Below are 138,382 nucleotides of genomic sequence, written 5' to 3' on the forward strand. Positions count from 1 at the left end.
ATGTTTGCAACTTGTCATGATACAAAGTTGGGGGAAAATCCTTTATTCCTTCACTTCCACTCACTCTTCAGCCCTTTCAGGTGGGCATCCAGCTGTCCTGTGCCGCTCAACTGCTTTTGCCATTGGCTTTCTGTCATTAAATCCATTTTTTAAAGTTTTTTCCCTGCTTGAACTCCCACCGGTAGTCAACTGTGTTGACCAAGTCTTTCCTGAAACGCTTTGGCTTCCAGGACTGAGCACTCCTCTGGCCTTCTTCCTCTCCCTCTGGCTACTCCTTGCTTCTTGGTGGGCTTATCCTGTGCTGTCTGGCCGTGCTGGGGTTCGTCAAGGGCAGTGAGTCCCAAACCCTTCTTCTTCTCATGCTACACTCTCCCTCCAGGGGACCCATCACACCTGACCCATGGCTTCAGTTGCTATCAGCTGATCACTCTCAAATCTGTGTCTTTCCTCCGATCCCCAGACTTCTGTATCTGGCTGCGTACATGGCATCCCTACGTGGATGTCTCAAAGGTACCCCAAACTTAGCATATTTGAAACTGAACCATGGTCTCCCCCCACCAACAGTATCATCATTAAATCTGGACCACGAGGTCCTTGCCCTGGCTCACATACTTTAGGGGGACTCACTTACCACATACAACACTTATTAAATGACACCCAGGCACTTGGGATCTGGCCTTCAGTGCTGGCGCAGCACAACCTGCAACTCTGAACGTGTGCTCTCATAATTAACACTGTCTGGGCCCCAGGGAGAGGCTTCTGCAATCTCTTGCCCTGTATCCTGGAAACAAAAGGTGACTACAACGAATTCTGTGAAAGTTTAGGCTGTGCCTCTGCCAGATTCGGAGGTGTGTCGGGAGGATTTAAGTGTTGGAAGCACTTAGACAAGAGCAAATGCAACTTAATTAATTCGTCAAATAGTACCTCTCGGGGCATCTGGTGGCTCAGTCGGTTAAGTATCCCAGTTCGGTTCAGGTCACGATCTCATGGTTCGTGGGTTCGAGTCCCACATGGGGCTCTGCGCTGACGGCTTGGAGCCTGCTTCAAATTTTCTGTCTCCCTCTCTCTCTCTCTCTCTCTGTCTCTCTCTCTCTCTCCCCCTCCCCTGCGCGCACTGTCTCAAAATTAAATAACATTAAAAAATATTACCTCTCACGTAGCATAATTAAGTATCATTTCCCAGTAGTTTGAATGTCCATTTTGCCTGCTTCTCTTTGTGTTCTGGAGGTATCGATGTATGGTCTACGTGGTGCTGCATTCCCAATAGTTGCAAATGACAATTGAGGAATATCTTGCAATTTTAAATGATTATTATTACTGTTAAATGTGTCTGCATGTAGGTCTAGGCATAACTTTTGTGAAGTATGATATTGATTTTCTATTTGGTAAGTGGATGAACATTGAATACTGGATTATGAATAGTTTGATTTCTATAAAAATATGTAATAAGGATTTTTAAAGTCAGCAAAAAAGCTTTACTTAAATTAGTTTGGTTTAGCATATTAATACTTATGAGTTATAATTTTAATGTTACCCTTTTCAATACATAAGTTTGAATATTTTAGAAGAAAAGAACTTTTATGACATCTACTACAATGATTTTAGGGGCCACCTGGGTAGGTCAGTTGTTAAGCGTCTGACTCTTGATTTCGGCTCTCATGATCTCACAGTTCCTGGGATCGAATCCCACGTATGGCTTGCGCTAACAGTGTGGCGCTTGCTTGGGATTGTCTCTCTCCCCCCTCTCTCTCTACCCCTCCCCTGCTTGCATTCTCTCTCTCTCAAAATAAATAAATAAATAAATAAATAAATAATTTTAAGGGTTTTTTTACATTTACATTTACATATTTTGGTAAAAATACATTTAATTTTTTTCAACATTGTCTATACTATACTATATAATTTTTAGTTTTTCAAATGTTGATTTATCATTTATTTTGAGAGAGAGAGATAGAGAATAAGCAGGGGAGGGGCAGAGAGAGAGGGAGACAGAATCTCAAGCAGACTCTGCCCCATGAGCACGGAGCCCAGTGCGGGGCCTGAATTCACAGATCGTGAGATCATGACCTGACCCCAAATCAAGAGTCAGATGCTTAACCGACTGAGCCACCCAGATGCCCCTATTTTATTGTCTAATTATAAATCAGTGAGAATGAGCATGCACTCAAATCATGATAGAAGTAGAAACTATGAATGTGGAACTCAAAGAAAAATGGGGGATCTTCAAGGAAGCAATCTACTCATATTTTCAAAAACTGAGAAAAGCGTACAAATGGAGGCCACATGTATCTTCATTGTTTTGACCCATAACTAAACCGATAAAGAATATGAAGTTGTGTGAATTTTATCTGTTCAAGTTGTAGATTTCATGAAGTCATTTTCTCGCTCATTTTTTATCAAATCCACAAGCTGAACGGGGAGATTAAATCCCTGCAACTTCATATTCCTTATTTGTAGTCTGTACGCAGGCCCCTCAAATGTCTGGGGTTCTCTCTCTTTCCCTCAGAAGGCTTGCTCCCCAGGAACCCAGGCATCACTGGTTGCAGGCAACAGTTTCGTCTAAGGTTGCAATCAACCGCCAGTACCAGCTCCCAGACATGGAGTCACTTCTAGCACAGTTCCCAGACATTGTAGGGCAGAGACAGGTGGCCCCACCTGTGCCCTGCCCACATTCCTAACTGCAGAATCTATGGGATAAAGTATGGTTATTGCTGTTGTAAGCCACTAAGATTTGAGTACTTTGTTAAACAACATGGATAAGTCATACAACCTCCTCAATTCACCGTCGTTCCCTTTCCCTCCCTCCCTCCCATCCTCCCTCCCTCCCTCCCATTGAACCTGCTCTCACTAAGGTAACACAGTTAGATCTTTTTGCCACATCCAATGGAAATTTTTCTTTTTAAAAATTTTTAATGTTTATTTATTTTTAAGAGAGAGAGAGAGAGCACCAGGGAGGGGCAGAGAGAGGGGAGACAGAATCTCAGCTGTCAAGACAGAGCCTGATGCGGGGCTTGAACTCACAAACCTCGAGATCATGACCTGAGCCAAAGTCAGGTGCTTAACTGACTGAACCACCCAGGTGCCCCTAATGGACATTTTTCATCTTTGCTTTGCTTTTCTTCCCAGGAGCATTTGGCCTTGCTGACTGCCCTTTGAAGTTCTTTTCTCTGCTGGCTTTTGTGAAACCACTCTCTTTCTCTCTCTCCCTCTCATCTTGCCTCCTACCTCTCTGCCTGGTCTTTCTCAGGCTACTTTCCATGACTTGGTCCAGGCTCCCTTCTCTCCTCATCTGTACACTTATCTTAGTCACTCTCGTACCCATCGCTATGCTGGTGACTCTGCAATGTGTATTTTTAGCCCAGATTGCTCCCTTGACCTTCACTCCCCGGTATCTGTCTCATGAATCTCTCCAACTGAATGTCCCCAGTTCCTTAAAGTTAATGTTTCAATTTAAACTTATTGAGCAAGCACCAAATATTCGTTAATTTGAAACTTGTCTCTTCTCCCAAACCCACTCCTTCTTCATTATCCCTGGTTTCAGTAGACAGAATCACCAACCACACAGTTGCCCAAGCCAGAAACCTTGAAGGATCCCCAGATCACACTCTTTCTTGCCTTCCCCGCCCCACCTCCCATTCTAATAAGCAAGTCCTAGCAATTTTACTGTCTAGCTCATCACCATATCATTATTTTAGCAACCCTGCTGCCACTTCCTGCCTACCTACCTCTGGCCTTTCTCCAGCTCCGGGCACCATATGTCCACCGTCTTCGTGGGTGAATCACAAACCTCCCTGGGCTTTGCGGTCTCTGCTCAGGACCTCCCCTGGTTGTTCTTGACTTACTCCCCTAATCTTGCTTCTTTCCAGCTCCCAACTCTCGGCCCAGGGCTCCAACCTAAATCTCATCTCTGGACTTTTGGATTCCAGGGTCTGACTCAGTTTCCCCTACTGGGTTGTGACTCTAGTGCTCTATGTGCTTCAAAGACAGTCTTCATCCTAGTTCTGCCCCTGAACCCGACTCCCAATCTTAGCCACTTGGCCAGCCGCAGGTGGCCTGTGCTAGTCCTCACGAGGAGGGAAGGCAGCACTGCTCAGGGGCCCCCCCACCCAGGCCTTTGAAGATGTCTCCTTACTGGTCCTCTGACTTCTAGTTTGCCAGTCCCTCTTTGGCCCAAGCTCCTCCCAGTCTCTGACGTGAAGACCAGAACCTCTCACTCTCCTACTCAGTTCCTTAGTGGCTGCCCCTCCCCTTCAGGTAAAATACTGGACTTGTTCACTTCGCACGCAAGGCCCTTCAGGATCTGACTTCCTCTGTGAAACCGTAATGTCCTCACAATATGGTGGAAAGAGCACAGGTTTTACAGAGTGGCTTTAAACCTCGGCTCTGCCATTTCTTGGCTCTGTGATATTTGGCAAGTTACTCTGGATTGCAACCTTCTCCTGTACAAAATGAGACAGGGATGTTGTAAAGGTTCATGATTTATAGGATTTTGTGAATCATCTGTCACTGTGCCTGGCACATAGTAAGTGGTCAATAAATGTTAAAGATTGTTGTCTCCCTTCCCTCCCATCTTTGTACTTTGTGCTTCAATCACAACACTGACTTACTAGGGATTCTTAATTATGTCCTACTTTTCATTGTCCATGCTGTGTGCGTGCTTCTTCCTCTATCTGGAAAGTTTACTACATACTGTCCACTCCCCCTCCACACACACACACACAAAAGCCAACACATGCCTTTTTTCAAGAATGAGCTCAACTCTCAAATACTATGAAGGCATCTTTGATTCTTCTAGGTAGAATGAGACCTCTTTTTTCTTTTTTTTTTCCTCTCCTCTTATTTTATTATTTATTATTTTTTTTTAATTTTTTTTTCAACGTTTATTTATTTTTGGGACAGAGAGAGACAGAGCATGAACGGGGGAGGGGCAGAGAGAGAGGGAGACACAGAATCGGAAACAGGCTCCAGGCTCTGAGCCATCAGCCCAGAGCCCGACGCGGGGCTCGAACTCACGGACCGCGAGATCGTGACCTGGCTGAAGTCGGACGCTTAACCGACTGCGCCACCCAGGCGCCCCTATTATTTATTATTTTTAAAGTTTATTTATTTATTTTTTAGAGAGAGAGCACGGGAGGGGCAAAGAGAAAGAGGGCAAGAGAGACTCCCAAGCAGGCTCTGCCCCATCAGCACAGAGCCCGATGTGCGGCTCGAACCCACGAACTGTGAGATCATGACCTGAGTTGAAACCAAGAGTCAGATGCTCAACAGACTGAGCCACCCAGGTGCCCTGAGACCTCTGTTTTCTAATGCTGCCTGTTTGGGTTATCTACTGCTGCTCAACAAGCCACCCTAATATGTAGCGTGTTGGCAGAAATGCATTGCATCTCACAATTCTGCGGGTTGACTGGGCGGTTCTTCTTCAGTTAGTGTCGGCTGGGATGGTGGGGTGGTTGGATGTTTCAAAAGAGCCTCAATCGTTTGGCAAGCAGTTGACACTGGCTGCCAGCTGGGGCTCAGCCACTGCCAGCATCTGTGGACCTTGGTTCTGCTTCCTGTGGGTCTCTCAGTGGGCTGCTTGGGCTTCCTCACAGCATGGTGACTGGGGTCCAAGGAGGCATGTTCCAAGTGGCAAAAGTGGAAGCTGCAGATCTCATAAGGCCCGACCTCAGAAGTTACACATTCACTCCCGCCACATTCTGTTGGCCAGAACAGGTCACAAGGCCAAGCCAGATTCAAGGGAAGGGGAGACAGACTATACATCTTAATGGGAGGAGTCACAAAGAATCTGCTGCCATCTTCAACCCCACCCCCCCCACTCCTATGGCACTCTGTCACTCACCTTTATTGTAGCTCTAATTACACTGTAGTTTTAAGACCCGCTCATGCATCTGCCTCTGTGCCAGCCTCCGTCTCACAGCTCAGAAACTGACAACCCACTCAAGTATTTCATTTGGTTCACAATGTGCTTTTATTATTCTTTTGAATAAATTATAACACTTAAAAATTGAGAAATTTTACAGAAAAATTGGGATTTATAGCTTTTCATGAAAAAAAAAAAAAAGCTTTAAATGTGGTAATGCTGGCTCCGAATTCCTTCATGGCAGCACCTGACCAGGAGCTGCTGCCTCCCCAGATAACCTTACCCTGGCACTTGGCACATTACCTGCCTGGCCTTCACAGAAATGGGAGTTTGCAGCCCTTAATTTAGGGCCTTGAAGGCAGCGTTTGGGTCATCTCAGATACTGGGCACTTTCATTGCCAAGTGAGGTTCTTATGAGATTTTAAAACTTGAGATTAAAAAAGAAATTGTATGCAGCTGGAGGTGATACTTAAGAACACTAACATCATTGTCGTCAACAAGAACAAACTTCTAGAGTACTTAGTCTAAGTTAAGGAATGTTCCAAGCACTTGCCAGTAACTTACTTAACATTCTCTGCAATGTCAGGAGGCAGGCACTTTTAATATGTGCATCTTATAGATGAGGAAACTGAGGCATATAGCAATGAAGCAACTTGCCTAAGACAAGCAGGTATGAACAGGAAGAGTGAGACTTCACATGGAGGAGAGAGAGAACAGGTAGGGGCAATAAATCTCTCCGCATACATAGCCATCAGCATTGGAGTCTTGCAAGGAGATGAACAACTAACCTTTGGGACGCCCGGCTGGCTCAGTCCCTTGCCTCTCTTGATCTCAGGGGCATGAGTTCAAGCCCCATGTTGGGTGTACTGATTACTTAAATAAATAAACAACTAACTTTCATTTAGCCCTTTTATTAGCTCGTTTAATCATTACAACAACCCAATTCAGCAAATCTTCACTTTGGCATCACCGCTTTGCTTCACATCTTTTCCTTAATAATAATAATAATAATAAAGAGCATTACAGTTACAGCTAAAGCCCATCCCACTCCTTCCCTTTTCTTGGTGGTGATCACCATTCTATTGGAATTATTCCCATGCACATTTTGTACTTTTTACAGATACGTTTGTTTTCCTAAAGGTGTATCATTGTTTTGTGTCTTTAAAAACCTACATAGATAACATACATCACCCATTCTTGCAACTTTCTTTTGCTCATTATATTGGTGAATATAGCTATATTTCATATTTTAAGTACTGTGTAGTAGTCCATTGTAAGAATAAACTATATTTATCTATTCCCTTGCTTTAAGGACAGTTAAGTTCTTACCACTTTTTCTTGACAATCAAATCATACTGCAATGCCCATACTTACTCTTGTCTCCTTGTGCACATGTAGAAATGTTTTTCTGAAGAACACATCTCAAAGCAAGCTTGTTGGGTATTAGGGTATGTGTGTTTTCAGCATTAAGTATGTTGACTCTTGAACAACATGGGTTTTAACTGCGTAGGTCCACTTATGTGAGATTTTTTTATATTACGGTACTATAAATGTATTTTATCTTCCTTGTGATTTTCTTAATAACATTTTCTTTTCTCTGGCTTACTTTATTGTAAGAATACATATAACATACAAAACATGCGTTAACTGACTGTGTTATCGGTAAGGCTTCCAGTCAACAGTAGGCTATTATCAGTAGTAGTTAAATTTGGGGGATTCAAAAGTTATATGCAGATTTTCCACTGCACAGTGGATCAGCAACCCTAACCCCGCATTGTTCAAAGGTCAACTGTAACCTTCAAATTTGTCATAGCTGTTTACTCTTTCAAGCAGAATGTGGGAGTTCCTATGGTCCCACATTTTTGTCAGTCTTTGGTGTTATCAGAGTTATTTTAATTTTGCTGAGATAGTGTGTGTAAAATAGTATCTCATGGTTTTGATTTGCATTTGTTCATTACTAATGAAGTTGAGCGTCTTTTCATCTATTTATTGGATGACTTGCCTATTCATGGCTTTTGCTCATTTTCTCCTGCCTTGTCCTTTTCTTATTGATCTGCAAGAGTTCTTTATAAATCCTGGGTACCAAACCTTCATTGATTATATAGGTTGTAAATATTCTCCAAGTCTGCAGCTTATATATTTTATTTTTTTGTGATGTCTCTAATCTTATAGAAGTTTAAAAATGTTTTAAAGATATAGTCGTACATGTCCACATTTCCTTTTATTGTTTGTGCTCTTTGTATCTCGTTTAAGAAATCTTTCCCTACTCTGATACCATCAATATATTACCTTACAGGTTTTTTGAACAGTTTAAAATTTTGTTTTTCACATATTTAAGCCACCTGAAATTTATTTTGGGGTATGTTGTAATGTAGGGATCTATTTTTTTCTATGTGGGTAGCCAATTACCCCGAGACAATTTAACAGACAGTCCATCCTTTTCCACCGATCGTACATCACTTTTGTCATATGCCAAGTTCACATGTCTTTAAAGGTCTAATTCCAAGAAGTTCTAGCCTGTAACAGTGGTCTAGTTATTTGCCCATGTGCCAGGACTACACTGCTTTAATCACTCTGGTTTTATAGTAAAGTTGTGATATGTGCTAAGGCTAGCACCCTGGTATTCTTCCACTTCAAACTTGTATTGGCTTTTCTTGGCCATTTACTTCTTTATAAAAATGTTAAGAACAGTTTGTCAAGTTCCGTAAAATATATTGGTGGGGTTTTGATTAGAATTATACTGAAATTTGTATATTTGAGAAAAGTTGCCAACTTTATATTGAATTTGCCTCTTCTTGAGCATGGAATATCTCTCTGTCATTTTTTGTCTTCTTTTCAAAATGTTCTCCAATCAGGTTTTATCATTTTCTCCATAAAAATCATGTTGTATTTATTTCTAAGTATTCTATAGTCTTCATTGTTATTACAAATGACATTTTCTTTCTTTTAAAAAAATTGATTTATTTTGAGAGAACTTGCGAGTGCTGAGTGGGGGAGGGGCAGAGAGAGAGGGAGAGAGAGAGAATTCCAGGCAGACTCCCACTGCCAGAGGGGAGCCCAACACATGGCTCGAACTCACGAAATCATAACCTGAGCTGAAACCAAGAGCCAGAGGCTTAACTGGCTGAGCCAAGCAGGTGTCCCCAAATGGCAATTTTTAAAAACAAAATCTTCTATTTGTTGTTGTAATATAGGCATATTGATATTTGCATATTAATCTTGTCCCCAGAAAGGGGTGTATTAGTTCTAATTATTTGTGGGTTTTCATAAATTTTCTTTGTCACTAATCAAGTATCTATGTGTAGTGATGGCTTTATTTCTTTGTTTTCTTATTGTGCCAGGTCAGACTCCCTAGAACAAGTTGAATACAAACAGTAAAAAGCAGTATCCTTGTCTTGACTTTGGAAGTTATTTTCTCATCTTAGTTAACTGGATTTTTTTTTTTAAAAAATAATGAATTAGTGTTAAACTTCATCCAGTGTGTTCTCTGAAGCTACTGGGGCAATCATTTTTTCCTATTTATTTATTTATTTATTATAAAGTTTATTTATTTATTTTGGGAGAGACAGAGAGAGTATGAGCTGGGGAGGAGCAGGGCAGAGGGAGAATTGCAGGCAGGTTTCTTACTCTCAGCTCAAAGCCCACACAGGGCTCAAACACATGAAACTGTGAGATCATGACCTGAGTGGAAATCAAGAGTTGGATGCTTAACGGACTCTTGAGCTGATTCTTTTTTTTTTTTTAAACATTTATTTATTTTTGAGAGAGAGAGAGAGAGAGACAGAACGTGAGCAGGGGAGGAGCAGAGAGAGAGAGGGACACAGATCTGAAGCAGGCTCCAGGTTCTGAGCTGTCAGCACAGAGCCTGATGCGGGGCTCGAACTCACGAACCGTGAGATCATGACCTGAGCCAAAGTCGGACGCTCAACAGACTGAACCACCCAGGCGCCCCACTTGAGCTGATTCTTAACTGACTCTTGAACCACCCAGGTGCTCCCATTTTTTTCCTTTTACTACATCCAGTTGTAAATATCTTTCTTTTTTTGTTTCTTTGTTCTTTCTTTTCTCTCTCTCTCTCTTTCTTTCTTTCTTTCATTTATTTTTCATTAATAGATTTTTAAAGTACACCATCCCTGTGTTCCTGCAATAAACCTTCTTGGTCTCACACACACACACACACACACACACACACATACGCACACACACACTTGCACGGATTCTGCCAGATTCAGTTTGCTAATATTTTATTTAGGATTTTAATTTTATAAGTGTGACTGTCCCTCTTTCTCCATCGTCTGGGACAGACGTATTATAAATAAACAAATGGTTTGTAAGAGTTGGCAAAATAGGGATGTCTGGGTGGCTCAGTCTGTAGAGCTTGTGATTCTTGATTTCAAGATCGTGAGTTTCACATTAGGCGTAGAGTTTGCTTTAAAAAAAAAAGAGTTGGCAGAATAATACATCTGTAAAATGTGTGTGTGTGTGTTAACTTCTCATTCAATTTATTAGAATTTATAGATCTGTTCAGGTTTTCTGCTTCTTCTGAGTCAGCTTTGGCCCCGCTGTTCATCTAATTTCCCTACCTCTTCAGGACCAAAACCTCCTCTCCCATCCTTGGGTGGCTGGTAAAACATTTCTAAGTTAATAGAACCAATTCTCTCCCAGTCCCCTTCTAGCAACCATGGTCAGCTTATCCCTCTGGCTTTCAGTTTTCTCTTCGTTTCTAGAACTTGGGATTTTATTTTTCTTTTGAAAACTCAGTCATGTTTACTTTCCCCCCATATTTTATCCAGTATTTCTAGGTGATGGTACATTTAGATTTTTAATTCCTCCATCTTGCTTGATTCTGTTCTCATTTTATAGATAACAAAGCTTGGGTTCAGAGTGGTTCAAGAGCCTGAGAAAGGCCACACCACTAATACTTTTGAACACAGTACGGTTCTGAATCCTGGGTTGTTGCCACATTATTCCATGCTGCCTTCTGCAGTCAATGAGGCAAGACCAGAAAAGGGGATTACAAAGTTAAAAGGAAAGGGTCTCATGGGCAAGATGGAGAAAGCCTGGGATGAAGCCGGGACTGTGGGGATGAATGATGCTAGGAAGTATGGAGGAAGTGATGGTGTTAAGAAAATGGCATATGGGACTCCCGGGCTGCATTGCTGGAGGGAGAATCGTGGCCTCAAACAATCCTCTCTGAGATTCTGAAATATGTAGCCCCCTACTCCAGATCCTGGCACGCAGGCATCCATTAAACCAATATTTCAACTCAATATTTATGGAGTGTCCAGTTCGAGGTCCCCTGAATATGACAAGAGCGAGCATCTGCAGACATGATCCCTGCCCTCAGAACACTTACATCTTCCAGGGAGACAGACATCCATCAAATAATGAACAAACACGGAACTGCAACTATGCCAAGTGCCTCAGAGGAAAAGTACACCTTGGTGTGGGGGCTCAGAAGAGGGGGATTTGACCCAGGAAGGAAGGTCAGGGTAGTTTTCCTGAGGATTGGCAGAGGAGCTGAGATCTGAGGAATGAAGAGGAGCTAGCTGAAAGAGAAATGGGAGGAAGAGCCTTTCAGGCCTGAGGGCCTAGCCTGCACAAAGGCTGTCTGCGGGAGGAAGTGCAAAGCGGACAGGAAGTGGAGGCTTCAGACTGAGTGGAAATGTGGTGGGAGAGGAGTCCGGAAAGGCCCGCAGGATCACAGTAGGCAGGGCCTTCGAGGCCAGGTTAAGGACTTGTGTCTTTAACCTAAAATCAATGGGAAAGCACTGAATGGGTTTAAGCAGGGTGCCCGAAACAATCGGATTTGCATTTCAAAAAGGCCTAACAGGTAGGCGGGCTTGTATTCTCGAAGGCCATTCCCAGCCTCTCCAGCTATTGCCGTGATTCAGAGGAGAGCCAGATGGTCCAGATGGTGGCTGGAACAGGGAGGTGGAAGGATGGACAAGAAGGGACAGACCTGAGACATATTTTAACGGATACAACTGATCAGACTAGAGGTGGATTCAGTATTGACATGCTCGCCATGAACACCTCTACGTCAAATTTTTCAAAGGCAGGGGCTACATCATAGGATGCCTGTTTGTAAGACTCAGGTCCCAGAACAGCCCCTGACAGGTGGTGTGGACTCAGTACACACTTCCTGAAAAGGTGAAACTGACCAGCAGTCCCCCAAGTGATCCTTTTGCCTCTAAAGGTTCTTTCCTTGCTTCTTTTATGTGTCAATAATCAGCCTCTCTGACACATCATTGGGAGAAATCTGCCAAATTCTAAAGGGTATACTTAGGGGGGAGTTAACCCAAGAACTAAGGTCTACCTTTTCCTTTAACGTGAATGGTAACAATAAACTTACTGCAAGTGTTGCCCAAGGCAGCAACTCCCCCAACAGAACCTTCTAAAAGAGTGAATGGTAGGGGTGCCTGGGTGGCTCAGTGAAGTGTCCGACTTCGGCTCAGGTCACGATCTCACGGTTCGTGAGTTTGAGCCTCGAATCAATAGCTCGGTGCTGATAGCTCAGAGGCTGGAGCCTGCGTCAGTTTCTGTGTCTCTCCCTCTCTGCCCCTTCCCGGCTCACACTGTTTGGCACGCTCTCTCTCATGAATGAACATAAATAAATAAAAAAAATAATAAAAATAAATAAATAAATAGGTGAATGACAAATAAATAATAACAGCACCCTCCTCAGTGCCAGGCTAGGGCCAGAGGCACCATGGGGAGGGGACGCTTCCCAGCGTTCCCAGCACAAGAAGCAGCTTCCCAGCACAAGAAGAGGACACGAAGAAAACAATTTCATGAAATAAGTAGAGATAACAGGACAGGAAGTGCTTGTGTTGGGGCTTGACAACACTGGGGGGGAAGGCACACACTGAAGAAGATGTCCTTGGGACACTTGTACCTGAAGGAGTTCTAAGTTTTTCTGCACTCAGACACACGACCTGCCACGGTTTGGGGACTGAGAAGCCTGGGCAAGGAAAAAGGGGGGAGGTGGATGCGTAACAGAGAGAGAGAGAAATTGAGAGAGAGAGAGAGAGAGAGAGAGAGGTTTCCCCCCTCACCCCCCACCCCTTCCCCCACCCAAGACTTTCTTCTTCCCTTCTCATTGATCCTGGCTGGCCTGGTCCCACCTCCCCCGTGAGGCCCTTCCTAACCACCCTACAGGCTCCCAGTGATCCCCCTGCTCCAGAGGTATGGAGCCCCTTCGAGGGACATTTGCCGTTCACCCTATAAGGACAAAGCTAACATCTCATGGAGCACCTACAGCAGTGGTTCTTTGCCTTGGTGCACATCAGAATCACATGGAAGGTTTGTTAGAACACAATGGCCCCACCTACAGAGTTTTATGTGTTAGCACCCTCAGTTTAAGTGGTGGGGTGAAGATTTCATCCCAGGTCTCTCCGACTCTAGTAACCTTTCTTTATCTTGCTCCTTTGCATTGTTAGTTACCCTCCTGCAGGTATGTTGTTCCTCAACAAAACAGTCCATTGCTTTTTTGTATACTTTGTATCTCTTGCTTTGCCTAATCTATATATGCAGGCTTAATTGAGAAAGGCTGAAAGATTTGGGGAACTAACCCAGGGAAGCTAGAGGTGCAACAGAATCTGAACTAACCCCCACCCCACAACACCTCCTTCTCCCAGCACTGGGGAGGGAGAACACCTGGTCAAGTAGGGCAGTTATTCTTTCCTTCCCGCGTGGGTGGAGACTTACCTAGGGCAACGGTTTGCTAGGTCTCCCATATGATGTCACCCAAATAAACAGGCACATCTTCAAAGTTCAGTCATGGAGGCAGCAGAGAGGAGACAGGGGTCGAAATGTGAGAAGTGGACAGAAGGGGAGGGTGGGGTGGTGTTGACTGGGGAGCCGGGGAGGGACAGAGGAGCCATAGGAAGGGAGATACAGGGGCCAGGGGCAGCTGGCTGTTCCAGAGTTCAGCAAGAGGGCGGGGGAACAGAGACCGAAGAGGCTGCGAGGGAACGAGCAACGTGAGGCTGCGCTGACGCTCCTGGCAGCGCCTGGAACCAGAAGAGAAGCCGGGTTCATTACATACGCATCAACTTCCACCTCGGTATCCTTCCATCCTTCCCGACTCCTCCGCATCTGTTTCTCTCTCTCTTCGAAACTTCAGGAGCAACGCCCACCTCTCCTCCCGCCCCACCCACCGTCCCGGGAGCTCCCCAGCCGCTGGATACCTGCGGTTGGAGAGGAGGGGAGCCAAGATCAGGGGTTCCGGGGAGCGGGCACAGAAAGAGGCTCCTACAAGGGTGAAGTGGGTGTTGTCTATTTCTGCAGGGCGAGAGGGCTCTGGGGGTGAGCTCCAGGCCACCAGGTCTGCGAGACTTGCTGGGGCTCGAGGTGCCCCTCAGTCGGTATTGAAGGTGTTAGGGATCAGGGGAAAAGAGAAATCCCAAGCGTGGGCTGGGATGCCCTCGGGTCTGTGGATCAGATCGAGAGGCTGACTTCTTTGCCAGCGGGGCGGAGAACTGAGCGAGCCGCAGGAATTTGGGGCGGGTCGGGTGGGGGCGCGAAGGGCAACGGAAACAGGAAGTGAGGGGCAGAGAGGCTGAAGGGGGTAGAAGGAGCATCAGTTACTCTTGGGGAGGCCGGTCCTCCTCCCCGACCCCCGCAGTGCCCGAGACCCGGCGCGCAGCCGAGCACCCGGTCCCCCGCCCAGACTTGGGGCCCGGCTCGCTCGCGGAACTCGAGGCCCGGAGCCAGCGATGGCTTCACTTGACGCCCCCACCCCTCAGCTCTGGGCCGCTGCCTGGACAGGCACAGAACTACACCTCCCGCGCGGCCCTCCCTCCACTCAGCCCGCGGCTCGGCGGGCATGGCTCGCTCACTCCTGGGAACTGTAGTCCCTGGTCCTGTCCGCCTTCTTTGGGAGGCGGCCGAGATGTCCAGCTCGGGGGGTTCTGGCAGCGCTCCCCACTTCCCTCCCTCTTGTCTTTTCAGCTATGGAAACTAGCTTCTCGCAGTGAGGAAAAATTATCCTCCTTCCAAACATTACGGTGGGTCCCGTTGGAGTCTACCAACATGCCTTACTCTCGAGCCACTTTCCTGCTTTCCCTTTGGTATTTAAATCCTGGATCTCAAGCTGGGCGATTCAGCTTTTAGGGGGCAAGTTTGAGAAGACTTCAGACACCGCTTACCTCTTCACCCTGTCCCTTTCAACTTCATAGGTTGGTCCCCGCTAGTTTCAAACATATTTGCTGATTTGGGGACTCAGAAAAATGGGACTTACACACCGTGAATAACCTTTGACATTTCCTCCCCATTTCCAAGGTTGATTCCACATGATTTCCAGCTTGTCTCCCCAATCTCCCCCCACCCCTTCTAGTACACCCGTGATAAACACACACAGAACTGCGGGTTTCAAAGAGGAAAAGAAGCAAATTTGTTGTTGGTAGGGGAGCATGAAGGGGAGGGTTCTTCACCTTCCCCAACATCTTGTAGAGATGGGAGGTTGAGGGGCAATAGAAAAGGCAGTAGATGGGGGCGCATGCCCCACTCTGTACAATATAGAAGAATCTGATATAGACACTTTGTATAAAAGCCACTTGTCCTCATTTGTGTCCTCTTGCTGACTGGCTGGGCTGGGGGGCACCGGGGAACAAAGAAGCTGGGGTGGTGGGCCAGGACACAGGGACACCCCCTGGTCCCCATCCTCTGGCGTCCCCTTGTGGGGTCACTTTGGATCCTTGGTGGGGGCATAGCAAAGCTCCAGTGGCCGGGACACCTTCCAGAACTTCTCATTCACCAGTTCCAGGGTCAGCGAGCCATTCAGTGTCTACAGAGGGGGTAGAAGAGAGAGGCAGGGTAAGAAAAAGTTGGAGAAGGTGGTAAAGGATATGAATGAGAGGCAGAAAGTGACCAAGGGAGGAAGAAAGAAAAAGGAATAATAAAAAAGGTGGGGTAAAGCAGGGGCATAGGGAGTGAGTAGGAAGAAGATAAGACACAGATGTGAGATGAGAGATGCAGAGGGAGAGTGGAGGGTGGGCTAGTTAGGAGGTCAGGATCCAGGGTCTGTGTGGCCCCAGGCCACCCTCCCAGCCTCTCCCCTCTTATAGCACTGCCCTCAGAGGCTCTCACCGTGAAAGCTCCACCCCCGGGGGCGATGTAGATGGTGTACTGCTTTTCACTGACACCTTCCAGACTGGGCAAGGCAGGCTCCTCAGGGCCGTCACCTCCTCCGGTACCCCCACCCTCTCCACCACCCCCATCAGGTCCCCCGGCATCAGAGGCGCCCCCTCCAGGCCCTCCTGGCTCCCCGGCTTCTTGCTGCTGCCTCCGCTCAAGGGCAATACGCAGGGCCAAGTACTTGGAAAGATGGTCCACTGTAGCATTCCCAGTTGTCTTCACATACCTGAAGTGGGAAAGAAGGCAGGTTTAGGGGACAGGAAGCCGCAAATGGAAAAGGGAAGTAGGGGATTTTCCAAAAGGGCTTCTGGGTTAGGGTTTCTTTCTGGGTTTGGGTGAAGCCCACTTCTGATGGACATCTATATGATCTTTTTGATTTCTCAGAGGTCAGGGGAAAGACAGGGCTCTCACCTAGTCTGGCAGTATTCTCCCTTCTCCACGAGCAGGGGGTGGGGCCGGAACACGAGCTCAATTTCTCCGCCTGGCTCCGGGGGACTGGGGGCCCCAGGAGGGCTTGGGGGGCCTAGGGTTCCCCCTCCCAAAGTCCCTCCCCGGTCACCAGAGTCTTCAGAACCGGCGCCCCCACCCACCCCGCCGGTGCCACCTCCCCCTGTCCCTACACTGCTCCCCCCTGCACCCCCGCCACGGGGTCGCTTGGGAGCAGGGCCTGGGGCAGAGTCAGGGGCAGAGTCTGAGCTCACATCCTCTCCATCCCCCTCTCCCTCCCCAGGCTCTCCTTCCCCCCCACTCATCGTGGTGGTCTGATCTGACCCGGGCATCGGCCGCCTCACACGCTGGGCCCTGTAGAAGCAAGTGGTTGAGGTTAGAAAGCACCACAGATAAGGGGTTTAAACTTTAAACTTAAGAGAACAAGAGATCAGGGAAATCTTAATGATGACACCTAATATTTATTAAACACTAACTACACGCCAAACACACTGCTAAGTATTTTGCACTGATCGCCTCACATAGTACAAATCTTAGAAGCAGGTGATTATATTCTATTTATGGTTGAGAAAACTGAGGCTTAGAAATGTTAGATAACTTCTGTGCAACCACAGCCTCTTGCCTTTCCACATGGACTCCAAGAACCAGTCGCATAGGTTTGTAGAAATGCAGAATTTCAGGCCCAACTCCAGACCTACTGAATTAGAATTTGCATTTTTCACAGACCCTCTGGTAATCTGGATGCTTATTAAAGACCGAGCAATGCTGGCCTAGAAGGTCATTTAATTCCCCGCAAGGTGAATCCAGAGTTTATGCTCAAAATCACTCCACTGTTCTAACTTCTAGAAAGTTAGAGGGTGAGCTAATTTTTTCTTAAGAATAGTAGTACCAGTTGCTAACTAGGAAGCTGCAATTTACACCCCTGGCTTCCAGACCTTGACAATCAGGCTGTGGTTAGCTATTAAGACGCTAAGGTTTAGAAGCTGGCAGGCAGCAAAGACGGCACCAGGAGTCTGACCCACGGATCTGTCCCACCAGCCCTGCTATCGCCTCTCTCCCGGCCCGAACCTGTGCATGGCCTGCATGCGCAGCCCCTCTTCAATGCTGGAGCTCAGTGCCTGTTGGTTGTGCAGGCGACTGAGGCGGATGAGCACCCGGTCTTGGTGGGCCTCATATTCCTCCCGGCTGGGATAGATCTTAGAGATCAGGGCATCAAAGTTGGGATCTGGCCGCAGAGACCGCTTGGATACCAGCTTCTTGCGGCAGGTAGGGCACTCCTTGTTCCTGGGGTGGGAGAGAGGAGGCCCTCAACGAGTCAGTCTCAGTCGCTAGGACACTGAGGCCCCAACTCTGTACCCTTCACCCCATCTCAAACACATCCCTCCCATTACCCGCTCCGCAGGGCCGTGACAATACAGTCGGAGCAGAATCGGTGGAGGCACTCCTTGGTGGTCATTGTATTCTTCAGCATGTCCAGGCAGATGGGGCACATGAGTTCTGAATGCAGTGACCGAGGGGAAACCGCAATCTCTGTGCCATCCATGATGGCTTCCTGGAGACATCAGTGAGTGGAAAGGTGATGGTGGGTTGGGGGGAAAGGGGTTTTAGAAACAGGTGGCAATGGAATGGGAGTTTTGAGAAATACAGTGAAATAACAGAATCTGGGTACCCCGTGTTGACCACTTGAGGAAGACGGGAATTCTGAGAAAGAGGAGCTAGTGACTTGGAGAGAATGGAGAACAGAAAGGAGTAGTGTCCATTAACTGAAAGTAGGAGCTTTGCAACAGGAGGATCTGAGGTTTGGTCAGAGGTCTGGGGCCGAGATGGCACAGATGTGGGGTTTGGGGAAGACTTTTTCAATCTAATTTCTTAAAGTGTGGTCTGGGTGCAACCTGTATCAGAATACCCTATGGTGCTTGTTTAAAACACAGATTCTGGGGGGCGCCTGGGTGGCGCAGTCGGTTAAGCGTCCGACTTCAGCCAGGTCACGATCTCGTGGTCTGTGAGTTCGAGCCCCGCGTCGGGCTCTGGGCTGATGGCTCAGAGCCTGGAGCCTGTTTCTGATTCTGTGTCTCCCTCTCTCTCTGCCCCTCGCCCATTCATGCTCTGTCTCTCTCTGTCCCAAAAATAAATAAACGTTGAAAAAAAAAAAAAATTTTAAAACACAGATTCTGGGGCCCCATCTCATTATGGTATCAGAATATTGGCAAGGCGTGGTGAGGGGGTGGGTTGCGCAGGGGAGGGCTCCATTTCTAGTAAACTTGGAAGGAAAGTCTTATATGCATTGACCTTTGACACTGAACTGAGGAACACTGAAGGTAATGTCTATGTGTTTACTATTTTTCAGATGAAGGCAGTCATACTCGCCCTACATCTGTGGCAATAGCTGATGTGAGAATGAAACGAGATAAATGTGAAAGTGCTTGGAAAAGATTAAGGTGATTCAAAGGTGGGGTCAAGGGAGTCTGTGACATCCGGCAGGGTCGGCAGAATAGGGCGAAAAATGGAAAAGAGGCTGTGAGATAGGGGTCTGTTTGAAGGGTTTGGGGAAAGGGAGTAAGCTGTGAAAGGAAAGTCCCTATCACCTGCGGGGTCCGGTGGAGCTCGTATAGACTCAGTTCCCACGTTTTGCTGGCATTCTGGGCATTCGCCGGCGTCGTCATGGTGACAGGGCACAGACCCCCCACCCGGGCTCGGCAGCGGTGGAGGAGGAGAGGTAGGCTGGGGAAAGGGGGAAGGGGGGGAAGGGTGTTAGGGGGGCCGCCCTCGCGCAGACCCCGCCCCTCCTGTGGCTCCCCCCACAACCTCCGCCCCGCGCCGCGCTGCCCCTCACCGGGCTCCAGCCGTCCGCGCCCCGTTGCCGCAGCGCCTCTCACTGGGCCCGGGCTCTTAGCCCCAGTTCGCTCGGTCCGCAGCCGCTGCTCAGACAGCAGCTCCCGCCGCCGCCGCCGCCATGGCCCGGGCGCTGGGGCCCTACGTCACTTCCGTTTGTCCCTCCGCTACTCACCCCCCCCCCGCCCCGCCAGCGGAGACGTCACCCGCCACTCCGGGCTCGGGTGGGACGCGACGTGGGCTCCCGGGTTCCCCCGCCCTCGGGCGCGTCCGCCTCGCGTGAGGAGCCGGCGTCCCCGGAGTCCCCCGCTACGTGGGGACCGCGGTCTCAGTTCCCGGGCCGGCACCGTCGCGCTGCCAACCTTAGCCACCGTTCCCTTCCCGAGGTCCCCACCCGGGGCCTCCGCTCCGGAGGGCGGGGCCTGGGATCTCTTGGACCCCGGGAGGGTAGAGAGGGGTTGGAAAAGGGGCCACCTCCCCCACTCCGCGTCCCCTAGCGGCTCTGGGGGACAACTGCCCCCCTCCCCACAACTCCGTAACCCCAGCCCGGCATTCCGGGGAGGGGAGGGGGAAGGCTGGAAAGGATCTTCGGCCTTTTCAGTCCTCCAGTCCTGTGAACGCAACTAAATCCGGATGAGCCCGGGATTCCCCTTACCACCCTGGGGACTTGCTGCACCCTTCGCTTTGGCTCTCCCTAGACCCTCCGACCCGCTCTCCCCTCGAGGTTTGGGGACAGCGGCTCGGGACGTCCAGACTCAACTCTCGGCCGGAGCCATAGACTCGAGAATTGCGTTTGGACAATCAAGAGCCGCGGCCCGGGGCGGGGGAGGGAGGCGCACGGGAGGAACAGGGGAATGGAGACACCACGCGGAAGCAGGGGCACACACACACACACACACACACACACACACACACACACACACACACACACACGATGGGGCCCCTATAGGGGAGGGGGTGTGCGCGTGTGGGTGGGTGGGGGCACAAGGGGCAGAATGTCTGGAGTGGGAAGCGGACAGAAGCCTCCTCCAGGACTTTTCTGTAAAGGAAGGGGACAGGGAGGAAAGAGAAGAGGAAGGGGCAGAGCGATCCCCATTGAGGGCAGGGGATGAGATGTGGGGGGGCGGGGGGGGGGAAAGACCGTAGTGGGCGTCCTGTCTCCTCCAGCCTGAGCTGGGGCTCCCGGACTTGGGCTGCAGCTGCCAGGGGGTAGCCTGTTTCTGGGACAAGGCAGCAGTGGGTCCCCTCGCCCCCTCCCCCAGTTCCCCCCTACTTCCCTGTCCTCTCCTTCAGTCCGTGGCCAGTCCTTATGTGGGCTCCAGAGTCGATTAGCGCGGACCCCCTCCCCTTCCTCCTCCTCCTCCCAGCCCCCTCCCTTCTGCTCTCCTCCAGCCCCTTTCATCGGCTGGTCCATTCCCCTAATCCTGGCCCCCTCCCCTAATCCCCCCCACCCGACCCCAGGCCGGCTGCAGCTATTGTAAGGTGGAGAGAAAGGGGAGGGGGGGGACTCAGAAAAGGGAGGGGGTAGGGGAGGGCCACCTGTTCCAAGACCCCCTCCCAAGGCCAGACTGGACACCAGGATGGGGCCATGAACAAACCACCCTTGGGGACCATAAGGACCCAGGGAATTGGGGAGAGGGTACTGGGGCTGTAGGAACAGTGGAAGGGGGTGGGGGCCGAGACCCCCTCCCTCTATAAAGACCCAGAATGTCACGCATACACAGTGACATACACTCTCTCCTCTCACACCCGGCGGCGGGGGTTGCCCTGGGAGACCAGGCAGTGAAAGGGAACAATCCTTCGGGAAAGGGAAAGGAGGGGGAGGTGGGGAAGGGTCTGAGGGCTTAGACACAAGAAGAACCGGAGGTGGCAGGGAAGAGGATTTGGAATTTATTAGGGTCACAAGCACCCCTGCCTCCCATATTCAGCATTCCAGAGCCATACACTGCCACCCCTTTTGTAGCCTGGGAACTCAGAGTCCTCATCAGCAGGAGGCCGGGTGGAGTGGTGGGGGAGTGAGCAGAATCCAGGGTCCGTGAAGCAGTTACATGAAAAGACCTCCTGGGAGGGGCAGAAACATTTGGACAGATGCATAGGTGGAGACAAATGGGCTGGGGGGGGGTGCCCAGTTCAGTCCCTCGCCTATGGGAACTTCTGCTCTTCCCTTAGTGGCTCCAGACTCCCTTCTCTTGCTTTCTCTTATCATCTAGGTTCCACTTCTCTGCCTTCTCCCTCCCCATGATGGCCTCATACCAGTGACTTCCACTGAGGCCCCTGTGATGTATCCACTGTCTTCAGATGCCAAGAATGCGACCACATCTGCCACATCTATGGGAATGGTGGGGAAAAGGCAGAATCCTATTCACTTTCATAGATCCAAAGTCATCACCTCCCACCAGAACCCCTCCCCGCCAACACACACACACACACACCAACCACCAATCCTGGTGAGATCCTTTCAGATCCCACAAAGTTTGGGATTTCTTCATTCAGGCCCCCTCCCTAACTCCTTTTCCTTATTCAGTGCTCACCCTCAGGATCCCCCAAATGCCCCATCGGGATCATTCCAGTCACCTGTAAGAAAACACTCATACATGTGTAAATGTTTCTTTTACTTTTTTTTTTTTTTTGGTAGGCTGTCTGTGGCACCTTTTTCTTTTTTCATTCCTTGTACACTTATTGAATATCTACTATTTGTCAGGCCCTGTGCTCAGCATTCTCTCTGAAGCCCAGAGAGATTGGGTGTCTGAATAACTCTGCCCTCTACCCACAGCCTCCTACCTTGTCCAGCACTTTCTGTGGCACTTTCTGTGTCATGGGTGTTGTAATGAACCCTGGGAGGACAGAGTTACAGCGGATCCCATGTCTGTGGAAGGGATAGTGGCTGCTGACTCTGGAAAGGGCTGAACACTGACACACCCCCTCCCCAGACCTCCCACATGGCTCAGCAAATCCCTCTGTACCCCCAGCTGTGTCTGACTAACCGGCCAAGTTCTCGAGCTGCAGTCTGGGTCAGCCCAATCACTCCAGCCTTGGATGCTGCGTAGTTTGTCTGTCCCATGTTCCCCACCTATAGGTGAGTCAGAGATTTGGAATGAGTCAGGAGTCCCAAGGAGGGGCTCTCCTCTCTGTGCCCAATTGGCTGGCTGACCTTCTCCTAACTCAACCTGACCTTCCCTGTGATGCTACTGATGTTGATGATGGAACCATGACAACCACTGGACACCAGGAGTTGGGCTGCAGCTTGAGTGACTAGAAAGATGCCCTGGTGGGGAAAGAGTAACAAGGCAGAAAGGAACAGTTGGGTGACAGTCCTCCTCCAGCTCCCTCCCCCAGGCTAGAGAAACCAGAAGTCACAGGTTCAGAAGTCGCCACCTTGAGGTTGACAGCTATGACTTTGTCCCAGTCATCCTCAGACATGTGGAGCAGAAACTCATCCCTGGTGATCCCAGCACAGGACACAACGACGGACGGTGGGCGAGAAAAGCAGGCCTATGGAAGGGGGCGGTTACACACCAAAACCCAAGTAGAGCCGGGTTAGTGAAGACAATCAATGTTGGCTCTTTAAAGGGGGCGAGGTCGTCTCGCGTTCACCTGTACTTGTTCCAGCAGGCGCCTGACCGCCCCGGCCTCAGACACGTCAGCCTGGAAGGCTGCGTGGTCCCCGCAGGGCGCCACCTCCTCGCTCCCCCGCCCGCCCAGCAGCCGCACCGTCTCGCTTGCCGCCGCCTCGTCCAGGTCGCAAGCGGCTACGGCGGCCCCCTCTCTGGCCAGGCGCACACTGACAGCTCGGCCGATGCCGCTACCCGCGCCTGAGGTGGGAGAGAACACACGGAGTGGGGGGAAGGGGAGAAAGGGAGGAGTAGGCAGGGTCAGGGGTCAACAGGGCGCAAAGTAGTAAAATTCGGACCAGGGGCCAGAGGTCACAGCGGCTGCAGACCCCAAGGACAACACTCCGGCACCCCGACCCGCCCTGGAAGAACATTCCCTCAACCTGTGACCAGGGCCAGCGCCGAGCGGAGACGGAGCTGAGACGCCATGTCCGCCGGCGGGTGGGCGGACACTGAACCCAGCACTGAACCAATCCTAGCGCAGAGGAGGCGTGGCAAGAGCAAAGCCGCGCCAACCTAAGCCCGGCCAGCGTTGAGTCTTCGGAGGCCACCAGCACAGGCTGACCCTCCACCGCGGGGGCGTGGTCACGCGCCACCGCTTGGGGGCCTGGGGAATGGGAAGATGAGGGGCCCTCATTCTCTCAAAAAAGACAAAGACCGCGTTTGGGGCGGAAGATCCGAGGACTTTATTTCCGGTTACCACCCCTACCCCTCAATTCAGTGATATCAAAAGAATAGGAAAAAAAAATCAGGCCATGAGATTGGCAAGCCCACCTCCCCCCCTCAATCACTCCCAAATCAGGACACACGATTGATGTTTAATTGATGTATATCCCCCACTCTTCCTGCTACCCACTCTGTCCAGGGCTCTGGTCTTCCCTGAAGCTTCCACCAACAGGTGGGAAGGGAGGGCGGACCTTGGATAAACCTGCTCTTGGTAGCTTGGTTTTCTGCAAACAGGTTCGGTAGGGAACACGGGGTAGGCTGTCATCACCTCTCTTCTCCAGCCTTCTTCATGGCCCCATTTAACCCCCTAAACCCAACAACATGGTCAGCACATGACTAACACTATGGTCCCTCTGACTTCTCATTCTCACTTCTGCAGCTCTTATAAGACTGCAAAATCTTGATGGCCCTAATGACAACGTTACCACTTCCCTAGCTTACAACTTCCTTCAGCAGACATCCCTGGCCAGGGTCCCCAACTTCCACAGACCCCTGACCTGGAAGGCTTACACACTAGAGATTTAGGGCTGGAGTGGGGACGGTTTACCCCACCTCTCACTCGAGGTGGGCAATCAGCACCATCATGACAACTCCCCCTAGCAGCCCCAGCACCTCCAGAAGTGACTGCAATGGTGATGCCTCCCTCAACAGCTCAGGCAACACGGACACCGTTGCTACATAGATGAAGCCACCTGCAGTGAATGGCAGAACCCAGCCAGGACCTGTACCACTTGCAACTTCACTGCCCACTGCCCCTCCTTCAGTTAGGAGGGCACAGGCTGTGCCTGCCAGTGCCCCTATTGCCGTCAGTAGTTGCAGACGCATCGCCTGGTGGGCAGAAAAGACAGAAAGGCATTCAACAACATCTAAAGATGATCAGTGGTTAGGCATGTTTGGTGGGGTACAGGTATATATGGGTAGGGTGCAGGTCTTTGGGACCTGAAGAATAAGGCAAAAAGAGGAGGATCTAGAATCGACACTTTCTGAAAAACCTAAAAATGTCAAAGAGGTCCTTTCCACAGAACTTCTGATTTGGAAGGTCAGGGTGGGGGGCAGTGTAAAACACCCTCATAAACCATTCAGACGGTTTGTGGACTAGAATTCAAGAAATACTGAGCCACAGGACAAAGAAACAGAAGTTCTTCTCCCTCGTTTCTAGAGGCTGTATTGTTTGTAACAGTACCAACTTGTCTGAAACTAATGCGAGGCGATCTTGGGTTTTGGGTGGGTGAACAGGAGAGGTAAAGACTGAGGCAATCGTGTCTCGCGCACATCATTACCAACCTGTTTTTTGCTGCACCCAGACTGGACCAGGATGGCAAAGTCCCCAACTTCATGGGGCACTTCATGTAGCAGAACAGTCATTGTGGTCAGGATCCCTAGCCCCCGACCTCCTCTAAATGAAGCACCAATAGCCAGACCATCTGTGAAGTTGTGCGCCAGGTCAGCAGCCAGATTCAGGTACCCTGATACACGCAGATCTTGTACAAGTAAAAAGGAAGACAATGGTTAGAGTCATCTACCACCCCTTGTCCCAGCCCTTCAGCCATTATCTCATCTCCCCCCAGAGACCACTTCACATCCAGCCCCTTCATGTTTCTCAGACACCTGCCATTACCCACAGTGTATATTCCATGTGATTTGTGATATCCTTTGCCCAAGTTTATCGATAACCCTGGCCCTCACCTGAACCTTTTTTTTCCTCTTCAGAATTCTGAGGTCTCACTGGCCCATCTTTGAGCCCTGTGCTCCCTCCTCTCCTCTTCCGAGACCCACCTGCTTCCTTTTCTTCTTCCTCTGAGCTCTGTTTCTCCTTTGAAGACCGCTCTGAGGAAAGAAGTTAGTAGAGTGGAGAACAGAAATCTCCAGAAATGTCCTCAAAAGGGAAGTCCCCTCCTGCTGAAGAGCCGTAAGGTAAGGGGATTCTGCAGCAGGCAAGGTGGCTTTCAAGGAAAGCTGTTCCTGTACTCACCCTGTCTTCCATGCCCATGACCTCCCTGTGTGTGACCATGAGCGTGTCCATGTCCGTGACTGTGTCCATGTCCTCCTTTCACATGTCTCACAAATTTCTCCACCACAAGAAAGGCAACAATTCCACTGAGGACCCACAGTCCCACAGACAGAATGGGTCCCTGGCCTGGGAATAGAGGCATTGAGACATTAAGGGAAATATGGATTCCAGACTCCTCCTCCCCAAGTGCAGGAAGAGAACAGGGAGGGAAAGACCTCTCTCAACATCCCAATACATCTCCATCCACCCCTTCCTCACCACTGTGGGAGTGTCCATGTCCAGGCTGCTCCAGAGGGTGGTGAGAATGAGGTTCTAGAGGAAGGGGGAGAAAAAGCCAGATGAGTGAATACCCTGCCCAAGGGGCATGCATTTGGGGGAATACTGGAAGGTCAAGGATCACAAAGGATGAAGAACCCTTCTGCCCAGAGAATAAAATATGTTAAGATTTGCAGTAGTGGCCAAAAATCACTTACCCAGAGCATGAGGAATGAGGTGCAGAAAGGCATCTCCCAGGAGCCCACCGGAAGCAAAACTGAGCAAGATCTGGAGCAGAGAGCGGTGCCGGGGGGAGTTTGATTCCACAGGGATAAGGAAGAGGACAAAAAATGGAGCTGCGGAGATCAGCACTGTGGCCCCCAGTGCCTGGTGAGGGGAGAGTCAGGGGTCAAGTGGTGTGGGGTTTCCCAACAATCCAGAACCGGCCCCTCTCTCTCCCATCCCCTGGGGACTCACATAGGCCCAGAGAGTGACAGTATCCAGGTCCTGCTTGATGCCTGGAGCCCCAGACTCCCCATAGCCTCCATGGCTGTGCTCATGGTCATGTCCATGTCCTCTGTGGTAGAGGCTCTCATGGGATTGGCCATGGCTATGGCCATGGTGCAAATCCTCATGTGAATGTCCATGTTCGTGACCGTGGGTATGCCCATGCCAGATGCTCTCGTGAGTGTGGCCATGGCCATGGGCATGACTGTGTCCATGGTGAAAATCCTCTTGTGAGCGCCTGTGGCTGTGGCCATGGAAGTCTTCGTGCAGGTCCTGGTGCAGGTCGCCATGACCCCCGTGTGCGGCCACTAGCAGCCCCAAGGCCGCCCAGGTCAGCAGTCCCATGGCCACCCAGTGGGGAGCCCCCAGGCCCCTGGCCATCACGCTGACCAGAGGGACAGAGATAGTGACTCCACTTGACCCTCAACTCTACACCTATGCAGGGTCAGTTTTACTCCGTTTGTGCCCTCCGTCCACTTCTATGGGCCGCTCCCCGATTCCGTTCTGTCCCCACCCACATTGTTCCCAAGACTCGGTCTCTTTATCTCGAACCCCCTCCCGGATGTAGGGCCCTGGGACACCGCTCTAGGCTTTGATCCTCCACTTTACGGACTCTCTGGGCCCTAGTCTCTATGATCCACTAGAAGATGGAAAAGGTCTGGAAAGGACGGTAGGGTAAAGCAGGGAATTCTCACCGGCTTTAGGATCTTCTCCTTTCCCGGTTTGCTCGGACGTGGCAGTCCCGCCTCTAGCTCCCGCGAGAACAGGAAGTTCCGCTCCCCCTCCGTCCCGATACCTTTACCAAGATGGCGACACACCGGTGGCGGCGAGGCCACGCTGCTCTGGCGCGCATGCGCAGGTGTGGAGGTTATTTGAGGGGAGGCTGGGCGAGGCCGGCTAACTGGGCTGAGGAGACCGCCTCCTCCGTTTCCAACTAGACGAGGGGGCGGGAACTAGCACGGAGACTTCCCGTCTATACCAAGATGGCTGCCATATCGGCGCTGTCATTTTGGTACAGAGCAGAGCGAAGCGCTTAATTCGACCCGGTTCAGGCCAGAGTCTTTTTCTCTGGGGCTTCCTCGTGCTCAGCTAGTCCCCCGGTCAATACGTGGGAATCCCTGGTACCTCTACGGTATCCTTGCACTCACCCAAGAGTCATGTCTTGGGCTGCTCGCCCGCCCTTCCTCCCCCAGCGGCATGCCGCAGGGCAGTGTGGGCCGGTGGGGGTGCGAAAAGAAATGCATTGTGGGGTCGCCTCCCGGTGGCGGCGGCGACGGCCCTGGCTGGATCCCGCGGCGGCGGCGGCGGCGGCAGCAGCCGGAGAACAACAAACCCCGGAGCCGGAGCCAGGGGAGGCTGGACGGGACGGGATGGGCGACAGCGGGCGGGGTGAGTGTCCTAGCGGACGGACCGGCGAACCAGTCACCGCGTTATCTGCGACCCCTCCCCCCCGTCCCCTGGAGCTCTTTCCCTGGCGCTCCCGCCCCCTTGTTTGTAAACATGCGTCCCCTCCCTCCCGAGGGCCTTAGCGCCCTCCCCCACCGGGGCGGGGCGGGGGAGCTTCCGCCCTCCTAGCTTTGGCTGTTTGAGGCCCTACAATCCAGAGGTCCTGGGCATGGGATTTGAGTCCTCGAGTTTGGGGACTCTGGTCGTTTGAAGGCAGATTCTGCGTCCTAGGAAGGGTCCCTTCCACCTGTTTTCCTTGCACGCTCTGGCTACACGCTGGGAATGGAGGGGCTGTCAGTTCCACCCCACGTGCTGCCCCACCCACATAAGACATGTCTGGCTTGGGGTGACCAAACGGATTGCTTGGAATTGTCCCTCACTTGAACTATCCTGCCTTTTGTTAACCCCCTCCCTCACCACAATTAGGAGTTAAACCGTTGTTTGACAACAGGGTGTTTCTGGACTTGAGGATGGGTGGGGTGGGTTGGGTTGGGGTGGGGCGCGGCGGGGGATTAGAGAGAATTAAAGTCTCCAGTTGGATGATCTAAGACTCATTTTCTCTTTTTGTCTTTCTGTCTGTGTGTCTCTGTGCCTGTACGTACCCCTCCCTCAGACTCCCGAAGCCCAGACAGTTCCTCCCCGAATCCCCTTCCCCAGGGGGCCCCTCCCCCTTCTCCTCCTGGCCTACCCCTACCCCCTTCAGCAGCCCCAACCCTTGGAGGTTCCGGGGCCCCACCCCCACCCCCGATGCCACCCCCTCCACTGGGCTCCCCTTTCCCAGTCATCAGCTCTTCCATGGGGTCCCCTGGTCTGCCCCCTCCAGCTCCCCCAGGATTCTCCGGGCCTGTCAGCAGTCCCCAGGTGAGAGGTCGTGGCTCACTGACTGCCTCTCCACTTTCATTTCCTTGTTTTCCTTGTGACCCCAGATCCTTGTGTGAACTTCCCCATGGCCCACTGACCTTCCAGTCCTCTAATCCTGGCAGGCCTGTGGTCCTTGTGAGACCCCTTGCCCTTCCTGAGGTGACTGATCTTTCAGTGCATGCTTCCTTCCCAGCCCTATAGAACAACCCGATATTCTGATGTCCCTTTCATCTATCGGTTATTTTTCTGCCCTTTTTATCCCATCTGCCGTCCTGAGATATATGCCCTTCGGGGCCCCTGTGTTGCACAATTTCAAGGAGAACTGTATGTCTAATTTTTGGGGGGTTGTGCTCCAAGGGTGGCCCTTCACATAGACTGCAATGTAAATAATGTCCTCTGTGATGTGCAATGCAGGGCCCTGCCTAGGTGGTAGGGGATGATTTCCATGACCTCTGAGAGATTCTCCTTCCCAGTGAGTCTCCCTGTGACTTCCCTATTTCCCCCATCCCAGATTAACTCAACAGTGTCGCTCCCTGGGGGTGGGTCTGGCCCCCCTGAAGATGTGAAGCCACCAGTCTTAGGGGTCCGGGGCCTGCACTGTCCACCCCCTCCAGGTGGCCCTGGGGCTGGTAAACGGCTATGTGCAATCTGCGGGGACCGAAGCTCAGGTATGGGGCTCAGAGATCATCGGCAAGGAAGAAAGAGAGTATCTGACATTTACCATCACCTGTGGGATTCCCAGGGGCTCATGGGGTTGCATTGGAGCAAGTGGATGGGAGGAAGCCTGGTGATGACTAAGGGACCTGAAGCTCAGATGTGGGATGGGGGATGGTCAGGGGGAAGAGGGGGCTGGTATAGGGTTTTTGAACAGTAAGGAGAGTGGGACTGGGTCATCCCTCATATCCTGGTTCCCCATCTGTGTGGATGGATTTAAACTAAGTTTGCTGGGAGGGAAGTTGGCAAGGGACTTGATTGTGAGGGGTCTACATGCGGCCTTGCTGTTGCTGTTCCCATCTCCTTCAAGGCAAACACTACGGGGTTTACAGCTGTGAGGGCTGCAAAGGCTTCTTCAAGCGTACCATCCGTAAGGACCTGACCTACTCGTGCCGGGACAACAAGGACTGCACAGTGGACAAGCGCCAGCGAAACCGCTGTCAGTACTGCCGTTATCAGAAGTGCCTGGCCACTGGCATGAAGAGGGAGGGTAAGGGCCTGCGTCAGCCGGGCTTCCTTGGCTACCCTATGGGAGAGGAGGGAGGAGGTGGAGGGAAGACTGCAGGAAACTGCAGACTGTACCTCTCAGGACTGGACTGTTCTCCCTCCTCCTCCAGAGGGCGATATTTGATTTCTCTCTTCCCTCCTCATCAGCTCTTGTCTCTCGAATTCTGCTCTGTTCTCTTGAGTTTCCTTTTTTTAATGGGGCTGCTTCTCTGTGTCCGGCACCCATGACCCCTCCCATCTGGTGCTAGGGTAGGATAACTATTCCTTACCCATGATGAGTTTCTCTGTCTCCCCTTCACTAACCTGAATAGTTCCTCCTCTTTTGACCAGTGCTTGTGTGCCTGTGATTTACCTCTCCCTCTCTCTCTGTCTCCCTGTTATCTGTGATTCCTCCTCCAAAGTCTGGGACTCTACTCTTTGAAGCTGCAGACTTTACTGAAGACCTCAGGGCTGCCTCCCCTTCTCTTTCTCTTATCTTCTTAAGTCTAATTCTGGAATTTTCAGACACTTTAAGGTATCTTGGTCCTATGCCTCATTTTAGAGAAGATGAGCCTGAGGCCTGGTTTTTCTGGGGTCATGCAACGAAAGAGGGGGCAGGGCTGCAATCAGAACCCACAAGTTTGAAGACCCGGGCCAGTGATCCTTTCACTGTGACTTTGTTGAATCGGAAGAGCACCAGATTTGCAGCCAGGCACACTTGGATTTAGATGGACGACTTGCTCTATGTTATGTGAACTTGGACAAGCTGTCTAACTTCTCCAAGCCCTAAAATTTTCATCTTTAATAACAAAGATAAGAGATCCTGGAATTTTCATCATAATTGAGTGAATGTTGAAATGTATTTGGCCCATTTCTTAGACCCTAGGTTTAAATGTTAGTTTTCTTCCTAATTCCTTTATCCTGCCTTCCTCTTCTCCTTCTTGGCTTATTTATATGCTCTTTTATAGCCCCTGCTTCCAGACTCCCTAGTCTACCATTTCTAGTGACTTCTCTAATTTCTATAAATATCTCCTAAGGGCCTTGAGAACCCTGATAAGGCCCTAAAGACATTTCAGAACCCTTCACGGCTGACTGTTGACTTTCTACTTTTTCTTCTCCTCCCCTCCCCTCACCCCAGCGGTACAGGAGGAACGTCAGCGGGGGAAGGACAAGGACGGGGATGGGGAGGGGGCTGGGGGAGCCCCCGAGGAGATGCCTGTGGACAGGATCCTGGAGGCAGAGCTTGCCGTGGAGCAGAAGAGTGACCAGGGCGTTGAGGGTCCTGGGGGAACCGGGGGTAGCGGCAGCAGCGTGAGTGATGGGGTCAATCCACTCTCTCTCCTGATGGGGGATGGGGGACGGGAGTCTAGGTTGGTTCTATTTCCCTCTCCCCTCCCTTTACCCTCCATCCCCCTTAACACTGCCTGGGACTGGAAGTGCTGCCAAACAAGGTCTCTCAAACATCTGAGGTGGGTGTGATAGCTTTCTCTGTCCCCGTCCCAAAACAACCCAGTGGTAGAACCATGGGCTAGTCCTAAATAAATAATTGTTTTCGCGAATGCCAGAAGAGAAGCCTGACTAATGGGGATTGGTTCAGATGGGTTTGAAGGGAGACTCTAGATAAGGAGGTGGTGTCAGAAACCTCTTACAAGGGGGGGACTTCCAGTGTACCTCCAGACCTTCCGTAACTCTTACCTCCCCATCCCCTGCAGCCAAATGACCCCGTGACTAACATCTGTCAGGCAGCTGACAAACAGCTATTCACGCTTGTTGAGTGGGCGAAGAGGATCCCACATTTTTCTTCCTTGCCTCTGGATGACCAGGTCATATTGCTACGGGCAGGTCAGTGACCTTGGATCCCCTTTACCTCTTGATATTTGATCCCTGTTTGACCTCTGACCTTCAGTGACCCCAGTGCATACTTACATACCAAGGGAGCCAAGTTCATTGATTTCCTCACTTCTTCTCTTCCCCTGATATGCTTTGAATCCCATGGTCTGAGCTCTGGCTCCTGACCCTTGCCGCCCCCCACGCAGGCTGGAACGAGCTCCTCATTGCTTCCTTCTCCCACCGATCCATTGATGTCCGAGATGGCATCCTCCTCGCCACAGGTCTTCATGTGCACCGCAACTCAGCCCATTCTGCAGGCGTGGGAGCCATCTTTGATCGGTCAGTGGCCTTCGGCTAGGCTGGCCTGTAGGTAGAGGGGGTGGGGCTTTAGGCTGGTCCGTGTCCAAGGCTGGCTGAGCTGTGACCTTTGAGTGACCTGCAGGTCCCTCTCCAGGGTGCTGACAGAGCTAGTGTCCAAAATGCGTGACATGAGGATGGACAAGACAGAGCTTGGCTGCCTGAGGGCAATCATTCTGTTCAATCCAGGTAAGAGGAGGATTACCCCTGTTTCTCAAGACCAAGGCAACCTTGGAGCCTCCTCTTCTCCGGAGACTCCTAAGTTACCCAGCTATCCCCCTCAATCTGGAACTCTCCCAGCTGACCAAGAAAAACCCACATGCACTGATACGTTCCCCTTTGGCCCCATTCCACAACTTAGCCAGGCACCTGTTAAAGGGCCAGTAGGTGGGGCCCAAAAGGGACATCGTGTGGGCCACATCTCCACATTTGTCCTGATTTGATTTGTCTTCTTCCTCCTCTCTTCCCTGCCATCCCAGATGCCAAGGGTCTCTCCAACCCCAGTGAGGTGGAGGTTCTGAGGGAGAAAGTGTACGCATCACTGGAGACCTACTGCAAACAGAAGTACCCTGAGCAGCAGGGACGGTGAGAAGGAGCTGTGGGGGTGTGGGGTTGTGGGGTGCCATGAAGTTGTGTTCAGGGCCTGTGTGGTTCCAGCTGTCTTCTCCCACCTCTGCTTCAGGTTTGCCAAGCTGCTGCTACGTCTTCCTGCCCTCAGGTCCATCGGCCTTAAGTGTCTAGAACATCTGTTTTTCTTCAAGCTCATTGGAGACACCCCCATTGACACCTTCCTCATGGAGATGCTTGAGGCTCCCCACCAGCTGGCCTGAGCCCAGACCTACACGTGGTGCTCCTCACACTTGAGGAGTACACATCTGAGAGGGACTCCAGCCTTGGGGGCACGGTGGGGAGGGGCCGTGTCCTAGAATCTTGGTGGGGTGAGGAGTACGGGGCAGAGTTGAGACCTCCAAGGGGATCCATAAACCCTCCAAGAGGTTTGCTTGATATCCCAAGTCAGAGGGGACCCCAGATCCTTGTGAGGGCTGGACCTCATCCTTCAGTGACCTTGAGTCTCTGAATTTGTCTTGGGTCTGTCATGATTTGGGGTGATTTCTTACCCCCTGCCTGGAACGATCTCTCCTTCCCCCAGCACAAAGCACTGGCCTTGCTCACAGGACCTTGCTTCCTTCTCATCTTGCCTCACTTAGCTACCCATGTGAAGAGAGAAAATGGGAACTCTCCCGGAGATGGATACTGGGGGGCAGGCCCCCCAAACTGATGGACATGGGAGTAGCACTCTGACAGGCTTTCCTCCAGGCCTTGAGAGCCTTGACAGTAGCCCAGCAGGTGGGGGCTACTCTGGAAGAGGGAGGAGCCCTGTCACTGTCTCCTGTCCAGAGCCCCCCTCACACTTCACCTCCTGCTGCAGTCAGACTGAATAAAAAGGTGGTGGTGGTTAAGGGTGGGTGAAGATGTAGGAACCGATCTGCTATTTTTAATTTCCTCTGAGGATAGAGACTTGCAGTTAGACTCAAAGAAGTACTGTACTTTCCCAGGTTGACTAAGAAATGCCAGTGGTGGAGGTGGTGTTTGGGAAAGGCAGGGCCCTGAGATGGTCTGTCCCTGGGGCCCTTCAAGCACTGGCCTTCCCTATCCCCTCCCCCATCTCTTGTCTAACTTGGGGAAGGGGCCTGGGATGTGATGGCAGGGTGGTTTGGTGAGTAGTCTTCAGGCCCTTCCTTTCACAGCCTTCCCCCAGACCTGGGCACAGTGTAGACTGGGGACACAGGACCCTGGCCTGAGAATTGAGGGGGGGATGGTCAGCCTGCAGAGATAGGGTGCTGGGGCTGCATGATTTTTGCCTCGCAGCCCTTCTCTCTGGGTTTCCTTTCCCTTCTCTTTCACTCACACATAAAATAGCTTTCAAATTAAAATCGCTGTTTTCTGGACTGAGGTGACTGTGTTGGGGGGGGCAGCACTGCGTTGGCCGCGTGTGTGTGTGTGGGGGGGGGGGGGCATCCGGTCGGGAGCTCCGGACGAGCTCCCTTGACGCCGCCGCCGAGGTTCCCCGGGGCCTGAGAGGCGGGCACAGGGTGGGGGACACAAGGCGCGCTTTGTCGGGGAGGGGGGGAGAGGGTGTGCCAGGCTGGGGGCGGGGCCGGCCGGAGGAGGAAGAGGGGGGCAGCTGATTCTCAAAGGCGCCTTGTTCGCTTGCGCCCTCCTAGCGCCAGCGGGCGGCGGCGCCTCGGCTCGCTCCTGTCTTCTCCGGCCGCGCCACGGGCTCCGGGCAGACCCGGCGCCGTGCCCGTCCGTGGGGGCGCACTGGGCGTTGAGCGCGGCGGCCTCCTCAGGCGTTGCCCGCCCGGAGGCGGCCTCTCGTCCCTGAGTGACCCTGTTTCCCCGGACTCTTCCAACTAGCGTCGACGGCCCCCTGAGTCCCTTGCCACCTGGGCTCCCGGACTCCCTGACCTCGTCCCCCCATTTTCATCTCCTTGGACCTGATTATCCTGTGTGTGTCGGGCTGTACAGTCTCTGGCTCTCTCCGCCCCCAAACTAAGTCCCTCTGCCTCCCCTCTAACCACCTGCCCCCCCCCCTCCCCCCGCAGCCGTCGGGTTGCAGGTCTCCAGTCGCTATCTATAGCCTTGTCTATAAATACCCCCACCCCAGGCCGGCTCTGTAATTACACTGGGCGGGGCGAGGGGAAGTAATTATGGAGACCTGTTGGGGGGAGGTAGAGACCCCCAGGCCCGCCTCTCTCCTCCCACAGTGCCCTAAATCCCGCCCAGGACTGCTGAAAAGGGGCTCTGGGCCCTTAACGGGGAGGGAATTGAGGTGGGGGCTTTGACTGGACGTCTGAGTCCTAGAAAAGGAAGGGGCAGAGGAAGAGATATTGGGGTTCCCGAAAAAGGAATCGGGGGTATAGGCCATTCAGCCTCTGCAAGGAGCAAGGGTCAGCGAACGAGGGCTGCTGTCTCCCACCGCTCCCCCCCCCCCCAACCAGGTGGAGATCGAGGGTGGGGTTTCCCCTCGGTGGCTGTGGGCGGGCGGTTGGAGGCGGGGGCTGGGCCGGGGGCGGGGGCGGGGTGGGGGCTGTGGGCCGCCGGGGTGGCCGGGGACACACAGGAGCGGCGGCCACTGAGGAAGGAGCAGCGCCAGAGCCCCGACGAGGCTGGGCCGCTGAGAGCTGTTGCTACCCGACAGCCTCTGACCTCCGCAGGACCCGGGCGTCCGAGGCTCAAAGCCTGCTCGCTCTCTCCTGTCAGCCTTGGGGGGCGTTCAGCGCCTCCGGCCGCCCGTAGGTCCTTGGGACCGGGCGTTCGGGTCGCCAGCCATGGAGCGGTGCAGCCGCTGTCATCGCCTCCTCCTGCTGGTACCGCTGGTGCTGGGGCTGAGCGCCGTCCCTGCCTGGGCAGGTAAGAGGAATCCGACGCCTGGGTTCTTGGAGTCAGGCTGCAGCTCTGAGTACCCCCCTGGGTAGGAGATAGCTGATGCCCGAGGCAGAGCTTCTAAGTTCAAAAAGGGGATTTAGGGGGCTAAGGGTCCAGACTCGAGGGCAGGTCACTCGGTTCCCTTGGAACAAAGATAGGGATCTCTTTGCCTCCTTGGAGTAACTGGGAGAGGGCAGGTAAAGCTGAAAGGTGGAGGCTCACCTAAAGAGGGGACTGGATGCTGAGGTACTCTGGGAGAGCCAAAGCTGGCCAAAGCTGGTGCAGTCCAGCCAATGCTGGGGTGGCCAGGTAGATGCCAGTGTTGATGGGTGAGGACGGTGTGTATATCTTCCGGGCTTTCTATCTATATGTCTGGGGTGAGGGGCGAGCATCTGTGGGTCAGAGCAGAGCCTAGTGAGGAGAGAAAGAAGGGATGCCTGGACTGTTTGTCCCACTGGCTTCCCCGACAGGATCCCCTTCCCCCTCCCTGTGCCCTCGATGCTGCCACGCGGCTGGCTCTGGGGAGCACTGGGGCTGGCTGCCAACAGGACGGCCGCTGGACAGGCTGGGATCAGGTGTCTGAGGCGAGAGCCAACTCTTTGCATTCCTGCCCCACCCCTCCCCCTCTGGCCAGCGGGGCTCCCCTGGGACCCTGGTGTCCACAACCCCAATCTTCTCCTTCTTTTTCCCAGGATCCAGAAGTCCTGGCACCTAGGAAAGGGATTTGATGTCAGACAGGAGGGGGCTGGGAGCACCTGGGTCCTAAGCAGGCAGGAGCCAGCCTCCCACTCATAGAAACACTAGAGGATAATTTGCATGTAACTCCACCATTCATTTCTTCTCCGATGTGGAAAGAAAATGGTCAGAATAGCAGCATAAAGGATTTAGATTAGATTACAGAAGGAAAAACTTTCAAGATGTGAGGAGGATGAGGCTGAGGGACTGGAAATTGAAGTGTGTGATGTTTCTGGACTCTTGGAATCTTTCTTAAGGAGGAAAGGAACCCTCTAGCATGGAGGCAGGGGATGGCTGAGATGACTGTCTCTTGTTTTGGGGCTGAGGGGCTAGAGATGGGACTCTGTAGGTAGATAGGCTAGTGTGGACTTCATTAGAGTAAAAAATGGGGCACTTGGGGGCCAAAGGTAGAATGGTGGGGGTGATGGGGCTACTAGTGGGGAGCGTGTGGGGCAGACTGAGGCTGGAGTCAGTGGGGCACGTATGTGGCCTGAGGTGGGCAGATGGGTGGGCAGACCTGTGGGTAGACCGTCTATAGGATGGAACTGTACTCCTGTGGGGTTTGGTGAAAGGCGGGGGCCTCTGAGGTCTCCTTGGCCTGGGGTCTCTGTGAGTCTCTGTCTCTCTGTCTCACTCACCCTTCCTTTCTCAAAGCGGCCCTTGTGTGTTGGTGTTTGCGGAGCTGCCACACTCAGGGGCCAGGCTAGGGCGGGGGGGGGGGGATGTTGGTGAAGGGGAGGGCACGGCCGTGGTTTCCCCGTGCCTGGACTCAAAGGGCCTTTTCTCTGCCTGTCCGCCCCACCTCACCCACCCCACCCAGCTCTCCTCTCCTGATCACTCTGGCCCCTGCCCTGCCCCATGCTTCTGTGAAAATTTTGCTGGACTTTTTTTTGGAATTTTTCCAATCTGGAGCTGATGGCGTGAGGAGTGCGAGGGAGAGGTGACCTTTGTCTTCCCGGGAGTGTGAGCCTTGGGAAGCTGAATTCAAGGTGGATAGGGCTGATGGCCTGGGTCTTGAATCTTTGGATCCAAGAGGTGGGGGTGGTGGGGCAGGGTTGAAGTTCCAGGTGTGGGGAGCTTGCCCGGGTTTTGGGCAAGGACTCTGATGGGATCCACAGATGTGTGGCTCAGGGCCCTGGACCTGCTCCGGCTCCTCGTGGCAGCTTCAGCTCCCACCCCCGCCCCCCCAGCCCATCTCCCAGCCAGGGGTATAGACTCCTGGGGTGGCTCTTTCTGCTCTCTCCTTCCTCAGCGTGGTCCTCCCCACCTCCCCAAACACGGAACTGAAGCAGCCTGAAGCCCCGTTCCCTTAGATCTGCCTCTCTGCTCCCTGCCTGGTGGCCCCCCTGCACCTCCTGTGCCCAGGATGATCGATTGCCCAGATGTTGTTTGTGCTGGAGATATGGGAAAGAGGCCAGAGACCCAGGGACCAAGAGATACAGAAAGGGAGTGAGAGAGGGAGAAAGACAGGGAGACACAAAGATCAACAGATGTGGAGACAGGGAGAGTAAGACGGAGAGAGAGAAGGGGAGATGGTGGAGAGTAGAGAGAGATTCATAGGCTGAAAGACAAAGATCAGAGGAGACCGAGTGAGACACACTGAGAGGGAGAGGGGCAGGGGTCACATGGAGCTAAATACAGGGCCAGTGCTGCCCTTTCCCAGGTGACTCTGATTTCCCGTCCAAATAAGGGGCATTCAGAGACAAGTAAGGAAGAGGTGACCTTTCTTTTCAGGGAGTTTGAGCCCCAAGAAGCTGAGTTCTAGATCCCAAATACCCCCATATCTTGGCCGTCCTGAGGGTGTGTCCTTTCTCCTGATCCTTATGGACTTTCCCAGGTGCACCCTCTGTGGATGTGCTCCGGGCCCTGAGGTTCCCCTCCCTTCCTGATGGTGTCCGGAGGGCGAGAGGCATCTGTCCAGCTGATGTGGCCTACCGAGTGTCCCGACCTGCCCAGCTCAGTGCACCCACCCGCCAGCTCTTCCCAGGTATGGGTGACATGGTGAACTAGTGAGAGCTGGGGTAGGTCATGGGGTGGGGTCTGGAATCAGACACCAGAAGGGAAGGGTTTTCTGGCTCTTTGTGCCTCTCATTCCACCTGGTTATGTCTCTCCCGGGTACCAGGAGGTTTTCCCAAAGATTTCTCATTGCTGACTGCTGTCCGGACCCGCCCTGGCCTCCAGGCTCCCCTCCTGACTCTCTATAGTGCCCAGGGTGTCCAACAGCTGGGCCTGGAGCTTGGCCGACCCTTCCGCTTCCTGTATGAGGACCAGACTGGAAGGCCTCGACCCCCCGCTCAGCCAGTCTTCCGAGGCCTCAGCCTAGCAGATGGCAAGTAAGTCAGTTTGCTCCTCTGGTCTGCCTGGACTACACCTTCAGGAGCTCCCCTCTGGCCACTGCCCCAGAACCCCTACTCCTTAAACTAGGAAACCTGCCAACGTTTTTGGCCACATGTCACCAACCTAGCGACACTTCAAGCCCAGGTTTTGGGCTTCAGCTACTTCAAGCCCAGATTTTGGGCCTTAGAGTTTAAATCCTTGCCTGTGCCTTAGGCAAGTTACTTAACTGTTTTAAGTGTCAGTTTCTATGGGCTGTAAAATAGGGATGAGAATCATGAGAATCAAATGAGAAAAGTAGTGCCTGGTGCATTGTAAACACTCAACAAATGGTAGCTGTTATGATGCTACTATGATTACTGTCATTGGCTCCAACCTTTCCATCAATTGCTCCCCAGCCCTGTTGACTCCCCGCCCCCCGTCCATCAGTCACTTGAACCGCTCCCTCCATGACCAGGTGGCACCGTGTGGCAGTGGCTGTGAAGGGCCAGTCTGTCACCCTCATAGTTGACTGCAAGAAGCGAGTCACCCGGCCTCTCCCCCGAAGTGCTCGTCCGCTGTTGGACACCCATGGAGTGATTATCTTTGGTGCCCGTATCCTGGATGAAGAAGTGTTTGAGGTAACAAACAGAGAACAGAGAACAGAGAACAGAGGTATTTCTGGTCTCATATCTTGTGTCTGTTCCCCTTCTGGGACCAGTACTCCATCTTCTTATGCCCTGACCCTTCATTTGACCTCTTATGAGTTTGTATTTCCATATCCTATCCTCAGGGCTGATTTTCTATGTAGCAGAAATAGGTGCCCATGTGTATGGCAGGACAGATGTCTCCATCAGTCTTCATCAGTCCGCCTATCCATTCATCTCTTTAACTAATATCTCTATCTGCACCCACCCATTCATTTACTCATGTATTTCCCACCCATTCATTTATGTGCTCACACACTAATCAAGCATTCAGGTTTGTATCCACACGCTTGCCCATCTTCCTCTGCCCTGCCACTTTCTTCTTCACTCATCCATCAATCTATCCATCTTGAACCCATCCATTAGTTCCCTCATTCATCCACCCACCCAGCCCATCTACCCATGCATATGAGGATGCATGTATTCATTCATCCACTCATTCACCCACCTATATCCTCACCCAACCACTCTCCATCCAACCATTCATTCATTCACATGTTCCCTTCCATCCACCTACCTACCTACCATTCTGTTTTCTCTATTTCTCACCTCCATTTATCTACCCACCAATTCTTTCATTCATTCATTCGCTCATTCACTATCCACCAACCCTCCAGCCAGTGGTGCATTTGAGCCCCCATCCATCCATCCATCCATCCATCCATCCATCCATCCTCTCACCTAGCCAATCAATATTCTCTGAATACCTGCTGTCCCAGTTTCAGGGGGAATACAGAAGAGTAATATAAGGTCTCTATTATTCTTAGCAGCTCCTGGCTCCTCTTTGAAGATGAGACAATAACCCCAAACTACAATATAAGGCAGCCTTGTGCTAAGTACCATGTGTGGGCATAAGTAAATGCCATTGGAATTCAAAAATGGCTTCCCTCTCCCCCATTTCTAGAGGTTCTGAGAATTATCATCATCACTGCCATTGGCAGGTCAAAGCAACTAAGGTTGGGCCATTGTTTCCAGGGCCTTTGTGAAAAAGTTGATGCATTACCATAGGGGCAGGAGGTAGGCAAACAGTGTTGGACTTAGAGTTGGAATGTTTGAATTCTAGTCTTGAGTCTACCATTGAAAGTGACCTTGGGGGCAGTCATTGTCCCTTTGAGCTTTTCTGAATGGAATATATCAGACAATAGGCATAAATATCCTTATCCTACTGACTTTCCCAGTTGTTGTGAAGGTCCAATGGGATTATGGATGAGAAGGTCTTTTGAAAACTGAAAAGGCTGACAACGATCTTCTCCCATTATGTTGTTTTACATAGGATTGGCTCTTACCTTGTGTCCCAAACTCTACCTTCTGTTTCTCTCTGAGGCCCTCTCTGCCTCCCTCCATTGGTGTTTCTTCCTTGTGTCTTTGCAGGGTGACATCCAGGAGCTTGTCATTGTCCCAGGGGTGCAAGCTGCCTATGAATCCTGTGAACAGAAGGAGCTGGAGTGTGAGGGAGCTTGGAGGGAGAGACCTCAGAAACAACACTCTCACAGGGCCCAGAGATCTCCAAAGCAGCAGCCACCAAGACTTCATAGGCCACAAAATCAGGAACCACAGCGACAGGTGAGAGAACTGGGTGAACCCCAAACCACAGCATACCCCAGGGAGGGAAGATACCCATACACCTCCCCAGGGCAATTCCCCCAATGTTCCAGAGCTCCCAATACTATTTTGGGCTCCCATCCTCCCCTCCACTAGGGCTGCTCCCTAACCATACCTCCCTATTCTCATCACTCCCTCCTCCCAGTCCTCATTCATAAACGTTTTTATTTTCAATTAAAAATAAAAAGTGTCATTATGAAGAATTCATGGCTGGGAGCTGTGTCCCCTGCTCATGTCTCCTTTCCTCTGCCAGTCTTTCTGGGACTGTGTCCTTGGGTTTCCCATCCCTTCCTTGAATTAAGAGATTGGGGGACAGTGTGTATGTGTGTGTGTGGGAAGATTTGGGGACAGAGGATGGCAGATGGGAGAGCGTGGAAGGGGAGAGACAGAACGAGTGAGAATGAAGCTGTTATGGTAAGACCTAGGAAGAGAAATGGGAAGGAGCAGGAGATAGAGAAAATCCCAGAGGAGGGCTGGGTCTATGGAATTCTGTGTAGGAGCCCAGTCTCTGGCCCCCTGCACAGGGAGATGCAGAGTAAGGGGCTGTGGGGGAGGGGAGGGAAAGGAATTCTGGATTGGGTAGGGTCCAGATGGTTAGGGGTGAGATATGATCTGGGGTCAGTGGTCTGAAGTTTAGATGGTCAATCTCTTAATCATGTCTCTGCTTCTGTCCCACATGTGGGATCCACCCCCCCTTCCCACCTCTCCCCATCTTCTCCTGACCCCCTGACCTCTCCTTTCATCCTCAACTCCTACCCTTTTTCCAAACTCCCACACTATCTCATTTCCCTCTCCTCACTCTTGCACCTCTACCTCTTCCTACTATTCCCACTGCCCCTTCCCGAACCCCAGCCCACTGAGTCTTTCTTCTATGACTACGAGACCCCCTATTACGATGAGATGACTACAGGGACGACCCCTGATTATCAGGTAAACTTGAGGGACCCCATCAGTTCTCCCCTTCCTCCTGCCACCCCTTGCAAACATCTCCTATGACACCTTCCTCCCCTCTTAACATATGGGAAGAGACATTATATATTTAGATTATAGGAGTTTCCTCACTGCCCCCTCCCATGTCTCTCTGCTGCAGAGGCCACCGAGCCCCAACCGCAGGGCGCTCCCTTCCCCCAGGGGGCGTCGGACCCCTCCCAGAAAGCCTACCCCACCTGCCAAGAGGTCAGCAGCCCGGCAGGCGCCCCCCTCACCAGGCCGGAGGCCCTCTCGAATTGGAGGTTCTGGCCAAGCACGGGGCCAGCCTCCCCCCTTCCGACGCCCAGCTCGGCGGGCAGCTCCCCCCACTGCCCGGGCCCCCCCCAGGACCAGAGGAAGCGGTTACCGGCAGGTAGAGCTGGGGCATCCAGATCTGTGCCCCCAAACCTCTATGACCTCGGAGATTCACTCTCCCCAAACTGTCCCCCCTCCGAAGGGGCTGCAAGATCTGAGATAACCCCCACCCCCCAGCACAGACAGACATTGCACACGGGGTGAGGGGGTGGGGGGACAAGGTGCTGCTTTGCCTCCTTTCCCACTAACCTTTCTCTTTCCTTTCCCACCCCATGCTACTCTTCCCCTTCCCCTTGGGGTTAGGATCCCACCCCAAGTGGAGAGGAAGGAACCCTGGAACCAAGCCCTTTGCCACCCCATGAGGAGGTAACTTCATCCCCAACCCTAACCCCCGCTGGGGGCGGTGGGCATCTGTGACCCACCCCCCTTGCCCCATGTCATCTTGGTGAATCAGCCATTCCTCTGGCCGGAGGGTTCTTTGTCACGTCCATTTGTGGCCTTCCAGTCACTCCAGACCTATTGGTCTGCTTGTCTTTCTAAGTATAGCCATTTTTCTTCAGTGTCCATGTCTCCTTCCATTCTTTGATTCTGGAGTAACCTCTCCATGTTGATGTCAAAAAGTTTTATTTTCTGTATTGTATTTCTCTTCCCAGGAGTCACTTTCTGTCCAGTGCTGTCACATTTTCTCTTGTCTCCGTTTTTCCATCCATTTCTTTGTTCTCTGGAATCCTTTGTCTACCATTGTCTCTATGGACTGTTTACTCTGTGTCCAGCCCTCCGGCCATCCTTCTTTCTTCTTGTAATTTATCATTTCTTCCCACCAGGCCCATTTTTGGGGCATCCCTCCTCATTTTGGGTCTTTGATGGCCATCCCCTTTCTATGCAACCACTTCCCTTGCTCTTCTTGGGGGAAAAACTCCAGTCCCAGTTACCCTCAGAATCCTTTAAGGCTAGAAGTTGCCACACCCTCGGGTCCAGGGAAAACCTCCTCTCAGCCCTAATGCCCCCATCTACCCCTCTCCCTCCCCATCCCCGGGAAGGAGCAGACAGATCTCCAGGTCCCCTCCACAGCCGACAGGTTCCTGACAGAGGACTATGGGGAGGGTGGCACAGACCCCCCAGCAGGGCCCTACGATTACACATATGGCTATGGGGACGATTATCGTGAGGAGACGGAGCTTGGCCCTGCCCTGTCTGCGGAGACAGCCCACTCAGGAGCCGTAAGTGAAAGGAGCTCCTCTTCCATTCTTGACCTCCAGTGGTAGCTCTAAGAATCGCTTCCTGTTGTTTTTGATTCTTGTCTGTTGGCTGCAAGCTACTTCCCATTGATGATTTGCCATTTTCTGTTCATATAAGTTGTATATGTTGCTTGAAAGGATTACTTTCTGCTTTCTCTTGCCAAATACCTTGCCTTGTGACTCCTCATGGATTCCTCTTCCCAGGGAAATTGGTATTTTCTTTCTTTTTTAATCCTATGGCCACCTCCTGTCTTTCTTGGCCACTTTCTGTCTTAATAAAGCTGTATTTCAGAAAGCTTTTGGTCACTAAGCCCCTACTTTGTGTCCGTTTTAGACCTCCATCATTTCTTCTTGGTAAAAACAATTTCTTATCCGTGTTGCTGCCAAATGATCTAACTTCCTGTGTCATATTTTCTAACCTACAGCCACTTCCTGTCTGCCCTTTCCTGTCTTCTCTGGCCATGGCATCCATCTTGGTGACTGTGAAAATTTGTACTGAAAGGGACTTATTTATATTTTGCTTCTAGTTTTTCATGCTGTCTTCATTAGCTTTCCTTTGCTAATAAGCCACTTCCTGTGTGTCTCAGGTCATCCAAATCCAAAAAGTTTCCATTGTGGGCCTAGATATTTGTCATGGCTACCTCCTGTGTGTTCTAGCCTCAATGTTTGTATTTTCTGGAAGAATCACATTTCATTGTCATAATCCCCTTTCCAGGAGTCACTTTTTATCTGTTTTGTGAACTTCTTCTTTCTCTTGGTCATGGTAGCCATGTTGTTGTTGAAGGTCCACTTCCTGGATCCTCTTTTCTTAGCTGTTTCCTGTCTGTCCAACCACTTCCTGTTTGTCGAGTTCATTTTCTAGCCATCTTGGCCATGTTTAATTTTTCTTGGCCCTGGCATCATTCTTGTTTCCAAGTGTTTGTCCCTTTGAAATGTCTCCCTTAATTGTTTCCCAGGTCTTTGACCACTCCCTCTCAGTTGGGATATTTCCTGTCTACTCCATTCATCTTTTGCTTGCCTTGCAATTAGAGCTGCCTCCTCTACACTGCTGCCTCATCCCACACTTCTCTTCTCTAATATTGCCACTCTGAACCCTCTGCTGCCTTTCCCTTTTGCTGCTTTTTGGAAATTTGGGGTTGATCTGGGATATGGGAAAGTTCAGAAGTTGGTCATTGCTGTTTGGCAGGATGGAGGTGGAGGGGTACATTCTGAAGATCTTTGCTGGGAGAGTTGGGGGTGTTGGGGAATGATTTCCATTCTTCCCATCCTTATCTTGGTTTTGGCCTTAGTGTTGGGAGTGGACATCTGAGAAGTGTAGAAAAGCAAGAACTGGTGGGCTTGGAGTATATATGAGGGCCAGAGGAAGGGTGTAGTGTCCCTGCTGGGAGAAGAACGGGGCCGGGGGAGTCTGCTCTGGGGCTTGAGCAACAGTCCAAGAGCTGTATTTTTCCAAAAAAAAAACCAGTTATGAGGTCTGAGTTTGGCATATCAGGGGGGCCTGATCTCCAAATCTATTTAGAGTATGGATGTTTAATCCCTGGAGAGTTTTGAACTTTGTGAACCCCTTGAAATTCTAAGAAAAATTCTGTGCACAAAGGCGTACACCTTTTCTTTTCTGGAAAAGACTTCATGGATTATATCTGATTCTCATATGGATCCATGCCCTCCCTCCAAACCCCGATAAAATCAATCCACAATCTTAGAGAGATTCTTATTTGGTGGATTGGGGTAAGGGTAAGGATGTTGATGTTTTCTTAAAGTTCTAAGTATTCCTGGGGTCAGAGAGAGTTTGGGAGAGGTTGGGGAGTTTGGAATCCCAGAAAGGGTTGGGGTGAAAACCTTCCTGAAAGAGGTCCTAAGGGAGATGAGGAAGTGTATTTGCTAAGGTGGGGCTGGGAATTGGGAGGTGGAGGGCCCTGAGGTCTCCTTGGAAGGCTTGGGAGGTCTGGGAAGAGGGAGTATTAGGAGAGGGCTGGGAGATTTTGGGGGTAGGGTTAGGGAGGTGTCCAGAGGATCTGGGAATGAAAGAAAGTAGGAGTTAGGATGGGGGTAGTATTGGTGTCCTGGCTGCTCACCGGTCCCACTGGGGGTTACATGTGTGTCTTCTTCAGGCTGCCCGTGGACCCCGGGGGCTGAAGGGAGAGAAGGGGGAACCTGCGGTGCTGGAACCTGTAAGTTGGTCTGTTGATCACTGAGCTGAAGGCAGAGGGAAGAAGAAAAAGAGGTGGGTTGCTAGCCCTGTAGCCTCTGACTTTCAACCTTTGGCTCTACAGGGTATGCTGGTGGAGGGGCCTCCTGGCCCAGAAGGCCCTGCGGTGAGTCTAGCTGGGACCTTTAGCCTCCATTCTTTTCTCAGAGACCCTACTTACACAATCATCTTTGCCTTCCCCACATATGACCAGGCTTCCTTCTTGGAACTCTGGAGAATCCTTCCAAAGCTTCCCAGATCCTCAAATCTCTTTTATAGAGACCACTCTTCAGCCACATACCCCTCTTCTATGTGAATGCCCACACCTGACCCACTCCTCATTTGTTCCTCAGGGGTTGATTGGTCCCCCTGGCATCCAGGGCAACCCAGGCCCAGTTGGAGACCCTGGCGAGAGGGTAAGGGAGCAGCGTGTGTGCGCGTGCACACGTGTGTGTGTGTGTGTGTGTGTGTGTGTGTGTGTGTGTGTATGTTATGAGGGAAGGGCTGCAGAGGAGCCTCTAGAACCCAATGGGGGCACCATGCTCAATAACTCCTCATTAGCGGATTGATTAATGAACAAAGGGCTGGTGTGCTCTCCAACACCCAGAAAGGAGGACAGGCTCTGGATGGGGAGGGGAGTAATCTGGTGTCTCACTCTCATTTTTCTCTGTGGGAGTGGGAGGGTTCAGGAAAGATCTAGAAAAGTCTACATTTATCCTGTAGACGGATTCACAATGATGCCAGGACCCTAACATTCCCCAACTATCACCTATCCTCATTTTCTCCCCACTCCAGGGCCCCCCTGGCCGAGCAGGGCTCCCTGGATCAGATGGGGCCCCTGGACCTCCTGGCACATCGCTCATGCTCCCAGTGAGTTGTCTTCTGGGCTTTGGAATGGGGAAGGTAGGGGAATCATGTTCTGTCACCAAGAACCAGAAGACCAGGAGAGCAAAGGAGGATTCTCTAAAGACCATCAACTCAAAGAGATTGATCTTTGAGGTGGATGGACTAGATCTCATTAGATGACCTGGAACCAAACATGGATCATCTAGAACTGGGCAGAAAATCCTATATTTCAGGAAGTCTAGAACTTCTAAAAACTCTAGGAGAATTTTCCCAGAGAAAGAAGCCAGAGAGTAGGGGAGGAAGATGCGAGTAGTTTCTGAAAATCTCTATGTGATTATCTGGAAAACTTCTGTGGGAGACAGTGGAGGAAGGCATGGGGTGGGGCTGTCCCCGAACCTGGGAGATGGGGCAGAAATTCTGGATGAAGCCTCTGGTTGGGAGAGTCACATGGGTTTCCTGGAAGAGAACCTACACCTTCCTCTCTCTCTGCCCCTCAGTTCCGGTTTGGCAGTGGTGGGGGTGACAAGGGCCCTGTGGTAGCAGCCCAGGAGGCTCAGGCCCAGGCGATTCTGCAGCAAGCACGGGTAAATAAGGCTGGAGGGGCATGGAGGGCAAATGAAGACTTTAGGAGGGATTGGAAGGGTAGGTTGGAGTAACTGTGGAGGAGGGTAAGGTCTGGGTTGGTTTGAGGCTGAGAGTAAGGTTTGGGGGAATACAAGGAGTGGAAGTGCAAATTTGGAAGGTGGAAGGTGTACTGGGGTTGGGAGTTTCCAGCTACCTCTTCCTCAGCTCTGCTGTGTCCCCTGCTTCCCTAGCTGGCGCTCCGAGGACCCCCTGGCCCCATGGGATACACAGGCCGCCCTGGACCCTTGGTGAGTGAGTGAGGTATTGGGGTACGGAGTTCTTTGTGTGTGTGGGGGGGGGAGTAGGGATAGTTCTAGAAAGGGACCGTGTTGAAAGTTATTTTGCTTATTTTGGGGAGGGCTTTGAAGTCACTGTTGGGTGTATCATTTAACATAGCCACCTCTCTTCTCTGTCACAGGGACAGCCTGGGAGCCCTGGCCTGAAAGGAGAATCTGGAGACCTAGGACCTCAGGTGACAAGCCCCACCCATTTGATCCCCTATCCAGGGCCTCCCTTTCTGTCTATGCCCTTTAACCCTGGCCCTGACTCTCCCTCACCAGGGTCCCAGAGGACCTCAAGGCCTCACAGGCCCTCCTGGCAAGGCTGGGCGAAGGGTGAGTGGGGGTGTGGTGGGTGTGGGTGGGAGAGAGGGCACACACAAAGTGTGAAGGAATGTGCCTCTGTTTGCTCTGACACTTCCTTTGCACCCCAGGGCCGAGCAGGTGCTGATGGAGCTCGAGGGATGCCTGGAGAACCAGGAGTGAAGGTAACAAGTATGGGTCCCTCTCTGATGTCTGTGGCTTCTAGCACTATCTAAGCTCTGGGGATTACTGAATTCCCCAGGTTTCCCCATGAAGCGACACTCAGGACAAAGTAGGGATGGATAGGGTGGGTAAAGGGCTGGGACCTCACTTGGGCTGCCCTCTTCCCCTAGGGTGACCGAGGTTTTGATGGACTCCCAGGGCTACCTGGGGAGAAGGGACATAGGGTGAGTATATTGGGGGTAGTGCATTGTGACGAGGGGTAGACCTTCCATGGAGGGGTGGGGAGGTAGGGATCTCAAGGCAAGAGGAGGAGGCTGAGGGTCCCAGGAGGAACTCAATGGGTGAAACTGATTGGTTAATTAAAGAGGGTCAGTATCTGCCTGAATTGGGGGTTCTGAGGCCCCTCTTATCTCTTCCCCCATTTTCCAGGGTGATACTGGTGCCCAGGGCCTTCCTGGCCCCCCTGGTGAGGATGGAGAGCGGGTAAGTATTGTGGCTAGGGCAGGGGTCAGTATGGGAGAAGTGGGGAAGGTGAGGCTGCTTCATCATGTCTTCCTCCTCCAGGGAGACGATGGGGAGATTGGGCCTCGGGGACTGCCTGGAGAATCAGTGAGTGTCTAGGGGTTTGGGTGAGGGGGGTCTCTGGGGATGTCAGGGGAGCGGCATGGGCATGAAGGAGACACCTTACCTCTCGCCCACACATGCCATATCTTCCCCTCACCTGATTGCAGGGACCTCGAGGTCTCCTTGGCCCCAAAGGCCCACCTGGTATTCCTGGACCCCCGGTATGTGACTATCCCTGACTTCTGACCCTGACCTCACCCCCTGACCTTTCCAACTCTCCAACCTTTCTAGCTGCCTCTTCCTCCCACACTTCTGGTTCCCTATCCCTTCCCCCCCCAGCCCCCAGCTCTGCTCCAGCCTTTACTCCCAGGTGCTCTTACAGGGCCGTACGGTGCACTGTACTAAAGGCTCTGAGGGTAGCTTAAAAAAAATTCTGAAGAAAAACAAAACCCCACAAACCCACAGACCCATAGACCTACGCCCTGTGGATCTGGGCTGGCTATGTTTGCTTAGGTTTGGGATGAATTGGAGGTCTGACCGATGTCAGGCTGCCCCGTCCCACCCTCTGGAATGACCGGGCCTCTCAGAAACCACAGGTCCTTCCAGGGCCCTGGCCCCATCTTCCAGCCTGCTCACGCCCCTCTCATGTTTCAGGGAGTCCGAGGCATGGATGGTCCCCATGGTCCCAAAGGGAGCTTGGTGAGTAATGGGCACAGAGACACCACCTGGCCCTGAGCCAAGGTCCTGTTTCCATTTTGACTCCCTGCTTGGTTCTGGTTCTTGCCCTCTTGCTGCCCCTGCTGTGACTCAGCTCTTGGCCCTAAGTTTGTTGTCACCATCTTCTTTTGACCCTTGCCTGGTTGCTTGTTTCTAGGGACCCCAGGGAGAGCCAGGACCTCCTGGACAACAGGGCACTCCTGGAACCCAGGTGAGTTGTCGTGTCCAACCCCTCCCCATCTTTAGCAACTTCCCCTGGGCTTCCACAGTGGTTCAGACCCTGGATGGAAATTAAAGGTCTCAAGCCTTCACCACTAATGCTCTGAATGGGGATGCTGGCTATAGGAGAGAGTAGTCCACCCCTGTGGGGCTCCTGTGACTCCTCTCTCTCTCTGTATAGGGTCTCCCTGGGCCCCAGGGTGCCATTGGCCCTCATGGAGAGAAGGTAAGTGACTAAGTGATTTGGGGGACAGGAGATACACCGGGGGAGGTGTAGGGAGAGCCTTAAATGTGTGGCTGGGGCTTCAGCCATGGTGTGACCTGATCCCACTGGTGACCCTGAGCCTCCTTGTCTTCCTGCAGGGTCCCCGAGGGAAACCAGGGCTCCCTGGCATGCCTGGCTCAGATGGACCTCCGGTGAGTGGGTCCCTACCTCTTAATCCAAATTCCACATGACCCTCCACCCCAGTGAATGACCTCCAAGTGCCTTTGGTGACTATCTACATAGTGTGTTCCTTACACCAGGAGGTCACTGGTGGTGCCTGCCCATGGTCACTAGGCTTCATTAGGGTCACAAGGGAAAGCTGGGCTAAAGAAGTGAAGGAAAGGGTGCAGGGAAGGTAACAGTGGCCAGATGTCACATTCTCCTTCCTTTACCTGCAGGGTCACCCTGGGAAGGAAGGTCCCCCTGGAACCAAAGGAAACCAGGTGAGATGGTCCATGCCTGCTTTCATCCCTGGAGGAGTCTTTACCCAGACTCTGGGGCCTCAAAATCCTTGGAATTTCCTTGGCTTATCATTCACGTATGGCTGAAGTATTCTTGGTCCCATGCCTTGTATCCCTATCCAGATTCCAATGTTGTCTCTTCCATTTCTTCCACCCCCCAAGGCCTCCATAAGTCACACCCTGAGACCCCTTTACAGGTATCTCTCTTTCTTCTTCCAGGGTCCATCTGGACCTCAGGGTCCTCTAGGATATCCGGGACCTCGAGGTGTCAAGGTAATGGACAACCAGGCTGGGAAATAAAGCACTATGGTTGGGGGAGGCAGCTGGGATCTCAGGAGCTCAATCCTTCCCAACCTCCATCCCTGATCTCCCTGTCTCTATCTCCCTTCTAATTCTAGGGTGTGGATGGAATTCGTGGTCTGAAGGGCCATAAGGGTGAAAAGGTGAGCAGCGTGCCTCCAGCTTCCCAGAACCTCCCTCCATTCTGCCCAGCACCACCCCTTTCGTCCAGCTCTTCCCCTGCTTCCTGTCCTCCAGCCTGCCCTGTGCTGCTTTCCAGCTCTGAAATCCACCCTTACACCCATATTTTCTAAAATGCTCCATTTTACCTGCTGACCCCCCCCCACCTTCCACATCATCGCTGATGAGTTCTCACCCCCATTTTTCTCAGGGCGAGGATGGCTTTCCCGGGTTCAAAGGGGACATGGGTGTGAAAGGTGACAGGGTGAGTAGAAGCCCACACACTGGCCCCCCAGTCCTAAGTCCTGATCCTCCTCCATTTTGGAGCCCCCAATCACTAGCCTATTTCCTGAAACCACACAGTCCCCATCCAGTGGTCTTTTCCCCTTAAAGCCTGCCCCCCCGCAGAATGACAACCCTACAGCTGAGTCCCACCAGCCCGAAGATCACAGCACTCTCCCTTTCCCTGTCCTGCAGTAGCTCTGGGACCCTACTCAGCCTCACCGAGGCCTACCTCTCCTCTTGGAGCCCAGCCCATACCCCCAGTCCCTGACACTTGCCTCTTCAACCCTCTTACCCAGGGAGAGGTTGGAGTTCCTGGTTCCAGGGGAGAAGATGGTCCTGAGGGACCAAAGGGACGTACTGGACCCACTGGAGACCCTGGCCCCCCTGGGCTCATGGGCGAGAAGGTGACCGGGGATGAGGGAGTCTGTGCCTACATGCTCTAGGGACATGGAGGGGATGAAGGCCTGGGCACTAGGATCAGGATCGACTTTAGGGTGCCAATAGTTGGAGTCAGTTAGTCATTTGAAGACCATTAATTATTCACCTCTCTGTAGAAGGCTCCTCCTGGCCACTGACAGTTAGGGGTGGGGGTGAGGATGTATAAGAAGTCAAGGAAAAGTTCCTGTCATGAGAATTTACATGACATAGAGGTGAGGACAAGGCATGAGGCTGGCATAAGGTATATGGGTGCAAGGCAGAGTGAAAATGTGTCTGGACTCAGAGCAGGAGAAATTCCAAGAAGGGAGAGTCAAAGAGGAGGTGAGCCAGACCTGCAGAGCTAACTCCAGCAAGCCCTCACTCACCGAGTGCCAACACCCCACCTGCTTGTCCTATCAGTCCTGCAAGGCAGGCTCCACTACAGCCCTGTGTTGCGGAGAGCTTTCAATGAGGCACCAAGAGGTTAAGATGCTTGTTAGTCATACAGCCAGTGAGGGGCATAGCCTGGGTTTGAACCCAGGCAGTCAGGCTGTAGAATCCCTGCTCCCAGCCTCTGCTTCACAGTTGTCCAGGCAAGGTGGGCCCTGAAGCATCAGGAGGAAGGGGTGCATGTCAGGGGGATTAGGGGTGATGCAGAGCATGGGTGGGGGCAGAGGCGTTCCTGAGTGTGGTGTGTGCGGGCCTGCAGGGGTACTGGTCTTGATGGAGTAGAAGTGTGCACTGGGCAAAGGGAGCTGAGGTTGAAGGGTAGGCAGGGGCTAGATCACAGTCCTGAGGAACTTGATGGAACTGCAGATTTAAAGACACAGAAGGGGTGAGATCCCACCACCAGAGTTGGGGAAAATCTCTCAGGAAGGAGAGATTACAAAAGCCAGGCAGCCTGTGGAACAGGAGATGAGGGGTCAGGGGCTGGAGGTTTGCTGGGGAGCCTTGCCGGGTAGGGGCTGGCTCCTGTCTCTGGGGCTTGGGGTCTCTTGGGGGCAGGGATGGAGTGGTATCTGTGGCTCCTCTTGCTCCTGACTGCTCCCTATCTCTCCACAGGGCAAGCTGGGTGTTCCTGGTCTGCCTGGCTACCCTGGACGCCAGGGTCCCAAGGTGATATGATGCCCCTTTTGTGACCTTCCTCTTCCCTTCTCTGACCCCTGATTCCAGGAAGCACAGACTGACAGAGCAGTGGGGGACCCTAGAGTGAATTTAGTCCACCCCCATTCCACAGATGGGGGAACAGAGGGCCAGAGAGCAGCAGGCGTTTACCCAAGGACACCTAGTTATTGGCAGAGCATAGTTCTCCCTTCCTGCTGCCTCTGTCACCAGTTCTGACCCCCTATTGACTCTTCTAGGTCCTCCCTTTTTATGACTTTTCAATTTTCTCCTTCTCTACCCTCACCAGGGCTCCCTGGGATTTCCTGGTTTTCCTGGCGCCAGTGGAGAGAAGGGAGCCCGGGTAAGCTGGGGGAAGGGAGAGGGTGTAGAGGGCAGAGCTGCTCTGTTGGGGGAGTCATGCCCTGGGTGATGTGGTGTCTCTGCTTCCTTCCTACCAGGGCCTGTCAGGGAAATCAGGGCCTCGGGGAGAGCGGGGCCCCACGGTGAGTGCAGGGGGGCAGACATGTGGCTCAAGATCCAAAGAGGTGCTTTGGGATTCTTCTGACAACTCCCCTCCCCTCTCTCTAGGGTCCACGGGGTCAGCGGGGACCCCGAGGTGCCACGGGGAAGTCTGGAGCTAAGGTTAGTGGTCTTGGCAGGGCTCCATCCACCATCTGGCCCTTAGCCCAGCTCCCCGTTGACTCCTCTGACTTCCAGGATAGCTAGAAAGCAGCTCCTCTTGCTCTCTGACCCTCTTTCCCCCCACAGGGAACATCAGGTGGTGATGGCCCCCATGGGCCCCCTGGAGAAAGGGTGAGTGTGGTTTGAGTCTCCTGATCCCTAATGCTCCCCAGGGAGCTTGAGTGGAGCCCATGCCCTCTCACCCCAGGGGGGAATCTGGATCCCCTGCCCATTCTCCTGATTCAACCCAGCTCTGTCTCTAGGGTCTCCCTGGACCTCAAGGCCCCAATGGATTTCCTGGCCCCAAAGGACCTCCGGTAAGCTGACCTCTGACCTGCCTTGGTTCTGTGAATCCTTCTTCTCCATCCTCCTTCCCAGCTCAGAGTTCACCTGACATCTGAACCCCTTCCAGGGTCCCCCTGGGAAGGACGGGCTTCCAGGACACCCAGGCCAGAGAGGAGAAGTGGTAAGTGATGCCCCTGGCCTCCTGAGACCTTCAACTTCCAGAGCTGTCTGGAAGGCCCACCAGGGAGGTTCTTCTGGCAGAGTAGAGATCAACCTGGTGCTGCTCAGACCCATGGCCAAGGGCCTGGTGGTGACCCTGCCGTTCCTCTGGGAACCTGGGGTCCATCCCACAGTGTCCATGCCTGATATGCTTTGACTGTTCTCTCCTCTTCCTCTCTCAGGGTTTCCAAGGGAAGACTGGCCCCCCTGGCCCTCCAGGGGTGGTGGGACCTCAGGTATGTCTGCCCTCTGAGAGAATGGACCCCAGACCCTGGAGTTAGTCTTTCTGCCCCTTTTGTCCCTTTTTCCAATCACATGCCCCAGCCCCTGCTTTGCCTGACCTGCCCCCCACCCCACCGGGGCTGGAATTTGGAGCAGGGACCCCAACTTCAGTCTGGTTCCTGGGCCGGTTCTCATCTTCTTGAGCCTCAAAGGGGCAGTTCCCCAGTGGGGACACAAGTGGTGTGGTTACTCCAAACTGGGGAGTTAACACCAGCGCAGTAGCCTAGCAGAGCCCTAGGAGTCTCCCAGTAGCTTTGGGGCACAGCTAAAAGGGTTCCAGAGGGGTTATTTCAGGGTGGCCAGGGTGGCCTGTTTGGGCAGGGAGATGGGTAGAGGGTCTGAGATGGAGTCTTTCTGTCTCTTTCCCAGGGAGCAGCAGGAGAAACTGGGCCCATGGGGGAGAGAGGTCACCCAGGACCCCCAGGCCCCCCTGGAGAGCAGGGACTGACTGGAACATCTGGAAAAGAAGGAACAAAGGTCGGTAAAGGACCAGGCAGAGGGGAATTTGGGGGGCCAGGGTTGGGGTGCTGAAGGGAACAGCTAATTGGGGATTTGAGAAAGGCCAGAAATCTCTCTGTCCAATCTGGGAGCATAGCTGTGGCTCATCACTTTTTGTTTCATTTTAGGGTGACCCTGGTCCCCCAGGGGCCCCAGGGAAGGATGGACCTGCTGGTCTGAGGGGTTTCCCAGGAGAGAGAGGCCTCCCGGGCATTGCCGTGAGTGTGAACCCAATCTCCCAGCCGCATTGCCTGAGAAAAGTTACTGCTGTCCTGGCATCCCTCAGTGTCACCCCACTCCCATTTCTCTGAGCCTGCCCCCCCTCGACTTTCATCCTTCCCTGCATGTCTCTTGGACCCTCATTCTTGTTGTGTCCCACCCTCCTGTCTCACATCTGTTGCTCCAAATCTCTGGTTCATAGGGTGGACCCGGTTTGAAGGGAAACGAAGGTCCGGCTGGTCCTCCTGGCCCTGCAGTGAGTCTGGGGACCCTGGGGGACAGGAGGGAGGACCCAGGAAAGAGTGGGTGTGGAAGGATGAAGAGTGGCATCTGGATCTAGGCAAGACTGTGGGACTGCGCAGAGGGAGCCTAGGGTCAGCCATAGTGCATCCAATTTTGGGCTATTCTCCTGGGAACCATGGTCAGGGGTCCTCTGGTGTGGGTGGGCTGTGGTCTCCTCCTTGGGGGTCTGACTCCATTTCCTGTTTCAGGGCTCCCCTGGGGAGCGAGGTGCAGCAGGATCAGGGGGACCCATTGGCCCCCCAGGGCGCCCTGGCCCACAGGGTCCCCCTGGAGCTGCAGGAGAGAAAGGTGTCCCGGTGAGTGTGGGGTCCCTGGGGAGACACACACTGGGGAGGGGTCTGTGAGCTGTGAGCTGCTGGGCTCTGGAGGGTTTCCTGTGAGGGTGTTTGAAGGTGATGATTCCGGGTCATGACTCCTTTCTTCATTTCCTACAGGGTGAGAAGGGCCCCATTGGTCCAACTGGCCGAGATGGGGTGCAGGGCCCTGTGGGGCTTCCTGGTCCCGCTGGACCCCCAGGCGTGGCAGGAGAGGATGGAGACAAGGTGTGGGAACCCACAGACCCTGGACCCAATCTTTCCAGATGAGATCGATGATCTGGGCATACCTCCCATCCCCTTTCCTGTCTTAACCTCCCTGCCTCATCCAGGTCCTTTCTCTAATATCTCACCTGCCTTCTCCCTGCAGGGTGAGGTGGGAGACCCTGGACAGAAGGGCACTAAAGGGAATAAGGGTGAACATGTAAGTGGCCATGACTTTTGACTTCTGACCTCTGACCTTTAGCCTCATTTCCACCTGGTCTCTCTTCCTGTCTTTGGTGTCTTTGACTCTCCTTTTCCCCTGCAGGGCCCTCCTGGACCCCCTGGGCCCATTGGTCCCGTGGGGCAACCTGGAGCAGCGGTGAGTGACTGATGCCCTGTCTGCCCCCACCAGGGGCACTGGCAGCCTCTAGTCTGCCCTCAGTTCCACTTTGCCCTGTGGGGGCTCTGGGCCTGGTGCCCAGCTCAGTGTGGAGTTTGTGAATAGAGAACATCTGACCCATGACCGTCTCTGTGTCCTTGTCCCTGCCCTCTCTCCACCTCAGGGAGCAGATGGGGAGCCCGGAGCTCGGGGGCCCCAGGGACACTTTGGAGCCAAAGGCGATGAAGGAACAAGAGGATTCAATGGGCCCCCGGGACCCATTGGCCTACAGGTTAGTTGGAAGGTAGAGGCAGGGGCTGAGAGGTGGGGTCAGGATGGGTCTGATGTCTGCCCCAGACCCCCACCATCCCCTGCTGCTGAGGACTAGGGGGCGTGTGGGATTGGAGGGAAGGGCACTGTCTACCTGGAGCTGTGCTCTAGGGGGTTGGTCATCTGGGCACGTGCTGTGTACCCCCACACAGGGTTTGCCAGGCCCCTCGGGGGAGAAAGGAGAAACAGGAGATGTGGGCCCTATGGTGAGTGTGACCCCCTAGCCCTAAGCCCACTTACTACTCACCCCCCCATCCAGCGGCCCCAACACCCCACTGCCAACAATGCCCCTGCTCCCTGGTAGGGTTGTCCCCATCCCCTGCCACCCCCAGGATGTCTGCCTCACCCAGCCCCCTGCCATTTCTGTGTGCCTAATGCTCTTTCTCTTCCCTCCCCATCTCTGCCCTATCTGCTTTCCCCAGGGACCTCCGGGCCCCCCAGGACCTCGAGGCCCAGCTGGACCCAATGGAGCTGATGTGAGTCCTCTTAGCCTCTGTCCCTTCAGATCAACGTGGCCAGTCCTGCCTCCCTTTCCTCAGACTATAAACTCTAGTCTCATCTCAGCTGCCGAGAGAAGCCTCTGGCCTGGAAGGCCTCCCACTGTCTCACTGCCGTGACCTTGGGGCGCTCATCCAGGCTCTGTCCCTGGAATGGCACCTCCTTCCTTAAGCAGTTACCCTAACTTCTGTTCCTCTTTCAGGGTCCGCAAGGTCCCCCGGGAGGTGTTGGGAACCTGGGTCCCCCTGGAGAGAAGGTAACTGGGAAGGGGGTGAATGAATGGACTTACCTTGGCGGGGGTATGAGGGTTGCATCGTCTGTTAGTTTTGGTTGGGGGTGGCAAAAGAAAATGAGATGGGGGGGAATAGCAGGATTTTGGGGGAGAAGGAGGTGTTTGACCCCAGTCTTCTTTCAGGGGGAGCCAGGAGAATCAGGATCTCCAGGGGTCCAGGGCGAGCCAGGTGTCAAGGTGAATGAAAGCTCTGAGGCCTTGCTCCCTAATCCCCATCACCTTCCTCAACCTCAGCGCCCCACCCCCGATGTGTGATCTGCTAGAGCTGGAGCTCTTCTACAGCCCAGGAGCCTGTGCTCCCCATACTCAGGGAGATTGGACCCCTGGGTCTGAGTGAGCCCCACACTCTTTCTTTGAAGGGAAGAGGGACCAGATGATTCCCTGTGGGCTTGACTTTCTGTGTGCATCCTGCTGTCACTGAGGGGACAGAGGGGAGGCTGAAGGTGTTTTGGAAGCAGGGGCTGCATCCTTGATCTTCAAGACCCCTTTGGGACCATCTGTACCCTCCATTCATCTTCCAGGGCCCACGTGGGGAGCGTGGGGAGAAAGGAGAATCGGGGCAGCCAGGAGAGGCCGGACCACCAGGGCCTAAAGGCCCCACCGGTGATGATGGCCCCAAAGGGAACCCTGTGAGTTTGGCGGGGGGGGGGGCAGGGCTGGCAGGAGGGTCTTGGGAATGAGAGACCTGGGAATATGGGTGTGTATGAGTGGGAGGGTCTTGGAGTGGGGAGAGCCCAGGGATGGGGGGAGTACTTGGGCGGAAGTCTCTGGGAATGAGATCTGGGAGGGATGTATGGGGTCTGGAATCCAGAGACAGAAAGTGAGAGATGCCTTCTAATTAATTCCCTGAAAGCATTAGAAGGCATAAAGTGCATGAGGTGAGAAAAGTGGGTGCAGGAGACCATCTTCTCAAGGGGTGCAGGCGGGCCTTGCCTGTAGAGAGGGAGGGTGTCACATGTGCCCATGGGGGTCTGTGTTGGCTCTGGGTAGGCTTAGGGGGTTGTGACCTTGCCCTGTTCTTTTCTGGACTAGGGTCCTGTTGGTTTTCCTGGTGATCCTGGCCCTCCTGGAGAAGGTGGCCCTCGGGTGAGTCCTCCTCAGAGAAAGAGGGGAAAGAGGGTGGGCTTCTGTACGGAGCCTCCGTATGGCTGATGCGTTTTGAATGTGAGAAGCTGGGGGCGGGGCAGGGCAGGTGGAGGGATGGGAGGATTAGCAGTTTTGGGCTGATGCCAGCCGGGTTGGGGCAACCCTTGACCTTGGTTCATCCCTGCAGGGCCAGGATGGTGCAAAGGGTGACCGAGGAGAGGATGGCGAGCCAGGACAGCCTGTGAGTGACCCGTGACCCCTCCCTCCACCATGGAGCCCAAGCCTTCAGGCCCATTGCCCCCTTTTTATGCCCTACTCCTGAGGGGTCCTCTGGCTGGAGGCTAACCACTCATTTACCCCTTCTTCTCCCTCCATAGGGATCCCCTGGTCCCACTGGGGAGAATGGACCCCCTGGACCACTTGGGAAGCGGGTAAGTGAGGTGGACACCTGGGAACTTGTGGGGCGGTCCTTAGGGTGGATAGAGGATGGGACAGTAACACATGGGATGGTCAGGGAGGTGCTTGGGATCTAGGCTGTCCTTGGGTGGGGTGCACATGTGTGTGAACATTTATATTTTTAAGTGTCTGTGTATAACTGAGTGTGTCTGTTCTTGGGTTTTGCTATATATATTCTTGCCAGGGGCGGTGGTATTCACCAACCGATCAGAACAGACACTGGAGGAAGGGGCTAGCTTTCCTGGAGGGCCCCTGCTAGGCCAAAGATTAACCCTCTAGTTGCTGGGGCAGGAGGTGGGGCACCAGATGGTGTGTGGGCAAGTGGCTTTTTGCGAGATGCACAGAACTACTCGGTATTTTAACAACGGGTGCAGCTGTACCAGCTTGTCTGTGGCTCAGCTTCTGTGACCGCGTCTGTGCACGCCCAAGTGTGTGTGTGAGTGCGCGTGCATGCTCGCTGGAGCCCAGTAGGACAGGGAGGAGAAAGCGGCTGAGCCTGGCTATTCACTACCTCACCGACTTTTCCTTCCTGTATCCATCTGCAGGGTCCCGCTGGCACACCTGGTCCTGAGGGGCGGCAAGGAGAGAAGGGGGCCAAGGTAAGGGAGAGGCTGGAATATTCCCTCCATCTCCTGGCACCTCTGGTTCCTCAGACTCCTCTCTCTAGATGTCTACCCTGTGTTGACCTCCTCTACGTTGAGCCTCTTGTTCGGATGGGGGTTCCGTTCCTTATACTTACTCCTGCTCAAGGGGCTCCTGGGGTTTGGCCCCTCCTCTCTGCTTCATCCAGTCTGCCTTGGACCCCCTACCACCACCCACACTCCCTTCCTCTGCCCTTTAAGGCTCACTCCTTGTATGTGTTTCAGGGGGATCCTGGCGCTGTAGGTGCCCCGGGGAAGACAGGCCCCGTGGGCCCTGCAGGCCCAGCAGGGAAACCTGGTCCTGATGGGTTAAGAGGTCTCCCAGGCTCAGTGGTGAGTAATGGAATGGAAAGGCTTGGCTGGGGCAGGAGGGGTGAGGGGCCTTGAGGGGTACCTGTGTGGGGACACTTTTCCTCACCTCTGTGGCCTCCTTGAATCTGTAGGGTCAGCAAGGCCGTCCTGGGGCCCCGGGCCAGGCTGGGCCTCCAGGTCCTGTGGTGAGTGACTGTGGATTAGTGGGGTGGGTCGGGGTGAGGAAGCTGGTTCCCTGGGGCAGGGGGAATCCAGCTGAAGCCCTAGAGGAAGTGGGAAGTGGTGGCGGGAGGGCCTGGTCCCACCCCTCCCTGGAGAGAGTGACTTCCTGTCTCCCCACAGGGACCTCCGGGGCTTCCTGGCCTCCGGGGTGATGTCGGAGCCAAGGGAGAGAAGGTGAGTGACACAGATATGCGGCCAAGTATCTCCCCTCACCCTCACCCTTGAAGCCTAGGGGGACCCTGAGTGCCCACCACTATGCTTCAGGGCTCCAGCACCATCTCTGGGGGTCCTTACCCAGTGACGACCGTTCACAGGCCCTGTTCTGTCAGACCCTGTGCCTAAGTCTCTCTTGCCTTCTGCGCTCTCACCCCCATGGGCTCCTTCTTCTGCATCCACGTGTCTCCTCTCTGCACCCCCCTGACCACTTGTCCCTTCTCCAGGGTCACCCAGGTCTCATCGGACTGATTGGGCCCCCTGGGGAGCAGGGAGAGAAGGGTGATCGGGGACTTCCTGGCCCCCAGGGCTCCGCTGGACAGAAGGGAGAGACGGTGAGGACATGGTCCTGAAAGGTCTGGGAGGATGAGTGTGGGGATTCGTGTTGGGGGTGAGGGTGGAGGTGGAGAAAGGGGTGAGGGAGGGGGTGTGGAGGAGGACCCAGTTGAACCACGCCCCTCTCCTTCCTAGGGTATTCCAGGAGCGTCTGGGCCTATTGGTCCTGGAGGGCCCCCTGGCCTCCCCGTGAGTACCCCATCTGTTCCTCACAAAATCCCCTAAACCCCACTGCTCCCCCCTCCATAATCCCCCAATGGCTTCCATGGCGACCACCAGCCTAACCAGCATAGGTCCCAGGGTCCTCCATATGTCCTTACATCTGCAGCATTTCCTCCCCCGTCCTTTCGGGGCCTCCCAAATGTCCCCGTGTTCCCTCACGCCTGCCCCTCCTGCGGTAAAGCCAGGGTCTGTGAACTCATGACTTTGCATCTCCATTCCTCCATATCCCAACCGTCCCCTGTGCTGACCATCTCTGTCTTGTAACCTCATTTCACAGGGACCTGCTGGCCCCAAAGGAGCCAAAGGAGCCACAGTGAGTGACCCCCAGCCAGCTCTGAGCTCTGCCCCCTTCCCCCAGCTGGACTTGACGCTTTCTCTCCCGGGCAAATGTGCTCCCTCCAGTGGAGTTCCTCCCTGGCCTGGAGACTGACCCTTCTGTGACCCTGATCACATGCTTGACCTCTTGACCCTTCCATGACCTATCTACTCCTTTGGCAGGGCCCAGCTGGACCCAAGGGAGAGAAGGGCGTCCAGGGTCCTCCGGGACACCCGGTAAGTTACAAGCCAGGGCTCGCTTCTCTGTCCCTCTCTGTCCCAGTGTTTCTCCATTTCACCCTCATATCGACCTTGCCTGTCACCCTTTCCATCTGTCTCTCCACCCAGGGCCCCCCGGGCGAGGTGATCCAGCCCCTGCCCATCCAGATGCCCAAAAAGACTCGGCGCTCGGTGGACGGAAGCCGCCTGATGCAAGAGGATGAGGCCATACCGGCTGGGGGGGCTCCGGGCAGTGCTGGGGGGCTGGAGGAGATCTTTGGCTCGCTGGACTCCCTGCGGGAGGAAATTGAGCAGATGAGGCGGCCGACAGGGACCCAGGACAGCCCCGCTCGCACCTGCCAGGACCTGAAGCTCTGCCACCCGGAGCTGCCTGATGGTCAGTGCCGGCCTCAGGAAACAAAAATAACAGGGTGGGCTTGAAAAGCAGAATGGATGGAGGGGGTTCTTGGGGAAGGTGTGGGGTGGGGGTGAGCGCTGAGGGGCTTGGAAGGGCAGCTCTTTGCCAACTAGGTCAGAAGTATTTCCCTATTTCCCAGTTGATCTGGTCCTCCCAGCGCACGGCAGCTCATCATCAACCTGCTGCCTACGGGAAGCGACAAACATACACACGTGTACACATGTGCTCGCATTTACACGGATGGCCGTGTGTGCGAATCTACAATCACGTGTTGTATCCCCGTGAGGATGTCAGCGCTCCTGCCTCCTCCGTTGGGAGCCTGGGGGTGCTGCTGGGGGGAGGGGTGCCACAGACGGGCAGGGGTGTAAGCGATGATGGAATGTGAAGAAGGGTGGGTGGTGGTGTGGGGCTCTGGGGGAGAATGGGACGAGGAGACTGAGGGCATGGCGGGGAGGGCATGGTGGGGAGGGTATGGGGGGAAGGTCATGGGAGGGAGGTCAAGGGGGGAGGGCATGGTGGTGAGGTCATGAGGGAAGCATGTGGGGAGGAGGTCAAGGGGGGAGGGCGTGGCAGGGAGTGCTGGGGTTTGGAGCAGCATCGGGGGAGAAGTGGGAAGGGAGGCAAGGAGCACCTTGGGTCCCACCTGTTGGGGCGCTGATCCTTCCTTCTCCCTCACCCCACAGGAGAGTACTGGGTCGACCCCAACCAGGGCTGTGCTCGGGACGCCTTCCGGGTTTTCTGCAACTTTACAGCAGGAGGGGAAACATGTGTGACACCCCGGGATGATGTCACACAAGTGAGAGCTGGCGCCTGACTGCTCATCCCTGCCCCATAGCATGGCCCAGTCAGGGCCTAGTGGTTTCTAGGTTTATGTGACAGGCACCCTCGCCCCTGCGGAGCCTGCTGCCGCTTCTTTCCTTGACTCTTTCCTTCTCACCGGCCCTCTGCCGCTCACTGTGTCTCCTTCCCTTGACAACCCAAGACAAAGTTTGCCTCTTGTTTACCCTCAGTCAGTCCCTGGCTCCCACTCTGGCCCCTCATTTCTCCCCCAGCCCTTTCTGCCCACCCATTCCCTGCCCCTGACCGTGGCCCAGCTACCCTGCGTCTGTAGATGCCCCGCAAGCCCGTCTCTGTCTGCCCCTGACTGTGGCCCTCTCTCCTGCCAGTTCTCTTACGTGGACTCAGAAGGCTCCCCGGTAGGTGTGGTCCAGCTCACCTTCCTGCGGCTGCTCAGCGTCTCAGCCCACCAGGATGTCTCCTACCCGTGCTCTGGGATGGCCCGAGATGGTCCCCTGAAGCTCCGGGGGGCCAACGAGGATGAGCTGAGCCTGGAGACCAGCCCCTACGTCAAGGAATTCAGAGACGGCTGTCAGGTAGGAACCGGAAGAGCTGGGTGGGGGTGGATCCCAGAGTCAGGCTGGGGGAAGACCTTTTGGGCAGAGGCACCAGGAAGAGCAGGAGGAGTCCAGCTTCTCGGTGTCAGATATGCCTGAGGGAGCTCAGACGGGGGTGATGGGGGGCGGGGTGGAAAGGATGGAAGGTGGGGTTCACCTGCGCGCACACACCAGCATCACCCAGAGTGAGTCGTGCAGGCTCGTGCACTCATTTACACAGGCTGCCCAACAGAGGCACACGGGGGTGCAAATCACCCATTCCAGGAAGGCACAGGAGGACCCAGACACCCATCGTCTGTACATACATCCCCAGAATTGTCTGGACAGGGTCACACGGGGACACACAACATGTGGAATCATGTCAGATATTATCACACGATTACACCACGGACACGTGTTTACACATCGCTATGGAGTCCCACAGACTCACACAACCACCACACGTAGACAATCTCAAGGACAAACCCAAGGCTGCACAGACTCGTTCAGGAGCACAGATACGCGCACACGTTCCCAATCCTGATGCTCTGGAAGAAATTTGAAGAAGAAAATCTAGCAAGTTGGATCATGTGACAGGGACTGGGGGAATAGCAGCTAGGGGCGCTCAGGCCTGAGGCTGGGGGACCCGTGGGGCGTGTGCACGCCTCCACCACGCTCACTGCTCCCTCTGTCCCGTCTCCCCCCTCAAGACACAGCAAGGCCGCACGGTGCTGGAGGTGCGAACACCTGTGCTGGAGCAGCTACCAGTGCTGGACGCCTCCTTCTCAGACCTGGGGGCCCCCCCGAAGCGGGGAGGGGTGCTGCTGGGGCCTGTCTGCTTCATGGGCTAGGTCCTCCTCTGTCTGACCCTGTCCGTCGAAACCAGGCCCACCTGGAATCCCACAGCATCAGCTCTGTGCCACCTCCCGAGAGGGCTCCTCACCATCTAGGTGGCTCCGGGCCAGGGCACCGGGAGCCCCCAGCCAGGGGCAGACCAGGGGAGGGGTGAAGCGGGTGCCGGGACGCCCCAGGGGAGGGGTGGCATCTGGGGCTCTTGGTCCTCCCACTTGGAGCCTGTGACCCGTTGGACAGCCGAGACCCTTATTTAAAACGCACCTCCCAATCACCCCAAACAAGCAGAAGAGAAGAGAAAGGACACTGTGTATTTTGTATTTAAAAGTAATTATATTAATTATTTAAAGAGTGGAAAACAAAAGAACAAACAAGATAAAGAGAGAAATGCCAACAAAAATCAGCGGACTTTGGAGACAGGGCTCTCCAGGGGTGAGCCCCGGCACCCTCCTCCTTGCCTCAGGGCTTTCCTCAGTGACTGTGGGGGGAGGTTTTCAGGCCAAACCCCACCTCCCTCACAGCCCGCCTGTAGCACCCACTGTGAATGTTGGAATATATGGTCTCCTTTGCCTCAGGGTCTGACTCTCTCTGTCCAGTGTGGGGCTTTCTCATCTCCCCCTACCGGGTGTTTGGCTCCCTGACCCCCACACCGGCTGTCTCTCACTTGGTCTGGGGCTTGCAGGAACCGCCTGCTACTTGGGGAGCAGGCCGAGCCCCCAGGGGCGAAACAGAAGAGTGAGGGGTGAGTGCAGGGCCTGTATTCAGCGCTGTTGAAATATCGAAATGCTTCTTCCTCATCAGCTGGTAAATGGCCACGACTCAGCCCGCTGAGTGTTCCACCGCCAGCCTGGCCACCCTGGTCCCACCCCTGAGCCTCCACCCCCCCCCCCCCCGCCTTCCCTGATCCCGCAATGGAAGGGCTAATGTGTGGCATATGGATGGAAGGGACTCCCAGGACCTTGTCTAGCCCCATGCCCAGTGTCCTTTCTGACTGATGGTTAAATAATGTGATTGTCCCCTCCTGGGCGTATGAGTGTGGTGCTTGTGTTGTTATTTCAATCCCCACCCGGGCCCCCATCCAAAACCCCTCTTTGCCTGCTGAGCTGTTACCAGAAATGGAAGGCTTAATCCCTATGCCCAGAGGGCCTGTCCTTTTGCGGTGTCAGGGCCCAGAAAAGAGTTCATAAAACCTGGCTGACAAGTGCGGACCGCCAAACTGATCTCCCGGTGACATCAGGTGGGAGCCCAGGGTTCTGTCCCACACAGGTGCTGGCATGTTTCTGGGTTCCTTGTTTCCAGGTCCAGCACAACCTCCCCCGCACCCCAATTCCCCATTTTTAGGACATCAGGGCTGGAAGGGGGTGCTTAGAAGGTCTGGTCTAAACTCTTTGCAAATAAGGACCTTGGGCTCCTTCCAAGACAGCGTTTCCTGCCCCTGGACCTCTGGTCACCTCGTGTCCTGCCCATACCTGTGTGCATTCCCAGCTATGTAGTGCCGGGCTTTTCTCTGTGTCAAGGTGCACGGTCCTAGTCTCATCGCATGCTGTGCTGCCCCCGCTTCCTCCTTCCCCAGGGGCCCCTCTTAGGGCTTATTCAGCAGCTCTGTGCCCTCCGGGTCAGGTGTCTGGGTAGGTCCCTTCAGTTCAGGGCAGCTGCTCAGCCAGGCATCGCTCGCTGGCCTCCCCACCTCCCCTGGGGCTGCTCATCCTCACACAGGATTTCCTGGCTCCTGCCCATCCTGGCAGTAGAATGAAACTTATTCCAGGGCCTCATCTCAATCAGGACACCCCTTCCTCGCTCGCCGTCCGGCTGCGGGTGTCCGAGCGAGCGTGTGTACGGTGTCCCGGTGGCCGCAGACCCCCTGGGGCGGGCCTGGGAGGGACCCAGGGCCCCGGTAGGCAGGGCCCCGCCTCTCTTGGCGGATCCCGGACGGCACAGCCTTGATCGTCCCCGTCCCCTGAGGACAGAACCCCGATCTTTGAAACCCTGGAGTGGTGGAGCTAGCTCATTCTGGATCCAAAGAAGCTCTCCTATGGGGCTTAGAGGGCCAGCCTGGCAGAGACGGTGGGCAGGGAAACCGTTTGCAGGTGAAAAGCCCCTCCGCGCATCTCTCCGCCTCTGCTGCCCCCTGGTGCCGGCGCCAAGCCCTCGGCCAACTAAAGGGCAAGCGGAGTAAGACCTTCCTAACACGTTGTCCCTTTCTTCGTCCCCAACTGAACCCTCCTCACTCCCTCAGCCCAAAAGGCCGAGTGGAAGCCCCCTGATCTTATCTTTACGGGGTCAGGCGGTGGACGGGCTTTTGGGATCACTCGCCCTCGGTCTTAATCTCCAAGTCCTGAAGGCTTCCGACAACCCCCTTCCGGAAGCTTCCTTCTGGGCCTCAGCTAAAAGGAAGATCAGACGGAAATAGATCTTGCCCGCACTCACCCCCAGCTAAGCTGGGCCAGCGCTGAGGCTTTTCCGTGCTTTCTCTGCAATTGGAGCCAAACCCAGAGTTTGCCCCCAGAACCCAAAGGGGAATGTCCCCAAAGGTCACTTTTGGTCAGATGCTCTGAGCTTAGAGGGCTTTTCTCCATGAAAACAATGCCATACATTCACTCAAATAACACTTATACACGGCAGTTGGGTCCCAGGCCAATCCGCAAAAGCCTATTTAGCTAGAATGCTAACCAACCCCGGACAACCGTTTTACCAGCGATTCTGTGCCAAGTTGCAGACGAGGATGCCAGAACCACACAGCCCTCTCCTTCTGCCTCCTGGCTCCCCAGGGCGGGGGGGAGCCAAGCCCTGGCTCTAAGGAAAGATGGGAGGAGTTGCAGGGCAGGGCTCCAGAGGCGGGAGTTTTGGGGTGTGGGTAGCGCAGGTCCCCTGGTATCTAAACATGCGGGTGCTGGTAGTGGCTCCAGTGGCTTGTGGGCAGAGGAGACTTCCAGATGGGCTGGGGAGTAGATAAAGAAGAGAGAGGCAGAGACTTTGGGGAGTTCCTTTGGGCTTGACTGGGTCAGAACCACGAACTCTTGCAGGAAACGCTGGGCTCTGAAACTCTTGACTGCCCCTCCAACAAGTTTAACTTGAACCCAATAAGGAGAAGGAAGTCACTGATGATGTTGGGAAAGAGAAGGGATATGACAGATTTGTGCGTTAGCAAGGCCCCACCCAGGTTGGATGAGGCTGTGAAGGGCCTGGACACAGGCACACGGCCAGCCACGGGGGTTTAGTGAGCTTTAGTGGGAAGGCTGTGGGGATGGATGCTGTAGCCTGTCACAGCCTTGGAGCTACTTCTTAGCCTTGGGCTGATATTTTTGGCATCTTACCTCATGGTCAAAAAACAGCTTGTAAAATTTGGACCACTTAGATCACTGCACCTGAGAGCACTACATATCCCAGAAGACCTCCCCCTCCTTGGCTATGTTGCATGCTGGGATTTGTAGTTTCTACATGGATCAGGGTAGGTGGGAGTAGAGACAGATAAGGAAGGGAGTGGGTCAAAACAAGGCTGCAGTTGCCTCAGAAAGGAGTTCCAGAGCAGTAGGGGGTGGTGACCCAGTTTTGTGATTATGTAGCCCCGATTCCTGAAAGTTCGGTGTGGTCGGCAGGGAGGGTTAGGAACACATCCTAGTTTTTTCCTAACCAGCTATGCAGTTCAGAGGCCAGGATCACATTTCCCAGCCCACATCTGCTCAAGTGAGCTGACATCACCCCCTGGGTGCTTGCAGTTGGCTTTCTTTTCTTATTTCCCCCCCTCACATTCCCCCCTACTGCCATCTCAGTAGGGAAGAACTGTCCACTGGTCCTTGAATGAACACCAGGGACATCTGTAGGGACACCTCCTTTAGGGCTACCCTCAAGCAGCCAAGAGTGTAGAATAAGCCTGAGAGCCAACCCACCACACCGCCTTCCCTCCACCGCCTTCCCTCAGGTGATGGGCATTTGGTCTACAAATTGTTGTGACAATCCATTTGTTTACTTCGCTCTGGCTTCTCTTCCTCTCAATAACATCTGCGCGGAAGGCCTTGTGAATCCCATGAACTCGGTGTGTGGTTTTCTAAAGAGTAACAGATAGAAGCCATGTTGGATACTATGGCAGCTGGCGTAAAGGTCATGTTCCAGGTCTTGCCATTTCAGCTCTAAAGGGCTGGGATTCCGCAGGGTCTGGGGCCAGAGTACGTGGGTCGTGGTGGTATATTCCTGTGTTACGTTCATGGCTCCCCATGGTCTGGGCTCTGTTGGTGGGTCACGTGGTGGGTAAGTGCTCACTAACTCGGGTACACCTGTACCACAAGGGCTGGTAGAGGTTTCTTATGGCTCTGCAACTTTCCCGTCTTTTTATTAATACCTCAGTATTTCCCCTACTTTTCAGAATTGAAAATCTATAGAAACACATAAGTAAAAATTACAAATTAAGAAACAGGTTTCAGACATATTAGGGTTGAGCAGAGGGTGGGAAGTAGCACCGTACTTTTAATTGGAGCCCTGGTGACAGACAGAGGGGGTCAGACAGAAGAGTCTGCAGCGGCAAATGGTCCAGGCTGGGTAGGGTTGAGCCGACTTAGGGCTGAGGGTGGTGCTGATGATAGCCGGCAGGAGATCTCTCGGCATTCCTTTTTTTTTTCAATTTTTGAGTGAGAGAGAGTAGGCAGGGGAGGGGCAGAGAGAGGGGGGAACAGAGAACCCGAACCAGGCTCTGTGCTGATAGCAGCAACCCCGATGCCAGGCTCGAACTCACGAACGGTGAGATCATGACCCGAGCTGAAGTCGGATGATTAACCGACTGAGCCACCCAGATGCCCCTCTCTGCATTCCTAACAAGGGCTTCTCCTGCATCTAGCTTGCCAGTGGTGTTTTGCTTCTAACTGGGGTGCTTATTTACTATGAGCGTCAGTTTTCCCGTCTGTGAAGTGGGATAGCACTTGGTTTACAGGGCAGTAATCCCCCTTGTAGTGACAAGGGAGGGGAACTGGCCACACCCCCCTGGTTCAAACGCCTTGCCTTGGTTACTGGCGACACACTGGTGATTGGGGCACACTGCTCTCCTTTCAACTTTTGATTCTAGTGCTGTCAAGACCTCGTACTTCTGAAGTTTCTCTTTGTTCCAAACATAAAATCTGATTAAAACAGCTTAAGACCCAAAGGAAATTTCTTTTTTTTTTTTTAATGATTTTTTAAAAAAGTTTATTTATTTTGAGAGAGAGAGAACAAGCAGGACAGGGACAGAGAGAGAGGGAGAGAGAGAATCCCAAGCAGGCTGTCAGGTCAGAGCCCGATGTGGGGCTCGAGTCCACAAACCGTGAGGTCATGACCTGGGCCGAAGTTGGATGCTTAACCGACTGAGCCACCCAGGCTCCCTCGAAAGGAAATTTCTTACAAAAATACCAGGGTACTCAGTATTTGAAGGAAGGGTTGACTTAGTACAGAAGAAAAAGGGCAGTTTTGAGACCTCAGAGCTTCATGGACTTTGTCCCTGAGTGTGGCCACAAACACCACTTGGTCAATCTGCTTCCAACCTCTGTGTCTCTGGGCTCCGTGGTTCAGGTTCCTGGAGTCCCGTCTGGTTGGCCTAGCTTGCAGACAGGTCAGCTGTCTCCCTGAGAACCAACTTTCTATGGCTGGTGGCCCACTATAACAACAAACAGATAATTTATATGAAGCACTAGGGTGGGTGTACGAGAGGTATTGGGGACACTCTTCCCACATAAGGTAGGATTACTGAGAAGACACCCCAAGAGGTGTTTGCTGTCTTTCCCTCTATACAGACCACTTTCTTTTTTTTTAATGTTTATTTTTTTATTTTTGAGAGAGAGAGAGAGAGCGCAAGCAGGGGAGGGGCAGAGAGACAGGAGGACAGAGGATCCAAAGAGGGCTCTGTACTGTCAGCAGAGAGCCCAATGTGAGACTCGAACTCATGAACCATGAGATCATGACCTGAGCCGAAGTTGGACGCTTAACCAACTGAGCCACCCAGGTGCCCCTATACAGACCACTTTCTATGCCTTTGACCAGCATGATCCGGCCAGCCCTTTCATGACCACACTTGCACTCCTTGACTCATCCTTGCCCCAAAGGGCCAACCCAAAGTCACACTCCGCCATTGCGGCCACAACATCATGAGCTGTCTAATCTCAGAGTCCAGCATCTCTGTTGTTTGTATTTTGCTGACTTGCTCTTTAGCACATGACCATGACCATGATATCGAGGGCTGCATTATGACTTCTGTGGGCTCTATGCACATTTGCCTTTCTGGACCCTTGCCTCAAAAAAAAAAAAAAAAAAGCAAAACTCTATTTTATGACTGTGTTCATATACAGATAAATCTATCAATATTATATATTGATATATTAAGATATTTTCTTCAACCTAAAAGTTCATTTTCTATCTTTTTTAAGTTTATTTTTTTATTTTGAGAAAGCACAAGTGGGGGAGGGGCATAGAGAGAGGGAGAGAGAGAGAATCCCAAGCAGAGAGAATCTGCACTGTCAGCACAGAGCCTGACGTGGGGCTCAAACTCACAAAACATGAGATCATGACCTGAGGTGAAGTTGGATGCTTAACTGACTAAGCCACCCAGGTGCTCCTAAAGTTTTTTTTTTTTTAAATATTACTTTTTTCAGTTTCCATTTTGAATACTGTAAATATATATAACATAACATATACACAAGGAAAGCTTTTTGGGGTTCTCAATAATTTTTAAGAGTATAAGAGGATCCTCAGGGGGTAAAAATGGAAAATCACTAATCTAAAAGAACTCTTATAAAGATTACTCATGCCCTGTCCCCACCCTCAGAGATGTGGATTCAATTAATCTGGCATGGGGCCCGGGCAAAGGTACTTTTGTACAAGTTCCCCAGGGGGTTCCAAAATGCAGCCTGGGTTGCAAACCTCTGCTTAGAGACATGCATGTAAGAAATAAGCAAAGGAACAGAGGGAGAAAGGCCACCAAATGCCCTAGGTCTGAAAGGGCCTCTTGGGACCTGCTGCATCCAGCAGAAATGCCTGCAAAGGCAGGCACAGAAAACCCAAATAACAGTGGCCAAAAGCACATAGAAATTAATTTTTCTCATAACACAAGAAATCTGAGGAAGACATCTGCTAGTGTTGGTTTGACCACTTGTCGGTCGATGCTATCAGACCCCAGACTGTATCTTTGTACTTCACTATCTCACAATGTTACCCTTCCTTCCATATGCTTGTCACTTCATGTCTCCAAAGTGGTTGCTGCATCTCTAGCTATCACTTCCTCCATCACCCAAGATGGAAGAAGTAAGTTATAGGGATAGCCACATCTATCGCTTTAGCAAGTTTCTGCTTTTGGGTCACACAGCCATCCCTAGTTGCAAGGAAGTCTGGGAAAGGGAACAAGGGGTTAGGACGAGTGTGGTGTGGGGTCAGCCAAACCACAGTGTCTGCCACACATTAGTTGAATCAGTATGTGGGAAGTCAATATCCAACTTCCTTCCCCGGGCAGGACTTGCAAAGCTGAACAATGGTGTTAATTTTAGACCAGGTTAGCCATTAAGTCAGCAAAGTATGGCACCACTGGGCAGATTCTTACATATTTTCTTTGGCTAAACTATAAGCACATTTTTTTTTTTTTTGGTTATAACTGTTGTTCTGTTTTATGTCACTGTCAAACATGACACTCGTCAACTAAGAGAAGGTGTGTTAGAACTATCTGACACCATGGGAATGCAAGCTGGTGCAGCCACTCTGGAAAACAGTATGGAGGTTCCTCAAAAAACTAAAAATAGAACTACCCTAGGACCCAGCAATTGCACTACTAGGTATTTTTATCCAAGGGATACAGGTGTGCTGTTTCTAAGGGGCACATGCACCCCCATGTTTATAGCAGCACTATTAACAATAGCCAAAGTATGGAAAGAGCCCACATGTCCATCGATGGATGAATGGATAAAGAGGATGTGGTATATATATATATATATATATATATATATATATATATATAATGGATTATTACTCAGCAACCAAAAAGAATGAAATCTTGTCATTTGCAACTACATGGATGGAACTGGAGGGTATGATGCTAAGTGAAATTAGTCAGAGGAAGACAAAAATCATATGACTTCATCCATATGAGGACGTTAAGAGACAAAACAGATGAACATAAGGGAAGGGAAACAAAAATAATATAAACACAGGGAGGGGGACAAAACAGAAGAGACTCATAAATATGGAGAACAAACTGAGGGTTGCTGAAGGGGTTGTGGGAGGGGGGATGGGCTAAATGGGTAAGGGGCACTAAGGAATCTACTCCTGAAATCATTGTTGCACTAGATGCCAATTTGAAATTTTTTTTTTCAACGTTTATTTATTTTTGGGACAGAGAGAGACAGAGCATGAACGGGGGAGGGGCAGAGAGAGAGGGAGACACAGAATCGGAAACAGGCTCCAGGCTCTGAGCCATCAGCCCAGAGCCTGACGCGGGGCTCGAACTCACGGACTGTGAGATCGTGACCTGGCTGAAGTCGGACGCTTAACCGACTGCGCCACCCAGGCGCCCCTAGATGCCAATTTGGATGTAAATAAAATAAAATAAAATAAAGCTATAAACAAATTAGAAAAAAAAAAAAGTAGTATCTGACACCATTTGGGCGGTAGGGACGCCCAATACCGCATTGTTGCGTCTTTAAAGAGCAACTTCAGGGTACTGCAGGTATTTTGAAGATACTAAGTCTCATATCCAGCGCGCTAAGATGCGGCCCGGGAAAAGTATAACTGCCACTGAAGCGTGCTATTGATTTATGACCACAAATAAATCTCCAGCAGGTCCTGAGGGCTGGCCCACACTCAGCACCCGCCCACCGGCACGCGCGGCAGTGCGTGATACCCTTCCCCGTCCCGTTTCTGAGGCTCGCGGAGCCTCTTCGCTCCTTACTAACAAGCACCGTGGTGGCGTGCGGCGTGGGACAAGGCACCGCGTAAGGTGTGATTACCGAGAAGATGAAGAGCTTCTGAGCAGGCTGTCAGTGAGAGGCCTGTGCCAGGACTGGAGGAAGGCACTCCGTCATCTTCCTGTATCTGATGCTGGAGGGTGATGCACACACAGTGAGAGCGCCATTTTGTATGTCTGGGCGTCTACTCTTGTTACGTCTTGGCTGTGAGCCAGACGTGAGGTGCGTACCGCTTCGGCTTGGGTTGAGCTGGGAGAAACCGAAAACCCCGGGAGCAGTAATGGCTTAACCAAGACAGACGTTTATCTCGTTCTCACGCAGAACCCCAGGGATTCAGATTCCGTCTGTCTTGTTCGGCCGGCCTCACCATTACTCTTCCTGCTCCGGCCGATGTGACTGCTTGAGTTCCAGCTTTCGTTGTCTGTATTCCAATCAGCAGAAAGGGGGAACGGCAAAGAAGGACCCACTTCTCCCTTTTTATAAGGCCACTTTCCAGAAGTTGCACACAGCAGTTCCGCTTACGGTTTGCTGGACAGAATTTGTACCTAACTGGAGAGGAGGGTGGAAAACTAGTGCTTACTCTGGAAGCCCATGTGCCCTCTTAAAATGGAAAGTTCTATCAAGGAATCAGGGATTATGGATATTGGGGAACAATTAGAATTCTCTGTCTTGCCATTGTCTCTAAACAATTTCTTTTTTTTTTTAATTTTTTTTAACGTTTTATTTATTTTTGAGACAGGGAGAGACAGAGCATGAACAGGGGAGGGTCAGAGAGAGAGGGAGACACAGAATCTGAAGCAGGCTCCAGGCTCTGAGCTGTCAATACAGAGCCCGACGCGGGGCTCGAACTCACGGACCGCAAGATCATGACCAGAGCCAAAGTCGGCCGCTTAACCAACTGAGCCACCCAGGCGCCCCTGTCTCTGAACAATTTCTTGAGTAAGGTCCAGAAACCGGGGGATTGTGCGGTGGCTTTTACCAGTAAAGCGGTGTCATAATTTCCATTCAAATCAATAGTTTAAAAACATCTTTTTTGCCTTTATGTGTGTGTGTGGGGGGGGGGGGAAGGACATTCCAATGAAATCTACCTACCGGTTCTAGGCAAAGCATTAAGCGGGAGTTTAAAAACAAACAGGCTGCCTGTTTTGTTTTGCTGGCAAACTTCCCACTAGGGATTCCTTGAAGTCTTTGGAAGCTGGTTTGGAGGCACCTGGAGCTTGTATCTAAGACACAGCAACACACTTTCCTCCATGTCTCCGCCATGAGTTGCCTCTATTAATACGCCTGTCTTTGAGGGTCTGAGGTCATTAGCCTTACTAGAACATCAGTAGAATAGCTCCAGTGTGTATCCTTTCAAGATGATTGTAGTTTGTTAGCAATGCCATCCAGTTGAATTCTCAGAGATATATGCCGTATAGTTATGTATTCCTTGCTCAAAACTCCAGTGATCTATACACCTGTTTGGCCTCTAAGGCAGTACTAGCCAATGGAACTTTCTGTGATGTCAGAGATATGCTACATCTGTGCCATCTAATACTGTGGCCACTAACGCCATGAGGTTATCGAGCACTTGGAAGGTGGTTAGTGCCCCTAAGGAACTTTATTTTTAATTTCATTTAATTTTAATTAACCTAAATAGCCAACGTAGCTAGTGGCTGCTGTATTAGCACAGCTTGAAGGTATCTTGTGGTTTAAGGACTCATCTAAGTTTGGAGCCATTTTTACGAATTTGGTGAAGAGACCCAAGGTTAATATGGATGTGGGATATGTATGCAGTTTTCAGAATTCAAACATACCAATTAATTCATGTTCCTCTTTTTTGGGGGTAGGGAGTTTCAAGGACAAAGGGAAGAATTTTTCTTCCCAAAAGTTTACTGAAAATTTAATCATAAAATCGATAGGGGAAGACAGAGTTTTGGGGTGCAGTGCTTTTTAAAAATCAGGATTACTGAGATATAATTTATGCACAGTAAAACTTATCCTTCTTAACTGGATTGTTCTATGAGTTTTTAAAAAATGTTTATTTGTTTATTTATTTTTTGAGAGAGCACAAGTGGGGTAGGGGCAGAGAGAGAGAGGGGGCAGAGGGGCGAGCCCAATGTGGGGCTCGAACTCACGAACCACGGGCTCATGACCTGAGCCAAAGTCAGACGTTCAACCGACTGAGCCAGCCAGGCGCCCTGTTCTATGAGTTTTGACAAACATTCATTGTGTAATTGCCACCATAATCAAGATGAAAGATAGCTCCTCTCCCCCTCAAAAGAAGTTCCTCATGGGCACAATTGTTTTCAAGTGAACCCTGGTTAACGTGTCACTAAGTATAATGAACAACTTTAATACTTGAGGTGGATTTAGGTCATCTGTTTAAATTCTGTTTTATGGGATTATGCCTCAGGGTAGAAGAATTTACTGTGGTAATATAGCCAGCGTGGCTTGTTGGGGCAGCCGAGTGAAAGCAAACGGCTGGTGGTGAACATAATTTATTGGCATTAAAAAGAATACATCAGCCAGATGGATGCATGCATGCTGATCAGGGACTGATTTGGCAAGATGTTTTACTGAGGAAATGATATCAGGTACAGGGCTAAACACATTTTATTTATTTATTTTTACAACTAGGTGAGTTAAATGTATGGACTTAGAACAGTTCCTGGTGCTTGGTAAGTACTGCTTAAGTAAGGATTAGCTAATCTTCCTAATATTGCTATAATTCACAGTTAACCCGAGATCCACCTACCTTTTGACTGGCTAGAATAAGCTGTCAACGAGTTCTATTGGTAGGATTGGCATCTCCAGTTTCTCCAACTATTTTATCATGATTTATATTTTACATATTCTCCTAGAGACTTGACACTTTCAGATTTACATATATATGTATTTTTTTTGGTAGAAAGTGGGATCCCAGAGGTTCAAAGCGGAAGCTTTTCCCATTTCCAGAATTGCATTAGTAAATTCAAATAAAACACCCAGGGAAGGGTGAAGTCACCACTGAAACTTTTTTGGTTTCCTGTAATCTCCTTTAATGTTACTTCAACCCATCATCTTAGATACTTTCTCCTCCACGTGCCCCAGTATTCAAAATAGCCCCCTTACTAGGTTAGGTTTTCCTAATTGAAAGTTGCTCTTGATCCGTATCCCAAGGTTCCTAGAATTCTAGGATATTTTCCTTAGTTCAGAAGTGTTTTAATAGAGTCTAGGGTGTCTCCAGACAGATTTAACATTGCAACAGGTCTGGAGGGACAGACCTTGGGGCCGTTTGTGCTGTCCTACGGGAGGATCTGGCTTGATCTTTAAGGCAGAGCTCTTTAAACTCACAGGGCGAATCAGCGGAGGTGTGCTAAAGTGCCCCCTTTTCATGTGTACCAGGAGAAATGTGTTGGGAACGTTTATGAGTTCTTTGTCTTCGTGATTCCCTTTGGCTTGGTTCCCAGCACTTTTAAACCACGTGAGTTGAAGGTTTGCCAAGATTATTTCTATGTCTGTGGCGTCTGTATGTGGTAGAATTGGATTGTTGATACTTCCTTAACCTCTTTTGTGATTTTTTTTAACGTTTATTTATTTATTTTTGAGAGACAGAGAGAGACAGCGTGAGCAGGGCAGGGGTAAAGAGAGAGGGAGACACAGAATCCGAAGCAGGCTCCAGGCCCCAAGCTGTCAGCACAGAGCCCAACGCGGGGCTCGAACTCACAAACCACGAAATCACGACGTGAGTGGAAGTCAGACGCTCAACCGACTGAGCCACCCAGGCGCCCCTCTTTTGTGAGTTTTTAAACTTGCTAGTGGGTCTGGTTTTGGAATTCTGATATCCCCAAATCTAATGAGCTGTGACCTGACCAGGCATTTTATTTGCATCTTCCCTTGCTTCTCAAATCCCTTTTCATTTTTCAATTTTCTAGCAGTTTTGCCTGAAGGTGGTCCTGCCTCCACTGAAAGCTACTAAGAGGGAGTCTACATATTTTTAGAGAAAGATTGTAAACCATACTCGGCGAGTCCAGAATGGTAGCTACTAGTCACATATGGCTATGATAATTTAAATTTAAATAATTTAAAATTAAATGAAAAAATTCTACTCCTTAGTTGCACTAGCTATTAGCACTTTCAATGCTATTAGCACTTTCAGAGCACATGTGGCTAGTGGCTGCTTTATTGGACAGCTCAGACACAGGACATTTCCACCATAGCAGAAAGTTCTATCGGACAGTACTGCTCTCTCTAGGTGTTTTCCGATGATCCCACTAACTTTACAGATACTAGCGCTCTCTAGTTATGTAGTCCTTCTCCTTTCCAAAGTTGATGTTGAAGGGTTTCCTTCTGTTGGTATGTTTTCCTTATATTCAGTTATGTAGAAATGTGATCAGGGTTTGTTTAGTGACAGAGCAATGATTAGCATATTTTCACAGCTGCTGTTAAAGGCATAGCCAAAGCACAGAAGCGCTGGCGCTGCCAAAGCATCTACATTTGGCCACATTTATTTTGGTTTCTGTACGCCTAACTTTTTCTCTAACTTTTTTGTTAAAAATGTTGGAGTATTCCCAAATTGACAAATTCCCTCACTTCTTATTCCAAGTGTAGGTTCCACTGTTGGCCACGAGGTGGCAATGGGCTCTTATTTAACATTCTTGAGCTTCAGAGACGATTTAAAAGTCATTCGGATCCTTGCAATGGGTAATCTGGCTTTTTCCTCAGAAAACTTAGAACATTACTCATGAGGATTAAAAATACCTTCCCAAGTCTCTGTTGTACGTTCTGGCATGGAAAAACAGTGGAAATTCACAGTGACTGAATATGTATGCCAAACCCTAGAAGCCTCTTGCTTCTACCTGGTACCAGTGGGTTCTTCATTTTTTTCCCTCCTAATTTAGTTGTAGAAAGATAAACTGTCTGTGATTTTATTTTCTTCTTCTTTTAAGAATATTTTTATGTTTGTTTTTGAGAGAGAGGAGAGAAAGCAGGGGAAGGGTGGAGAGAGGGGGACCAAAGCAGGTTCTGTGCTGACTACAAGAGCCTGATGTGGGGCTTGAACCCACGAATCACGAGATCATGACCTAAGTCAAAGTCAGATGCTTAACTGACTGAGCCACCCAGGCACTCCATCTGTGATTTTCAAACTAAAGAAGTACTTTTTTACCTTTTTTTCTCTCTCTCTGCTTTGAGTCCTCACTCATTTGATACAAGAAAGAACGCTTAAACTCAGAACTGTTTCAAATACAGCATCAATGTAGATTAAAAAAGAAAAAAAAGGGGCGCCTGGGTGGCTTGGTCGGTTAAGCATCTGACTTCGGCTCAGGTCATGATCTCACGGTTCGTGAGTTCGAGCCCCGCATCGGGCTCTGTGCTGACCGCTCAGAGCCTGCAGCCTGTTTCAGATTCTGTGTCTCCCTCTGTCTCTGCCCCTCCCCTGTTCATGCTCTGTCTCTCTCTGTCTCAAAAATAAATAAACGTTGAAAAAAAATAAAAAATAAAATAAAAAAAGAGGAAAGGACAGAAGCACTAAATAATTTACCTGTTATAAAAAAAATTACCTATTATGTTTACATGTGACAGTCCTCTACCTTCAAGAGGGCAAGCTTCAGAACCCTACTCAATGGTAAGAATTCAGAGTTAACTCACAGTGTTATGACTGTCCTCTGATGATACCATGTTAGGAGGAATTGTTGGCCAAACCAAAAATCAGGGAGGCCTCCTTCTCCTTGTCAAACCCTAAATTAATGTACTGGTGCTGCTTTATAAGCAGAGGGTAAACTAAGTCCCTTTTAATTATGACTCAAGATAACATACATATATATGTAAATATATGTAAATATATATTTGCGGCTGAAATACTGCTCATATTTATTAAAAAGGCAGAACATAATGCATCTGTAGGGATCCAGAAGATAATATTAAATTAACTATTAGGCATTATAAATGCTGGTTTATCAGTCTTCTGCTGAAAAGGTTTGTTTGTTTCTTATCAAAATTCCAGGGGCTCCTGGGTGGCTCAGTAGGTTAAACCTCTGACTTCGGCTCAGGTCATGATCTTATGGTTCATAAGTATGATTCGTGGTTCATGAGTTCAAGCCCCGCATCAGGCTCTCTGCTGTGAGTGCAGAGCCTGCTTCAGATCCTCTGTCTCCTCTCTCTCTGCTCCTCCTTGGCTTGCATGCACGCACTCTCTCAAAAATAAATGTTAAAAACATCCCAAATAGTGAAGTCTCTCCTTTTTAGGCAGGGGCAGGCAATGAGAGTCTCATTCAGAGTCAAACTTCTTGGATGTGAAATTCTTTGGATTGCCTCCCTCTGTTTTCCAAGATGATTGACAGTGGATATACTGAATTACAGCTTCACTTTCTCATTTGGGACACCGAGAGTTGGGAGACTATACTCTCTGCTAGAAACATCACAGACTAGAAGACACGTGTAATTTCTCATGGCATTGAACAAAATAAAAACCAAAACCAAACCAAAACCCCAAACAAACAAACAAAAAAACCCAAAACCTTCAGAGAATAGAATATTTTCATCTGCATCCTTTGTACTTCAGCTTTTCAAACACTGTTAAATCCAGGGGCCCTTGGCTAGCTCAGTTAGTGGAGCATGTGACTCTTGATCTTGGTCATGAGTTCAGGCCGCATCTTGGGCACAGGGATTACTATTTAAAAACTGCTTAAGTGCTGGGGCGCCCGGGTGGCTCAGTGGGTTACGCATCTGACTTCGGCTCAGGTCATGATCTCACAGTCTGTGAGTTCGAGCCCCGCGTTGGGCTCTGTGCTGACTGCTCAGAGCCTGGAGCCTGCTTTGGATTCTGTGTCTCCTTCTCTCTCTGCCCCTCCCCTGCTCATGCTCTGTCTCTCTCCGTCTCAAAAATAAGTAAAAACATTAAAAAAGTGTTTTAAAAACTGCTTAAATGCTAATAGAAATTCATAAAACATTTGTAATAATAATTTCACATCATGATAACAAGAATGAAAAATAATTATATGAATTTAGCTCCATGTCTTCTGCAATAACCTGTGTTTCCAGGAAACTAGGATTTAAGGGTGTTTTCTGTATCAGTGTATGTCTTTCTTTGATAAAAATGGATACTCGTGTGATTTTGAAAATTGTCAGCAAAATGGATGGTTTGTTCCTGTGCAGAAAAGCAGTAACATTCTTTGAAAGGTCTGCTTACAAGGTTGGTCCCTGCCTGGCATCTGGGAACTTGGATTTTGAAAGGGTTCCCACCATTCCCAGACCCATTAAGAATATGCCTAAATTGTGTCTAAACTGTATAAAAATTGGTTTATGCTGAACACCTGCTTTCCTTCTGCGAGTCTGGAATTTTGGAACGTGCTAGGCAGAGGGTGCCTCCACCACCAGGCCCCAGTAAAAATCCTGAGCGCCGAGCGCTGAGCTTTCCTGGCAGACAGTATTTCACACCTGTGGTCACACTCATGGCTTCAGGAATTAAGCGTGTCCTGCGGCTCCAACAGGAGAGGACTTTTGGAAGCTTGCACCTGGTTTTTCTGGGCTTTGTCCCATGTGCCTTTTCCCTTGAATGACTTTGCTTCATAAACTTTGTAATAAGTCACAGCCATGAGTACAATTATATGAATCCTCCTAGTGATTCACCTAATCTGGGTGGTTTTGGAGACCCCTGAAATGGCCTCTTACTTGATCACAAGATGTCTATCTTGTGATATTTAAAATCACCAAAAACTGACGTGTGGTCATAGTTTATAATGATATTTGCTCAAACGGGGGGCGCCTGGGTGACTCAGTAGGTTGAGCGTCCGACTTAGGCTCAGGTCACGATCTTGCAGTTTGTGAGTTCGAGCCCCGTGCTGGGCTCTGTGCTGACAGCTCGGAGCCTGGAGCCTGCTTCGGATTCTGTCTCTCCCTCTCTCTGCCCCTCCTCCACGCACACTCTGTCAATCTCTCTCTCAAAAATAAATAAACATTAAAAAAACCCTGGTTTTACATAGTCCCATGCAAGAAGGTCAGTTAAGAAAGGAAAATTCTTTAAGTTTGGTTAAGGCCTTGTTGGTTTTGAAAAATGACACTAATCTATGAATATTACAGGAATTAGAGGTTTTCCTGGTTACTATTATATAAAATTTGGGCTTAGATGGCACATCATGCCATGAAATGACTGAAGCAAATATGATTTCTATCTTGGTCTCAAACATCAACTAAAAAGATTTACAAAAATCATAAGAAACTGTATTCTATAAAGCAGGCCTATGTCTGAAAAACCTGGTATCACCTTTCTTTGATGCTTTTGAAACTGGAGATGTACTTCCTACTGCATGGCTCAAAGGGAAGTTTAGGGTGATCTGATAAACATGGAGTCATGGGGTAAGTCTGTTTCTATACCCTGATGTGAATAATATAAAAAGAGAACTATAATGTTAACATACTACACCTGTGATCTACACCTGTGAGCAAATATCATTTGCTGCCATTCTGATCTTATGTTGATTTTTGCACTTGGAAAGCATATTCTTCATGGTTGACATGCTTTATCAGTCCTGTATGAATGTCAGTGGTGAAATCCAGGCTCAGTGTCTGTTCCATCTGGGATTTCTAGGAGTGATGGTTCCACCCCTCAACTAGTAAAAATGCAGAATGAATTTGGTCATCTACAATGAAGTAAAGCGAATTTTAGGAGGTCCTCTATCAGTTGGCCTCTTATTCAACAAGGAGAATCGATCACCATCAAGAAGTGTATTATTTCTCCATGCCTGGGTAAAACAACAATGACCTGTCCAGTGATCACCAAACCCTTCAACCATAAACATGGCCACATGATCATCTCCTTCCTCTCAAAAAGAAAGAACAACAATATTCGATTTAGATGGTTTATGTTCCTCAGGAAAGGTCCCTCAATAGACTGGAAGAACTTGAGAAAGAGTAAGTACATTGAATTAAAATGCAGACATTCAGAAACTGGTGTCGGGGGCACAATTTAGCCATAATATCCTTTTTGGAAGTGGGGGATTGCTGGACAACAGGAGTATCAGAATCACTTGTTCCAAGGCTACGTGTGATAGTTGAGATCAGTTCCGGAGTCCTGTGAAGAATACGAAGAACGTAAGGGGTGTCTGGGTGGCTAAGTTGGTTAAGCGTCCGACTCTTGATTTCTGCTCACAGCTTGTGAGTTCAAGCCCCGTGGCAGGCTCTGTGTTGATGGTGTGGAGCCTGCTTGGGATTCTCTCACTCCTTCTCTCTCTGCCCCACTCCCCGCTTGTGCTGTCTCTCTTTCAAAATAAATAAACTTTAAAAAAAGAAGAAGAAGAATTTAAAACAATCTAAGCTCAAAGACTACATTCCCTTTCCCTCTGGAGTCCCAGGAGAGAAAAATATTATAGAGAGAAGCTGAATGCTGGCCTAAGAAAAATGGAAAAGTTTCTGGACTTTCCTTCAGCAATGGGGCAAAGTCATGCTCTGTGGCCACACCCACTTACAGATGAAAATGGGATCAAGAGTTGGGGGCAATTTGACTCAACTTGAAAAAAAAGGAGCAGCCTCTGAGAGTTTCTCCTCATTCTCAGGGCACTGCCCATGACATATCCTGAACACAGCATCCTTATAGAATGCTCCCAAACTTATGTTGCAATGAAATGAATTATATCCCAAGAAGGAAGAAGGAAACAGAAATACCACCTGTTGGCTGAGGTCCCTGTGGTCCTGAAATGAAAGTAAGAGGGGAAGATGAATTTGGTCACTGAGAGAGTAAAGAGTGACAACACGTGAGAAAATTAACCAAATGTTTGCACTGCGGCCCCTGTGTCACCGGGAATGAAAGCAGGGCCCACTCTGTGGGTGTGAGTCTACCCCAGGCTTCAAAGAACACCCTGCAGAATAGGGTGACCAACAGCCTCAGGTATCTTACTGGGTCAGATCTCGGTCTAGCTGTCTTCCTCCCTACAGGCTGTCTTTGCCTTAACAGAATCTGATTTCAGTGGCCTCTTTTGCTCTGTTGTTTTGTTTTTCTGTCACAACTTCATGACTGAAGAAGAGGGGAGTGAGACAGTGGAAAGACAGTAGCAACCACTTTCAAGAAGTTTCTTACCTCAGTGGCTTCTAAAACGGAGAAGGAGGCTCACTCCGAGGGCCACGAGCCCTAGCACGAAGCCTCTGACTCCAGCCAGCATCTTGCTCCGGGCAGAATCAGACTGCGCCTCTGAGAAGAATGAACTCAGGGTCAGTCCCATCTTCACCTGCCACAACCCCAAGGCCTTGTCTGATGCCTGGACCCTGATCTAAGCCACCGTGGAGAGAAAAGGAAGAGGATAAGGCCAAGCTTGGAGCCACTATGGAGTAGGAGCAGATATGGACAGCACGCTAATGTTTTGGGCCTCAGAGTGATGACTTCCACAGGAGGCAAATGCTGGTTTTATTCAGCCCATTAAGTCCGAGCTTATGGGACTGAATGGAGACGGAAGAGGGAGGCAGTTCCCATGTGTGAGGGCCAGTCATGAATGCAATTGCCTTTCTGAGTTTTTGCTTTGACAAGGAGAGATCCTTTAGACCTGCCCAGGGCAGGATACATGTGTGCTCGAATCGCCAGATCTTTACTGCTCCAGCAAAGATGGCGGTTAGGTTGATGAGGAACAATACGGGGTGGTGTGACCCCAATGTATAGTGAGTGACACAAGACAGAATGAGAAGCCCTCAGAGCCTGGAGTTCAGGGAGCAACTCACTCCACTCCACGGTGACAGGACTGTCCAGGCTGGGGTGCTCCACCTGGCAGGTGTAGACATCTCCCTGCTGGGGGGTCATTTCCAGCATCACCAGCATCTGGAAGGTCCAGTCTCCATTATGGATCGGGTTAGTGGATAAAACCCCAGCTGTTCCCTCCTGTCCATTCAGGAACCAGCGGACTTGAATGTGGCCGGGATAGAAATCTGACACATGGCAAACAAGCAGGTTGTGGTGCTGCAGGTGCCCCTTCTTGGAGGGGGAGACGTTCACGTTAGGCTGGACTAGGAGGGGACAAGAATCTTGTTATGACAGCTGAGACCACCAAAAACAGTGCATTTAGCGATTTTTTTTTTTTTTTGCCAAAATGACTTCTTAGATGTTAACTGTGAATCATATCTATTAAGGTATTTAGAGGCAGAAGATGGAGCACATAGTAGGAAAAACAGAATGAAACATTCAGTTGTTCTAAGAATGACCTTGTCATACCCAATAAAGAAAGAGCAAAGAAGAACAGGAGAGGGTCAAAGTTGGTGCTAACACTTTTGCTGGAAATGTAAGAGACAGTAACTAATATTTTTTGATCAGAAATGTTTGAACAGGCTATGTCTTGAATTTACATTTTCTCATCTTGTTCAAAAGGATGTATAATCCTGACAAATATTATCTCGGAATCACGTTATAGTCAGTCAATAGATTTCCTTTGATCTTGCAGTTTGATATTTTCATTAAAAAAAAAAGTTTGTAGCCAGATCCACAAACCTAGTGTTCTTCGCTCTTTCGTGTTTAATTAGCAGGGAGTCTGGCCCTTTCCGCACAGATCTTGGCTCCTGTGCACCATGACGGGCTCTGAGCCCGGGTAGGGTGGCCTCTCGGGGGTGGATGGGGGGGGTCCCCTCTCCTCTGCTGCCCAAGCCCACCCCTTCCAGAGTCGTCACCTTCCCACCTGCCCGTCACCTCTGCGCTGCAGCGTGAAACCCTCGTCCAGCTCGAAGTTGTGCTTGCACACCGTGTCCACGGCGCTCCGTTTCAGCTCCAGGAACTCCTTCTGGATGTTCCAGTTCTTGGCAGTTTCTTGGCCCAGCTCAGACTCCGCCACAAACACCCCCGCGGCGCTGTCACTGTCGAACTGGACGAACAGCTCTCTGTTGTACACGTATTGTTCCAGGAAGCGGTGTGTCCCGTTCAACTCGTAGCAGACACTCCGCCTCTGGTAGAGGTAAAGCTCTATGAGGAGTAGACTATGAGGTTAATATCAGAATGGATAGCTGAGTGTGATAACGAATAGGGGGGTGAGGAAGCATTTCTTGAGCAAATGTGAATCACAAGGCAAAAATAGAATGAAAGGAATGACATTAAATTTCAATACTTCTGTTAAGCAAAGTGCACCACTAAGAAGTTACTAGGGAATAGGAATAGACTCGCCATGCCTACAATTGACATGGGACTCATATCTAAAATATATAAGCAACTCAAACACAAGCAAAATAAAGGACTGTGATAGAGAAGTAGGTAAGGAGCGGGATGGGGATTTGTAGGAGAGGAAACTTGCAAGGCAGACTGCGGCTCATCAGTGGAAAGAAAATCGAAAATTCAGAAGGAAATGAGACTGAAATCTATCAGACTCAGAACAATTAGAGAGTTGGATAGTTCCAAACTGGTGCCTGGGGGTATGGAGAAAACTCACATATTGCTTGATGGAGTGTAGCTGCCTCAGATGGTCAGAATAGCACTCAGGGGACACTCGGTCAAATTGAAGAGATGTATGTCATATGATGCAGCACTCCCACAACTTGTTAGACGTCAAAAATGTTCACACAGGTCCATAAAGAGACAGCTAGGGGCTGCTGCTGGCTGTGGCAGTATTTGTGAAACTGAGGAGTTGGCAGAAATCAGTCGGTGTGATCATCCCTGGGACAGCAAATACCTAAACTGTTGTCATGTGCACCGTGGAATATTATGCAACCCTTAGAAGAAACCAAATGATTGTACTCTTCACTCCCTTGTCAGATCGTATTGTTATTATGCTGAGTGACAGAAAAAGAAAACAATATACTTTATAACATTGTGTAGGAATGTTAAAAATATAGACACATGGGGGGCGCCTGGGTGGCTCAGTCAGTTAAGCGTCCGACTTCGGCTCAGGTCATGATCTCACGGTCCGTGAGTTCGAGCCCCGTGTCGGGCTCTGTGCTGACAGCTCAGAGCCTGGAGCCCGTTTCAGATTCTGTGTCTCCCTCTCTCTCTGCCCCTCCCCTGTTCATGCTCTGTCTCTCTCTGTCTCAAAAATAAATGTTAAAAAAATATATATAGACACATGAGAAATACATATTTTGAAAGAATGCATAGGAACAAAAACTATGTAGGAAACCCATTAGAATGGGTGGGTGTGGGGCGCCTGGGTGGCTCAGTCGGTTAAGTATCTGACTCTGGATTTCAGCTCAGGTCATGATCTTGTGGTTCATGAGTTCGAGCCCCATGTGGGGATCTGTGCTGACAGCTCAGAGCCTGTTTGGGATTCTCTCTTTTCCTCGCTTTCTGCCCTTCTCCCACTCTTGCTTACTCTCTCTCTCAAAATAAATAAATAAACTTAAAAAAAAAAAGAATGGGTGAGTACATTCTCTGTGTGTTTTAGAATCTTATCACAATGATCACATTAGGGACACTCAGACAATGTGATTTTTTTCCCATGTCTTATCCTGTTCTTTACACTTGAACATTTTAAAGCAAGTTACTCTTTTGTTTGTATCTGTATACAGCATCTAACCTTAGTCTTAGTAAATACTTATGAATCAGAGAATGGGCAGATAATTGATTTTGTTTTTTAAAATATGTTTCCAGTTTTATTGACATATATTTGATGATAAAAAACCACATAGGGGTGCCTGGGTGGCTCAATTGGTTGAACGTCCGACTCTTGATTTCGGCTCAGGTCATGATCCCAGGGTTGTGGGATCAAGCCCCACCGGCCTCCAGGCTGAACATGGAGCTTGCTTGGGATTCTCTCTCTCTCTCTCTCTCTCTCTCTCTTTCTCAATCCACCTCCTCTCCCCCTCTCCCCCACTTGTGCATGCTTTCTCTCTCTCTAAAATTTAAAAAATCATGATAAAGCCTGATGGCCTGATACACGTGTACATTTTGAAATAGTCACAAGCCAAATGGCATATTCACCATCTCATACAGTTACCAGTTACCTTTTTTTCTTTTTTTTGTAGTGAAAACACTCAAGATCTACCTTCTTAAATTTCAAGTACACAATATGATACTGTCAACTATAGACACATTGCTGTACATAGTTCTCTAGAACTTAACTCATCTTGCATAAAACTTAGTACTCCTTGAAAAATACCTCCCCATTTTCACCTCCCCTAACCCCTGGTAACCACTTCTATGGATTTGACTATTTTAGATTTCACATACAAGTAAGATCATGCAGTATTTGTCTTTCTACATCCGGCCCGTTTCACTGAGCATAATGTCCTACAGATTCAGCCATGTTGTTGCAAATGTCAGGATTTCCTTCTTGTTAGAGGCTGAAGACTATTTCGCTGTGTGTATATGCCACATTTTCTTTATTCATTCATCTGTCCATGGACATTTAAGTTGTGTCTGTATGTTGGCTATGTGAATAATGCTGACGTGAACATGGAAGTGCAGATATCTTTTCAAAATCCAGATTTCATTTCTTTTGGATATATACCCAGAAGTGGGATTGTTGGATCTTGGATCATATGGTAGTTCTAATTTTACTTATTTGCTTACTTAATTACTTAATTAATTTAGAGAGCAAGAGAGTGTGAGCAGGAGAGAGGGCAGAGGGAGAGAGAGAGAGAGAGAGAGAGAGAGAGAGAATCTTAAGCAGGCTCCATACTCATCGGACTCTGGGATCATGACCTGAGTTGAAATCAAGAGTCGGACACTCAACCAATGGAGCCACCCATGCACTCCTATTTTTAATTTTTTTGAGGAGCCTCCATACTGTTTTCCATAATGGCTGCACCAACTTATATCCCCACCAGCAGCGTGCAGAGTTCTCTTTTCTCCACATCCTAGAATCATTAATCTTCTTCCATCTTTTGATACTAGCCATTCTACCAGGTGTGAGATGGTATCTTATGGTGGTTTTGATTTGCATTTCCCTGATAATTAGTAAAGTTGAGTACTTTTTCATATACATGTTGGCTAACCGTATGTCTTCTTTGGAGAAATGTCTATTCAGGTCCTTTGCTGGTTTTTTTAATCAGTTTTTTGTTTGTTTGTTTTCTATTGAGTTACATGAGTTCCTGTACTTTGAAAATAAATTTAGTAAATTTAGTAAGTTGCTTGTTAGTTTAATGAAATTTTGTTTGTCTGTTTTTGCTTGTTGCTGGTACTTTTGATGTCATGTCCAAAAAATCATTGCTCAAACCAATGTCAAGAAGGTTTTCCTGTATGTTTTCTTCCAGAAGTTTTATAATTTCAGATTTTACATTTAAGTCTTTAATCATTTTGAGTTGATTTTTATATATGGTGTGAGATAAGCATCCTATTTTATTATTATGCATGTGGATATCCAGTTTCCTCAGTATCATTTATTGAAGACTATCTTTTCCCCATTGTATGTTCTTGGCATTCTTGTTGAGTATAAGTTGACTGTAGATGTGTGGATTTATTTCTGGGCCATTATGGTCCACTGCTCTATACGTCTGTATTTATGTCAGTATCATACTGTTTTTTTTTAAACTTTATTCATTTATTTTGAGAGAGAGAGAGAGAGAGAGAGAACAAGGGAGGGGCAGAGAGAGGGAGAGAGAGAATCCTAAGCGCTAACAGCACAGAGCGCGACATGGGGCTGAAACCCCCAAACCCTAAGATCATGACCTGAGCTGAAATTAAGAGTTGGATGCTTAACCGACTGAGCCACCCAGGCACCTTAGATTATACTGTTTAAAAAAAAAATTTTTTTTAACGTTTATTTATTTTTGAGACAGAGAGAGACAGAGCATGAATGGGGGAGGGTCAGAGAGAGGGAGACACAGAATCTGAAACAGGCTCCAGGCTCTGAGCTGTCAGCACAGAGCCCGACGCGGGGCTCGAACTCACAGATGGCGAGATCATGACCTGAGCCGAAGTCGGCTGCTTAACCGACTGAGCCACCCAGGCGCCCCATAGATTATGCTGTTTTAATCACTGTAGCTTTGTAATATATTTTGAAATCAGGAAATGTGATGCTTTGTTCTTCTTGCTCAGGATTGCTTTGATCATTCAGGATCTTTTGTGATTCCATATGAATTTTAGAGTTATTTTGTTCTATTTCCATCAAGAATATTATTGGGGTTTTGAAAAGGATGGCATGGAATCTGTAGATCATTTTGGGTACTATGAATATTCTTCCAGTCCAGTCTTTTTTGATTTCTTTTGCCAATGTTTTGTAATTTCCAGTGTACATGTCTTTCACCTCTTTGGTAAAGTTTATTCCTAAGTATTTCACACTTTTGGTTGCTATTGTGAGTGTGATTGTTTTCTAAACTTCTATTCAGACAGTTCATTGTCTGTGTATAGAAAGGTGATTGATGTTTGTATGTTAACTTAACATCTTGCAACTTTACTGAATTTTTTGAAAAGTTCTAATTGTTTTTTTGTTTTTTGAGTCTTTGGGGTTTTCTGTCTATATGAGCTTGTCATCCACAAACAGAGATAGTTCTACTTCTCTGTTTCTGGTTCGGATATCTTTTATGTCTTTTTCTTGTCTAATTGTTCTGGCCAGGACTTCCATAACTGTGTTGCAAAGAAGAGGCAAGAGTGGATATCCTTGCCTTGAACCAGATCTTGGAAAACTCTCAGTTTTTCTCCATTGATAAGGTAGGCTGCGGGCTTTTCATATATGACCTTTACTGTGTTGAGTTTGAGTTCCCTCTATACTTATTTTGTTGAGAGTCTAATTGTGAATGGGTGCCAAACTTTCTCAAATGTTTTTTTCTGTGGCTGTTGAGATGATCATGTATTGTTTTTCCTTTTTGTTTTATTAATGTGGTGTATCGCACTGATTGATTTGTTTATGTTCAACTATCCTTGCATCCCAGGGATGTGTCCCACTTAGTCATGGTGTATAATTCCTTTAGTATGCTGTTGAATATGGTTTGCTTGTATTCTTTTGAGGATCTTTAAAACATGTTTATATATTTATTTATTTATTTTAAGAAAGAGAGAGAGAGTATGAGCATGTAGGGAGAGGGGTAGAGAGAGAAGGAGAAAGAGAGAATCCCAATCAGGCTCTGTGCTGTTAGTGCAGAGCCAAACACGGAACTCAAGCCCACCAACCATGAGATCATGACGTGAGCCAAAACCAAGAGTTGGATGCTTAACCCATTGAGGCACCCAGGTGCCCCTCTTTTGAGGATCTTGAATATATATTCATTATGGATATTGGCCTGCAGTTTTCTTTTCTTGTGTTGTCTTTGTCTGGTTTTGTTATCAGCATAATGCTGGTCAGCAAAGAGTTGATTATACATTACTGGCTGCCTGGAATCTAACTGGAGGTCCACAATTGTCTATTGAAGGAGTCTTTAAATTGCAGCTTCTCTATGTGACTTAAAATGTATCATCAATGGAAACTCCAGAATGAATTTATGGCACAACTTCCCAGACCACAGAAATGAGGGCAATGCGGCACAGTGGCAGAAGTAAAGGATGTTTGAAGAGCATGTCAACACGAGGCTCACCATGTCAGTTCAGGGTTGAGCTCGGGGAGCCCAGCTCCAGATGAAGCTTCTCCTTCTGCTCAAGACCCTCTCTGAGTGGCTGTCAAGGGGCCTTAACAGGCCCTCCTAAGTGTCAGAGAAGGGTGTGTGTGTGTGTGGGGGGGGGGGGGGTCTGGCCATTGTCTCTGTCACTGCAGAGATGACTAGAGTTGATTTGGGTGGTCTCTTCAGAGTCCTTGTCCTTCCTCAGGGCTCCATGTGTCCCAGTTTGAAGTTGCTCAACTGGTTGCTCAGGCAGGGAGGAGGAAGAGTAGCCTCAGGAGCCACCACACAAGCCTCAGGGAGCCCCATTTGACTTTTAGTGGCTGTGCCACAGAAGCACTTCATTTCTCTCAGTCTCCTGAGCCTGTCTTCTTGCTCTATGCTCTGCCCTCTCAGCCTCTGAGCCCCTGGCCCCATCCAGTTTGGAGTCTGTGATATCTATCTTCTACCTGCCCTGCCTGCTCTCCTCCCCCACATCCAACTCCATTCCCTGTTCCACTAAGAGGTTTCCCCACCTGTTTTTCAATCAGAACACGGTTCTGCTAGTTCTCAGTAGTGGTTGCAATGCTTTCTTTTTTTAAAGCAATTGACTTAAAAAAATTTTGATGTAGTCCCAATGGTTTGTTTTTGCTTTATTTTCCTTGCCTCAGAAGACTTCTCTAGAAAAATGCTGCTATGACTGTTGGTGGGAATGCAAACTGGTGCAGCCACTGTGGAAAACAGTATGGAGAGTGCTCAAAAAATTAAAAACAGAAATAGTAAAAAGTTAAAAATAGAAATAAGAATCTACTCATTGCATTGCTGGCTATGTACCCAAAGAATATGAAAACACTAATTCAAAAGGATATGTGCACCCCTGTGTTTAATGCAGCATTGTTTATAATAGCCAAATTATGGAAGCAGTCCAAGTGTCCATCGATAGATGAATGGATAGAGAAGATGTGGTGTATAGATACAATGGAATGTCATTCAGCCATAAAAAAGAATGAAATCTTGCCATTTGCAATGACATGGATGGAGCTACAGTATAATGCTAAGTGAAATAAGTCAGTCAGAGAAAGACAAATACCATGTGATTTCAGTCATATATGGAATTTAAGAAACAAAACAAATAAACAAAGGGAAAAAAGAGACAAACCAAGAAATGACTCTTAACTATAGAGAACAAACGATGGTTATCAGAGGGAAGGTGGATGGGGGGATGGGTGAAACAGGTGAAGGGGATTAAAGAGTACACTTACCTTGATGAGCACTGAGTAATATATAGAATTGCTGAATCACTATATTGTACACCTGAAACTAATATAACACTGCATGTTAACTGTACTGGAGTTAAAAAAAATTTTTTTTTTAAAGTAAAGCAATTGACTTTCTTTTTCCCATAATGAGATCTTGTTTTCAAAGCAGACAAATGTCATACAAAGGGTCTCTCAAAACTGTCTTGTATGTGTATTTGAAAAGTATCACAGAGTTTGTAAAACTCTTGAAAACATCTGAATTTTCTAGAGTAGAGCTAGAAGAGTTCTGGCATAAAAGAAATCATCTTTTCAGAATAGGACATATTAAGACTATGTAATTACTATAGGATATAAGGAAGGCAATGTGGACAGGGCAGTAAAGATGTCCACAGACCAGCTGTGTGGCCTTGGGCAAGTAATTAACTTCTCAGAGTCTCAACTTTTTTACCTATGAAAAAGGATGTTGTTATCATTATTTTTTTACCTTGAAGGACTACTTTGATTTAATTTAAAACTCAATAAAATGATATAAATAAAACCTAGAGCATAGAGTCTGGCCCTGGTCACTGGAGGCTAGAGCTCTTCCCCTTGTCAAGCTGTGATGGGGTAGATTATGGGGAGACAGAGAGAAATGAGGGAGAGAGCCTGGTTTGTTCAGAATGGCTCAAAAGGAGCTGCCCTTTGAAGCATGACATTAATGCTTGAAAAGGAGCTTTTATTAACAGTACTGATAGCTTTTCTTTCCACCTCTTCTTTCACTTGGGAAAGGGAGGCAGAAGAAGGGGAGTAAACAAAAGCTTAAATCCCCAGGTGTCTTCTGCTGCCCAGGTGTGTGGTAGGCCGGAGTCCCAGGGCCTAAATGCCAGGATGGAGAATGCCCTGAACAGAGGATGTTTCAAGCGGCTCTTAGAGCTGTTTCATCCATGAGTTGGATGCTTCCTTTCTCCACAATTTTCTTCATGATCCAATAGGCACTAGTATTTTCTCAACAATCTCAGTGTCACCCAGGTCCCATTAAGTGAGGTTCTCCCCTTTTCTCTCTTTTTATTTCTGCTCTGTTGGAAGTTGAGGAAACCCCGAGGAATTGGAAGCATATGAAGGAAATGGAGGAATATGCCCGGGCCCATTGGGTCCAAGTTTCCTAGACTCCACATTTCACCCAGCAGTGAGTTCCTCAGCATCAAAACTGTGCCAAGAGCTCTGGGTCCACTTGCTCCCACCCCCCAGTGGTCTCTCTTGCAGGGCAGGGAAATTCCATTTGTTCCTCTTATGTCTGAACCCACTGGCTTCTCCACTTCACCCCACCCCTCCCACCACCCACCACTCTCTGTTCACTCCAAAGCAGACCCCAGACCTGATTTCAAATGTACTCATATCAACGTCCACTGCTATCACTACCCACCACACCAGAATGGTGATGCCTCTCCTCTCACGTCCTGTGGGACACTGTCCCATCTCACCAGCTACTTCCACAGCCCCTCCAGCAGTCTAGGATTCTCGCTTCTCCATTTCTTCTCTTATGTGCAAGCACACGTGCATGGCTGAGATGCCCTGTCCAACTCTCTGTCCATCTGAGTCATAAATGTCTGAAATTTTCTCTTCCCTCTATCTGAGAAATGGGTATATCGGGATGGAGTCTGAGCAGATGGATTTGGGAGTTTCAGATGCTACTACCTCTGGAAATTGAGGAAAGAGCCCCATAGTACCTGATCCTCAGGAGGAAGTGGGGCTGGCCTTATGGATGGGGATGAAGAGGCTGAGAAATTTTAACATAAACAGATTGACCTTTCTATCACACATGGTGGTGAATCAGAACTAGAAAAGGCCATTTCCTGTTTCTCACTTCTTCTCTGGCTCTGTCCTGATGTGCCCTGACCCGACTCCTGATGTGAGGGACAGCTGCAACTGGTATCCTGCTGGCCTTAACCATAGCTTGTGCCCGTCACCCTCTTCTGCTGCCCTGGCCAACAATGGTCGTGGAATGAGGGTTCTTGCCTGGTTCTGCGGATCCTTCCACAGAACCTACCAGCGCCTAGGTTCTGGAGCGCCTACCTGGAGCACTGATTCGATAGAGAGATCTTCAGATTGTGGACAATGCAAACTAACCATAATTTCCCCTTTCTGATCTTTGATGTTGAAATGCCATTTTGATGATCCCTCTGTGAGAAACTTGTCCCTCCAAATCACTCCAGATCACCAGGTACAATTGTCCCTTGATTTCCTTTTCTCTCTGGTGAGACTAGCAGCTCTGCACGATGTCAGAGCCCCAAAGCCTTCCTCAGGGAGTGGGCCCATATGGAAGGCCCCCCTAAGATCATTTCCCTGAGGGGAGGTTCTCCAAGAATAGCAGCTCTGCACTTACCTGGGGTGTCTCTGCTCTGAACCAAAGGGGAGCTCAGCATCATCAAGGACATCATGAGAGCTGCCATCCCCGGGGCCCCAGGGACCCTCAGGACCACCATCCTGGAGCCTGGGAGAAAGGATGGGGGCTGAGATATTTGCAGTCAGAGCAGTTCTCACTCAATGGGATATCAGAGAGCTTGGACAGCCTTCTATAGCCTCTGGGAGTGGCCAGATTCTGAAAAAGGAACCAATAATCAGGAATTGTCACTTACCAGACAGAAGTTTGGGGCAAAGCACATGATTCTTTAAGGTGTAAGATTCACTGAATACAGTATAAGGAGAGAGATTCTCATTTTGAGCAACTGGCTGAGCCATAAAGCTTGATTATTTTATATATTTTCCTCCCTAGGAACATTGTTCCCCCTCCATGGTGAACACCATCCCCTATTTAAAATTAAAAAATCAAATCATCTTCCTCTTAATGATATTGTTTTGAAATATGTCATTGAAGTTATCTTGTATTTTTTATGGGTAGTGACTTTTGTGAATGGATAACTTTTCTTTAAAACTTCATGTTGATTCTTAGTATCATACAAGAATTCATTTGTTATCAAATGATATGTGTACCATTTTATGCCTTTGATAATTTTTATATATACCTTTGGTAATTTTAGAGGAATTGTTTGATGTTTCCAGGCAGATAAGCAGAAAGCAAAAAATACTTAATTGCTTCATTTCTAGTTGTTACTCTTTTATTTCCTCTTCATATAGAATGTGGTGATATAAGGCACCTTTATTTAAATGTTAAACATTTAAATGTTACTGTTGACAATTTCCCTAATCATTTCACATTAAGTCTAATGGTACATCTTTCTCTGACGTGTTGTTTTATTATAGAGGGGTTTGGAGCTACAATAAAGGAGGGTGGATCTACAGAAAGTTCCTCTGGTATTTATTGTTAAAATTACAGAATTTATATTAGTGGAGCAAATAATACTTTGCATTTGATAAAGAATTTCATGTGTTCTGAACTAGTCCTGCATTGTAATAATTAACATTTCTTGATCCCTTACTATGTGCAAGGCTTTATTTTAAGAGATTCACAAATTCTGAGTATCATCCCAATTAGATCTCACAATAAACCAATGACATAATAATTTCCATTCTACATGAGAAGCAGTAAGTCACAGTGGGTTTTTAAAAAAAGGCAGGAAGTAGCAGAAAGGGCCTGATGCTTTGCTATAATGTATCAGGAACAATTTCCTAATAGAAACCTTAAATAATTTTATTTGCCTTTATTCAGTTCATCAGCACTTTATTTAAGGACTTAATACATTAGTTGGAAATTGTATTTGTTTTGTCATTGTCTTTTTAGGTTGTGTGTTCTGGGGGAGTATATTTCAGGAACTATCTGTATTGTCTGTTGGGATTATTTGGTGTTTAAAAGTTACCAAAAGTATATATATATATGTTGAACTGAAAAAAAAAAAAAAGAATGGTCTTTGATAACTTCATTGGTCTATTCAAAACTCTCAGATCTGTAACTTTCTGAAGCATTTTATATGGATGCTCCCATGTCACCCTCACAGAATTACTGATACACAAGTGCTACCATCTCCATTTCAAAAATGAAGAAACTGTGGCCCAGAAAGGCCAAGTAATTTGTATAAAGTGGTACAGTTACTTCCATGCCTTATCTGGTATAACCCAGAGACCCTTAGTCAATCCCCTTTTTACTTCTAAGATCTACAGAACTGCTGAGAGGAGAAAATACACACCACACATCTTGAGTGACTGCCTGTACAGCTCCCAGGACTAATTCTGAGTTCTGGGATCGACAGTCTAACCTTCTAAATGGTTAACACACTGCTTAGGACTTGTGCTGTCCCAGAACACGCCCATGCAAGGGGGATGGTGTTCACTATGGAGGGACCTTAAGTAGGATCCATGCCCAATGTGGGGCTTGAACTCACAACCCTGAGATTAAGAGTAGCATGCTGTTATTGACTGAGCCAGCCAGGCAAAGAGGAAGATGGTTATGATGTCTCTTCATTAGTTTTCTTTCTCTTATTCCCAAATCCCACAGAGGTTGGGACTTTCCGGGCCACCTTCATCCTGACAGCTCTCCCCCTTCCTCTCCCAGTGGTTCTATCATTTTCTTTCCTGGCCAGAGATGCCTCTTCTGACATTTTCTGGTTGAGCTGTTTCACCTCCACCCCTTCTCCCTCAACAGGATAGGGAAGTAAGTCCTGGATTCAGAACTCCGCCCTGCCCTGCACTACCTCATTCTCTCTTCACAGGCTGGTTCACAGCAGTCACTGCAGATGCACCTTGAAGACATAAGGTTCCAGACCCAAGTCATGATCCTGCGAGTCATCTCCCTGGCTGCCCTTCTGAGCCCCCATGGAACTGGGGCCATCAAGGGTGAGTGCTCTGGTGGGCCAGAGAGGGTGTGGACTATAAGGAGATTTGTAGCCCACAGGTGCTGTTTTCTCTCCTGTTTCTCCCCTTCCTTCTTCCTCTTGTATGAGGTGTTCTGCTTTTTTCTTTCTGACAGCAGCAAGAACCAGTGTTTATTGAACCTGACCAAGTGCCAACTCTCATTTCATTTTCACAACAGCTTTTGCAGGAGTGCATTTATTATTCTCAACCTAGAAATTAAAAGGCAGAGAACATGTCTCATGAGCTCCATGTCACAGTGTGGATGAGTGAAGAGCCATGGCTCTGTGTCTTCTGGACAATCTGTGTGTCTCTCTTAAATTTTAGAGGTAAACTTCTTGAAATTGGAGTCTGCAATGCCTGTTTTGGACTTTCCCCTGCTTCACTCAGTCCTCAGCCCACTGCATTCTCCCTTTTGTCTCCTCACATCTGATGCTGCTCTCAGTGGGGCCACTAGTGGTCTCCCTACAATGAAAACCAGTAGTCACTTGTCCGTGTGGATCTTACCTGTGTCACTAGTAATATTTGCGACATGACCACTTCCTCCTTCCTGGAATTTTTCTCTTGTTCTTGAGGAGCACACTTCCTCCTTGTTTTCTTCCCACTCATTAGTCGTCTCCTTTACAGCCTCTTTTTAAAAACATTTATTCAAGTGATTTCTACACCCAGCGTGGGGTTTGAACTCATGACCCCGAGATCAAGAGTCACATGCTCTTTCAACTGAGCCAGACAGGTGCCCCCAGCCTCTTTTTTGAATGTCCATATTTGTTGCCAGGACGCAGGACCACACACTCCGACCCTACTATGATGACTTTGTACACTTCTTGGGTGACTCAATCCAAGCTTTTAACTTCACCTACCATGAGGACTCCTAGTCTATGTCACCGGCCCAGTCTAGCCTGAGATCCATCCATTATTTCAACTGCTCTCAAATCAACTCCACTTGGTCACCCAGAAATTCAAACTCATTATGTCCCCCAAAGAACACTTTTTCTTCTCTCAACCACTTCCTTGTCCTTCATTACTTTTTCAGTCACTGGTGCCACAATTCTCCATGTTGCTTGGATATTTTGGACTCCTTCATATCCCTGTTTCCACCACAGTACTTACTGAGTCCTGTGGCTTCTCATCTCTTCAGTGTCATTCTAATCCATCCTCTCTTCTTCTTACCCCATGTTACTGCCCTATCTACACCCTCATCACTTGCCACCTGATTGCTGAAGAGTCCTACTGGTCTTGCTTACAAACGAGCCTCCTCTAATCTATCATCCTTATAGCTGCCACCTTCATGTACAAATCTGATTGTGTTACTCTCTGAAGACCCTTCAGTGATTTTCCAGGGGCTCTGGATCAAATTCAAACACCTGCAATTATCATACAAGGCAGGTCCTAAAGTAAGCTCTCCATATCCTCCGAGCTGCCGTAGCACCCTCCGACCCTCCTCCAAGAAGTCCCATGCCTCTCTGCTCCTACGTCTCCTGCTAGAGACACCACTTCTCTCTGTCTCTGCTAACCTCACATAAAAACCATCTCTAGGAAGCCTTACTTCAATCTCATTTTAATGCTCTCCATTTGCTCCCAAGCAGCACCTGTATGTACCCTGTGATAATGCAGTAGTGATGACCACATATATATGAATCGTCTTTGTCTCTCTCATTCTTTCGATCTCAGCTTGAGGACAAGGACCATGTCTTTTGAGTTATAGCCTTAATGCCTAGAGAGTCAAGGTTCACATTAAGGCTTTTTTTGACTGAATGAAAGTGAACATCTGTAAGAATATAATTTGCTTCACAATGCACAGACCTTTAGTTTTAAGACTTTGCAAAAACAATAAAAATGAGATATCTTAGGATGAACAAACTATGTCCGGGTAGCCATGTCTGTTGCCTGTATGTTTTCTTCTTTCTTTTTCTTTTATCTTCTTTTCTGTAGGTGAGGATTTTGTAGTCACTAAATTCAGTGGATGTCCCCAAGCATTTGCATGAGACAATGAATCCTGTCACTAGAAGCATCCAAGGAGAGGATTAGTTCTTGTGTTGGAGCTGCAGGGATACTCTTTGAATCTTTGATTCGGATGCTAGACCAGTGAGCCCTGGAGCGTCACTTCCTCCTAATTCCTTTTCTTAGCCCCAAACTGTCTCATTTTTATTGTTTTACTGTAATACCAATAGATTTTTTGTTATTGTATAACTTTTTGTTGTTTCTTACACATCAGGTAAAACTAAGATGCTATGCCATAGGTGTTTCAAACGCAACAACTATTATTTCCAGTGGAAACTACCCTTAAAAACATAAAGTCAACAAGAAAATTTGTGAATGCTGTGTGAATAATACTTGAAAATTTAAAATGCCTTAAATGAAGGTGTTGTGGACAAGGTTACATGATCTACCATCATGTAAAGCTAAAACAGTAACTAGAAGTCTGTAAGTAGCACCAAGACTCTGGATGTCTTTTCATTTCCTTCACAATTTAAAAAATTTTCCACTCCAGAAGATTTTTATTCCACTCTCCCCTTTCTCCCACCCCACTCTGTGACTTTATCATTAACTTTATATGTCTTTTCTGCAAGGCTTCTGAGATGTTGTGGGTGTGGATGGAGTGGATGATTCCATCTTCCTTTCAGCATGAATTGTGCTAACTTGGGCTAGTTATTTACCCTCTGTGGGCAGGTCCCTAATATGCAAAAGAATGCTTTACCTGGGGGTATGAAGTTGCAAAGAATAAATTGAATGCATAGTAAGTTCTCCATAAATATTACCTTATTATTGTGTTCATTGTGATTATTCTTGTACTGGAGTGATGGATGCTTAAATTTTCTGGAATAAAGGGAAACAACCTGAATTTTCAGTAAGTCATATCTCTCATTGTTTCTTCCCATTTCTTTTCTTTCAGTTTGCATTTCTCATTTTCTGTGTTCTTCATTCATGTTATTACTATTTCCTTATCTCCTTGCTTCCTGTGTTCTGTTTACTTTCTTACATAGTCACCTGTTCTTCAATCTCCCTTCTTCCTCTTCGTGCAGTGGGCCACGTGTCAACATATGTCCAGTTTGTCCAGACACACAGACCCTCTGGAGAGTACATGTTTGAGTTTGTTGAGGATGAGCAGTTCTATGTGGATCTGGATAAGAAGGAGACCATCTGGCATCTGCCAGAGTTTATTCATGCCTTCAACTTTGATGCTTGGAGGGGTATTGCTGACATTGTCACAGCAAAGAAGAACCTGAACACTCTGATCCAACGGTCCAACCACACCAGGGCCACAAATGGTACTGCTTGCTCTTGCTTATTTCTCTACTACCCAACTGCAGGGATGGGAGAGCCCATCTGCTGCATAGAGAATGGGAGACCTAGATGTCCACTCATGAATGAACCTCTCTCTCCCTGTGAGTGAACAGTATTCGGCTCACAAAGCTGGGTGGTTATGTCATCGAAGGAGACATTTTCTTCTTATTCAAGAAAAAGAAGGCTGAAGGAGGCCAGTCAGGAGTATGAGAAGCTATGACTTTGACCTGGAAGCCTGTGGGGGGCAAAGGGTCAGCCTGAGGGAGGTGGCCCCTAACCTGGAGAATATAGGTGGTGGGGTGGTGGGGTCCTTTGAGATACAGCCAAAGGCAGCAGATTCACCAGGTTCTGTCCTTTCTCAGAGCCACCTGAGGTGGCCGTGTTTCCCAAGGAGCCTGTGGAGCTTGGACAGCCCAACACCCTCATCTGCCATGTGGACAAGTTCTTCCCGCCTGTGCTCAATGTCACATGGCTGTGCAATGGGCAGACGGTCACCAAAGGTGTGGCTGAGAGCATCTTCCTGCCTAGCACAGAATTCAGGTTCCACAAGTTCCACTACCTGACCTTCATTCCCACGGCTGAAGATGTCTATGACTGCAAGGTGGAGCACTGGGGCCTGGACCAGCCGCTCCTTCAGCACTGGGGTATGGAGCCCCCTCCTTTTGCCAGCACTGTCCTGACACCCTCTCTATTTCCAGGATCCATCTTTCCACAGCACCTGCTTTTCTTAATCCCATGTGTTTTATTGCCACTTTATCCAAATTTCACCGGTGGTCTCATTGTTTCTAACTCTTTATACCCCCAAACCTGAGGCCAGCTCCTGCTCTCTGCACTTTCTAACTCTTGTTTTTCCTTTGTGCCCCAGAGGCCCAGGAGCCTATCGAGGTGCCTGAGACAATGGAGACTGTGGTCTGTGCCCTGGGCCTGGTGGTGGGCGTGGCGGGCATCATCACTGGCACCATCATCCTGAAGACCAGGAGGCCCGACAACATCCCTGGGTGCAGGGGCCCCTGTGAGTTATCCCAGAGCTGGGGGTACTAGGGACACAGTGCAAAAGAGGAGCAACATGGTATGGGTAGTGGGTGGGAAGGAGAAACACTTCAACAGGGGTTCTTTGAGAACTTTGCATTTCAGAATCACTGACCTAGATTAAAATAATACAATGATAAAGAACATTAGTTGAGTTGCTTACTATTTACTAAGCTCTATTCTATAGGCTTCTTATGTATTCATTTATGTTTGGAGGTTGATACCATTATTTCCCCGTCATACAGAGTGGGAAGCAGACAGGAGGAGGGTGAAGGAATCTGTCCAAGGTCACACAGCTTGAAAGGTACAGAGTCTGGATTTGGACTCGGGCATTGGGGTTCCAGAGCTCCGTCTTCTGCAATATGTAGATTATATTATCTACGGCCATTTTCTCTCTCCCTTACAATCTTCATAGCCTTGATTTTCTTTTGTTGTCGTAGTGATGTCTAGAACCTTCAATACTATGTTAAACATTTGTAATAATAAAGGATATCCTACCTTTTGCATAATCTTAAAAGGAATGGATTTAATTTCTCCATAGATATATTTGCTATAGATTTTTCGTTTATAATCCTTGCCATGTGGTAAAATTGATCAAATTCTGTTTATGCAAGTATTGAGTTGAATTCATTTGAAGTTAATATGAATGTTATTTTTTGGTTTATTGACTTTTTGGGTCATATATAGATTTTCTAACATTGAAACCTCACTGCATTCCTAGGTATTTTGTGTGATCGCAGCCTACTGATATAAAGTAATGATGGTGATCAGCTAGGAATGCCTAGGGGCACTCGCTTGGGTCCCTACTACTTGTAGTGAAAGGAGCCAATGTTGTGGCCCTATTGGCCCTTGTGGTTCTTATGACTGCAAGACATTCCTCCGCAACAACCATTAGGGAACTTTGAAAAAAACAAGGTTTATTAATTTATTACTCACAAGTCCTGGAAGGCACTTGGCATGCCCAGAGCCACAAAGTGAGGTGTGGGGGGAGGGAGACACCTGGGGATCTGCCATTATTGGGGTTGAGGAAGGGGTGCCTCTGATTTCACAGGGTCACTCTTTGTTGGTGAATTTAAAACATAAGAGCTGGAATTAAAGTGCAGGAAAGCAGGGGTGCTTGGGTAGTTCAGTTGGTTAAGCCTCCAGCTTCAGCTCAGGTCATGATCTCACAGTTTGAGGGTTTGAGCCCCGCATGGGGCTCTGTGCTGACAGCTGGGAGCCTGGAGCCTGCTTCAGATTCTGTGTCTTCCAATCCCTCTCTGCCCCTCCCCCACTCACACTCTGTCTCTCTGTCTCTGACTCTCTCTCTCTCAAAAATAAACATTAAAAAAATTAAAAAAAAATAAAGTGCAGGAAGAGAAAAGCAGCGTCACTCAAGTGGTTATCTAGGTCACCCTGGGCTTTCTAAAAGGGGAACTTCATCAGGCAGGGCCACCTGGCTCTTTATCTAGTTGTGTATCAGTCCACCCTTGTCTTTTCAATGGATGTGTTTGAGATGGATGCCTTGGCAATCAAAAGCTTAATGTCCGGCACTTACATTACAATAAAATAAGCTAATGGTCAGGGACTTAACACTATCCTAGGATAAACCTTATTTGATCGAAATGAATCATGCTTGTAATACATTGTTGAATTCAGTGACATGGCTGACATTAATCCATAATTTTCTTCTCATGCACTACGAGAAAATAGCTGGCTCTGAGAATAAAGATGCACCAGCCCCAGAAAATGATTTAGAAAGCTTTTGCTCCTTTTCTGTGTTCTAGAACAGCATGTATAAGAGAGGAACGATTTGTTTTTGAAATGCCCTAGCTGGCACATTAGGACAGGGCAAAGTAGTCTTTGCTTCCCAAGCCTGTCTTTGATGCTCATTACTCTATTTTTCAGGTTCCTATTCCTTCCTGTAGTTTTGACCTTTGTGTTGTTCTAGAAATGTATCCATCTAATCTAAATTTTCAGATTTATTGGAATAGAATTGCTCATAACAAGCATTTTTCATTTAAAAATGTCTGTTTCTCCTTTTCATTGTGAATCACCTACATTTTCCTTAAGAGTGTTGCCAGATGGATCTATCAACCTCTTTAAACCTTCCACTGAATCAAATTTTGATTTTGTTTATCTTCCCTATTTTTGGTTTTCTAGCTCACTAAATTCTGCCCATGTCTCTATCATTTACATTTTTTTTTCTTTTGCTGTCTTTCTACTTTTCCATTCTCTTAATGGAAATGATTAGCACATTTGTTTTCAGGCTTCCTTTCCTGATAAAGTTTGTTTAAAACCTAAACATTTTCTCCTAGGCACTACTTTTTTAAAAAAATTGTTTTAAATGTTTATTCTTGAGACAGAGACAGACAGAGCATGAGTGGGGAAGGGGCAGAGTGAGAGAGGGACACAGAATCTGAAGGAGGTTCCAGGCTCTGAGCTGTCAGCACAGAGCCTGACACAGAGCTCAAACCCACAGACTGTGAGATCATGACCTGAGCCAAAGTCAGATGCTTAACTGACTGAGCCACCCAGGCACCCCTGCTTTTGTTCTTTTATAGGTGCAACTGCTCTCTCTGCAAATGTTGAGAATTTTCTTTTTGTCTTTGAAGTTCTTACAATTTTCTTATAATGTAATTAGATATGTTTTTAAAAGAGATGTTTTTAAAAAATCTATTTGTCATCAATGCACCATGCCAAAGCGATTTCATCTTTCTATAAAGCCTGGAAATCTTTTCATCTCTTTTTACTATTTTCCCCACTTTCTAGGTGTCTAATTATCCAAATGCCAGAATGTTAGTTTCTATCCTTCATGTCTCATGGCTTTTCTTTTATATTTCCTATTGTTTAATTTTTCATATTGCCCTCGAGAGCATTCCTCTGTTGGGCCTCTTCTTTATTAATTATTCTCCAGTTGTGGACATGACAATAGTTGTTTCATGTAAATATTCTTTATTCCAACCATTCTTAAAACTCAGTTTTTCTGCTTGATTTATTGATTTCTTGTTTTTGCCTCAAATTACAAATATTCTCCTTTGCCTCTCTTTTTAAAACCTTTTCTTGTGAACCGGCAGACATATGTAAGAAATACACAAAACAGTAAGGCACAGCCAATGATTATCAAGCAAACACCCATGTAACTACTACTTTTGTCAAGAAATAGAACATTGCCAACACCCCAGAGGCCCTTAGGTCAGTAGGTAATTTGTAAACCTTTTAGGAGCCGGAAGCTCCTTTTACTCACAAAGCCTAGCATAGTTCCTTGTACAAAGTAGGTCCTCAATACAGGTGTCTGGTATAAGTGAGTAATATATTATTTATTTAATGTGTACTTATTGAGTACTTTGTTACCGCCAAAGATTCCAACTCTTTTGAAATTAGATACAGCAGGGGCGCCTGGGTGGCGCAGTCGGTTAAGCGTCCGACTTCAGCCAGGTCACGATCTCGCGGTCCGTGAGTTCGAGCCCCGCATCAGGCTCTGGGCTGATGGCTCAGAGCCTGGAGCCTGTTTCCGATTCTGTGTCTCCCTCTCTCTCTGCCCCTCCCCCGTTCATGCTCTGTCTCTCGCTGTCCCAAAAATAAATAAACGTTGAAAAAAAAATTAAAAAAAAAAAAAAAAGAAATTAGATACAGCCATGTGATTTACTTTGGATAACAAAATGTGAGAAGTGACATGTTATTTCTGGGAGGGATCATTAAGAGCCAGTGTATGATTCATTGGGGCCCTTTACTCTGCTTGGGAACTTATGGGGGCAGGTGTCGAAGAAGGTCTCTCAACCCATCTCCCTGAGCAACTACAATTAGCAGAGCTACCCTCCTGGCACACTGGACATGTAGCACGAGTGAAAACTAGACACCCTGTGATTTGTACATCGGTACCGCCTATCTTATTTTCATTATATAAAATGTAAGAAAGAGAAGTGTTCAGAGAGACTTCAAAGGAGCAGAGTGGCAGGAAAGTTAGAAGAATATTTCATCGCCTAAGGCAAGGGAGCAGAAGTTTCAGGAAGGAGGAAGTAGCTAATGATGTTACGTGTTTATAATCTGGCAGGTATGGTAAGTATCCACTGGGCCGATATTGAAGGGTTATTGGTGACCCTTTAAAGAGCAGCCCAACTCCTACCTCCTTCAACTTTCATCATCTCGTTGCTGGGCCTCACTGTCGTAGGAGTTTCAGAGCACGTGGGCTGACGAGAGCAGAAGAGTGAAATGGCATCTCCTCACGGTGCCCTTTGACTTCTCACTGGCCTGCAACATCTGCTGGGAAGACCGCCTTCTCCTGAAGTGCTGATGAAGAAAGAAAATGAAAGAGACAGGCATAAAGGGATGGAGAATTCGATGCCAAACTGGGTATCCTAACCCCACTATGTTTGCCCTACTACAGGGGACAATCTTTATGTGGCAGAAGACATAGGGGAGTCCCCAACATCAGATCTACTTTAAAGCTCCAGTGCCTCTGAATCTCTGTCCTCCTCAGCACCAATGACTGATGTCCCCAAACACCCCTCCAATTACTTCCTGTCTGTGATTCTACTCACACTTAGCACCTGAAAAGGGCCTGACGTATAGGAAGTACTCAATAAATGTTGAAATTTGATGTAGGTGATAATTTGGTTCCCACACAGGATGGTCTATAGGCCCTGGTCTATAGACTCCTCCCCATAGAGCATCTTTTCAGAGTAATCCTAAGGACTAATAAATACCTGCGTATGCTAGACATCTCTGGTGCCTTCTAAGACTCTAAGGCCTTTCCCCAGTCTCTATATCTTCAATTCCCTAGGAGCACATATCCTGGACCTGTAATGTGGATGTAGTTACTGCAGTTTCTGTGCCTGTCAGATCTAGAGAATGTACTTCCCTAGCCTATAGCATGGGGTAGAGGGCACAAGATTGTTGGTGTCACTGTGGGGCTGATTTGCCCTGAACTATTCCTCTCATTGTGTCTATCCTGATGCTAACCTCCTTTGATCACCTCCCTTTATTTCACCCAGAATTCTGACCACTTCTGGACTCTGACCTTCAGCACTCCTGTCTTCCTCTAGGCATCAGAAAAGACCCATCTTTCAGTAGACACACTGTTTTGCAGGAGTTTCCTATAATAAAGTTGTTAAGCTCTTTGTGACTCAATGTTCTTTTATACCAAATCATGCTGTACTCATTAGTCCTCTGATACACCTGCCCCATCCTGTCAGGCTTTACTTTAGATCCCAGTTTGTTAACCACTTTACTGATGTTCAAGTCCCAATTGTCAATTAAGGTCACATCGCCTACTGGGTCTGTGGGCCTGGAACAAAATATGGGAATATGGATGAGTATGTGTTTCAGTTGGAGAATTTTAACATAAACTGTTTCACCATTCTATTCTTGGTGGTGAATTGGAACTAGAAATTCAGAGGTGCTATGAGGATTTGATACAGAAACCCAGAAGTTATAATATTAAATTATGCATAAGGGGCATCTTAAGAAGGATGCCACTTCCTGTTTCTCGCTTCCTCTCTGGCCCTATCCTACTGTGCTGGATGTGGGAGTTCTGGACAAGGTGCAGGGGTGGAGGGGGGAAGATGCAGAGGTGACAGTTGCAGCATGTATCCTATGGGCTTAACCAAAGCTTGTCCTCATCACCCTCCTCTGCTGCTCTGGCCATCACTGGTCATGGAATGAGGGTTCCTGCCTGGTTCTGTGGAAGGGGCCTCTACCTGGTGCACTGATTCTATCGAGTGATCTTCAGATCTTGAACAATTCAGACTAACCATAATTTCCCCTTTCTGATCTTTGATAGATTTTGAAATACCATTTTGATGACCCCTCTGTGAGACACTTGTCCCTTCAAAATCACTCCAGACCACCAGGTATCATACACGCATGCCCTGATTTCCTTTTCTCTCTCGTGAGACTAGCAGCCATTGCATGGTATCAGAGCCCCAAAGCCTTTCTCAGGGAGTGGGCCCACATGGAAGGCCCCCCAAGGCCATTTCCCTGAGGCAGGTTCTCCAAGAATGCAGCTCTGTACTTACCTGGGGTGTTTCTGCTCTGAATCAAAGGGGAGCTCAGCATCACCAAGGACATGAAGTTGCCATCCCTGGGGCCCCGGTGATCCTCAGGACCGCCATCCTGGAGCCTGGGAAAGGACAGGGGCTGAGAGGCTTGCAGTCAGAGCAGCTCTCACTCAATAAGCCTCACTCCTAAAATATATTAATATAGCATATGCTATATTAAAATATTAGAGATGATGAGCCTGGGCAGCCTTCTGTATTGCCTGGCTGTGGTCAGATTCTGAAAAAGGAACCAATAAGCAGGAATTGTCACTCACCAGACAGAAGTTTGCGGTAAAGCACATGATTCTTTACGGTGTAAGATTCACTGAAGACAACATAAGGAGAGAGATTCTCATTTTGAGCAACTGGCTGAGTCATAAGGCTTGATTGTTTTATATATTTTCTTCCTAGGAACAGATCCCAAGGAATGTCATTCCCCCTCCATGGTGAACACCATCCCCCTTACCTGGATGTGTTTTGGAATGGAGCAAATCCTAAACAATGTGTTGAAGATCTAGAGGGATTGGACTCCCTACTGTTAAACCCCAGGGTTCATCTTTTCTTTGCATTTCAATATTTTTGGGGGGTGGTAGTGAAGTTTTAAACACCAAATGATCCCCTACAAACAAATTTATATGTGGTTCCTGATATGTGTTCCTCATTTTTTTTTAACCCATTGTGACTAGTTTCCTCTCATGTAGAATGGAGATTATTATGGAGCCTATGTCATTGGTTTATTGGGAAATCTAACTGGGATAATATTCAGTATTTGTGAATCTCTTGAAACAGAGCCTTGCACATAGTAAGGAATCAAAAAATGTTCATTATTATAAGTGTAAGGCTAATTCAAAACAGAGAAATAGTTGAAACAATTTTAACAATATAAGTTCTATCATTTTGTTATTAAGTACCAGAGGTGTTTACTATAGTTCTACACAAATTTATAAAAATATGACAATTTCTTTAAGGTTTATTTATTTTTTGAGAGAAAGAGAGAGAGAGAGAGAGCACGAGTAGGGGAGGCTCAGAGAGAAGGAGACAGAGGATCTGAAGTGGGTTCTGTGCTTGTTAGCCCAGAGCCTGATGGACTCAAACTCACGAATTGTGAGTGCATGACCTGAGCCGAAACCAAGACCAAGAGTCAGATGCTTAATGGACTGAGCCACCAGGCGCCCCAAGAAAATGACAAATTTATAAAAGAAAAAGACTTTACAAAGCAGAGAGTTAATTTTACAGAGTGGTAAAGTATCAGAGAAATCTCATATAAAGAAGATAAAAATTTCAAGAAGAAATAAAAATAGTAATAATTAGGAGTAAAATAATATTTTTGCATTCTGATTACATATCTGGAACGATCAAATTATTATCAGACTTCCAAAAATATCAAAGGAATGAAAGGGTAAAATATATCATTACTTAATAACAATCAGTGAATTCCTATATGATACAAAAAATCAACACGAAATTATGAAGAAAATTATCCATTCACAGAAGTCACTACAAATAAAAAATACTCAAGGATCAATTCCAAAGATATTTCCATCGATCCCAGGAAAGTGATTATGATGTCTCCATTTTGGTTTTCTTCCTCTTATCCCTGAACCCCACACAGGTTGGGACTTTCTGCGGCATGTCAGTTCTAGCCTCTGTCCCAGACACCGGGATGTCCCTACTGGTGTTTTCTGGTCGGCTGAGCCCCACTGAGCCATTTCACTTCCGCCTCCTCTCCCTCCACCAGATAGGGAAATAAGACCTGGATTCAGAGCTCCGCCCTGCCCTGCGCTGCCTCATTTTCTCCTTGCTGTCTGGATCACAGTGGCCACTGCAGATACACCTGGAGTAGATAAGGAAAAGAAAAACCGTGTCCTCATCCCTGAGTTAGGAGGATTAAACGAAGCAATGCACTCACATAACGGGTTATAGGAGTCGCGGTTGGTTCACCATGCCCGGGGCCGTCTTCCTGGGCTTCCTCACTGAATGATCCCATCCTTTCTACAGACCCCAGCAAGCACTCCGGGGTCAGTAACACGCAGGTCTGCACTTTCAGCCTCCACCTCTCTTAGAAATGGGAGAAGCTGGTCCCATGCAGGCCATGATGGGAAGGGAGCAGCGTGAGAGGAACAGGCAGTGGGAACTGAGAGGGGGCAGGGGCCCGGGGGCTAACAAGATGCCGGAGACCCTTGTAAGGAGCCAGGGAGAGAGGAGGTTCCACCTTGGTGTGTCCGAGATCTTCTGAGAGCTCAGTATGTGCCTCAGGAGGTAATACTCCATATTTGAGGCAAGAAGGAACACTTAGACCCTATCTTGACCTTCAGGATAATTTCATATGAAACAGAAAACCCATAATCATTTTGGATTGTAAAAGGAGGTCTATGTTTAAAAAAGAGAACTGCGTCTATTGGTTTGAGCATTTTAACACGCGTGAATTACTAGGACAGGAGGCCTAGGCGATCTGATGATTACAGACTTATTTAAAGGATAAATCCGTATCTTTGATAAGTTGTTGCATTAAAGAGGCTAAGCCTTGTTTGGTCAAGGACTATTTATCACGGTATGCAAAGAAAAGGGCTTAAGTTTATTACATTATATTCCTAATTTAAAATTCTGGTTTTAATTTGATTTCTGAATGGTAATGGTAAAATATGCTTTTGGCAATCATGTTGAATCAGTGCTGCATGAGTATAGGTTGTATAACACAAAATTCACTGTGGGCTCATCCTTGAATAACTAAGGATGGTCTCAGATCTACAGGGATGAAGGTAGAAAACATAAATATGGGACAGTGCAAAGATAGAGTGTGAATTCAGAGGTGGTCCATGTCCAATTTGTCGCCTTTCCCAATAGTTAGGATATCCCCTTTCCATGTTTTCCTTCTTGCCTTATGTATACACAATAATGAACTTCTTCATTAACTCCTACTGCTTACCAATATCCTCAAAAAAAGCAATGGCAGAGATGATTTGGTGCGCATATTCTTAAGAGAAAACAGACAATAACACTGGCTTTTTATTACCTATGGAACTATAAAAAGGGAACTTGGATAGGGCCCCCCTGAGAGAAAGTGTGCATGGAATTAAAGAGAACTGTAGAAACTAGTTTCATCCTTTTAGGAGGCTGAGGTCTGTCCAAGAACCAGCCTCTGGGACTGAGGAAACTTAGAAAAATACTTGTTCCAGGGCACATACAGGTCTTTGGGTCACATCAGGAATCCTATGGAGGTAAGAAGAAAAGTTATCTCAGGTTGCTGATCTCTCTTCCTCTAAGTATCAGGAAAGAAAAATTTGGCGACAGATAGGGTCTTAGCCTGATGAAAAATAAGATTTTTCTGGGCTTCCTTCATCAATGGAACAAAGTCACACTCATTTTCCACACTCACTAAAGGGATGAAATTGAAGACCCTTTTCCCAGTAGGTACCTCAGAGTCACAATGCAATGAAAGGACTTTCTGCAACCCACTTCCTACAAAGCAGGAGTATTACCTGGTTTTCAAGATCCTCATTACATTAAAATAAAAGGAGAAAATCAAAGGACCTTCCTGGTCATTAAGATGCTCACTGAAGTTGAGAGCAATGCATGAACAAAGTGAGAATTTCAGCAAAGAAAAAATGGTAAGTACCAAATACAAATCATAGAGCTAAAGAATACAATAACTGAACTGAAAAATTCAATAGTGGTGTTCAATAGGAGACTAGATCAAGTAGAATAAAGGATCAATGAACTTGAAAATAGGTCAGTGGAAATCATCTAGTCAGAGGAGTCAAAAGAAAAAGTAATGAAAAGAGTGAAGATAGCTTAAGGGACTTTAGACGTCATCAAATGTACCAATACACACATTATGGAAATCCCAGAGGAATAAGATGGAGGAAGAGGAGGAGGGGAGGAGAGGAGGAGGAGGAGAAGGGAGAGGAGGAGGAGGAGGAGGAGGAGGAGGAGGAGGAGACAAAGATGAAGATGAAGACAAAGAGAAGAAGAAGAAGAAGAAGAAGAAGAAGAAGAAGAAGAAGAGGAGGAAAGGGAGAAAGGGAGAGAGAGAGGGAGAGGAAGAGAGAGGCAGAAAGTTTATTCAAAGAAATAATACTGAAAATTTCAATCTGGGGAAGGAAATAGGCATTCAGATCCAAGAAACCTAAAGAATATTAAAGATGAACCCAAAGAAACCCACACTGAGGCCCATTATAATTAAATTATCCAAGTCAAATACAAAGAGAGAATTTGGAAAGCAGCAGGAAAAAAGTGACTTCAATGAAATTATCAGTAGGTTTTTCAGAAGAAACATTGCAGGCCAAAAAGAGTGGGATGAGATATTTAAAGTGCTGAAAGAAAACAAACCCTGCCAACCAAGAATGCCAAATCCAGAAAAACTGTCCTTCAAAAACTAAGGGAAGATAAAGACTTTCTCAGATAAACAAATGCTGAGGGAGTTCATCACTAGATCTGCCTTATAAAAAATGTTAGAAGGAGGTGAAATGAAAGGATGCTAACAGCAAAATGATAATAAAGTATGAAACACATTGGTAAAGGTGTAACATTGGTAAATATGTAACAGTGGTGAGCAAATCACTTTTAATTCTAGTATAAAAGTTGAGACAAAGGCATTGTACATAACTATAACTAAAATCATATTAATGGATATAAAACATAAATAGATGTAAATTGTGACATCAATAACATCTAATGTGGAGGTAAGGGGAGAGGTAAAAGTGTAGAGTACTTGTATGCAAGTGAAGATGAGTTGTCACCTTAAAACAGAGTGTTATAACTAGAAGATATTTTGTATAAGCCCATTGTAACTACAAAGAGAATACCTACAGAAGCCACACAAAAGAGAAAAGAATTAAAACCAATCAATAGTATATTAAAAAGATGAACACAAAAGACAAAGAAAAAGAGGAACAAAGAACTATAAGATGAACAGAAAACAGTTAACAAAATGGCAATATTTAAATCCTTCCTGGGGTGCCTGGGTGGCTCAGTCAGTTAAGCATCAGACTCTTAGTTCTGGTTCACGTCATGATCTCACAGTTAGTGGGTTTGAGCCCTGCACTTGGTATTCTCTCTCTTGCCCTCTCTCTCTGCTGCAGTTGGTATTCTCTCTTGCACTCCCCCACATGTGCTGTCTCTGTCTCTCTCAAAATAAATAAATTAAAAAAAAAATCCTTCCCAATCAAAAGTTACTGTAAATGCAAGTCGCTTAAGTCCCCAATGAAAAGACATACATAAAAAATCCAAGATCCAACTATATACTGTCTATAAAAACTTACTCTAGATTTAAAGATACACATAAGCTGAAATGAAGGAATGAAAAGAAGATATTCTGTGCAAATAATAACCAAAAGAAAATAAGGATGGCCATAAATATATCAGACAAAATAGACTTTAAGTAAAAAACTGTCTTTAGAGACAAAGAACGTCATTACATTACGATAAAAGGGCCAGTTCAATAGGAAGATATGTGAATATAAATGCACCCAACATCAGAGCACCTAAGTATATATAACAAATACTGACAGATCTGAAAGGAGAAATTGATGGAAATACAATAATAGTAGGAGACTTCAATACATTTTCAATGGGTGGAACTTCCAGACAGAAAATCAATAAATAAACAGTGGAGTTAAACAACACTATAGAATAAATGGACTTAAAACATACACACAGTATTTTCCACCCAACAGCATAAGAATATATATTCTTCTCAAGCATACACAAAACATTCTCCAGGATAAACCACATATTAGGTCAAAAAATAAGTTTTAACAGATTTAAGAAGATCAAAATCATATCAAGTATCTTTTGCAATCATGATGGAATGAAATTAGAACTCAATAACAGTGAGAAAATGGGAACATTCACAAATATGTGGAAATTAAAGACCATATTCTTCAACAGTTGGCCAAAGGGAATTTTAAAAAAAATATCTTGAGAAAAGGAAAATAAAAACACAACATACTAAAACTTATGGGATGCAGCAAAAGTAGTACTAAGAAGGAAATTCTTAGCGAAAAAAAGAAAAAGAAAAAAGAAAAAAAGGAGAAGTAAGATCTCAAGTAAACAACCTAAGTTTACACCTCAAGGAACTAGAAAAAAACAAACTAAACTCCAAGTTAGCAGAAAGAAAGAAATAAAGATTAGAGCAGAAACAAACCAAATAGAGAATAGAAGAATAGATGGTATCAACAAAACTGAGAGTTGGTTTTTTGAAAAGATTAAAAAAATGGATAAGCTCTTAGTAGACTAAGAAAAAAGAGAAAAGACTGAAATAAATAAAATCAGAAGTGAAAGAGGAAACATTAAATGGATGCCATAGAAATAAACAAGATCATAGGGAACTTTATGAACAATTATATGCCAAAAAATCGGGTAGGCTGGAAGAAATGGAGAATCTCCTAGATAATAACAAGATGGAATCAAGAAGAAATAAAGCCTGAAAAGACCAATAAAAAATTAGAAAACTGAAGTAATAATTAAAAGCCTCCCAACAAAGAAAAGCCTGGGACCAGATGGCTTCATGGGTGAATTTTATCAAACACTCAAAGAAGAATTAGTACCAATCCTTCTAAAGCTCTTCCAAAAAATAGAGGAGGGAACATTTCCAAACCACTTATGAGCCCAGCATCACCCTGATACCAAATTCAGATGAAGACAATGCAAGAAAAGAAAACCACAGGCCAGTATCCCTAATGAACACAGATGTTAAAATTCTCAATAGAATATTAGTAAACCAATTCAACAGCACATTAAAAGGATTATGCACCATGACCAAGTGGGATTTATCTGTGGGATGGAAAGATGGTTCAATATTGGCAAATCAATCAATGTGACACACCATATTAACAGAATGAAAGAGGGGTGCCTGGGTGGCTCAGTTGGTTAAGCGTCTGACTTTGGCTCAGGTCATGATCTCACAGTCCGTGTTGGGCTCTGTGCTGACAGCTCAGAGCCTGGAGCCTGATTCAGATTCTGTGTCTTCCTCTCTCTCTGCCCCTCCCTCATGCACACTCTTTCTGTCTCTCTCTCTCAAAGATAAACATTAAAAAAAGAATGAAAGATAAACACAATTATCACATGATAGATGAATAGACACAGAAAAAGCATTTGACAACATCCATTTGGGATAAATGCTATCAACAAAATAAAGGTAGAGGAACTTACCTCAACACAAAAAAGGCCATATATTAAAAGCCCACAACCTACCCCATAATCAATGAGGAACCCCTGAAATCTTTTAAGATCTGGTATAAGGAAACAATGCCCACTCTTGCCACTTCTCTTCAACATAGTACTGGAAATCCTAGCCAGAGCAATTAGACAAGAAAAAGAAATGAAAGGCATCCAAAACAGAAAGGAAGAACTGAATTTATCTTTGTTTGTAGATGACATGATTATATATGTAGAAAACTCCAAGGATTAAACAACAACAAAACTGTTAGAATTAATAAACAAATCTAGTAAAGTTCCAGGACACAAAATCAACATATGAAAATCAGTGGTGTTTGTATATACTAACAAGAACTATCTGAAAAGAAAATTAAGGAAACAATCACATGGCAACAAAAGAAAACTAAAATACCTAGGAATAAACTTAACCAAAAAGATGAAAAATTTGTACACCAAAAATTATAAAACATTGGTGAAGGAAATCCAAATAGACACAAATAAATGAAAAGACCTCAGTACTCATGGACTGGAAGGATATTGTTAAAATGTCCACACTGCTCAAGGTGATTTACAGATTCAATGCAATTCCTGTCAAAATCCCAATGGAATTCTTTATAGAAATAAAAAAAATAATCTTAATCACAGGAAACACAGAAGACCCAAAATAGCCAAAACAAATCTGAGCAAGAACAAATCTGGAGGCATCACATTTCCTAATTTTTTTTTCCACAGAAAGTGGTTTATTGCTTTTAGAACACAGTAAGATGCTTTCAGAACTTTTGTTAGTTCTAAATGTTTCTAAAACATTATTTTGTTAGTTGATGAAGTAGGCACTTCAACACATAAAACTTCCCACTTGCAACTGTGTGGAGCCCGAGCTGTCCGATTAGATAGAGGCAACTGCTTGCAAGTGGTGCTCGTGCTTATGGCCGGTGTACTGAGTGCCAGGTCTGACCTCCTTGCCCTGATGCTTGTGTTGCTCCTTATTCTCCAGCACTCACTCAGGGCTCTTCCTCACCACCCCGCTTCTCACAATCCTGTACAGCACCCTATGGCAGGAGACACAGCTCTGAGTGGGTGGATGGAGTGGCCTGGCTGGCACCCAAGCTAATCCACATAGGAAAAAATGGTGATCCTCTCTGAGTTAGGTGGCCTCAGATGCCCCTTCTACAACAGAAGTCCTCACTTGTGGGCACCCTCTCCTCTCCCAGTAATATCCCCCGGGGCCAAAGCAGTTGTTTAGTAGGAGAGCAGGAGGTGAGAGGCCCCACTCCCTCACAGGGATCTTTGTTGTAGATCACTACCTGTTTAGGTGTTTGTTAGGTGTTGCCTATGGGGCAGACAAGGGGCCAAGCTACTTTTGGGGCAACACAGGCCAGGTTCAGCCCATGAGAACCCAGCACTATCTGAGGAGAGCTGTAGGCCCCATGACCAGTGTTGCCACTTCAGACCCTAGTCTGGCTATGGGGTTGGCATGCCTGGTATAGACCAAGTGAGGGCTCCCAGCAACCACAGATGTCTGAGGCAGGAAACAAGGCTGCCAGCTTGTGGCAGTCCTGACAATGATCTTCAAGGGCTGATCTTGCCCTCCAGACCTGGCCAAGGAGAAAAGGGGCCCCCCGCAGCCCCATGGGAGAGAGGCCCTAATGTCAAAATATATTACAAAGTAATCGAAAACAGTATGGTACTGGTATAAAAACTGACATATAGGCAAATGGAACAGAATAGAGGGCCCAGAAATAAATCAGCGCATCTATGGTCAATTGGTCTTCAAGAGGAGTTTCAAAAACATGCAATGGGGAAAGGAGAGTCTCTTCAATAAATATTGTAGGGAAAATTGGGTACGTATATGCAGAAAAATGAAACTGGGCCCTTGTCTCACACCATATATGCAAATCAGCTCAAAATGTATTAGAGACTTAAACATAGGCTTGAAACCATAAAATCCCAGAAGAAAACATCGGGGGAAAGCTCCTTCACAACGAGAAGAGATATCTCATACCTGTTAGAAGGGCTATTATCAAAAGACAAAAGATACGTGTTGCCAAGGATGTGGACAAAAGGCAGTTCTTGTACACTGGTAGTGGAAGTAGAAATTGACACAGCCATTATGGAAAACAGTACGGAGTGTCCTCAAAAATTAAAAATAGAACTACCATATGATCTAATAACCTCACTTCTGAGCATATATCTATTGTATGTATGTAGGAACACATATATTGTATATATATATTATTATGCATAATACACATGCTAAATTAGCTATATGGCTAACACTATGCTAAGTAAAATAAGGCAGACACCGAAAGACAAATACTACACGTGGGATCTAAGTGAAATTCATGGAGGCAGAGAGAAGAATGGTGGTAATTAGGGGCTAAGGGGAGGTGGAAACGGGGAGATATTGGTCAAAGCGTATACATTTTCAGTTATCCAAGATGAATAGGTTCTGGAGATCTTATGTACAGCATGGTGATTGCAGTTAACAATACCGTATTGCATACTTGAAATTTGTTGAGGGTAGATCTCATGTTCTCAACACACACACACACACACACACACACGTGCGTGCGCATACACAGAAAGACAATGGCTACCACGTGAGGTGATGAATATGCTAATTAGCTTGATTGTAGCGATCACTTCACAATGCATACATACATCAAAACATCAAGTTGAACACCTTAAATATATATAATTCCTATTTGTCAATTATACCTCAATAAAACTGAAAAAAAAATCTTCAGGGTCTGCCATCACTTAATTGGCTACATGGGAGTCAGTAGAGAGCTAATTAAAAATACATATTTCCAGACCTCACCACCCACTGAATCTGGGTCTCTGGGCAGAGAGTCTGGGGAATCTGTGCTTTAGGGAAGATTTCTAGGAGATTCTGGTGAGCAGGGCTTGGGGCCCTTTGAAGATAAACCCAAACTCCTTAGGCTGGCATCCAGCACTCTCTGCTATCTGGCAGCTGATCATTGCTAGAGAAAATGATGCCATTCAGCAGATCTGCAACCCTACAAAGTCTGTACGAGGCCCTCAATAATTTACCATTCCTATTTCTTGTCTTTGGGCATTTCTCCCACCTAACTAACTCGGCAACTTGCCTTTTTAAAAATTTATTTATTTCGTTTTTGGAAGTGTGCAAGCTGGGGAGGGGCAGGGAGAGGGGGACAGAGGATCTGAAGTGGGCTCTGCGCCGACAGGCTACAGGCTGACAGCAGTGAGCCTGATGTGGGGCTTGAACTCACGAACCGCAAGGTCATGACCCAAACCAAAGTCGGAGGCTCAACCTACTGAGCCATCCAGGTGCTCCAGCAACTTGAGTTTTATTTATTTATTTATTTATTTATTTATTTATTTATTTATTTTATTATTATTATTTTTTATTTTTTTTAATTTTTTTTTCAACGTTTTTTATTTATTTTTGGGACAGAGAGAGACAGAGCATGAACGGGGGAGGGGCAGAGAGAGAGGGAGACACAGCATCGGAAACAGGCTCCAGGCTCCGAGCCATCAGCCCAGAGCCTGACGCGGGGCTCGAACTCCCGGACCTCGAGATCGTGACCTGGCTGAAGTCGGACGCTTAACCGACTGCGCCACCCAGGCGCCCCTATTATTATTTTTTAAACATTCATTTCTGAAAGGCAGAGAGAGACAGAGCACGAATGGGGGAGGGGCAGAGAGAGGGAGACACAGAATCAGAAGCAGGCTCCAGGCTCTGAGCTGTCAGCACAGAGCCTGACGCGGGGCTTGAACACACGGACCATGAGATCATGACCCGAGCCGAAGTCGGCTGCTTAACCAACTGAGCCACCCAGGCACCCCAACAACTTGAGTTTTAAAAGATGTCACTCTCTTGGGGCACCTGAGCGGCTCAGTTGGTTAAGTGTCCGACTTCAGCTCGGGTCGTGATGTTACCGTCAATGAGTTCAAGCCCCGCGTTGGGCTCTGTGCTGACAGCACAGAGCCTGGGGCCTGCTTCAGATTCCGTGTTTCCCTCTCTCTCTCTCTCTGCCCCTCGCCCAGGGGGCTCTGTCTCTCAAAAGTTAAAAAAAAAACAAAACTAAAACTAAAAAAAAAGATGTCACTGTCTTAATTCCCACCCGATTTGTCCACTATCTCATTCTCAGCAGATGACCTTGTCTTCCACTTTCCCAAGAAGAAACAAAAGCTGGGGACACCCACAACCAGCCCCTTCTCTCACCCTTCACCCTTTCCTTTGTCTCTGTGACAAGAGTCCTTGTTTTTGTTCACAGCTCACTCCTCCACTCCTCAATGCTATGCTCGCTAGTCTCTTCCTCTGCACAAGTTGCCAGAAAGAAGCTCAGCTCTCTTCTCTGTATACTGATTCCTTAAAGAACAGCACCATTGAGCCCCAACGCTACTCTATGCCCAGCGATGGGAAATCAAAGACAACTAAAATGCCATCTCAGCCCCCATAGATCTTAGGCTCCACACTCACCCGCCTTACTTCTCAGCTCCTGCTCCCGGTGCTGCAGCCAGCCTGCTCTCCCCAAGTCTCCCTGATTTCCCAACCCACATTTCAACCTGTCTTCACTTCATCTTCCCAAGTCATTGTTCCCATTGGTTTAGTCACCCTCTCGACCTCAGCTTCTGGCACACTTCTCTGTCCGACTCTCCTAATACCTGCTCTTCATTTCTGGTTTCCTTCCCAGGCTTTTGTCTGTTAGCCAACATCACAACTGTCTAGGTTTCTGAGGGCCAGTCCTTTGCTCTCCTCTCCCAGGATCCGCTCTCCTCGATGATCTCACGAAAGCCAGAGCCTTCTCATCGGCTCCAGACCCTATTTTATAGTAACTGTTCACCTGTGTCCCTCAAGCGTCTCAGACCCAAAGGTCTTTCCCCACCAGCGTTTCTTCCTACAGCGCCTGGAGGCGGTGCTGTGCTTGGAGGCCGGGTCAGCACCTGCCAGTCCCACAGGCCACGCCTGCACCCCCTGCCTCCTCTGTTCCTCTCGCCCCCACGGCCAGCCGGGTGCAGGTCTGCGAGGCCGGAGGACCTCGCTTTCTCTTGTCTCCTGCCCAGCCCCTCCTGGCCCTGCCCTCGCGTTCCAGACCTGGCTCCCTGTCCCTCAACCGCAGCCCCAAAGCCCCCTTCCCGCCACCGACAACAGCCCGAGGGAGCCCGTACGCTCCTGCACACACGGTCTGCACGCCCCGCCCCTCGGCCCGCGTCCGCGCCGGGACCCGCTTCGCCCCGTTCCGGGCCTCTCAGCAGCACCAGCTCGGTCACCGGCGTGTCCTTCCCCGGTTCCCCGCGGAAGCGCGCCCTCTCCTCCCGGCTACGACCTGCCCGTCCAGACGCCGCGCCCCGGGAGACGGCCGGCGCCCTCGGCGTCCCCGCGACAGGAAGTGCGCTGCGAGCAGCAGAGGCGCAGAGCTGGGGGCACCCGGCCCCACTCCCCGAAAACCCGACGACCCCCCGGGGCGGACCAGGGCGGTCAGGACCGCCGTTCCCCGACCTCCGGCCTCCCCCCCACCCCTGGCTCCCAGCTCCCGCCCGACCTCAAACCCGCGCCACCTCCCGCCGGCGGAGAGCGCTGACCCGGCGCCCCCGGGGTCCTAGTGCCGACTAGATTGCGCTGCTTTGTATTCCTTGAGCTTCCGCAGCGTCTGTCTTGCATTTATTGAGAGATGGCCTGTGGAAATCAAAGCCGAACGGAGGCCAGCCTTGAAAATTATAAACTGACAAACCAGTTTGATCATACAAAGCTTAATTTAGCTTATTTTGCAAGGCTAACTTGACCTGGATCTTTCTGGCTTGTGCTTTCGGAAATAATAAGCAAAACTTGAGCTGTGTCCCAAGGTTGATATGAGGGAACCCCTGAAAATTCTGATATTGTAGCCAATTTGTGAAGAATAAACAGTCACTGCTTTCTCACGGCAGAAGCTGCCTTATAACAATATACCCCCGAGACTCTTTACATGCTCTGGTCTGAGAGCTCCTGGTCTGCAAACTGTATTTTTGGTGTGTGCACAATACATTTTTACTAATTACTTTAGTGATTCATTGGTTTTTATCTTGGCTATTTCGAACTTTTGACAGCATGTTATATTAATGTGCACGGTTCTAGCTATCCTTCTCAAAGTCTCACCTCAGGGCTGGATTTTTAAAAACTATCTTTTAAAATAGTGAGTTAGGTGACCTTAGTCACAGAAGCTTTCTAGGCCTTGGTGTTCTCACTTATAAAAAGGAGAGGACTTAACTCAATGATTTCTGAAGTTCTTTCTACCTTTAAACAACAGGGCCTTCACAGGGAACAGAAGAAAGTTAAGTAAATAAACACGCATACAGATACATAAATATATAAAATGTGGCTCAATGCTAAAGGAGATTCAGTGATCTTTAGAGAGCAATGGTCATACTAAGGAGAAAGCAATCAATTCTGCTGGCAGCTGGAGGAGGAAGGGGGAGGTGATATTTCCTGTCGGATCCAGGGAGAAGCAGAATCCCACTAGTGGGAAAAGGCCTCAGAAGAAGGCATAGCAGGACAGAAAGAGTTGGGGAAATGGAGAATGATGCTGTTCTGACTGCCTTCCTGCTGTGCGGGTTTACAGTCTTGGCTCACGTCACCTCCTCTGGGAAGCCTTGCCTATTTCTTTCTCTTTTTCACAGTGAGCTTCTTTCTCTTCTGTGCCAGTATTATATCTTAAATATACCTCTGTTTTTTTGTGTGTGTTGCTGCTGGAAATGTAGAAGTAAATTTCGTAAAGCTTTCTTAAAGCCTGGTGTAAGAAAGGCCTCTTAGCTTGCAAGTTAACATATCTTTTCACTTTTCTTAAAAAAATTTTTTTTAAATGTTTATTTATTTTTGAGGGGTGGGGGAGGAACAGAGAGAGGGAGACATAGAATCTGAAGCAGACTCCAGGCTCTGAGCTGTTAGCACAAAGCCTGATGCAGGGCTTGAACTCACAAACTGTGAGATCATGACTTGAGCTAAAGTCAGCTGCTTAACTGACTGAGCCACCCAGGCGCCCCAACATATCTTTTCATTTTTCAAGTGCTGCTGTAGAGAGACTTGACCTCAAAAGTGTGGAATGTACCTTGATCCATGAAAATAATCACAACCTCCAGGTAGCATTTAACCTAAATACCAGCAGAATATTTTAAAAAATGTAATGCATTGATTTAGAATATCATTTAGAGACGATAGAAGGCAAACTGGAAAAGTCACAAATTTGTGGAAGTTAACTAAAACACGCAAACAATTAGTGGATCAAAGAAGAAATCACAAGGGAAATTAGGAGATACTTAGATGAACAAAAACTAATACACAACATACAGTGCAACATACGTAAGAACAGCAGTAAGGGGGAAATTTATATCTGTAAACACTTACATTAAAAACGGAGACTTCAGGGGCTCCTGGGTGGCTCAGTCGGTTGAGCGTCCGACTTTGGCTCAGGTCATGATCTCGTGGTCTGTGAGTTCAAGCCCCGCATCGGGCCCTGTGCTGACAGCTCAGAGCCTGGAGCCTGTTTTGGATTCTGTGTCTCCCTCTCTCTCTGCCCCTCTCCTGCTCATGCTCTGTCTCTCTCTGTCTCAAAAATAAATAAAACATTAAAAAAATTTTAAAAAAAGGGAGACTTCAAACCAATCACCTACTTCACAACCTTAGGAACTAGCAAGAGAAGAACAAACAACCCAAAGCTGGCAGATGGAAGGAAACAATAAAGACTAAATCAGAGATAAAGAAAATAGAGAATAGACAAATATACTGAAAATAAATAAAACCAAACATTGTGTCTTCAAAAAGATTAAGAAACCATTACTACTGATTTCACAGAAACAAAAAAGATTAAAAGAGAATGTCATGAACAATTGGATGACTAAAAATTAGATAACCTGGATGGAATGGACAAACACCTAGGAACACAAAACCTAGCTAAAGCGAATCAACAAGAAATAGAAAATCTGAGTAGAACTATAGTAAGGTTAAGTCAGTAGAAAGAACCTTTGGACAAAGGAAAGCTGCTCTTCACTGGTGAATCCCACTTAACTGTAAAGAACTACTATGAATCCTCCTCAAGGAATTGAAAAGGAGCAGGGTGCTTGGGTGGCTCAGTTGGCTGAGCGTCTGACTTCGGCTCAGGTCATGATCTTGCAGTTTGTGAGTTCCAGCCCAGCATCGGGCTCTGTGCTGACAGCTTGGAGCCTTCTTCAGATTCTGTGTCTCCCTCTCTATCTGCCCTCCCCCACTCACACTCTGTCTCTGTCTCTGTCTCTTTCTCTCAAAAATAAATAAACATTAAAAAAAAAAGAACTAAAAAAGAATTGAAAAGGAGGGAACACATCCTAACTTATTCAATGAAGCTCTTATTGTCCTGATACCAAAGCCAGACAAAGGCACTACAAGAAAAGAAAACTAAAGACCCATATCCCTTATGAATATCGATGCAAAAATCCTCATCAAAATACTAGCAAACTGAATCCAGCAGTATATGAAAAGAATTACACTCCAATTAGGAATTATTCTTGGTATGCAACCATGGTTCAACATACAAAAATTAATCAATGTTATATACGACATTAACAGAATGGAGGAAAAAACCCAAATGATCATTTCAATTGATGCAAAAAAGCATTTGACAAAATTTTGACACTCTTTTATGGTGAAAACACTCAACAAACTCAAAGTAGAAGGAAATGACCCCAACATAATAAAAGCCATGAGTCCCACACCTAACAGCATAATCAATGGTGAAAGAAATCTATATCTATATCTATATTTAATTTTTTTTCACATATGAGTTTTAATTTTATATTTTGAACTATCTACAGATACAAAAGAAGAGTGATTTGGGCTTAAAATTTTCAATTTCTTCCCAGGGGATAAGAGGTTGGGGTTCTGGGATTTAGAGAAGTCAGGGAATGGGAGGGATAAGTTCTTGGCGAAGCAAGCAGCTTCCAGCAACATGACAGAAGTTCAGAGCCTGAAAACATGGCCACCAAGAGACCAGCTATGGTAGGGAGCAGCCTCAAAATGACTGGTACAGTGTGCCCGGAGCAGGAGGTTGGAGCAAGAGGCACCGAGGACCTGGCATGTTGGAAGCACACACTTGTGTCACTTCTCTGTCCAGGAAACTCTGGGGAGAGAACTAGACCGCTTGAAATCCTGAAATTGTCTGGGTCGGAACTACTTAATTAATTACTAAGAAAGGATCACCCCAGAAAGTTGAAGACCATATGAACATTCATGTTGCACATTAATATAATGGCTTTGATTTTTCTTGCTTTCCACATCATAATTAGTTGACTTCTTGATAAATTGAAATAGCTGGGATGACAGGAACCGTAATTGTGGTCCCAGAGTGTAGCATGGTGCCTGAAGCAAAACAGACCAAAGGTAGTTAAATACATATATACATACATAAAATAGATCTAAGGTCCAAAATTGAAACAGTGAAAAGTAAGATCGCCCTCTGGTGGAATCTCTGGGTGGTCACAGGAAAGGACCCCCAGCCCCTGGCAAGGAAGCTGCTGAAATGGAAGAATCTAAGAAAATAATTAATTGAATGGCTAACTGGTAGCCAACCATGAGTAACCAGAGCAGCACTGTCCGGTAAAAATATAATGAGTTATGTATTCAATATCATATTTTCTAGGAGCCACTTTAAAAAGGTAATAAGAAAGAATGAAATTAATAATATATTGTAGGGACACCGGGTGGCTCAGTCCGCTGACTGAGCGGCTCAGAGGGGCTGACTTCGGCTCAGGTCATGATCTCCCGGTTTGTGAGTTCAAGCCCCGCATTGGGCTCTCTGCTGTGAGCGCAGAGCCCTCTTTGGATCCTCTGTCCCCTTCTCTCTGCCCCTCCCCGACTTGCACTCTCTCAAAAATAAACATGAAATATACACACATATATAAAACATATTTAAAATATTGCCAATTAAACATTAATATAAAAACTAATAATGAGATTATATTACTTATATATAATTAAATTTTCTTTAATGTTTATTTATGAGAGAGAGAGAGAGAGCGCGCGCGCGCGCGCGATGGGGGAAGGGCAGAGAGAGAGAGACGGAGACACAGAATCTGAAGCAGGCTCCAGGCTCTGAGCTGCCAGTACAGAGCCCGGTGCAGGGCTCTAACTCATGGACTGTGAGACCATGACCTGAGCCAAAGTCGGATGCTTAACCTACTGTGTCACCCAGATTCTCCGTTATATATAATTTTAAATATATAATACATACATTTTTTTACAAAGTCTTTGAAATTCAGTGGTTTTCTTTTTTGTTTTTAATTTTATTAATTTTTGACAGAGAGAGAGAGAGAGAGAGAGAGAGAGAACGCGCGCGCGAGCATGAGTGGGGGAGGGGCAGAGAGAGGGAGACACAGAATCCGAAGCAGGCTCCAGGCTCTGAGCTGTCAGCACAGAGCCCGATGCAGGGCTCCAAACCACAGACCGTGAGATCATGACCTGAGCCGAAGTCGGACGCTCAATGGACTGAGCCACCCAGATGCCCCTTGTGGTTTTCTATTTATAGTATATCTCAGGACTAGCCATATTGCAAGTGCTCAATGACCACACATGGCGGTGTTGACTATATAGGCCAGCACTAATCCTAAGGGAAGGGGCCATGTCCTGCTCTCCTCTGTCCAGGACGCAGTAGGTGTTCCATAAATATGTGTTCAATGAATAATATCTCCCAACACCTACCTCAACCTATACTCCAGAGAACATGATGGACACAACTATGTTTACTTCAAAGTCAATGTGTTAGATGATTTAGAGTAACTGAATTTATGTCATATTCAAAGAGCAGACACTTTACTCAGATGTTAACCCTGTCTTTTATTTTCAGAATTTGTTTCCAGTACTAGAATGTCTCTCTCTCTCTCTAGGACCACTGGTATCACCTCATTGATTTTTATTTGTTGTCATCTATTTGTTTATTTGACAAGCATTTATTTAATACCGTGTTAGCATCTGCAGGAAGAGAGGGGGTTATATAACAAAGAGTCAATGAACCACGACCCTTTGACATTTTTGTATGAGGGGATGTAATTCATACATAAATATTATAGGAAAATAATGGAGAGACCTGCTTCCTGCCAAGATAAATTTGCATGTGTTCTTGGCTCCCAACTCTTAAAAACCAACCCTGGAGAAACTGTGGAGGGAAACCAGTGGGAATCCCTAATGACACTGTCAATTGTTTTAGGGTGGGTTGCTTGTTGTGACAAGATTCATTAGAAGCAAACTGTTTTTGCTCTTCTCCAGCATTGGGCTTGAATAATTATTGTTTGCCCCACAATGCAAAAAACAGTGGTGAGATCCTGATTGCTCATACTGCTGTAGAGGGTTGGGGAGAAAGTCTAGGTTGAAATCCTTGCTGGGGTGGGGAGGGGCCAGGACAATAGGTGCCCCTGATGCCATAGCCATTCACTCTTTAGCACTCTATCTACCAGCCCCAGGGCTGGGTCACTAAGAGAGAGGACTGGCCTCTTCCAGCACTTTTTATCCTGAAGCCCTGACCTGAACTGTCACCAGCAAGGTGACATTAAAAGGGTGGTAATTGGTTTTGTGCTGTCCTAGGACTCCAGCCCTTCCCTCCCTTTACATTCATGATACTGACACAGATGGGCACTCTCGGTCCAAAATAATAACTCCCTCCCTTTGGGAGAAAAACAACAAACAGGCCCATATGTGTCCTTAAAGAAGTATTAGAAAATATAGAACAGCCACATAAAATGAGCATGAAAAGTGCATTAAAAAATAAGAAATGCTATTATAATGTGAAAAAACATAGGGAATAAGGGAAAGCTATAAAAAGTTCTAGGCATGAAAACAAATGTAAAAGTCAAAATAAAAACCCCACCAACCAGGGGCGCCTGGGTGGCTCAGTCGGTTAAGCATCCGACTTCGGCTCAGGTCATGATCTCGGGGTCTGTGAGTTCGAGCCCCGCGTCGGGCTCTGTGCTGACAGCTCAGAGCCTGGAGCCTGTTTCAGATTCTGTGTCTCCCTCTCTCTGACCCTCCCCCATTCGTGCTCTGTCTCTGTCTCTGTCTCAAAAATAAATAAACGTTAAAAAAAATTTTAAAAAAACCCCACCAACAGGAATAAATAGTGGAGACATACAATGGAAAAACAAATGAGTAAGTGGGAGGACTACACTGACAAACTCTCCTAGAATAAACAAAATTAAAAATAGAGATGTCAATGGGATGCCTGGGTGGCTCAGTTGGGTAGGCTTCCGACTTCAGCTCAGGTCATGATCTCACAGTCCGTGAGTTTGAGCCCCACTTTGGGGTCTGTGCTGGCAGCTCAGAGCCTGGAGACTGCTTCTGTTTCCCTCTCTCTCTGCCCCTTCCCTGTTCATACCCTATCTCTCTCTCTCAAAAATAAGTAAACATTAAAAAATTTAAAAAGAAGAAAAAAAAATAGAGATGTCAAAAGAGATTGGGGAGAGAAGTGCCTAAATAGAGACAATAGGAATTTCATGAAGAGAAAAAAATTAGGGACGCCTGGGTGGCTCGGTGGGTTGGGTGTCTGACTTTGGCTCAGGTTACAATCTCTGGTCTGTGAGTTCAAGCCCTGAGCCCCGCATCTTGCTCTGCACTGACAGCTCGGAGCCTGGAGTCTGCTTCCGATTCTGTGTCTCTCTCTTTCTCCCTGCTGGCACTCTGTCTGTCTGTCTGTCTCTCTCTCTCAAAAATCAATAAAGATAAAAAATTAAAAAAAAAGAAAAAATTAAAACAGAGAGGAGGAAAGTATTATAGAAATAAAGAGATGAATCTCAGAATGAAAATCTACAGAGGATCCATAATATCCCATGGCAAGAGAAGGAAAAACCCTTTTTAGATACAATATAACAAAAATTTAAAAGATCAAAGGTAATGAGAAAATTCTAAAAGCTTCCAGACAGAAAGATTGACTGAATTCTTAACTGAAACACTGGATGCAAAAAGACGTTGGGATGGTATTAAAGAGGAAAACACCCGCTGGAGCCCAGGACTGCCTGACCTAAGCCCTGTGAGCCTGCCAAGGGCAAGGTTCTTTTTAATTTTATCCCAGCCCTTTAAACTCCTAGGGATTTTATTTTATTTTTTATATTATATTTGTTATGTTATTTATGTTATTTATTTATTTTTTATTTTAGAGAGAATGTGCCAGTAGGGGAGAAGGGCAGAGGGAGAGAGATCCTACTACCCCTGGATCATGACCTGAGCCAAAATCAAGAGTCGAACGTTCAATTGCCTGAGACACCCATGTGCCCCTAAGCTCCTAGGAATTTTAATGTTGAAAACATTCCCTATGCATGGGATTCAATATTGTATGGTTCATTAGGATCTGTTGTGGCTTGCCTTGGAATATTTTGTTAACAAGCAGAAGATCATGTTGGAGTAGGAGGATTTATCTTGGTGATGTGATGATGTTGGTTCCACTGTGGGTATAATTATGCAAAGCTAAGCATCTGTGAAAGAACTGCCAGAGGAGGAATTAAAACTAAGATTTTACATGAAAGCACCCACCTTGATCCTGAAAGAGAACCGACCAAGGGCAACAGTAGCAATTGAGCAAGGTCAAGCATAGGAAACCCGAATGCAACTCATTGGAGTCAGTGTGAACAAAACTGAGGTCAGCTCCATTAAACCTGTGTATCCCATAAGGCTTTCAATCAAAGGGGAAAAAAGTGTGTTTTAGTTGAAAAAAAAAGAAAGAAGGATAAAAGAAAAACATCTTCCAACTTATAATTTAATACATAGCTAAACATTATTCAAAAGCGATGATATAATAAAAATATTCTCAAGCATACAAAGTTTCAGGAGATTTGCCACGCAACTGCTCATGCTTCAAGCATTTTTGGAAGAAGTGAAGTTTCTCTATTCCAATAAGAGAAAAAATGTCAGGAGGTACCACAAAAAGGACCAGAAGTAGTAACATTGATCAAACACCTTGGTGAGGAAGAGAGGAAGTCTATGAATAATTTGAAAGCATGCTAAAGTTCTTATCTGGTGAGAGGGAAGATAGGTAAGGTATAGATAACACTTTATTTATGTATTTATGTATTTATGTATTTATGTATTTATGTATTTATTTATCTATTTTTTTTAACGTTTATTTATTATTGAGAGACAGAGAGACAGAGCATGAGCATGGGAGGGGCAGAGAGAGGAGGAGACACAGAATCCGAAGCAGGCTCCAGGCTCTGAGCGGTCAGCACAGAGCCCGACGTGGGGCTCTAACTCACAGACCGCGAGATCATGACCTGAGCTGAAGTCGGACACTTAACTGACTGAGCCACCCAGGCGCCCCTAGATAACACTTTTTTAAAGATGATGAAGACTAAAAAAAGAAACTTAAAAAAAAGAAATATTGAAATAAGTAAAATATTAGAAACAAGTTCAAAAATGTCAATAATCGTGGTTAATAGAGCTAGGATGGTCCAGAGTGCCACATGTTTGCCAAACCACTATTTTCCTGAACACACAGCTAAAATACCTTTTTCTAGCCCTGTTGTGCCCAGGCAGGGTCATTATTTAATTCTTGCCAATAGAATGTGAGTACAAATGGCATGTGGTTTCTGGTCCAAAGCCATCAGATCAGGTATGCCTTCTGCAGGCTCTGTCTTGGGTGCAAGGCTGGAAGCATAGTTCTTTTTTTCAGTAGTGATGTTACTCACCCAGGGAGCATGCTGCAAACCCAGGTCTCCTGGTCCTACCCTTGGAAAGGCTGCTCTAACTCAGGTCAGGAATCGGTATGTTTAACAAGCTCCCCAGGTGATTCTCCTGTGTAGCCAGGTTTGGAGTCATAGACTCAGATGATTTCTTAGTTCCCTTCCAAACTGAAAATCATTATTTCATGATCTTTCAGAAACTGCCTTTAGATATTTGGTTAGACTTTTCCTTATCTGGAAAATATCTATCTTTATATATGTATTATTTTATGTTGGACTAAATTCTGCCAACGCTGAGCCCAAGCAGAAGCCAGAGGGAAGGGAGATGCTGTCCGCATGGGTCAGCCCGCAGGCAGCATGGAGAAGGGTGCCCAAGGACAAATGGAGGTTATCCAGCACCCTCTGTCCTCCTCACAATAGTCCACTGAAGCTCCCTACTCTAGACATCTCTGACAATTACACATCTTTTTCCTCACACAATGAAATAAAGTAACATTTTCCAAAGTGATTTAAAGGTTTAAAGGATTTTGATTCTACTGTGTATCCAATATGTCCCTTTTAAAGTTTCTTAGTATGGTGTATATTACTTTTTGAGTCCAAAGTTGTCTGTAGAAACTTACAGAGAGACTGGGATTCTCTACGCCAGAGATCAGTCTAGAGCCTTTGAGCTCAGCTCTGTGGTTCTCTGATGGCCTGTCCTCTCCTTCCAGAGGTTCTTTTCTTGGAGTTTGTAGTAACGGTTCATCTAGGCCCCTGCCACCTCCCAAACAGAAACCTCCTTTTGACTCCCCTGTGGGCCAAGCCTCCTCGGTGCATGAGGGCCCAATGCATTCTTCCACCTTTCACCTAGGCTTCGTACTTCTTTACCCAGCAACAGCTGCATTAACTCAGAGAATGTCTCTGATTGGCTGAATACAGCAGGGAGTCTTCCCCCTCCTGGAATCTGTTTTCTTCCTCTTTACCTCCGCCTCCTTCCTTTAAGTCCTACTTGGTTAAAGCATCAGGGCAATGGTCCTCAGTGGGGGGCTAGTCCTAGGACTCCACACCTTGATGAGCCTCCTGAGCCCCCACGAAGCCGGGGCCATCAAGGGTGAGTGCTGAGGGGGATCGGGTGAGGAGAGAAGATCTAGGGTTACACGAGAGACAGTATAGAGCCTGCATTGTTCTCCTTCTCTGGTTTATGGGCAACTTCCTTTACCAAGAGATCTCCGGTCTCTTTCCTCTGTCATGTCCACTGTGGATCTAAAATACAGGTGCAGCTCAGTCCAGCTATGCCAGCTGCATGTTCAGACTTTGTCAGGTTCAAGTGCATGCCCAATTCCTTCCTTCTTTCTGAGATCCAAACCTCCATCCTACTGTCACCTAGCACCGTGATTTCTGTGCCACTTCCTGGCTTGGAGTGTGCCCATTCGAGTCCAGTTTTACTGCAGTATTTATCACCATGTGGATAGTTAACTGTTTTTCTGTCTTAATCCTGCTCTAGACATGAGCTCCTTGTGTGTGTGTGTGAGGGATCCACAGCTGGTTTAGCTGTATTTCCTTGGGGCCTGGCATCGTGCTGGGTACATAGTAGTGCCTCAATGACTGCTGAACATATAATTTCATAGAATTCAAAAGGCCCCTTACCCATTAAAATCTAACCTGAGTTTTCAGAAAACTGAGCTTCAGTTTTGGAAAGAGACGCGTTTGATCATAATCCATTGAGGTGGAAGAGTTAGGGCATGATCTTGACTTGAACTTTGGACTCCTTTTCCAGTGCTCTCTGCGATACCTCAGGCTGCCTTTTGCTATCTGTTTGGTCTCTGTCACAAATCTTAATTCTTACTTCTGCCAGCCATCACCTTCTGTCCTCACGCCCACCTATACTGCAGCTCTGTGCCCAAGGCTCCACTTAGACACATCCTAATCATTTTCCCTCACCCCGCCCTCCCCCACCACTCATGTCACACACAGGACCCGATAGCACAACTAAGGCAAATGATCACAGCTACCATTTAACTCTGGGAATCCCAAGCGTGATTTTAGGCGGCCTCTCTTCTTCCCAACCTGGTATGCCAGACGCACTTGTGTCTCTCTTCCTGCCAGTGTGTTGGGCATGTGCCTGTTTCCCTCTGTTAACCCCCAGCAACCCTCCCACTGTCCAAGGACCGTCTTAACAGCTCAACTCTGTCCCCACAGAGAACCCAGGATGGGGCACATGTTTTAGGTGAGACTGATAGATTTTCTTTTCTGTCTCTGACCCTGAACTTACCCAATACAGCTGATCACATGGGCTCCTATGGACCAGCCTTCTACCAATCCTATGGTGCCTCGGGTCAGTTTGCCTATGAATTTGATGGGGAACAGCTGTTCTCTGTGGAGCTGAAGAAGAGGGAGGCTGTGTGGCGTTTGCCTGAGTTTGGCAACTTCGCCTACTTTGACCCACAGAATGGGCTGGCCAGCATCGCGGTGATCAAAGCCCATCTGGATGTCTTGGTGGAACGCTCCAACCGCACCAGAGCCACCAACGGTACCGGCCTTTCCTCTCCTCACTCCCTCTGCCCCACCCCCTGTCGGCACAGGAGGCCCAGAGAAGCTTCTTCCCACCTCGTAGGCCTCCTCTCTCAGCCCTCTCTCTGGCACCCTCTCTCTCAGCCCGTGTCTCTCCAGGAGGGCCGTTCAGTGCCCTCTTCTTTCTTGAAGACTGACCCTCCCGCCTGGACTCCCCCTCAGGAACCTGTCAGATACAGGAGCCCCTGGTGTCCCCACTGCCCTCCTCAGCCTCTTCTCCCTCTGCCTCCCTCCCACCCCTGCAGTTATGTCCCAGAGAATCCCCTGCCTGCAAATCCCAAATAGGAGGAAGTGTCCCTGAATCCCAGTCCTAGTCAGGCCCAGCTGCAGGGATGAGCCTTTGGGATTCAGGGCCTCATTCCTCCTAGTGCCTCCGAGGGTGACTGTATTCCCCAAGTTTCGAGTGGAGCTGGGCCAGCCCAACGTCCTCATCTGCATGGTGGACAACATCTTCCCCCCTGTGATCAATATCACCTGGCTGCACAATGGTCAAATAATCACCGAGGGGGTGGCCCAGACCAGCTTCTATTCCCAGCCTGACCATCTGTTCCGCAAGTTCTACTACCTGACCTTCGTGCCTTCAGCAGATGACATGTATGACTGCAAGGTGGAGCACTGGGGTCTGGACGAGCCGCTCTTCAGGCACTGGGGTATGGAACCCCCTCCCCAGCTTACTCTTCACAGACCCATGTTTCCTTTACTCTAGAATCCTTTCACTGCACCCCCTGACCCTTCCTCTCTCTCCCCCAGAGCCCCAGATGCCTATCCCGCTGCCAGACACCACTGAGACTCTGGTCTGTGCCCTTGGCCTAGCCCTCGGCCTGGTGGGCTTTCTTGTGGGCACCATTCTCATCATCAGAGGCACATGCTTGTCCAGTGCCCCCAGGTACAGAGGCCCCGGGAGTCTGGGGGCAGGGGAATGGGTGACTCTGAACAGGATGGGGTGGAGGATCATTCTCTGGGGAGCAAGAAGTTCAGAGAAGGGTGGCATAGACAAGTAGTGGGCAGGGAATAGAAGAGTACAGGTGAGTGAGGGGGTGAGGTCTGGGGGAGGTGGGCAATCACACAGGACCCCGGCACTGTGAGCTCGAACAACCTTGGTCATATGGTTTTCACCACTTTAGGTAACGAACCTTCTGAGAAAAACAGATTGTAGGAGACAGACAACTGATGGATTCCTTGCAAGTTTCTGACAGCCTTTGTGTACTCAGTGCCTCCGTCTGCTAAGTGTATCGCCACTGTGCTGACTTTGGATGGGATCAGCCTCTGTCCTATAGGTCTCCTCTCTTGGATCTGGTACTCACTGCAGGACTTGTGGGGCAGCAACTAGTGCCCCTTCTCACCCCAACACACACACACACACACACACACACACACACACACACACATTTTGCTCTACTCAAAGCTCTGGCTAGCAGCAGTAAATTTTTTAATTGTGTTTGGACTATATGCTTTCTACCAGGTCTTGGCCAATTCTCTCAGGGTGTGAAGGATACTAGGACCTAGAAGAGGGGATTCCAGGTGATGACCATTTAGCATGACCATTTCATACTTGGGATTGGCAGCCATCCTCAGGCCAGTCCAGCTATATCTTGTTCCATTTGACTCATCCATTTGGGGCCTGTCGTGTGTTACTTGTGAATGGGCCATTTCATGAGGACTTCATGCAATTTACCTTCTGAATTCAGATTTGCCCTCAAAGGAGTTGCCAGGAGAGGAAAGGTTCATGAGAATTCTACTCTTGTCTGGATTTACTCCATAATGAAGAGGCCTTTGGTGTCCAGGCATAATCTACAGTGTCATCTCCTTTTTCCAAATCCCCTAGAATCCCAGGTGGCTTGGATAACATGGTTACTCCCTTAACCTGGGGTCAATCATATTAGTAGAAGACCTGGCCACATATTTAGAGAAAGTTCAAGTGGATCTCTCTCTTAGTGGTTTTCAAACTGGAGTGTATGTAAGAATCAGTTGGGGGCCTTTTAATAAGCGCAGGCCTCACCCAGATCTACTGAATTAGCATCTTAGAGGTAGAGAGAGTGGTAACAGTCTGTAATTTTTAACAAGTTCCAGATGATGCTGATGCAGCCATCCTAGACTTAGACTGTGGTCTGGTACATGAGACCCACTGACATAGCCTGATGCTATTGGAAGAGGGGATCCTTGAGGTCTGAGGTTGTCCAGGAAGCCTTTCTGGAGAACCTAAGTCTTTAAGGGCATAAAAGTTGAGGCAGGTACAAGTAAGTAGGGCAAGATGGGGATTGGCATTGTGAGCATTAGTCCTGGAGAAGAAAGAAACCAAGAGATCATGTAGACTTTCCAAGAGACAATAAATTGAAAGAAATCGATGGCCAGAAGAAGACCCTATTGGAAGTGGGGGAGGATTGTCCTAGTCAAGACTTTTGTTTTCCAGTAGTAGAATCCCTCTTAAAATTATCACAGACATAAGGAGAGGATGTTCACAATAAAGATACAGGAGTGGTGCCTGAACCAAGGGTGGGTTTTAGCCAAGCCTAAGGGAACAGAACTCAGACTGAAAAGCCAGTAGAATATAGAACAATCTCTCTTGCTCTCTCTCTGGGCCATATGGTCTGTGTTATCCCTCTAATGTTAGCCATATTAGCCATATTCTTCTCTCTCTGTGGACTACCCTTTTCAGCTAATATGTTCACCTGCAGTTCCTGAGTTTGTACATCACCTCAGCTCTACCCATCCACCACTATCTCCCAGTAACAATTTTAAATTATTAAAAAAACAAACAGATGTCCACATTTGAGGCAGTTGCCCATCCCAGTCCGAAGTACTGTAACCAGAGGCACAAGATCCACAGTACAAACATGGCTGCCGAGCACCCACCTCTGAGGAGAGGGGTTGGATCATTCTCAGAGAAAGAAGAATGGGTTGGTTCTCAGAAGACATCTCAACATAAGTTTGTCCCCAACATGCCCTGATCTCTGCTGATCTTTTGCTTTTCAAAAGTTAACTTGATCATCCTCAGAAAGATGCTTCTCTGATCTCTGCCCTAGGTTTAATAAGGTCATTAAAAGTTTCATTTTGGGACACCTGTGTGGCTCAGTTGGTTAGGCGTCCCACTCTGGATTTCAGCTCAGGTCATGATCTGACAGTTCATGGGATGGAGCCCCATGTCAGGCTCTGTGCTAACAGCCCAGAGCCTGCTTGGGATTCTCTCTTTCCCTCTCTCTCTGCCTCTCCCCTGCGGATGCTCTCTGTCTCTCTAAATAAATAAATAAATAAATAAATAAATAAATAAATAAAGTGTTTTCTTTTGACCAGAAGTGTGCTTTTTTCACTATGCATATATTACACAGAAGTCATTGGAACTTTTAGGAAAAATTCCAAATCATTCAGATTTATGTATCTGCCTTCATAATCATATTTTTTCCTTCTAGTTTCAAAGTAAACAGTCTCTCACTAAAAACATTGTCCTCCTATATTCTTGAATGATCCCTTTCTGTGTCTTTTAGAATAGATATTAGGCATATCCTCTTCTGTATTTTCATACTCTCCTTCTTTTCAGGGTTGCCTCTACAGATGATGAACACATCATGTTTCTCATCTGTTGAGGGCATCATATCGCCTCTTTGTCCTATACCCCAGCCTCCCCACTCCTCCAGGTTACCCTCAGTCACTTTCTCTGGAAGAGTATTCTGTGTGGGCTGCCTCCAGATTCCCTCTACTCATCCTCCCTCTCTCTCTCTTTCTATCCTCTCCCCCCCCCCCCGAGCTTGTATCATATAGTGCACATACATTGTATTTTCTAATCCCCAGTAATCTGATCTGGTAAACACTAATATCATTCCATTTTTAAATAAAAGGAAACTGAGGCTTGAACAAATTCACTAACTTGTTCAAAGTAGCACAACTGTAAGTGTCACAGCAGGGAACAGAATTCAAGTCTGTTTGAGCCCAAAGCCCATGCCCTTCATGTTTTATCAGGTTCACTGCAGATAAATGATGCACTGCATGGACCAGGAGGTGGCAGGGCAGATATGGACACACTCAGAATTTTCACAAGACTAAGAGCTGAATGCAGTTATTCATTTTGACTTCCTAATGTTAGGAATGTCTGTATAGTGTTGCAAAGGGAGCTTGAGAAGATACTCATAGCTCTAATTTATGTTTAATGAAACAGACCCATTGTAGTCAAGAAAATCGCTTGACTACATTACATATCAATCCGTCCAATCAGATACTGAGTGAGCACCTCTTGTGTTGCTCTAGCTGTGGGATTGGGGGGCAGGAGTGAAAAAGCCAGACATAGTCTCTACTGCCAAAAGCTTATACTTAGTGAAGGAAACGTACAAACCACCAGCAAAAAAGGATATTTAATGAGAAATATGAGGCCTGAAAGTTGTGTTGAGTTCTATGAAGAAAATTAAGCAGAATAAAGGATCTGATAAAGAGTGGCTGAAGAAGAGGGCTGGAATCCTACTTCAGGAGGTGACACCAGAACTGAGATGTTATTTACGAAGACCGACAGGCGGAGATCTGAGGAATGAGTGTTTCTGTAAGAAAGAAGCACTGTGGTCCTAAGGGCAGAACAAACTCTTGGGCTCACAAGATGAGAGTTAAGCAATGCTACTTTACCCAGAACTTTGCTTCTTCTCTTCCACATGACTGCAGTTTTGTTCCTTATAACTAAGTGCATTATTCATTTGCTTACTATTCTATTCTTTTTTTTTTTTTTTTTTTTACCTTTTGACCCCCTTCACTCATTTCTCCCCCACTCACCCCTACCTCCGGCAACCATTAATCTGTTCTCTGTATTTATGAATTTGTTGGTTTTTTTTTTCAGATTCCACACAGAAGTGAAATCATACAGCGTTTGTCTTTGTCTGACTTATTTCACTTTACATAATGCCCCAGAGATCCATCCATGTTGTCACAAATGGCAAGATTTCAACCTTTTTAATGGTGAAATAGTATTCCATTGCATATATCTATATCTATATCTATATCTATATCTATATCTATCTCACAATTTATTTTTCCATTCATATATCACTATATATATATCACTATATATATATATATCTCACAATTCATTTTTCCATTCATCCATCGGTGGACACTTAGGTCATTTCTATATCTTGGCTATTGTAAGCAATGCTGCAATGAACCTGGGGTGCACATATCTTTTTGAGTTAATGTTTTCATTTTCTTCAGATAATACTGAATAATTTTAATTTTTAACAAAGTCATGTCACATATAGTTTGAACTGTCAAATAGTTCTATGTAAGATTTCCCCCAAATGTCCTGTCTCCAGCCCCCTCTCCTACAATGTCCTCACCCCCAGCAGTGGTAACTTTCAACTGTTTTGAACTGATTCTATTGGTATTAACTCTTGTCTCTTTTTTTTTTTTAATTTTTTTTTCAACGTTTATTTATTTTTGGGACAGAGAGAGACAGAGCATGAACGGGGGAGGGGCAGAGAGAGAGGGAGACACAGAATTGGAAACAGGCTCCAGGCTCTGAGCCATCAGCCCAGAGCCTGACGCGGGGCTCGAACTCACGGACCGCGAGATCGTGACCTGGCTGAAGTCGGATGCTTAACCGACTGCGCCACCCAGGCGCCCCTTAACTCTTGTCTCTTAAATAACATGTTTGTGTTGCTCTGTCTTGATTTTTCAGCTTTAGGCTTCATCTCTTTTACTTCCCATTGCGGAAGATGAGGATTTTCGTCTTCATACCACACACATGCCCTCTTCCCGTGTCCTCATCTTTAATACAGTTATATTGTTACTTTGGCTATGTCAGTGTTCAGTCTTTACATTATTGTGACCATGTAAAAGTTACTCACAGCCAAACCATAGAGTAAATCACGCTCTTCCTTTCCTAGACAATTTTTTGTTTTCCTGGGAGTGAATAATCGTCCTGTTTTCTCTTTGCTTGGTTTTATTTCTACTTATTATTAGTGTGTCACAAATTTCCTGACAATACAATCAGTCTATTTTATTGTCAGATAAAACTCTCCCACGACCTTCTGTCTGCTCCATTGCTAACCAACTGCCCTCAATGACACAGCTGTCATCCTGGGATCACCCTTCACCATCCTTGTCAGGATTTACCTGTCCTCTGTGTTGGGCCTTCTGTTTTTTAAATCCAGTAATTACCCTTTTGTGGTCTAATGCTTTATTTTAGAGAGGCACACCCTCTTTTAGCTTCCTGAGGAAGAGTACATACGAAGCAAATTTTTATGCTTTTCATGTCAGAAAATATATTTATTCTACTCAAACACTTGAATGATAGCAGTTGCGTGTAAAATTCAAGATTCAAAATCATTTCTTCAGAAATTTTAGGCCACTTCTCTGTAGTCTTTTAGCTTCTAACATTATTGTTGAGAAGCCAAAAGATATTCATAATCCTGGAATTTGTATGTGATGATGTGTTTTTTTTTTCTCTCTAGAAGCTTCTCAGATATTTTCTTTTCTCTTCCTTCAGCTTTAAATTCCATGGATGCTCTATTACCCACAGGGTGAAGAAGATCCTTCTTAAACTGTCCCTGATGTACATTTTTAACCGTATTCCTAATAGCTCCCCTGAAAACAGTCAGTGTGAAGTCACACAGAATTCTCAAGATATGTTTACACCTCCCTGCCTTTGCACATACTAATCTCTGTGCTAGACCTGTCTTCCTCTGCCAATCAATCAACATTTTACCTGTCCTTCCCCGGGTCCCAATTAAATGCAGTTTCTGTGAAGCCTTTCCAATCCCAGGCCACAGTATTTTGCCCATTCTCTCACTAGGACCTACGACATTCTCCCACGTGTCAGAGCTAGCTGTGTTGTGTGTCTTCCTTTGCTGCTTCACTACAACAAGGTAAGTCGGTATCTCATATTTCCAACACCTGTCCTATTATCTGGAACACACAAGGCATTAAAACATTTGTGGACGCCTACTAAATTCCATTTTATTTGCTGCAGATTGAGCCTTATCCCACTGTTCTGCAGCTGGTGTTAATAACAGTGGCTACCCATTAAAGAAAATAATGTGCCAGGCCTTCATATAAATGCTTTTTCATACATAGTGAGTTTGAATTGTGGTCCACAAAATCTAGAAAATCATGCAGAAAGTGCAAGTAGTAAATTAAAAAAAATTTTGATATTTATTTATTTTTGTGAGAGAGAGAGGGAGAGCATGAGTGGGGGTGGGGCAGAGTGAGAGGCAGACACAGAATCTGAAGCAGGCTCCAGGCTCCGAGCTGTCAGCACAGAGCCCAAGGAGGGGCTGGAACTCACAAACTGTGAGATCATGACCTGAGCCAGAGTCAGACACTTAACCTACTGAGCCACCCAGATGCCCTGCAAGTAGTAAATTTTTTTTTAAAAAGTCTTAAATTGTACTCAAAACCAAGCCTCTCCCTCATTAAGTAGTTGGTAAATTCAGCCTCAGATATTATTGGGGCTTCCCTCTTTCATGGTTGTTCTAAGGCATTGACACCACACTGGAACATTAGATAAGCCCCTTCTGTCTTCTTGCATATGTCCAGACTGGCTCTCTCTAGGATGCCTGGGTCTTAGCCTACATGGTCTTTCACAGTGGCAGCTTTGCTGTTTTGCATCAGGTGGGGGATAGAGAAATTTTTGGTGAGGAGTAAGCCCCAGTGCACGGGAGCAGAACTGGATAAATGCACCACGTGGGACACCTTTCCTTTTCCCCAGAGGCCACCCCACCTGCTTTGGGTGCTGCAAGGGAACGGGGCTCTCTTAGGATCCACAGATAATTGTGCTTTCCACAGTTTGGGAGAGTCTCCTCTCTCTGGCTTGCCTTACTGCCTCTCAAAGGCATTATTCTCTCCCTAGAATAATGTCTGGGATACCTGGGGTAATATCAAGCATGCTTCAGGCTTTAAGGATTCAAAGCTGGAAGTTAGGAAGAGTCTTGAT

At 48.1% G+C, this 138,382-nt stretch overlaps 9 protein-coding genes and 1 non-coding gene across 12 annotated transcripts; 5 read left to right on the forward strand and 5 right to left on the reverse strand.

Annotated features, from left to right (window-relative positions):
- Positions 1 to 15,233: 15,233 nt before the first annotated feature.
- RING1 (ring finger protein 1) lies at positions 15,234 to 19,413 on the reverse strand. Its single transcript, XM_047102676.1, has 7 exons — positions 19,281 to 19,413; positions 19,033 to 19,168; positions 17,839 to 17,999; positions 17,516 to 17,731; positions 16,412 to 16,801; positions 15,953 to 16,226; positions 15,234 to 15,650 (listed from the first exon to the last, which is right to left on the reverse strand). The coding sequence occupies exons 2-7, from the start codon at positions 19,108 to 19,110 to the stop codon at positions 15,549 to 15,551; spliced, it is 1,221 nt and encodes a 406-aa protein (XP_046958632.1). The 5' UTR covers positions 19,111 to 19,168; positions 19,281 to 19,413; the 3' UTR covers positions 15,234 to 15,548.
- A 1,733-nt stretch (positions 19,414 to 21,146) lies between these two features.
- Positions 21,147 to 23,350, reverse strand: HSD17B8 (hydroxysteroid 17-beta dehydrogenase 8). The gene is made up of 9 exons (XM_047101526.1): positions 23,274 to 23,350; positions 22,874 to 23,091; positions 22,655 to 22,771; positions 22,452 to 22,544; positions 22,264 to 22,349; positions 22,061 to 22,145; positions 21,811 to 21,853; positions 21,533 to 21,607; positions 21,147 to 21,340 (listed from the first exon to the last, which is right to left on the reverse strand). The coding sequence occupies exons 1-9, from the start codon at positions 23,317 to 23,319 to the stop codon at positions 21,324 to 21,326; spliced, it is 780 nt and encodes a 259-aa protein (XP_046957482.1). The 5' UTR covers positions 23,320 to 23,350; the 3' UTR covers positions 21,147 to 21,323.
- Positions 23,351 to 23,552: 202 nt separating this feature from the next.
- Positions 23,553 to 27,423, reverse strand: SLC39A7 (solute carrier family 39 member 7). Of its 2 annotated transcripts, XM_047101524.1 has the most exons (8): positions 27,085 to 27,423; positions 26,360 to 26,774; positions 26,101 to 26,269; positions 25,886 to 25,939; positions 25,589 to 25,753; positions 25,303 to 25,443; positions 24,901 to 25,097; positions 23,553 to 24,444 (listed from the first exon to the last, which is right to left on the reverse strand). In XM_047101524.1, the coding sequence occupies exons 2-8, from the start codon at positions 26,768 to 26,770 to the stop codon at positions 24,172 to 24,174; spliced, it is 1,410 nt and encodes a 469-aa protein (XP_046957480.1). In that variant the 5' UTR covers positions 26,771 to 26,774; positions 27,085 to 27,423; the 3' UTR covers positions 23,553 to 24,171. The 2 variants fall into 2 exon arrangements, with proteins under 2 accessions (XP_046957480.1, XP_046957481.1); XM_047101525.1 differs by lacking the exon at positions 27,085 to 27,423 and having other exon boundaries at positions 26,101 to 26,253; positions 26,628 to 26,679.
- Positions 27,424 to 27,426: 3 nt separating this feature from the next.
- On the forward strand, positions 27,427 to 34,032 carry RXRB (retinoid X receptor beta). Of its 2 annotated transcripts, none has more exons than XM_047101523.1 (10): positions 27,427 to 27,778; positions 28,449 to 28,696; positions 29,208 to 29,364; positions 29,721 to 29,900; positions 31,035 to 31,207; positions 31,609 to 31,738; positions 31,933 to 32,065; positions 32,169 to 32,272; positions 32,563 to 32,668; positions 32,766 to 34,032. In XM_047101523.1, exons 1-10 carry the CDS (start codon positions 27,547 to 27,549, stop codon positions 32,911 to 32,913), a joined length of 1,611 nt encoding a protein of 536 aa, XP_046957479.1. In that variant the 5' UTR covers positions 27,427 to 27,546; the 3' UTR covers positions 32,914 to 34,032. The 2 variants fall into 2 exon arrangements, with proteins under 2 accessions (XP_046957479.1, XP_046957478.1); XM_047101522.1 differs by having other exon boundaries at positions 27,461 to 27,778; positions 32,181 to 32,272.
- Positions 34,033 to 35,415: 1,383 nt separating this feature from the next.
- On the forward strand, positions 35,416 to 40,976 carry LOC124528868 (collagen alpha-2(XI) chain-like). Its single transcript, XM_047102707.1, has 5 exons — positions 35,416 to 35,497; positions 38,085 to 38,234; positions 38,371 to 38,581; positions 39,040 to 39,202; positions 40,640 to 40,976. Exons 1-5 carry the CDS (start codon positions 35,416 to 35,418, stop codon positions 40,964 to 40,966), a joined length of 933 nt encoding a protein of 310 aa, XP_046958663.1. The 3' UTR covers positions 40,967 to 40,976.
- A 2,185-nt stretch (positions 40,977 to 43,161) lies between these two features.
- Positions 43,162 to 64,486, forward strand: COL11A2 (collagen type XI alpha 2 chain; the record flags this gene model as incomplete). The annotated part of the gene is made up of 59 exons (XM_047103049.1): positions 43,162 to 43,374; positions 45,504 to 45,563; positions 45,666 to 45,707; positions 45,934 to 45,996; positions 46,376 to 46,450; positions 46,924 to 47,010; positions 47,242 to 47,298; positions 47,469 to 47,522; positions 47,611 to 47,664; positions 47,763 to 47,816; positions 47,985 to 48,038; positions 48,244 to 48,297; positions 48,379 to 48,423; positions 48,546 to 48,599; positions 49,033 to 49,077; positions 49,253 to 49,306; positions 49,496 to 49,540; positions 49,678 to 49,731; positions 49,978 to 50,022; positions 50,260 to 50,313; positions 50,439 to 50,483; positions 50,711 to 50,764; positions 51,081 to 51,188; positions 52,264 to 52,317; positions 52,613 to 52,666; positions 52,764 to 52,808; positions 52,894 to 52,947; positions 53,074 to 53,118; positions 53,250 to 53,303; positions 53,399 to 53,452; positions 53,673 to 53,726; positions 54,142 to 54,249; positions 54,399 to 54,488; positions 54,692 to 54,745; positions 54,981 to 55,088; positions 55,227 to 55,334; positions 55,477 to 55,530; positions 55,636 to 55,689; positions 55,874 to 55,981; positions 56,172 to 56,225; positions 56,442 to 56,495; positions 56,720 to 56,773; positions 56,933 to 56,986; positions 57,331 to 57,438; positions 57,842 to 57,895; positions 58,083 to 58,136; positions 58,273 to 58,326; positions 58,897 to 58,950; positions 59,218 to 59,325; positions 59,436 to 59,489; positions 59,647 to 59,700; positions 59,967 to 60,074; positions 60,211 to 60,264; positions 60,575 to 60,610; positions 60,796 to 60,849; positions 60,961 to 61,228; positions 61,933 to 62,045; positions 62,416 to 62,622; positions 63,333 to 64,486. Coding segments are annotated over 59 exons (4,305 nt in total), but the record flags the coding sequence as incomplete, so codon positions are not given.
- Positions 64,487 to 82,414: 17,928 nt separating this feature from the next.
- Positions 82,415 to 93,465, reverse strand: LOC124529193 (HLA class II histocompatibility antigen, DP beta 1 chain-like). Its single transcript, XM_047103050.1, has 4 exons — positions 93,366 to 93,465; positions 84,001 to 84,270; positions 83,046 to 83,327; positions 82,415 to 82,524 (listed from the first exon to the last, which is right to left on the reverse strand). Exons 1-4 carry the CDS (start codon positions 93,463 to 93,465, stop codon positions 82,415 to 82,417), a joined length of 762 nt encoding a protein of 253 aa, XP_046959006.1.
- A 2,205-nt stretch (positions 93,466 to 95,670) lies between these two features.
- LOC124529194 (HLA class II histocompatibility antigen, DP alpha 1 chain) lies at positions 95,671 to 100,086 on the forward strand. Its single transcript, XM_047103051.1, is given in 5 exon segments — positions 95,671 to 95,770; positions 98,809 to 99,054; positions 99,433 to 99,714; positions 99,936 to 100,057; positions 100,060 to 100,086. Coding segments are annotated over 5 exon segments (777 nt in total).
- Positions 100,087 to 114,787: 14,701 nt separating this feature from the next.
- On the reverse strand, positions 114,788 to 114,917 carry LOC124529530 (small Cajal body-specific RNA 20). Its single transcript, XR_006966416.1, has one exon. It is a non-coding gene; the product is annotated as a small Cajal body-specific RNA 20 (non-coding RNA).
- A 13,996-nt stretch (positions 114,918 to 128,913) lies between these two features.
- LOC124528769 (HLA class II histocompatibility antigen, DO alpha chain) lies at positions 128,914 to 133,533 on the forward strand. The gene is made up of 5 exons (XM_047102579.1): positions 128,914 to 129,016; positions 130,187 to 130,435; positions 130,845 to 131,126; positions 131,227 to 131,362; positions 131,601 to 133,533. The coding sequence occupies exons 1-5, from the start codon at positions 128,935 to 128,937 to the stop codon at positions 131,602 to 131,604; spliced, it is 753 nt and encodes a 250-aa protein (XP_046958535.1). The 5' UTR covers positions 128,914 to 128,934; the 3' UTR covers positions 131,605 to 133,533.
- The last annotated feature ends 4,849 nt before the right edge of the window (positions 133,534 to 138,382 follow it).

This window comes from Lynx rufus, unplaced genomic scaffold (genome assembly GCF_022079265.1).
Source record: "Lynx rufus isolate CCGP_SWC_20201006 ecotype Redwood Valley unplaced genomic scaffold, mLynRuf1.p SCAF_6, whole genome shotgun sequence".
Classification (NCBI taxonomy): Eukaryota; Metazoa; Chordata; class Mammalia; order Carnivora; family Felidae; genus Lynx; species Lynx rufus.

Excerpts from the sequence above, each read along its gene's own strand:
- RING1 (XM_047102676.1), bottom strand. The coding sequence starts at position 19,110 with ATGACGACGCCGGCGAATGCCCAGAATGCCAGCAAAACGTGGGAACTG. Across the intron at positions 16,802-17,515 it reads CGCATGCAGGCCATGCACAG|GGCCCAGCGTGTGAGGCGGC; the intron begins GTTCGGGCCGGG and ends TTGCTTCTACAG. Across the intron at positions 16,227-16,411 it reads GGAGAATACTGCCAGACTAG|GTATGTGAAGACAACTGGGA; the intron begins GTGAGAGCCCTG and ends TTCCCACTTCAG.
- HSD17B8 (XM_047101526.1), bottom strand. The coding sequence starts at position 23,319 with ATGGCGTCTCAGCTCCGTCTCCGCTCGGCGCTGGCCCTGGTCACAG. Across the intron at positions 23,092-23,273 it reads GGCGCTGGCCCTGGTCACAG|GCGCGGGTAGCGGCATCGGC; the intron begins GTTGAGGGAATG and ends CTCCCACCTCAG. Across the intron at positions 22,772-22,873 it reads GCCTGCTGGAACAAGTACAG|GCCTGCTTTTCTCGCCCACC; the intron begins GTGAACGCGAGA and ends CCCCTTCCATAG.
- SLC39A7 (XM_047101524.1), bottom strand. The coding sequence starts at position 26,770 with ATGGCCAGGGGCCTGGGGGCTCCCCACTGGGTGGCCATGGGACTGCTG. Across the intron at positions 25,940-26,100 it reads CCTCATTCCTCATGCTCTGG|AACCTCATTCTCACCACCCT; the intron begins GTAAGTGATTTT and ends CCCTTCCTCTAG. Across the intron at positions 24,445-24,900 it reads CTGGGTGCAGCAAAAAACAG|GCGATGCGTCTGCAACTACT; the intron begins GTTGGTAATGAT and ends TCTGCCCACCAG.
- RXRB (XM_047101523.1), top strand. The coding sequence starts at position 27,547 with ATGTCTTGGGCTGCTCGCCCGCCCTTCCTCCCCCAGCGGCATGCCGCA. Across the intron at positions 31,208-31,608 it reads CCGGGGGTAGCGGCAGCAGC|CCAAATGACCCCGTGACTAA; the intron begins GTGAGTGATGGG and ends CATCCCCTGCAG. Across the intron at positions 32,669-32,765 it reads TACCCTGAGCAGCAGGGACG|GTTTGCCAAGCTGCTGCTAC; the intron begins GTGAGAAGGAGC and ends CCTCTGCTTCAG.
- LOC124528868 (XM_047102707.1), top strand. The coding sequence starts at position 35,416 with ATGGAGCGGTGCAGCCGCTGTCATCGCCTCCTCCTGCTGGTACCGCTG. Across the intron at positions 35,498-38,084 it reads CGCCGTCCCTGCCTGGGCAG|GTGCACCCTCTGTGGATGTG; the intron begins GTAAGAGGAATC and ends GGACTTTCCCAG. Across the intron at positions 38,235-38,370 it reads CACCCGCCAGCTCTTCCCAG|GAGGTTTTCCCAAAGATTTC; the intron begins GTATGGGTGACA and ends CCCGGGTACCAG.
- LOC124529193 (XM_047103050.1), bottom strand. The coding sequence starts at position 93,465 with ATGGTGGTCCTGAGGGTCCCTGGGGCCCCGGGGATGGCAGCTCTCATG. Across the intron at positions 83,328-84,000 it reads TTTCACGCTGCAGCGCAGAG|TCCAGCCTAACGTGAACGTC; the intron begins GTGACGGGCAGG and ends GTCCCCTCCTAG. Across the intron at positions 82,525-83,045 it reads TCCTGTCACCGTGGAGTGGA|AGGCGCAGTCTGATTCTGCC; the intron begins GTGAGTTGCTCC and ends CATTCTTCTCAG.
- LOC124528769 (XM_047102579.1), top strand. The coding sequence starts at position 128,935 with ATGGTCCTCAGTGGGGGGCTAGTCCTAGGACTCCACACCTTGATGAGC. Across the intron at positions 129,017-130,186 it reads CGAAGCCGGGGCCATCAAGG|CTGATCACATGGGCTCCTAT; the intron begins GTGAGTGCTGAG and ends TACCCAATACAG. Across the intron at positions 130,436-130,844 it reads CCGCACCAGAGCCACCAACG|TGCCTCCGAGGGTGACTGTA; the intron begins GTACCGGCCTTT and ends CATTCCTCCTAG.